Source organism: Sphaeramia orbicularis, chromosome 11 (assembly GCF_902148855.1).
Source record: "Sphaeramia orbicularis chromosome 11, fSphaOr1.1, whole genome shotgun sequence".
Classification (NCBI taxonomy): Eukaryota; Metazoa; Chordata; class Actinopteri; order Kurtiformes; family Apogonidae; genus Sphaeramia; species Sphaeramia orbicularis.
The window spans coordinates 9,768,031-9,912,209 of record NC_043967.1 but is presented as its reverse complement, the minus strand read 5'-3'; the positions used below and the strand labels follow the sequence as shown (position 1 = coordinate 9,912,209).

The 144,179-nt window shown below is 38.7% G+C and overlaps 5 protein-coding genes across 11 annotated transcripts in view; 4 read left to right on the top strand and 1 right to left on the bottom strand.

Moving 5' to 3' along the window:
• Positions 1 to 33,813: 33,813 nt before the first annotated feature.
• tinagl1 (tubulointerstitial nephritis antigen-like 1) lies at positions 33,814 to 69,118 on the top strand. 2 transcript variants are annotated; one of them, XM_030147617.1, is made up of 12 exons: positions 33,814 to 33,997; positions 39,080 to 39,390; positions 42,669 to 42,735; positions 50,469 to 50,561; positions 50,707 to 50,821; positions 54,988 to 55,114; positions 56,805 to 56,955; positions 57,067 to 57,253; positions 58,406 to 58,451; positions 60,557 to 60,680; positions 64,544 to 64,589; positions 65,260 to 65,427. In XM_030147617.1, exons 2-12 carry the CDS (start codon positions 39,087 to 39,089, stop codon positions 65,425 to 65,427), a joined length of 1,428 nt encoding a protein of 475 aa, XP_030003477.1. In that variant the 5' UTR covers positions 33,814 to 33,997; positions 39,080 to 39,086. The 2 variants fall into 2 exon arrangements, with proteins under 2 accessions (XP_030003477.1, XP_030003478.1); XM_030147618.1 differs by lacking the exon at positions 33,814 to 33,997 and having other exon boundaries at positions 39,087 to 39,390; positions 65,260 to 69,118.
• A 7,059-nt stretch (positions 69,119 to 76,177) lies between these two features.
• On the bottom strand, positions 76,178 to 81,043 carry LOC115428618 (lens fiber membrane intrinsic protein-like). Its single transcript, XM_030147747.1, has 5 exons — positions 80,965 to 81,043; positions 79,857 to 80,065; positions 77,707 to 77,856; positions 77,484 to 77,618; positions 76,178 to 76,404 (listed from the first exon to the last, which is right to left on the bottom strand). The coding sequence occupies exons 2-5, from the start codon at positions 80,029 to 80,031 to the stop codon at positions 76,343 to 76,345; spliced, it is 522 nt and encodes a 173-aa protein (XP_030003607.1). The 5' UTR covers positions 80,032 to 80,065; positions 80,965 to 81,043; the 3' UTR covers positions 76,178 to 76,342.
• A 2,913-nt stretch (positions 81,044 to 83,956) lies between these two features.
• ubqln4 (ubiquilin 4) lies at positions 83,957 to 94,269 on the top strand. The gene is made up of 11 exons (XM_030147196.1): positions 83,957 to 84,097; positions 85,953 to 86,104; positions 86,293 to 86,444; positions 86,564 to 86,826; positions 89,634 to 89,792; positions 89,991 to 90,210; positions 90,303 to 90,442; positions 90,970 to 91,053; positions 91,391 to 91,506; positions 92,524 to 92,686; positions 92,772 to 94,269. Exons 1-11 carry the CDS (start codon positions 83,957 to 83,959, stop codon positions 92,922 to 92,924), a joined length of 1,743 nt encoding a protein of 580 aa, XP_030003056.1. The 3' UTR covers positions 92,925 to 94,269.
• A 1,764-nt stretch (positions 94,270 to 96,033) lies between these two features.
• LOC115428287 (ras-related protein Rab-25-like) lies at positions 96,034 to 106,681 on the top strand. Of its 2 annotated transcripts, XM_030147197.1 has the most exons (6): positions 96,034 to 96,129; positions 96,251 to 96,341; positions 101,418 to 101,613; positions 102,558 to 102,751; positions 105,989 to 106,069; positions 106,180 to 106,319. In XM_030147197.1, exons 2-6 carry the CDS (start codon positions 96,305 to 96,307, stop codon positions 106,302 to 106,304), a joined length of 633 nt encoding a protein of 210 aa, XP_030003057.1. In that variant the 5' UTR covers positions 96,034 to 96,129; positions 96,251 to 96,304; the 3' UTR covers positions 106,305 to 106,319. The 2 variants fall into 2 exon arrangements, with proteins under 2 accessions (XP_030003057.1, XP_030003058.1); XM_030147198.1 differs by lacking the exon at positions 96,034 to 96,129 and having other exon boundaries at positions 96,146 to 96,341; positions 106,180 to 106,681.
• Positions 106,682 to 120,052: 13,371 nt separating this feature from the next.
• LOC115428927 (zinc finger protein 385D-like) overlaps positions 120,053 to 144,179 on the top strand; it is a 38,944-nt gene continuing 14,817 nt past the window's right edge. The window contains exons 1-5 of one of the 5 annotated variants that reach the window (XM_030148190.1): positions 127,116 to 127,185; positions 127,497 to 127,614; positions 139,084 to 139,145; positions 141,026 to 141,133; positions 143,132 to 143,300. In XM_030148190.1, coding sequence (XP_030004050.1) covers positions 139,122 to 139,145; positions 141,026 to 141,133; positions 143,132 to 143,300 — 301 coding nt within the window. In that variant the 5' untranslated portion in view covers positions 127,116 to 127,185; positions 127,497 to 127,614; positions 139,084 to 139,121. Of the gene's footprint in view, positions 120,205 to 120,234; positions 120,404 to 127,069; positions 127,186 to 127,496; positions 127,615 to 139,083; positions 139,146 to 141,025; positions 141,134 to 143,131; positions 143,301 to 144,179 lie in introns of those variants that run through there. The other 4 variants (XM_030148189.1, XM_030148187.1, XM_030148188.1 and 1 more) reach the window with 4 other exon arrangements.

Below are 144,179 nucleotides of genomic sequence, written 5' to 3'. Positions count from 1 at the left end.
AGTGGGGACCAGAAGACCACTGGAAACCACCAGTGACCAGACATGACAGACTGGGAAGTGTTGTATGGTGTCACCAGCTCAAACTGCTGGAGCCAAATAAATCAATTTCATATCAATCCGACATTGACAAAGACGAAAACGAAGGGAATTGTATCCATAATTTTTATACGTTTTAGTTAGTTTTGTAAGCTCACGATACAGTTTCAGTTAGTTATCGTTTTTTTCTTTTAATTAGAGTTTTTATTAATTTCAGTTAACGAAAATGTTTTTTCAATTTTAGTTTTCGTCATTTCGTTCGTTTTCGTTAACGATAATAACCTTGATACCCACCCACACACACCTACACACACACACACACACACACACACACACACACACACACACACACACACACACACACACAGGCTTTCTCTACAGACTAAACAGTAAATGTAATTGAACCATCCCTTCTACTGTTGTAGGGTAGTGATCACCACTGGCAACCTACAGGCCCCTCCCACTGCTGTGACAGGGGGGCATAGCAGGTACATGATTACCACAAACAAACAGTATTGTTACCATCACCTGTGTGTGTGTGTGTGTGTGTGTGTGTGTGTGTGTGTGTGTGTGTGTGTGTGTGTGTGTGTGTGTGTGTGTGCTGTGACCCAGCAGTAATGATACTGTACCATTTTATATGCTGGATTTCTGTAGGGTTGCGTCAGTAGTAGTTGGAGCTAGCAGTAGTTGCAGGAATGCCTACTCGCAGGAAGTATTCATGATGAACAACAACTACTACTACTACTACTAGGTTTTGGACAATAATTTGTTGACTCAGAAGAAACAGCAATTGCATGTCACTCACAGCTACACAGGATACACAGCTATGTTGTTAGCTATCGATGACTACTTTATTAATTTTACATTAAGTCACATATTGTGTTATTATGGTCTGAAAAAATTTTGGCGCACACATATTGCCCTTTTCTGGCTTTGAGCCCCTGCCCCTCTAATCCTGTGCATGTCCCTGATAGGCTCACACACACAAGGCTTCATCTATTAGATCATACTGTCAGGATGAAAACAGACAGGACTGAGGTGATGAAGTGTGTCTTCATAGTAACAAGGCTAATGCACTACACCGATGATGGGCTCAAGTTGGGCCAAATCAAACCATTTATCTCCCAAGAGATGAGTGGACACCGTTGAAAACTACATCAAATGATTGTTTTTACACATTCCAGCGCCAGCATAACCTGACATAATTGAATGCAATCATTAAGTTGAGGTGTTGTCATGGTGTGCTGATTGCTGTCTGCTAAATTGCATTTGATTCCACCTCATTAAACCAATCAAACTCTGAGAGCTGGCAGGCGGGAAAGCGAGCGAAGCAGGTGAGAAGATGTAACAGCTGAGGAATTTTTGAGGGTGGTGATGAGTCACTGTGATTGTATCTTTCCATGACTCTCATACAGATTTAATAGCAAGGTCTGTGGTTTAATGGTATGAAGAGTGTAACTGTGACCTCTAGAGGGCAGCCTTCACTCATTTCCTCCTCATGACAGAATGACAGGAAATAATGACAGAAATAAGCTGATATTATTTTATTTACCTCCATCATTGCTGTTTACTACTGATATGGCACAGTTAGAGGGTCCGACTTGTTCCATCATATCTTAAAAACTTTGTCTACCGAAAAAATAGTCCAGTCCCAGGACTTAATTGTCTGTACCAAAGGCCTGTACTGAACTGGGCATCCATGTCCTAAAACTGTTGAAGTTTAGAGGTTCGAGTGACAGATGAAATGAAACTGCCATGGACAGTGTGTTTGCTGGAGGCCTTTGAAAGAGAACTTTGACCTATATTTTCACGCTTTATAATTTGATACTAGTTGTTTTTCTCTATCTGCAAAATTGAGGGAGTTATGGGCAAAAATTGGGAATTTTGAAAATCATGACCTTGAGTTTGACCTTTCAAGGTCATCAAAAGACAGCAAAATTAGAACCAAATGAAAGGTTATATTCAACTTCCTAAAAGTCGGTAATAGAAAGTTAGTCAATATCTGTCTTAGTTTTCAAGATAGAAGCTGTTTTGTGAATATGCAAATTAGGCGCTTGAGCCCTGGTCACTTTAGATACCAATAACTCAGAATCTATATGTACGCGCATGACAAATGAGGTAAGTAATGGATAGAGAATTGAATTTCCAATAGTAGTTTGAAATCGCTATGACAAACAGAAGGGAAGTTATTAACTATAAACAAATTTTACATACGTTACCATAGCAACCAGAAGACACACAACCTAGAGTTGTGGCATTTGGCACATGAGAAGGGACTTGCACAGAAATGTTGCATGTTAAATCTATGCATGATCGAATGAATAGTGACGATATTACAGCCATTTGAAATTTCAGAAAACTGAGTTTACTGACCCTGATATTTACCCCGGGGCGCTAACGAGGGCATGACAGTTATGATGTCATGATGCATACCCATGGATGCAGAATGGAAAAATGCACAATTTGGCTTTGGTTTCAACTCGATACGATGATTTTGACGGAAGTTATGGTGACATCCATTTTTGAACTTTGACCAATATGTCAACTGTACTTTGGCCTAGTATTGGCAAGAACTAATCAGGTCGACTGGAGGATATGGCAGATCATTTGGTCATGGTTTCATGTCAATAGTGCTTGAAATGTGACTGCTAGAGCACAGGCAGGCAGACAGAGAGACAGAGAGACAGACAGGCAGACAGGGAGACAGACAAGTGAATTGACCAATATGTTTGTCCTCCGGCAAGCAACAATGAAGAGAGAACCACTAACTGGACTCTTTGGACCAAACTGCAAAAGGACCTGAAACTTAAATATCTGCTGTCATTGAACCCTTTGAAAGTCAGATTAAATGACCTGGAAACACATCTGACTGGAGTTGTATTGTCTGATTCATGTGTATATTTACGATTTTAAAGAAATATGTTTTTTCTGCAACCTTAAAAAAAAAGACTCTGACTTCCCACTTTTTGGATTATTTATACCTTTTATACAAATTTAGTGAATACTAAGAAGTGTTATTAGGTTGAGAAGAAAAACAAACTGTGACAACAAAATATGACATGGTTGAATAGATTTTAATGTCACAGAAAAGGATTAATGACCTAAACTTATGTTCAAAAATCTAAACAAATACAACTAGAGATAAAGTAGATCTACAATCTAAATAACCAGATACTATTGATTGATTTGATAAATCTATCTAAAGTTTTTTCCAAATATTTAACAAATAAGAATCTACTTGTCTTGTGATACCACGAACACATCATTTGTTGATGCATAAATTGCCAAGTTAATGTAAGTCCTTAGATGCAGCTAACTGACAACACAAGTTAGATGATGTACAACAGCAAAAACCACAGAAGGAGGTGGTTGTGTTGATCACAGCTGAACACCAGAGTTTGTGGACTCATTGTCTTCAGCAAGCACCAGCGTTTTATTCTAATCACTAGTTGTGTGTCAATTCTGATACAGCATCCTGCAGTGACTGTATCTGAAGACCAGTTGTGTCACAGCACAGTGATAAGACTGTCTCATTTTGTAGATTCCTTCAAATGTTACTGAGTAATGTCGCCTCTAGTGATGAAAGATCCAACCAGTGGCTCCATTCAGTGTAAACTATCCCAGGTTTCCTGTCCTTCAGTGATAGTGTGTTTTTTTGCGATGGTAGCAACAAGAACTGCAACAGCAAAAGTTCACTTTTCAATGTAAGTGTAATGTGTTTCATCTCATTAAACAATGAACAATTAATTTGTGTATGTGATACTATATAATCTACTCATGCTGCTGTCAAAGAACTTAAGAGCAATTGTAAAATTACTGGCAGATACCAATATTTAAAATAACATTCAGGGTGATAGCTGAATTTATTTTTCCTCCTTCACAAAAGTAATATTCACAATAAAAATATAACACATACAATTAGTTACTATTGCAAAGTCTGTCAGCCCCTCATCACATTACCTATGAATGAAGACAGATTCAAACAATTATATGAAAAAAATCTTTATTAGAACAAAACAAAATATTTTATATGCCAACACAGATATTGACAGATATCAGCAAATATCAAATAATATAGATGTTTGGATCACTGCATCCCTACAGCATAAAGAAATGAGACCCATGTTTGTTCCATGTTTTAGTGCATTTGGGCTAAAAGCTGTCGTCAAAGAGTTTCAAAAAGTTTCACCTGCAGGATTTGTACCTGTATTAAGCTGTGTTTACTTTTGTTTTACTTCTTTGTTTTTCTTATTTTATCCCCCCTCCAGATGCTTTTATGATGCATCAGAAATGTTCATTTATGTATAGATTTGATTCATGATTAATAGAGAAGGTTATTTGCAAATTGAGAAATAAAAGTGAGATGTTTTTAAACAATAATCTTCAGGAAAAATGACGGGGAAACACTGTTCTGGGGTTACGCTGTGTACTGAAATGTGACACACTGACCAAACAGCAGTATGTGACAAGTTTCAACCACTACAGATGGTCCAGAATGCAGCAGCACGTCTGGTCTTCAATCAGCCTAAAAGGGCACATGTCACCCCCTTACTCATTGAGTTACACTGGCTACCCATAGCTGCCCGCATCAAATTCAAATCTTTAATCCTAGCCTACAAAATTCTCAGTGGGTCTGCTCCTGTCTACTTAGGTGCACTAATAAAAGCTTATGTCGCCCCACGACCACTCCGCTCGTCTGGGGAACGTAGTCTGGTGGTCCCCAGACCTTGTACAAGACAATCCAGGCTCTTTTCATGGGTCATTCCACGTTGATGGAACGCTCTACCAAGTGCTACAAGAACAGAGTCATCCCTGCCCATCTTCAAGAAGCTCCTGAAGACCCAGCTCTTCCGAGAGCACCTCCTATCCTAACACTTTCAAACATTCCATTTTAAATATTCTAATAAGGTTTTTCCCAGGATAACCACAGATTCTTCCAGGATTATCTCTGGATCTGCTGCGGTGGTCCGGCCTCTTCCCTGCCCTCATCATCACCACTCACTTATCCTCAACCGCCTCCATGTGTCTCCCCCTACTCCCCCCTTCTCCCCCTCTCCCGCAGTCTCTATCTCTATCGCTCTCTCTTTTTCTCCTTCTCTACTCTCTCTCTTTAACCCCAACTGGTCAAGGCAGACGTCCATCCTCCAGGAGTCTGGGTCTGCTCCAGGTTTCTGCTGTTAAAGGGAAGTTTTTCCTCGCCACTGTCACCAGTCACAAGTGTTTGCTCCTGGAGGATTCTGTTGGGTTTCTGTAAATTGACTTAGAGTCTGGTTTTGACCAACTCTATATATAAAATGTCAAGAGATAACTTTTTTTTGTGATCTGGTGCTATATAAATAAAATTTGATTGATTGAGTGATTTAATTGGTTTTCCCCTGTAAGTTGCTTTGGAAAAAAGCGTCTGCCAAATGCGTAAACATAAACATAACATAACAAGTTTGAGTCCGAATGAGTGAAATATTCAGGTTGCATTAAGTGCATTTGAAATACATTTAATACATTAAATTTACTCATTAATATGACATGTCACTTTGTTGTTGTCATTTTTACATCAACTAAAGACCATATTATTTACAATGTGTTTTTATGATTAACCAAGCATGACAAATACATTAATGCCATTTATTTAACGTTCAGACTATTTTCAATAAATGCCCATGATATAAAATGGATTTTGTGCTCTCATGTATATAGTTTGTGTTTGTGCATTCATGGGCACTTTGTGTGCATGATCTATATTTAGTGAAAATCAATGTCACTAAATATAATCGTCCTGACCTTTGACCCTTCGTTGCTTTCAGAAACCACTTTGTGTGTAAAACCTCGACACCAATCCCATTAGATCATCACTATCCGATGACAGCACCTGTAACTTGTCAATATATTTGATGCAAAGTTGCTGACAGCGTGGGTTTTAGCCTAAGTGATCATATGTGGACACTCAGACCGTGGCACAGATCTTATCATCTGAGTGTTCTGTCTACCTGTAGACCTTCTCCCAGTCCTCCCACATCTCTCTCATTGTCTGTCTCCGTCCTCTCTGGATATATATTCCTATTTTGGCATGTTCCTGCAAGGCCACTTTTTGAATTCCCAGAATTTTTTAGATACACTATCACAAAGTATGGGAGTAAATTAATAAACAAGGAAAACCAAAGGAGGGAGTGTCCTCAAAGGAAGACATAACAACATGTAGCTCTGATCTCTGATGTTCCTGTGCAGACAGATGGGCCTTATCAACCCACAAAAAAAAATCCAAGAATGCATTAGACATAAAAGGTTTTTCACAGGCAAAAAGTTTTTTCCAAGAATGAAAAACAAATGGAGGTTAATTTAAATAAAGTCTAATACATGCAAAGGGTTGATGTTAAAGGGTTAAAAAAAAAAAACTCAACTGTTTAAAATTGTAGGAATGAAACAGAAATGCGTTAGGTGTCAAGGTCAGTCTGAGGGTCATGAGGTGAGGGCTTTTTTTTAAATACTTTTATTATTAGTATTTTTTTTTATAGTTGATGAAAATCATTTAAAAGACAGAAATCACACTGTTCACACATAAGCAGAATAGGGTTGTGAAAACATGCCCTTTTAAGTCTGTTTATATTGATTCTTAAGGGTCTCTCAGCACTAAAGGTTATTCTAGTCCACTTACCCCTACAAAAATGTGTGTTTTGTGATGTTTTTGTGTCTTTAAGATTCAAGATAAGATTACATTTCATAAAATTTATTAGATAAACCTATTTGTCACTAATTCTAACTATAAAGATTACAGGCACGTTCACTCAGACACCTAATGGCGGATTTACCCTCGGCCCCCATTTGAACATGTACACTGTTGAAAATAATATAACTGCTCCTGCTGGAACTCAAACCCCAGTCTGCCACATTGTAGGCCGTAGAATTACTCACTGTGCTATCAGTCCATGTGTACTTTAAGTTACAAAAGCGCTCCTATCTCTTGTATTGGAGGGAGGGTCTACTGCGCATGTGTCATTTATGATGAGAGTCTTTATGGTGAAGGGAGTTCAATCTAAACTAAACTGAAGTTTAATCATGAAGAGATAACTGTCTATTTAAGCAGCATTTGGGCCTGCATGACAGAAAAACAAACAGGCAGCCACAGAAGGTAAGTAATGTATTATACATAACTGCATAGACTGATTATTAGATATTTTTGTTACAAATTCATAAGGCTAGGACCCAAATGCATGAGACAGAGACAGGTGGATCTTAGTTTGAGTATTTATTTACTGAAAAATTAAAGGAACAGAAAGATCTTCACAAACATGGTATCAAAAACTAACAAAAAGGTCTGCACATACGTGGAATCAATAAACTTACAATAAGAGTGTGACATTGCAACACAGACACGAGGAGAGGAGGGTCTATAAAGGGAGTGAGATAATGAGCCCCAGGTGAAGACAATCAAGGGAACCAGGGAGGACACAGACAAGACAGACACGGTGCACACAAACGAACAAAACCCCTCACCAAAATAAAACAGGAAGTGAACAAAACCAACTAACATAAACTGCTAACACCGCTAAGGGCAGTGCGTCACAATTTTTGAGTTTCTGCGAAAAAACGAAGTTGTCAAACATAGGCCTATACCTCTAGTGTATCCTGTTGTTTCTAATTTGAAATTATTTGGAATGCAATGGAATTCAATGCCATAATTGTGTCCAACTCTTTGCTTTGGTTCCAAAAGTGGTCACATTAGTGAGGTTAAATTGTATTCATTTTATTAGAGTATGATAATAATAAAAATACAGCTTTATGTGATTTGAAGCATTTATAATGTTAATTTGCTTGGCTTTGCCCCCTTGTACCCCCACCAGGACTCTGACCCTGGACCCCACCATTTTCCTGCATCCCCCCCGCCCCCCCTGCATTTTTTCTGGATCTGCCACTGGACACCAAACCTATTCATCCAACATCGGATCATATTTTCAAGTCAGCTCTGTCACAGATTCAACTCAGGTCAACACATACAGTATGTTCAGATTTCTTTTTCTTTGTTGTCAGACAGATGGAAAAAGGGCTAATTTTTTTACTTGACATGTTTCGGCTACAACCTGTAGCCTTCCTCACTTGTTGGAAGGAAATTTGTATAAGTTCTAGTAGACAGTATGAACCTAATTGGACATACAATATATTGTATATCATCATTTACACTAGGTATATCGACATATGCTTTTTCAATTCATATTGTACGGTTCTACTTTGTGTTCTCTGTATTCAACCTCCTGCATTATCCACTGAAAAGGACACAGGAAAGAAAACATGCTGAATGTACCATGTATTGGAAACATGCTGCTGATGTTGAGTCGTCACCATCCTTCTACAATCCCATCAGTGTTCCTCTGAGCTTTAAAACCTCTAACTCACCTGTTAAGTTCTATGAGTACACGTGTCACGTTCTCCTCTCTGATATTGCACAGAGACTCCAGGTACTGTATGAACATGTATTTACAGAAAAAAGACTGCACATGGTTGATATGCAACTGTTTCAAAATGAAAGGAAGCAAAGGAAACAGTTGTGCCCAGACTTGAGAACAATGGGGGAAAAAGTCTGCCAGAGTATTTTGATAGTGAATGAATCAGTATCTGAAACTTTTCCCAGTGATGTCATAGTGGCTGTGAACTACTGAGCTCTTTCTATTCTGCTCAGTGCCAGGCAACACAGATTATGAACTCTAAAGGGAGTTTGGTCATTCTCAGTCACTCTGCACTCTGCTCCTGTGTTTGTACGGTGATGTGGGGGCAGATAATGATACTGTAGAGCAGAGCAGGTTGAATCAAATACATTGACAAGCTGTGAAAATATTGAACCACTTAAATATCTGTCACTATGTCACTTAGTGATGTGTGTATTAGTTAACAGAAGATGGTCAGCTTTCTAACATGACTGAAGGCGGGATTTTAGATCTGTAAAGTACCAAGAGAATTCTCCCTAAAACAAACAAACAAACAAACAAAAACATGTCTAAATATGGTGATAACGTTAGGTCAGAATTAGAAAAAGTGCAAAACATCTGATTTAACAGAGGCAGACCCCAATCTAATGCCTAAACACTGCAGAAATACTGAGAGAAAACCCTGACATGGTCTAAACTGGCTGATTTTGGATGTTCTGCTGAAATAAATGCCCAAACCAAGAATCAGGGTCCATGTCAGAGGTGTCAGTTTGTTATATTTATTATTTTATTTTTACTGGGTACATGATGAACTTTATATATGACAATGACTTATCTTCATTAATGATCATACAGTCATAAAGTTACTGTACAGACACAGTTATTTAGTACAAAATGAACATTTTCATTACAGTTCTGCAGATGATTGACATATTTATAAATCATGAGTCTTTTTGTACATTTAAATGATATGATATACAAGTTATATTTATAATATTATAAAATATTAATAATATTATTGTATTACTATATATTGTTTATAACGAGTAGCTGCACAAACCTGCTGCTGCCCTGGGTATAAATATTTCCAATAAAAGGTGCGAGTTAGTATGTAGTAAAATGTGAATATTTGAATATACAACTCCATTTCCATAAAAGTTGGGATGCTGTGTAAAATCTCCTCTCTCAAATCTCATAAACCCATCTTTTATTTACAATAGAATATAAATATGTTGAAGTAAATCTTTGTTAATTTAAAAAACTTCAAATACAGTTAGTTGCTATAAATGGGCAACATGGACAGTTAAATGCTATTCACATTCTTTCTAAACAATGTATTTACATGGGAACTCAGACCTTCAAGAGGTTTTCTTTGTTGCATGCATTTAGACTCGATATTTGCTAAATATCAATTTAAATGACTATAACATAGAAGAAGTTGCCATACACTCAGTATATTGGCCTAACACCCAACCTAATGGTTGAAGATGGAGGGTCAAGATGGTGACATGGCTTTGGGCGTTTTAAGGTGGAGCCGCTGCGCCGTGGAGCCACATTAAGCTGTCTGAATTGTTTGAGTGGCATTTGAGAATAAAGGATCACACTCTGCATTGACAGAAGCCAGGTCAGATAATGTCGTCAGCCCTGGAAACACAATCAGATGGAGTACACTCAAAATGCTCTGCTGCAGCTCGCCGTCTCAAACCAAAAGTTGTTTGTATTGAATACCACAGTCCTTGTCATTCTTTCCATTATCTACTTTGTTGCAGTAGATAATGGAAAGAGCCGCAAGGGATTAGAAACATATCTGGTGAGTCAAATAATGTAGATATACAGAAGGAGTTGTTTTATTCACTCAACATACAGAGAAGTGATTTAACAGTGTTTTGTTATCTAACACAATTATTTAAAAAAAAAAAAAAACAGGTGGAAATTGAAAATAATTTTCTATATTAACATCTAATCAATATCATATTTGCTGAAATGGAATCAATAATTGATTTATTGTAAATAATTAAATGCATTAATTCAATTTTGGCTCACTTTTTACAGTGTATGAACACAACACAAAGTCAATATTTGGTTAAAACTAATACTAGGTAAGTAGTTTTTTCAGGTGACATTAGTTTTCATTTCAGTTTAGCAACAACTATGTATATGTCAACTTATTGCCAATGATCCTTAGGGTGTCTTGGATGTTTGGTGCAAATTTCAACCCAGTCCAGAGAAAATTAAAAAAAAAAAAAAAAAAAAAAAGTGAGTGAGGCTTAACACATATTAATGATTCAGTCTGGTTTCTTTAATTTGAAGTAAGGCTGTAGGATTTTTCCATTAAATTCCTTTCTTTGAGGAAATCCCTATGTGCCATGTAAAAATATGGTTGATCTTAACATTTATGGATAATGAAGACTTCCAGTTTGTTAATGTAGGACTATGAATAGATTCCATTTAAACATGTGATGTCAGTGTATATGTTACATTAACAAAACTTTCCATTAATGTCATTTAAACTCTTTGCTGATGACCAAACTTGTTTGTCTCTGTCCGCTCCTGTCCTCTCTATCTGAGAGATGACCCAAACACTGCGTCATCCGTCCTGCTTCTAGCCACTTCTAGATATTTCTGTCACAGTCACCACGGTAACGATTGGTGTACAGTACAACCACAAGGAACATGGTGCTGGATGTTCCGCAGGCGTCCAGGAATGTAATCTGCAGCGTTTGCCAGCCTCCTGCTGCTCTGACAGAGACAGTTATGCTCTTGTGACACTGACAGGCATTAACAAAGGATCTGCTGTCTGTCCGTCTGTATGTTTGTCTGTCTGGTCTTGAGCCCATGCAGGACTGTGCAGCCACAGACACACATAAATGTACATGCAACCTTGAATGTATGTTTTGATGCTTGTTTCATGCTCTCACTCACACTTTCTGCAGTCAATGAAAGGCTCAGTTGTTCCTAAACATAATTCCACTGAGAGGGAAAAGCAAAGATCAAGTTATGACACAGCTTTGAATATCAGCCTAAAATAACACACAGTATGCCTTTTTTTTAAAAAAATCCTAATTTACCAGTATAAACAAAGTCACTAAGAACAAATATGTTCCTTCAGTCTGGAATCCCTGTGGACATGAGACAGGATAAACAGATGATAAACCAAGCAGAGGTGAGGCGGAGAGCAGCCGATGCCAATGCCGCCCCCTGAACCTCCAGACGGGGTCTCTGAGCTCCACTCTGCTCCAAATGAAACAAAACTCTTCCCCTGGGCCAAGATATCTCTACTTTATTTGTGGAAAAAGGAATTATAGAGGAAATCAAGCTGTATATTCTACTGAGTCTTGCTGTATAGCACTAATTTTTAAGACAGAAAGATGATAAATGGATTTTTTGGGAGTTGATCAGGTGATTTTTGGAAGAACAAACTGAAGTAAATGTTTCAGAGTGGTTTGGGAGTTTCTGGTGTAGACTGGAAACTGTTGGTCTCATATGTTACATATGTATATGTGTGTAAACAATAGACTATAGACAAAAATGGACACTGTTATAGGCTCCCAAAAGTGAAGCCAAATAGCACACTGACTGCTGTGTAGGTCATAAATCCCCCGATCTCCTATGTTATTCAATGGGACTTTGGCCAAACTAATAACTCCAAGTATACATCCAATACACTTCCCAAACCTGTTTTTGGTCCATTTTATGAGCCTGATTTGTGTACAAATGGTCATCCTTCTGATCAGTTTTATTTATTCATTTATTTTATAAAAATAGGCGATGGAAAACTGTTGTGACCAATTGTTCTGAATTTGTCAGACGCTTGACCACAAAATAATCAGGTGACGTGCATGTATCTCTTCTGCATGGACTTTGACATCACACAGACAACAGTGTTGTTCCTATGACTGAGGGACTTGTGGCTTCATTTTTACGCAGCAGGAGGAATCAGTGTCTATATAGATCAGTTTCATGTGATGTATGAGGTATGCTGCGCACGCACCTTGGAGGCAGAAGCCATGTTGAGTTCGCAGCAAAGCAGTGACTGCCAGTGTGAATAATGCCGTCGTCTTGCTGTGCTGTGGGTTGTCAGAATAGAAAGAGCACACAGAAAGATTTAATCTTCTATAGAATTCCTGCTGGTAAACATCCCTTCCACAAAAATCAGCGAAAGTTATGGTTGCAGGCATTAAGACGCAAGAACTGGTCTGAGGAGGAAATTAAGAATGCTTGTCTGTGCAGAGGTCGCGTTAACCGAAAATATTCCGTCACTGACAGATTTTTTTTTTAAATGACGGAAAATTCTTAAGGCCATCCATCATTTTGACAGATTAAAATACTGAGCGTAATCTACCAAAGAAAGTTTTCACACAACACTGTGAACAGAACCTGCTCACAGGATCACTGATCTGTCTGTCTCTTAACAAGTCATCAAACATTCCGTAACAGCATCCTACCTGTATATAACCCTAACCCTAACCCTGCTAAACTCCTGTGTGCCGTTTATTACTTAGCTTTCACCAAGTATTGAGGTTTTGCACATATGTCACATGATCAGGTGGTTTGCTGTTTATGACACCATATTAGTAGGGAAGCTTTCCTTGGATTGTACAATGTGTTAAACAATGTACCTGCTAAACTCCTGTGTGCCGTTTATTACTTAGCTTTCACCAATTAAAAGTTAGGCATACAGACCACTCGGTTCCATTGGTGGCAGCGGTGGTTCTGTTCTGCCGACTGCTGTTTATAGTTATTACCGCGGTTAGCGTAGCTTCTCAGTATAGTTAGCCTGTGTGTCTGTTGTGCTTAGCGGCGTGGAAAAAAGAATTGTCATCATGTGGTACGGTGATGAAGACCCCTTTAAACCTACCAGGAGGGCTTCCCCTGGCCTATGACCCTACAGAGACAGATTGATTGTGGATCTACCTGCTCCCTTTGCTGGCGATGGCAGCCAGAGTTTTCTCATCTGGAAGTGGCAGTCGGAGCTACGGCGGGCGACACCGGTGAGTTCAGCAGGGAGCTGGTGACAATACTCCCCACCCGTCTGTGCAAGTCTGCTTTTCTACTATGGGACAGCCTTCCCAATGCGGTCAAGTCAAATTATGTGGCTGTGAAAGAGAAGATGAGATCGGCTTTTGGTCAGAGACAGTTAATGGACCGTTTTAGAGCTAACATATCGGCTCGTTCACGAGTTCCGGGGGAGAGCCTGGAGGTGTACGGCTGAAGCTGGTACTCGTGTTTTTACCTCCGAGTTGCGCACGCATCACTGTTGTTAGTAAACATTGAAACTCCTCTATAAGTCTGCAGTTTAAACGAGCTATTATGTAATATTTAGTGACATCTAGTGATGAAGCTGTAGACTACAACCAAACCACAGCACTTTGGTTGCAGTAGTCCTGCTGTAGTCAGTTGCTGCTTTGTGTGTTCTGGGCTTTTTAGTTAAGAATATATTAATAGGAGTCCACACTGAGGTGACAGTAATGCACCTCACCATTCACTGTAAAATGGAAGAAAACATCAACATTATGAGCTACTGTGTAAACGTGGTGGACATGGTAACCATCTCCCTCCTTTTGTAGATAAACACGTAATTTTTCTTTTTTGTTTGATTAAACACCAATGAAGTACACTCATCTGCCATTTTAGTTGGTGTGCCTTGCAAGTAGCTGGTACCCCAAGTGTATCTAATAAAGTGGCCAGTGATGGTATACGCTGCTGTTATAGCCTTTCTGCTTCAAAGACTGATGTTTTGTGTGTTCAGAGATGCTCTTCTGCAGACATCGGTTGTGACCAGTGGTTCTTTGACTTGCTGTTTCGTTTCTGTCAGTTCAAATCAGTCTGGAGGTTAATTTCTGACCTCCGGACTCAGCAAAGCATTTTTGCCCAGAGAACTGCAGTGTACCGGACCCTTTCTCTGTTCTGACCATTTTTTATAAGGCATTCAGCAGATCGTCTGACCGTGTTAAATACTTAAATGTATTGAGTGGCTACCATGTGACCAGATATTTGTCTTAATATGCAATTAAGTATATGTACCTAATGAAGTGGCCAATGAGTGTGAAATTTAATTTATGCCAATAGTGCCTCCTAAATCACACTGGACTTAGTTCTAAGTCTTTGATATTACATTTCCTCTCTGTTGTCACATCAGACAAATCAGAAATCAAATCACTACTTTTGTATGTGTTTTACTTTTAATACTGTTAATTCACTGGACTTTAGTTGTGCATAAATCTTCCAGACAGCCAGATCGTAGTCATATTTAAGGAGAATAAGAAAAAAAGAAAAGAAGGGGTGATTCATGCAAACATTTGTGTGTTTGATACTAGTATGGCCTTAAAACAAAGGCACACCCAGGAGGGACAGCCTTTCCAACAGTCAATAGAAAAGTGTTTTGCTCCATTAGGACATGAGCAGCTCCAGTGAATGGGTGGATGGGCTGACAGGTATTGAGCGATGGTTCCTGTTCCTTTGGGGATGGAGGAGTGAATGGATGGAGGGTTGGTTTGGATGGGAAGTGGGGGGTTATGGGCTCAATGACCACCTGAGACCTCCTTTGGTCTTTTTGTGTGAAGTGTAGAAATGACTGAAAAAGAGGAGTGTGTGAATGAAAGAGGGGCATTTTCCTTCTTCTCCCAGCGGAAACACACATCAAACATCCGGGCCAGAACCTTATACAAATGTTTCCTTCAATGTCCAGCGTTAAGTTTCCTCCCATTGGAAGATGAAGAATCTCCGTTTCCCCCAAATGAGACTTTCAATTAATGCTTTGTTTATATTACATAAGTCATTTGGATGTCGCAGCACAGTTTTTTGATTGCAACAGAGCAATACATTGTAAGAAAAACACATGTTGCACAGTGAAGATGTCTATGTGCAGCTGAAAAACACAAACCAAACTGAGCAACAAGCCCCCACATGCCACACCTTCCAACTGAAATATATGGCAATGAAATGCTGGAGGTCTGTTCTTAATTAGAAACACCACAGAGCTCTGAGTTTGGTCCAGACTCTGTCGTCTCTGACAGTGAAGAGACGGTACTGCTTGATTCACAACAATAAATTACATTATCAACAAGGATCTTTTGGAATGGATTTAAAGTGGGAAACATTGGCACCAGAAGCCTGTCTGAAGTTACAACAAGTGTCTGGTAATAAAGAAGATGAGTGTTTGATGAGAGGTGGGTCATTATACTAGATGTGTGTTTTTCTACTTCTATTTTTTTTATTACCTTGTAGTTCTGGAACAATACCAAAACCAACATGAAGGGAACATGTTATATTTGTTAGTTATAAAAACAAAAAAAGAGAGAAAAAAAAAAGATATCTACAGACACCAACTCCAACTTCAGTGCACAAATGAGGTTGGATGTTTGCGTACACATTAGCTAAAAGCATTTCCTCAGTTTTTCATGATTCTGAAGCTCCCAGTATCCACACCACAGACTCATTCATAATGAAACCACTGACATGTTTTTGACAGGGAAGTGACAGACTCTGAATCATCCTACAGTAGAAAAAAAAAGGTTAAAAATGAGAAATCTTCAGTTATTTCAGCAAAATTAAGTTATGCTTCGTAAGGTTCTTAAAAGACAAACTCAGCAAAAACACTCTTAACTCTTGGGAATTAAATATGCAGAATTTACATTTACCTTCATATCAAAACTTTACATTCACATTGACTAAATTCATTCAGATTCACAATTTAATTTCAGGTTTCATAATTTTTTGTTTCAGTAATTATTATTCAATCACACTCTCAGACAGACCTTTGAAGCTGTATGAGTTCTGGTTCTCAAATCAAGTCTGTTCTGGATTCCTGGAACCTTAGTTCCATCTAATGAACCAGCCCAGGTGTCCACAGGCTTTGAGTGGATGCATTATAATAAAGGATGTCATTTACAGACGGCAGTGTACAACTTATAATGAACTATAATATGCTAAGATATTATTAGAGATAAAGACAAGACTGAGACAAAGGAGAATGAGACCAGGTCAAGAAATAGGCAGAAAAGGTTTCAAGTATCAAAATGTGGTTCAACAAAATTCATAATAAAGACAGTGAATATCAAGGGGAGCTTCATATATTTTATGAAGTTTCCCTTGGCAAAGCAAATTTGTTCAGCACCAAAAGGCAGCCAGACTACCATTCTGCTGTTATGATGCTGGACAAGACAAGTTAAAAAGAAAAAAAAAAAGTATTCAATAATGATATGTAGGGATGGGAATCGTTAAGAATTTAACAATTCCAATTCCATTATCGATAGTGCTTATCGATCCGATTCCTTATCGATTCTCTTATCGATTCTCATTGGGTGAGGGAATAAAAGAGTACAAACGAGTGTGTTTGTATTAATTGTCTTTTATATTTCCATCTCTGCACAGAAAATATAACATATACAGTATGTACAAATAATAATAACAGATGACGCCAGGCCCAGTTCGAGGGGGGGGGCAGTGAAAGTGAAACTAAAGACACTTTACTAATTCCTCTATTGCCGCATTTACATGGAACCGGTTCGACTCAGCTCGTCTCCTGTTGTTGTGATCCTCATTTCCTTTCCCCTACCTTCGGAAACTTGTATTTGAAGAGTTACAACGTTTGTTGCCCGCACAGGAACCGGCCCAGCGTTCCCTCTGCCGCTACATTCACAAGCTCCGCTAAGTATCAAATACGTGACATTCCTGTAAATGATTCACATGCTGTGGACAAATGTTTGAACATATTGGAGGGATTCCACCCTTTTGAATACATGGAAGCTTTGACAGTGTTCCAAGTAAGTGGACCTGATGTTGTCTTTTTAGACTGTTTCTGCCTCAACGCCATGTTGGCCACGTTCTGACCAAAACAATGCAGCATACCTGTGACGTCATCACGCATGCACAACGAAGGCGGAATCGATAAGCAGAATCGTTAAGCAGACAGGCAAACGATTCCAAGGAATTGAGCTAATGGGAACCGATTCTCAAAAAAGAACCGGTTCTCGATTCCCATCCCTAATGGTATGGTATTAAGGTGAAATGATTCGCTTTGTCAGTGAGTAGCAGCATGATGCAGACTGTGATTAAAAAAAAAAAAAATGTGGGAAAACTAAAATAGTTTCTTGAAAGGATTTTTGAGTGATGTCCTTACAGCTGTGGTCCTGACTGGTCTTGAAGAGTAAAAATGCTCTCAAAACTGAAACAAGAACAAGACCGTGAAAAAGTTGATTTGAGTAGATGTAGAGATTGATCTTGCCATTGACGGAAATTGTCAAGCAATCAGACTTAAAAGACAGGAAAAGAGGTAAACATCCATTAATTCACCCGCCTCAGGAGAAACTTCCCAAAATTTGATAATGCTACATACTATGTAGTATTTATACACATTAGTACACAAATACAAACACACTGGAGCCACACTGTCATTGCGCAGAGTAGAGATGACTGTGTTTTCATTTGATCAGCATTGAATGAAGGAAAAAGGGTGAGACTTGTAACTCAAACATCATCACATCACATCACTTTGAAATTACATCTGAAAACATCAGTCAGAGAAGCTAGAGCTTAGACACAGTGGACAGAGACGCTTCAGATTTTCAGTTGTTTTTATTTCTTCCTTTCATGAAAGTGCACAATGATATAATAATAATTTTTGAAACCGAAATTCATCATACATACAAATCAACACTTCTCATGATTGGAAAGTAACGGTTTAAAAAAAACAAAACAAAAACAGAGACAGTGATGCTTCATAATGGAATCAACATGGCTCAAGGTCAGCACAGTAAACATTTTGGAGTCATCATTGTGAATCCATGAACCTTCTAAAAAAACATCTGAGGCTGAACTGAAAGAGCAGGTTCATTTAAGGAGACCCACAGACCAGAGAAACAGGACACAACTCGCTGCTTCACTGAATGTGGTGTGAAACATCTGATTTAACTCACGGAACCTGGAAATGCTGCCAAATATTAACAAAGTGTATGTAAACTGTTGTCTCACTAAGAATGTGATAATATAAACAATGGCTGAAATTAAGTCATTTCATTTCATTTCACCTGAAATTTCACATAATCAAAATAAATTATATGGATAATTAAAAACAGTTGCATTATACACTGCACATAAAAAGCTAATGTGGTTGTTTGCCTCCAGATTGTCCCTGTTCAGGTGTGATGAGCACTTCAGGGTGAGAGGAGGCAGATGAAGTGATTACCCATCATGCCTAGTGCTTACAGTACAAGCTGGTGGGGGCAGTGTTATGATCTAGGGTTGGTTCAGTTAGTTCAGGTCGAGGTTCAGAAATCTCACGTGTTCATAAAATGAGGTCAGATGAACCTGAATAAATTGAATGACCAGGTGGGAACATCAGTGGATTTTTTTTCTCTGATGACACAAACATATTCCAAGAAGATAATACCAGCATTTATCAGGATGAAACTGTGATAGAGTGCTTCAGGAGCATTAGACATCATTTATACACACGGATTGGACACGACAGAGTCCAGACCTGAACCACTATGAGAAACTTTGGGATGTGACAGAGAGAACTTTACACAGTGGTCTGAATCTACATCATCAATACAAGATCTGGGACAAACAATGTTACTCAGGATGAAAATAATTGTTGTAACATTTACTGTGACATTGCATAAAAAACATCTGTTGGCATAAATAATGCTGTGGTGAATGTGGACAGTGCAGTGAATATTGGACTTAAATATTTTGGGACTGTGAAAAATGATATATTTCTGACCTCAGTTATCATATTATTTTGTATTCCCAAAGCTCAGAGTGTTTCAGGGTCTGCTGAGTCTAGCTCTGAAGAATTTTACAAGGTAAAGTGAACTTTCGCTGACATGATATCTAACTTTTTTGTACAGTTGGATGATTCAGAATGTGTCACTGCTTCATCAGCAATAATAAAACTGCAAGTCAGTGGTTTTTGAATCAATAAGAGTCTGACATGTGAGGACGGCAGAGGTGACAGACAGACTGACATTTACAGCATGTTCGATTTTACACAATGAGTAAAATTTTCCTTCAGTGTGTCATTTATGTCAAGTGTAATAAAGGACTCTGTGTCAGAGTGAACGAAAAGGGCAGACAACTGAGTCTTCATCTTCTATTTCCTATTATTATGATTTTTCTTGTCATTGATATTATTATATAATTACTTTTTTTTTCAATAGGTGAAAACATTGAAATGTTAAAAATTAACTTCTGGTGCCTATTTTCATGACTCTCTATTGGCTAATCGCTGTATAGGAGACTTGGATCAGATTTTTGGCAAAATATCCTCTTCATACTGCCCAGTGTCTTTTCTGCTCATCTACAGCTACAACTCAAGCTACCCTTAGCTTAAAACAGAGTTTGCTTAAAAGTCAACAAAAAAGGGTGCATATGCACAAAAATGTGGCGTGCGCATGTTTCTACGTTCATGTTCAGATGTATAAAGAGTGAAATGACCGTGGAAATGTGCGGTGCCAAATGACAACTCCATGGCTGGTGTATGCATGTTTCCAGTGCTTTTGAACTGTTGGAGACACTTAGAGGTGATGTTGGGAAACTGTTAAATAATGTGAAAAAGGTCATTCCTCAGTGATGTGCACATCAGAGATACACAGATTAACAATTAACACACCAGCACGCCATCCTAATGCTAGAGCAGCACGTCCTCGCACCAGACCAACCAGACGCTGGACCCATCAATGCCAGTCCTGACTTTGGGGGGCGGGGAGGTGTCACAAGGGGAAAAGAAAGGACTCAAATGCTCGGTACTGAAGGGGAAAAAAATAAGTTTATTTAACAAAATCTGAAAACAACACAACAAAAACCTAACACAAAAACTAAATCAGAAAACAGTCCATAAAAAAAACATACAAAACCTGGGGTCAGAGTCCGTGGATGAATATGGGTAACTGTCCGGGCTATGGAAAGGAATGAGGAGTAATGGACCAGCGCTGCATGGCTGCAAACCTAATCCTTAAATAGGCCAATGGTAATTGGCTGCAGCCACGCAGCGCCAGCAGGTGAGTATGATGATGATAATGATTATAACAAAAGAGGAGCTGAGGGTCACACAGGCACAGGTCCATGACCAAAAGGGAGGAGCAAAGAGTCACCCAGGCACAGATCCTGACAGGACCCCCCCCTCAAGGGACAGCATCCTGACGTCCCCAGAGATGCGAAAAAGCCCCCCACGAAGACCAGGGCATCCTGGCAAAAGGGGCATGAAGAACCACAGGGGAGATAGGCTGAAACACCTCCCGGTGGGACGGTGTGAAGAGCCTCCGGGCGAAGAGGGTGAAGCACCTCCCGGTGAAACGGCGTGAAGAGCCTCCGGGTGGACTGGCTGCAGAACCTCAGGGCAAACAGGCTGACGCACCTCCCGGTGAAACGGCGTGAAGAGCCTCCGGGCGAAGAGGGTGAAGCACCTCCCGGTGAAACGGCGTGAAGAGCCTCCGGGCGGACTGGCTGCAGAACCTCAGGGCGAACAGGCTGAAGCACCTCCCGGTGAAGCAGCGTGAAGAGCCTCCGGGAAGACTGCCGAAGCACCTCAGGACAGACCTCCGGACCAGGACGTGGAAAACCTCCAAACCAGGATGATGTAGCCCCTCCGGACCAGATCATGGAGAAACCTCCCGACCAGGACGTGAGAACCCCTCCAAAACAGGACAGAAAAATCCCCTGGTTCGTGGACCTCCAGGGCTGTGGCAGACAGGACTCCAGCTGGGCTTAGGACATTGACTGGAACTGAATATGGCTGGACTAGTGACTCTAACTGAGACAAGACAGACCGAACACTGACTGGACTACAGACATCGACTGGAATTGGACTATGGCTGGACCCATGACTCGAGCTGACTGAGACTGGACAGACCGGGGAACGGACTCTGAGACTGGACAGACCGGGGAACGGACTCTGAGACTGGACAGACCGGGGAACGGACTCTGAGACTGGACAGACCGGGGAACGGACTCTGAGACTGGACAGACCGGGGAACGGACTCTGAGACTGGACAGACCGGGGAACGGACTCTGAGACTGGACAGACCGGGGAACGGACTCTGAGACTGGACAGACCGGGGAACGGACTCTGAGACTGGACAGACCGGGGAACGGACTCTGAGACTGGACAGACCGGGAACGGACTCTGAGACTGGACAGACCGGGGAACGGACTCTGAGACTGGACAGACCGGGGAACGGACTCTGAGACTGGACAGACCGGGGAACGGACTCTGAGACTGGACAGACCGGGGAACGGACTCTGAGACTGGACTAACCGGGGAACGGACTCTGAGACTGGACTAACCGGGGAACGGACTCTGAGACTGGACTAACCGGGGAACGGACTCTGAGACTGGACTAACCGGGGAACGGACTCTGAGACTGGACTAACCGGGGAACGGACTCTGAGACTGGACTAACCGGGGAACGGACTCTGAGACTGGACTAACCGGGGAACGGACTCTGAGACTGGACTAACCGGGGAACGGACTCTGGACTGACAGGAGAACGAAGAGCGAGACTGAGACGGGGAGACACAAAGAGCGAGGCCGAGACGGGGAAACAGGAACGCTGCGCGGACGGAACCGGACTTCAGGAACAGACAGGAACAGGCTTTAAAAAACGCTGCGCGAACAGACAGAAACAGATTGCAGGAACGCTGCGCGGACAAACTGAATCAGACTTCAAAAAACGCTGCACGGCCGGAACCGGACTTCAAGGAGGGGAAACTACCAGACGGCGTACTAGCCTCCAGGTAGTACTAAGGAAAAGGGAACTGGGCCAAGCAGAGAGACACGGACAGACAGACACAAAAACACGGACAGGCAGAGGGACAATCTACAGAACTGAACTGATGAGAACGATAAAATGGAACTGAAGAACATGAACTGCAAGAAACAGAACTAAAGGACAAACAGGGAAAGAACTGAACTAAGGAGAAACTGATGAAACTGCAGACAAACTGCAGACAGAGAATAAAGAGACTAAAGACAGACTGAAAAAAACACGGGGAACATATAACGCACATGGACTGCAGTAACACACACTGACAAAAAAAAAATAAAATAAAATAAAAAATTTCGCACCCACAGAGAAATACACACACACAGAAACTAGGAAATTCACACAGACTAAGAAACAGACTGAAAAATACACAGAAAGACAAATACACACAGAAATACACACAGAAATACTCAGAGAAATACGCTCAGAGAAACACACAGAAAAACACACAGAAAACGGCACACACGGACAGAGAGAGACAGGGAGGAACGAATAAAACAAGCAGAACAAACAAACTAACATGGACAGACAGATCAGAACTAATGAACTTCACAGAAATCATTAGACACACGAAGGAAAAGACACAAGAGAAGAACCCGGACCCCACGAAGGCCCAGGTCCCCACATGGAACAGGACGCTGGAAACACGAGGCAGGAAACAGACGAGAGACAGAGACGCACCGGAAAAAAACACAACACGGGAGGAGAGCCCGGATTCAACATGGTCCGGGGCCCCACATGACATGGGAACGCCGGTAAAACAAGGCAGGAAACAGACAGGGGACAGAAATACACCGGAAGAACAAACCGGGGTGAGCACCCGACGGATCCGGGACCTCCCGAACCAACCGGCACGGAGGAGACCGAACCGCCGGAGCTGAGGACAAGGGTAAGTCTCAGAAAAGCCGGATATGGGGCAGGGAAGCGCGGAGCGACGGTACAGAGGAGAACTAAGGAAAGACAAACGAAACCAGGAATAAAAAACTAAAACACGGAGATACAAAAAGACGAGTCCCTTCAGTACCGGCTGAGTCCAGGTATGGCTGGTCCATTCTGTCACAAGGGGAAAAGAAAGGACTCAAATGCTCGGTACTGAAGGGGAAAAAAATAAGTTTATTTAACAAAATCTGAAAACAACACAACAAAAACCTAACACAAAAACTAAATCAGAAAACAGAGTCCATTAAAAAAACATACAAAACCTGGGGTCAGAGTCCGTGGATGAATATGGGTAACTGTCCGGGCTATGGAAAGGAATGAGGAGTAATGGACCAGCGCTGCATGGCTGCAAACCTAATCCTTAAATAGGCCAATGGTAATTGGCTGCAGCCACGCAGCGCCAGCAGGTGAGTATGATGATGATAATGATTATAACAAAAGAGGAGCTGAGGGTCACACAGGCACAGGTCCATGACCAAAAGGGAGGAGCAAAGAGTCACCCAGGCACAGATCCTGACAGGAGGGGTTGGATTCTACTGTGCATGCACCATGTATGACCAGAGTCTGTATGTAACTCAAAACTAATACAGGAGTCAAGTAACGCATTACGATTCTGAGACAATAATATTGTAAAGAATTACTTTCAAATAACAGTAACAAGTAATCTGTAATGTATTACAGTTTGGAAGTAACTTCCACAACATTGGTTACCCTGTCCCAGTGGTGGGCCGTCAGGGCCTGCAAGGCCTTCTCTGCTGGCCTAAAAAAATATCTGAATCACAGACTGACGTTAATTATATTTTGTCCATGAATACTTATTGAATAATTCCAAATGGTCTGTCTGCTTCCTTTCACAGCTTGTCCCATAGTTGTGCTGCTTCCAGACCTTTATTTTCATATTAAAACATTTCACATTTCAGCCTTCATTTGTTGCCAGGCAGGGTCAAAGTAGTCTGCCTGGAGGCCTTCACAATCAGTTCTGCAGGCCCTCTAGCAAAACATAAGTCTGGATGAAACTGTTGCTTCAACCAATCAGATTTTGTGTAGGTGACACTAAGGCCCTCTAGCAGGCGTATAACGTCACACCCTGTGATTGGATAGTCAGAGCGCGTACTAGCCAAAGCTAGCAAACTACATCTGTAGCGAGCTGCACAAACACAAATATACTTGTGTTGGTCTAACAGCTGTTTTGTCAAAACACAATGGCTGAAGGAGGAGAAGAAGTGGATTTGGTAGCAGATTTATTGTCAAAGCCATTTTCAAGACAAATTTTTAAAGAAAAGCTGGACATGGTTAAGAAAGGTCGGACAATTCCGAAGCTAGCAAGCCGGTCACAACCAGGAAAAGGATTTGTCCGTCACTTTCACTCCACTAACTATGACTGATACCACCGGTACCTGCACGGATAATCTGTACAATCTGTGCTTTATCGCCTTGCAGGTTTTCCCAGGATCATCACAGGTTTTCCCTGGATCATCTCTGAACCTGCTGCTGTGCTCCTGCCTCTCTCCTGCCTTCATCGTCATCACTCACTTATCCATATAGTTATGATAGTGTTTGTTATATAGTTCCATAGATGTTCTAGTTCAGTTATTTGTGCATCACCTGCATTCATGTGTGTCCCCCTACCTCCTCCCCTCTCCCCCTCTCCCCCAGTCTCTCTCTATCTCTATCACTCTCTCTTCTCTCCTCCTTTACTCTCTCTCTTTAACCCCAACTGGTCAAGGCAGACGGCCATCCTCCAGGAGTCTGGGTCTGCTCCAAGTTTCTGCTGTCAAAGGGAAGTTTTTCCTCACCACTGTCACCAGTCACAAGTGTTTGCTCCTGGAGGATTCTGTTGGGTTTCTGTAAATTGGCTTAGAGTCTGGTTTTGACCAACTCGATATGTAAAGTGTCATGAGATAACTTTTGTTATGATTTGGCGCTATATAAATAAAATTTGATTGGAATTTGATTTGATACAACAGAGTAGTTGAACTCTTTTTGAGGAAAGAAAGGAGGATGGATTTTGTGTACAAATAATCTGAATTTTTTGTGAGTAAAATGTTGCTATTTTCCTAAATAATATTGCAAGTTTATGAGGTTGTTATTGATGCTTTGTTATGTGTGTGTTGCAGCTGTAGCTGCAGTAGAAGGAGACTTGTGCACCCTGGGTTTGTTTATTCAGTAAAGACATTTATTGTGGCTACAGGAGTTATCTATCTGCGATGCAGCAACTGTTTATACTGCATTTCTGCATAATAAGATGGTTTTTATAACTGTAAAATAGTTATTGAGGGGTGGATTGATTCAGATGGAGCACGACTGAAGGCCTAGGTGTGAAATGCACGGTCTGCCACTGCCCTGTCCTTGCTCTGCTGGATGCCTTCAGGGCAGGTGTTTTGTCTTGGAGATGAGCAGAACAAAAGCAAACATATAGGTCTCTGAACAGGACTGTGACAAGTTTCATTCAACATGAGAAGGAATCTGAGCCTGACACTGATCTGGACAAGAGGATTATGGAGAAAAAGGGGATTCCTATAGATGTGTCTCATATTCCACTAAAGCCGTGAAGTTGTTTGTGTGAAGATTGGAGGTATTTAGGGTTGGAGCTCTGGAAGATGTCGACTGTTTTCAAAAACAAAATCAAGTGCCATCACTCCAGCTGCAGAAAAGAAAGAACAAACAGTACAATACATGTTTTCCCAGATGTCTGTGTTTCTCATCAACACTAACATGTGGGTGATTTTCCGTACACCTGCTGCTAAATCTTTCAAAACATCTAGACAAATTGTGGACGGAGGACTGCACTCCGTCCACGTGTCAACACGCCCAATAGTTGTTTACTATCAACACCACTCGTCCTGCATGTTCCTGGAAAACCCACTGGAGACGATGAGGAGGAAGATGAGTGTCGACTCCCCCACTGGGTCAAGGAGACTGGACCTCCACCCTGACAAGGAGCAGCTGGGATTCCCAGCCTCGCTGATTGGCATCATGGGATGTAATGATGTCACGGCCCGGAGAAAGAGAGGGATTGTTCCTGTGAATGACTCTGAATGTGTGTCTGGCCTACGCCTTGTACTTGTCAGAACCAATCCAAATGCTAGATTTCATACAACTTTTCCTAATTAATCACATTTTACATACAGTGACATACAGTAAACGCAATGTCTACAAGTGCGCCCAGGGGTGGAGGCATTCAAAACCTATCAGTGAAATGTACTCAAAGGATGAAAAGTAGTCACTGTGTTTATGTGAGATGTTTGTCATTCATTTTACTGTTGTACATGTTAAAGATTGGCCTCATTTGAACTACTTTATATTCTGTCGGTAGTTCAATGTACAGTAATGCATCATATTCTGTTAGATCATCATACACTTCTAACGTCACTGTCCTGTGAGAACCACATACCTGTAAAAACTCAGCTTTCACAGACTCAATAAAATAGGCCAATAATCTGTGAGATCAGATCATAGTTTTTCTCTAACCTGTGATTGTTTGTATAATAATGAACAAAAGTCCCAAAAACCAGTCAAATTTGTTATGTATGTGTTCCGTCATTCAATACCAATAAATGGCTCTTTGTCTTCATGAGATGTATAAATAATCTATTGTTGGGCTGACTGAATACTGGTGACAAAAAATTAAAAGGAAGACATTTATATTGTATTGCAAAAACCATAGCAGCCCTTGTCATAACATAAAAAATGGGGCCTTTCTAAACAGCCTTCACACTGAATTCTATGTAAAGGACTCAAGTTGGTTTTCCCACATAAGCCCTTATTCTCATTCTCAAGTTCTATGTGATTACATTTATATGCTCACTAATATTTAACTTTTCTATAATTCTGAAAAAGACAGTATTCACAACAAGTTGTTTACGTGACCCAATATGAATAAATAAATAAATAAACTGCTAATATTCCTGTTTACATAGCACTTCTGTGTAAACGAAATAGTGGGATCATTTGGTCCCACCTTTATCGCGGCTCTGTAACGCCTCTGGAGGTAGTAACAGAGCTGTAATAAAGGCGGAATCATGATTTGGGAACGCTATGTAAAAGGAACACCTCTCGTTCCGCAACCAAGGTGTTGTTTTGATGACATATTGCCTGTGCGACCCCCACACCAGGGGGATTTAAAATTAGCGTGGGCCTTGTACAGTAAACAAACATATCAATGTGACCAGAAAGATGTCGAACTGGGGAGACGCCAAGATCCACAAGCTGTTGTCACTACGGGCGGAGGACTCTATCCTCCGTTTGTGGAACGGTGAAAGAAAAGAGAGGTTAGCAACATCACTGTGCTTGGGGTATTTCTGACGTACAAGTTATACGCCACCGCCCCTTTGATTCTGGAACACAGATCCGCTGTGTAAAAGTCCAGCCTGTCTCACCTCTGTTCCTCCTTTGGCTTGGCTGTGGAAATCGGTCAATGGTGGAAAAAAGGTGGGATCACCATCTCACCATTTTTCTGGGATCTCTGTGTAAAAATGGCTATAGTCATGTACCCCCCATTTATTTTTTTCAGTTTTCCACTGATGGCAGATGTTCTACTGAATTCAGTCTCCCTCATTTGTTTGCCCTCTCAGTATTTACACACATCCATATGCCTGTTGGTATCCTGTGTCATTATATTCAACACCGGGGGTGTTTCTCCCTCTGACATTTCAGTGGATCCTGCATGTTCATTACCCTTGTTGATCACAAACCACAGTAAAATGTGCAGGTTAAATTACTTTTCCATCTGTGAACTGAATAATATCAACATGTCCCACACAATCTGAAAATGCTCCATTTGGAAAGGCCTCATCTGGAACATCTGAATGGAAGAGTTTGTTCACATGACACCTTTCAAATTCACAGTAGTGGTCGAATATTTGTGTTCATGTGAACAGTATGTACTCCATGTCACTCTTCCTTTCCACCACAGTATACAACACTAACTACCATTAACTCAGAAATGCAGTTAACCAACAACTGACCAGCTCCCAATAAAACCCAAACTCAGAAGCAGAAGCACAATGACATGATTATTCCACTGTTACACACTGCACCTTTAAGGCAAAGCAAAACTCTGACCTGAGGAGCGGCTGGCAAAAAGTGAGGAAACACCTATGTAAAGGCATGCTTTTATGAGAAATACATGCTTAGAATTTGAATTTATCTCAGTTTTAACTTTATATTCCTAATGTTTGGACCCTATGTTCACTTCTTTGAAAAGGTTCATGATGCATGTTTGTGTTATTTGTGCAGTGAATCATATCATTTTTCAAATTGGATTTTATATTTTTTTTGTGGGGTTTTTTGGCGATGTACGTAGATATAATAGGTAAAAGTGAAAATATAATGGACAGATCACATAGGTGAAGTTATGTCAAAAAAAAGGGATAACAAACATGTTTATGTTAAACATTTTTCTATGTGGTATATAAAGGCAAAATCAAAAGTCTCCAAAAACGGATCCCTAAGGGTTAAGTAAAAGTGGCACCCTGCTGTTCCAAATGTAGCTCAAAAGGTCAAAGGTTACATGTGGATTCTATGTCTCTTCCATGTCCCTAAATCCAGCATTGTGTAAATATCCTCATTTCCATTCCAGTGTGTGCATGTGTTGTGTTTCCCCGCTCACTGCTCCGTGTGTGTGTGTATGTATGGACTCTATTGTTGCCATGTGTGTCCTCAGCCTCCACAGTTCAGTCTATTTTCGGGAAATGACCTCACAAACAGAAGCAGCAGCGATCCGATATCTGCTTCCCCTTTTTTCTGTTCCTGGGCAGAAGAATGAAGTGTCACAGCTCAAACATCTGGAGGGCTTGTCAAGGCCTGAGTCACTGAGCTCATGGGCCGGGCCTCCGTGTTTGGACGTATTAAATGTACACCCATACATCCAGGCTTGCAACACATCGCCCACAGATGTTGTGAAACATGTTGGTAACAACCATCCAAGGTGATTCATGCTTGTCTTCACTTATGAATCACACACACTCCCTGGTCGGGTGACTTCCTGTTCTGATTCAGGAGTCTTGAGCTTATCTGAGGGTCCTCACATACACATTTACCCCCACACACACCTCCTCATACAGATGGTTACAATCAAACTCCTGTGCATTTACCGTCAGTAAATCAATACTTCAACCATTCTCTGCTGCTTATGACTAATCTGCTGCCAGTCAGAATGCAAAATGACATTCTTTACAAGTTAGTACAACTGAGTGAATTTTCACCAGAATGTGAAACCACACATACAGTTAAAAACCATAGGCATGAGTGAGGAGGTGGTGACAATAAAACACTTTAAACATAGCTTAGAGCGGCTTTTTTCAGGTGGTATGAGGTTGTGTAAGAGGTATTAAAGCACAAATTATAACATTGCACGAAAAGCGTCACACTCACGCAGAAACATTGCATCTTTGCTCCCATTACTGACAGGAGCTGTCAGAGAACGTTTTATTTTTGTCATCTAAGTGACAGGTTCTGTTTTCATTAATGCAGGTGAGTATTTCAGGATGGACAAACAATGATGGAATAGTGATGCTTTCATGGATGAAGTCAGTCACCAAGTTAACATGGAAACCAACAAGTTATCATAAAGTATTATGTAAGAAATGTTTTGTGTCACATTTGTGTATTTTATAATCCATGAAATATGTGACTAAAGTCTACAATATAATTGAGTAAATTCTAAACCAATGAATATGTTAAAAAGTGAATCACATATACCCTCAAAAACTATTGGATTTAGTGTGATTTACAAAATATTTCACAAAAATTAAGTCCCCAAGCCCCCAGAGTTTTGGTAATTTAATCCACACAAAACATAATGTCATTAAACTAGGTCAGTCAACTGTAGTGCAATGAAAACATTATGTAAAACATGAAAAATTAGATAGTAATTAAAAATTAGTTAAATAAGTATCCTGTGACTCTCACGAGGATTAAGCAGTTTGTTAAATAGATGGATGGATAAAATAAAAATATTTGCATGCTTTCATTTCCATATTATTCTATATGATTTGAATATATTTACGGCAACTGTTTCATCTTTATTTCTTTTCTTAGTATTGGAAGCATCTATGTCTCAAACTGTGAAAACACAAAACTGTCTTTTCCTTCGAATAAGTGGAAACTTTGATTATGAACCCACTGATTCAATTTGAAGATCTCATTTCTTTAATGGATGAAAAATGGGTAACCACCATTTAGTGTTACATCTTTTATTAAACTTAAACTTTCCCCTTTAATGTTCTATTGCGACCCTATGGTCATCCATGCTGCTGATCTTGTATTTCATTAAATTCCAAAATGCTTGTAAAGTTTGTAATTGCATATCTTTTTTTATCTTAACTTCTATTAGAATATTTTTGCCTTACTTCTTTTTATATGTATTTCTTATGTAAGAATTTGAATCATTGCTGCTCTGAGATTGTGCAAGTTCTTCTGCTAGAGTGTAGCAGACCCGGATCTTTCCATATGACGTTCTACCTACTTTAAGTGCTGCTTTTATGTTCTGCCGTTTTTGTTTATGTGTGCAGTAACAGTAAGAAAATAAATGTAGAGCTTCATATTATGTTCTTTTTTGTCCTGGCAGGTTTTTTGGGGGGCCCTGCCCAGTCTGACACCCTGCTGTGTCACATTGTATTGATTCAGCCTTTGGCTTATTGATTGACACTAAGGGGGGTGTGCAGGTGGGGGTGGGGGGTGTCTAAGGCACAGCTGTGACTTCTCAGGACCACCATGTCAGCCTCCTAAGAAATACCTGTTCACCACTCCAAAATCATAAATACATTAAAAGATCAAATAAACAAACAAATCAGGCAAACTGATTCACAATATTATGGAGCTACTACTTAGATATTTATGTACTGTACATTATACAGTAAGGCAAGGCAGCTTTATTTCTATAGCATATTTCATGTACAAGACAATTCAAAGTGCTTTACATAAAACATTAAAAGCATTACAGCAGGGTGCAGGGGAAGTAATACAAAGTATAGGCATGGAAAAAACAAAACAGATAAATAGATAAGACAGATAAAAACTTTAAGCTTAAAAGAAACAGTGCAGATCTGAACTTCTGAATAAGAACTCTATTCAAATGCAGCTGAGAACTGGTGGGTCTTTAACCTGGATTTAAATGAAGTGAGTGTTTCAGCTGATCTGAGGCTTTCTGGGAGTTTGTTCCAGACATGTGAAGCATAGAAGCTGAACACACCTTCTCCATGTCTGGTTCTGACTCTGGGAACTGACAACAGACCAGATCCAGATGACCTGAGGGGTCTGGTGGGTTCATACTGGGTCAGGAGGTCACAGATGTATTTTGGTCCTAAACCATTCCGAGCTTTATAGACCAGCAGCAGAACTTTAAAATCTATCCTCTGACGGACAGGCAGCCAGTGGAAGGACCTCAGAGTTGGAGTATAAATGAATTCCAAATAAATGTCAGTGTAATCTGTTGCAGTTCTGTAGTTAAACTACAGTTAGTATCAGAATGTCAGTGACAACAGACAAGTTACATCTGTCCAACATGAATATAGTTTCTTAAAATGTACACTTAAAATGTACATTAGGTATACCCACTTCTAAATCCCCCTGATGCACACTAGTCAGTAGAATCTGAGACAAATTGCCCACATTTTCCCTTAGGATGGTGAAGCCATGACCCGCCCTCCTCTGCCTCTAATTGGCTAGTATTTGGTGCCTTCACTGATTAGATTGATTAACTTTAGACATGAGGACTGATGAGCCAATCAGGGGCAGAGTCAGGTGGGGCATACTGAGGAAAATATTGCTAACTTAGCGCCAGAGCCAGTGCTTAGCACTGGCCACCTCTGGAACCTGACTGGACACCTCAGGTGCCAGTGCCACCCCAGTTGATTGACAGGTCACTGCATGTCGCATTGAAAGATCTGCGATTATTGGAAATGCAAACAAGGAAGGCAGAATAAATGTCTTTTAAATGAGTGACACATATTGAGAGAACCCACTTTCATGGATTACGTAATTCTGAGGTAAGTTTTAAGGTGGTTTCAGAATGAGTCTCTGTTTTAAACTACTGACCATATGACTGCACATTTAGAGGAGAGCTGTTGCTGCCAATAGTTCGGCTTTACGAGTAGGTTAACGTTATGAAAGGCTAGCATTATGAGAGGCTAACATTATGACAGGCTAACATTATGAAAGGCTAACGCTATCCCATGTTTGCCTCATGTTGAATACATTTCCATTCATGCAGCTGCTTGTGTGAGCAGTAATACCTACAAACTGCTCCTGATCAAGTCATTATCATTTTATATAATGGTGAGCAAATACTACTGACGGATTTTTGGGTAAACTAAACAGAGTAGTCTTACATGTCACTGTTTCTAAAACATCATTTTTCTGGACTACTTTAAAAAAAAGAAAGGACAAAAATTAAGAGTATACCCACTTCTCCAGGGACCATTACACCACTGCTTATACGTAACATATATGTATCTACAAGAACCTTAAAACCTATATTTGACACTAATAGAGTGCTATCATAAGGTTTAGGAGGAATGTGCCATTCAATCAACCAGATAACAGTATCAGCCAGTATTTGAAATATTCTGATATTGGCCAGTATCCTATCAGCATATAAGATGTCTTTTCACCAATGGTCATGCTTTATCAACTTCTTTTTCATACGTGTTTTAAACTGTGTTTAATCAGAGATAATAAGTAAGTGATGAAGCGCTGACAGACATTAACTGTATTTATATGTATAATGGAGATTTAATTGGTACTGAGGCATAAATAACAGCATACCAAAATAAATAGTCATAAAGTAACACGTGTATGAGCATTAGCTTTTGGCCAAAATGTCATTTTAAATAGTAGTATCAGTATCAACTGAGAAATTTGCAATCTTGCCTGATTTTCTAAGCTTTAAATCTAGTTGACACGTTTTTAGGACTCATCAGCTTTATTGCTCAGTTATTGCCCAATTGTTAGAAAAACTAGAAGTTGCATTACTTCAATTAAGCAATTAAAAGTTACTTTACTTTTGATCAGAATAACTAGCAATCTGTTACTGATTATTTTTCAAAAGGAACCTTACCAAAACTTTGGACCAATAAGGGTGGACATTTCTAAAAGTAATGAAATACTAATAAGTGGAAGAGGTACTTGTGTTAACTCAGACAATAAATCTAACTCAATTTAAAAGCCCAGAAATGAGAGGTTGAAATAACAGGCAGATGCTCTGTAAACAAATTAAAGAGCACTGATATGGAGAAAAACATCCGTATTATTTCAAGTATTTGGCCTGCCTGCCAAACCCTCACCTCCAGAGGCTGCTCCTGGAGCTTCCACAAGGCTGGGAGGCACTCCACATGCTGTCCCACAAGAAGTGAAGTTATGCAATGTGTGACCACTAGATGGTGGGCAGGGGTCAGTAGATACCAGCAGGAGTCCAGGAACCAGTGGATTCTGACCCTGCAGCAGTGAGATCACACGGGGGTGGGGTGGGGTGGGTTACAGATAACCAAGAGGAAACCAGTGTAACAGAGAGAAACAGTGGAAAGAAATGTGTGAGCAAAGAAATGTGTGTGTTGTGAGAGAAAGAAAGAGCAGGGATTTGAGCAGGAGGAGGCAGTGAGGCAGGGGACAGGGCCAGGGAGTGGAGGGGGAGTCGGGGGGAGTGGTTAGTCACACCGGCCTGTATATAGAGAAGACAGAGTGTGTGACAGAGCAGAGTGAAGGACACACACACAAGGGAGACTGACTTTTTCTTTCCAACCATCTCTCATCGTTGAATGACTTCCTGAGCAACAAGGCATTGAGTTCTGCAGTCTTTCTGTCGGATTACAAAAGTTGGATTTGTCTTCCTCTTTATTCAAGGTAAGACTGGTGGTTTTTACTTCACACAAAAAAAGCTGCCTCTGTGCCAGTTTCAGGGCAGGTGCAGTGTGCTGATGGTCACACTGTTGCATTCACCACTCTCATGTTACCTTAAATATATTTCTCAGGACAATGCTGAGAAATATATTTAAGGTAACATCAGAAGAGAGTAAGAATGAGCAGCAATTTTGTATTTTATTTTGTATATAAATGGATTTGTAGTGTCTCCTTATGCTTTCTGTACTTTAACTTTGCCACATTCAGCCTTAAGTCTGATATTTGCTTAGTGGGTGTAGGATTGTAGGACGCAATCACTGACAAACTATTTAAAAGTTTCAGGTTTATCAGTGAAAGGCTGGTGAGAGAGGTTTTTATGAAGGTTACTGGGTTCAGAGTGAGCAGCAGCTTCTCTTGTATAATTCACAGTGAGACTGATAAACACAGCAGCAGCAGCAGTAATAATAATAATAATCCCCTCACTCACTCATTTACCTGTTGAGGTGCAGATGTTATTAGACACCTGAGGGGCATAATGCTTGTTCCTCCACTGTTAAAAATAATGCTCAACAGCCAAGAACTGTACGACACAGAGGGGAATGAATCTGGAAGAGTTTCTACAGGATGTCTGATTTATCTGGTGGGAGGTGCAGTGAAGTTCAGCCATTTGAAAAGCGAAAGTACAGGAGCAGGGTCAGTGTCTGTGTATATAAAAGCACATATTTATAAAAGTACCTAAGACATTAATAGAACCTGAGATCTGGCCTACTGATGGTGAAGTTAGATTGTAAGATGCAGTTACTTCAGTTAAAATCACTCATCTAATTACCACATTCCTGAGTTTATAGTTTCAGTCATACCAATTATACATGGCTGTTGCAAAAAAAAAATTATATCTCACAAATCAACCAATTAGCACATCTTACTGAGACCAACCAAAAGAATAGCACTGTAAGAAGGACTGCAATACTATTAGAAATAGCAAAAAATAAAACAAGACATTAAAAAAAAGGCAGCAGTTCAGTCTAAAACACTGTCAACTACACCACATCATGATATTAAGAGACACTAAGGATTGATCTAAATATTATCTGAAAAAGATTCAATGAGGTAATCAACAAAAACACAACTTCAGCCTCACAAACTGAAACATATAAATGTTTGTTAGTTGTGTTCTCTTGCACAGATTGTTTTGTATAACTGATGCTGACTGAAATGGACCGCATCACTTTAACATATGCAATATGGGTCAAAAATAGTAGTCTCCGCCTGGATATGGATCCTTTCATTGGATGATTACTGCAGTGATTAATATGTTACAGCTGCAAAAAGTTCTTTGAGATGGAAATTAGCTTTGGGCTATAATCTTGTGTATGGACACACAGTGTGTTTTAATATGCACTGCCCCTTTTAAATAAATAAACTTCAAACTTCATCTTCAAATCGTAACTGATGGAGTGAGTAGCTTCCCTTTGTTTGAAACAACCTTTTGGCAAACACCAGTAACACAGTCAAAGCTTAACCTGTTGCAATGAGTAAAGTGTAGGACTGTCATTAGACTAGGCTGTGCATCCTCTGCAGAAAATACCTGTTGGCTGTGAGAACTTTGCAGATTAGGTGGTAAATGTGTTCCTGAAGCTGTGATGAAGAACCAGCTAGAGTTGTGCTGCTGTGTGTAAACTGTACAGTGTATGTGAGAGTGTGAATGCATGCTAGAGTGTGTGTGTGTGTGTGTGTGTGCGTGTGCGTGTGTGCATGCGTGTGTGTGTGTGTGTGTGTGTGTGTGTGTGTGTGTGTGTGTGTGTGTGCAGCCCGTGCTAAAGGTTCATGTGTCCTGTGGCTGCAGTGTGGGATCAGTGTCTCGGCTACAGCTGTCTGAAGCACTGATGAGCCATATGGCACCTTCTGTGACACTAAAAACCCCAGATTCAAGAGTAAAACTACAATAAAATGAGATGATAGCTACATCAAGAGTATCACAGTTTGGAAGCTCAGTGGTGACTACACTGCTAGTTTCTTGTTGTGTTGTTGATATAATTGAAAATAACATCTTGCTGGATTTCTTGAATGACAAAAGCAGCCCATATAATCCATACTGAAATCTGCAGGGAAATAAGTTGTGTGAACTCTAGCTGCTCTCTAAGGATGCCACTGATGATGTAATAACCCATTAGTAGCCAGCATTTGGATCAGCATTTGTGTTGTTTTTTTGTTTTTATGACCGTTTGACCCTAAGGCCTCAGCAGCTCATTTAACAGACTGGTGGGTACTTTTTATTGCACTGCTGCTCAGTCTGATACAACAATACACTTGTGTAAAGGAGGAGACTTGCCCATCCATGCTGCCATATGCTTGATTGTGTGTGTGTGTGTGTGTGTGTGTGTGTGAGAGAGAGAGAGAGTTTGGGGTGTGTGTGCAGTTCATCTAAAGGCGCAGTCATGCTGAAAACAGCACAGCAAAGATCCTTTCCGGAGCGCTGCTTTATGTGCAGGGTGCCTATTATGTTCTGAGATCTGATTGGATAATTAATGATACTATTTATGTAAGCAGCGACCAACCCCCCTTGTCTTTGTCCAGTTCCTGCTCAGGCTGTCCATTCACGTCTTCATTCCAACATGTTTGACCTTTGTTAAGCCTAAATAGGTGGGGTTGATTGTGCATAGACACACAGAAACTGGGCACTACAGGTGTTAGTGTACACATACACGCAGAAAAAGAGTTCACATTATATTTTTAATATTTTTGTTGGTTTTCCCACTGACACCCTGTTGGGCTGAAAAGTGAAGCTACTTAGTGTCATGAGCTGCAGTTCCTCAACTGGCCACTGGAGGCTCCATGTTACAATGTCCAACTTCACTACACAAATAAACATGTTCAGCTACAGTGTGGAACAAACAAATGTCTTGGTGTCTGTGGTTAAGTTCCATGTTCATGTCATTGTTCCAGAAAAAAGAGAAACGTTTATGGCAATAATATAATAATATTTCAAGAAAGAAGCTCTGATTGTATGAGTATAAATTGTTAAGATCACATGCGATAAAACGAGGTTGGTTTAGTAAAGGGCTCGCAAATACTGAAATACTTTTGCACAGAAGGAAGAAAGATATTCATTTTTTACTTTATTCTCGTACTATTCAGATTTTGTTCCTGAAATATTAGTGTCACAAGTTTTTTTTGTGAATGACATCTGTTTCTGCTGTGTGGGTGTTGATGGTTAGCTTAACTTGGCTTCTGAGTAAGACATCCTGCTCCAGTTTATTCAATAAAACATTTTCTTTTACTCTTACAGGCAGCTCTACTGTAGTCATATTAAATTACGCCAACATAACTTTCAAGGTATATTGTCATGAAGTTTACCAGTACTTTATTACAATACCTCTGAACTTAACTTAGCTACAGTAGCTGATGTTAGCATTCATTTGTATCATATTAATTTGATTATATAGGCCGTTTCTTAATATGCGTTCTTGTCTGTTCTTCCATTCATGTAAAACGTCATCAGTCGCGGCCCAAGTACTGTTCCAATTGCAAGTTTGCATGGACCAAGAAGGCATGGAATACCCGGATTTTGTTCTTGTCAGCTAGCTTAAACCAAGAATGCACTGGTTGGTGACTCTTGTAAACCTGGCCGGGATAATAATTCCCAAGATGCAGTTGGTGCCAGCCCGCCCGTGAGCCCGCCGGCTTGGCCCGAAGCCAGGCGGCTGTGCCCGACTGAACTAACAAAATGTTTTACAGTTTTGAGAAATGTACAAAATGCATAAATGACATGTAAATTCTACATGTACAAATGTATTGAAATCAAATCGAGTGACATTGTGGTGATTTGAGGGAAATACGTTAGGGAGCCGATGGTGGAAATACAGCGGAGACGGGGGAAAGTTCACAGATACGCATCCATTCCAATAACAGATTGACTTGCATTCTTAGGAAGTCTGTTTTCTTGGACCATTCTTACCAAGACCGTACTCGCCGAGTTCAGAAGGCTGTACTCTGCATTCTTGATATTGAGAAACAGCCAATGTGTCATTTAGCATGATAATTAACTAATGGATAATAAGTGTGTTCATACATTATGTTGACAATAGCATTAATTAATTATTGTTAACATTAGTGAAAATGTTAAAATACGTATTTCTGTTTAACATGGCAGTGATGTAGTTAGCAATAGCAGTAGCTTAGTGAGTTTATGTGTTTCAAAACAACAGACCACACAATGGGTGTGTAACAGCGGCTTTATCAACTATATAGTCTATGAACAGAGATAAATTCCACTGTCTCTGTGGTTCATTAATGCCGGATGTTGGCTGGTCTGTTTACCCAGACAATTTCCTCCACCGTGATAGATTAGCTTTGACAACAGAATGCTATCTTGCATTATGATACCATGACAACGGCCTAATCTCATGTAATAATGTCCATTCCCTTGTTGTAACAGTGCTGGTAGCTCCTCTTCAGATACATTGATATATTTCATAACAAGACTCTTTGAGTGTAGACAGATCTAGATGGAATGGCAATACACCCAGCAGTGTGAAATAATAACTGTGCAAGGGAAACAAAATACCAGTACATGAAGTATGCACATGGGCAGGAAGTTAGTTTAAAAAACGTGGAGCAATAGGACTTAATGTTTCACCCAAACACCTTAAGAGACGTCAACAAACATCATTGAACATTTACAGTAAATAAACCTGTGTTTCTATCATTGAGTTCTTTTCCATTCTGTTCTTGCTGAGTGTGTTTTGATATTCGCTGTTGTTTGCCTTGGCTGGCTGGAAGGAAAGCAGATGATCTCTGTGGATCATGTGGGTGTCTATTTGGACCATTTGCTGCTGGCTACATTCACACTTGTCTTTTGTATTTGCATGTGTACGTACGTATGTGTATATAAAATACACAGCAAGAGGTGGATATTCTGTTGGCATCAGTCTCAACCTGGGGTACGCTGTTCACTGTAACCTCTGCACCTCTGTCTGTCAAGTGTTTTACACTGGAAAAAGCAGATTTTCATCATTTATCGGATTGCCTTTTGTAGTCTAAATTTTACTGTATATTTTTTATCCTGTGTCCACTCTCTGACAGGTTTATCATGAAGCTCATCCTGTTGTCTGTGGTGGGGCTTCTCCTGGTGGTGGGAGAGGGAACTGCAGACAGAATCCTGTCCAGAAGGACCAAGAGGGAGCTCGCAAGCCCTCTTCATGTGGGTGGCATCAGGGACCCGTTTGGTTCCTACTGTCAGAGGAGAGGAGGCTGTTGTCCTGGCAGAGATGACCTGTGCACAGTGCCGTACCTGGACACCATCTGCTACTGTGACCTGTTCTGCAATCGCACCGTCTCCGACTGCTGCCCAGACTTCTGGGGCCATTGTCTAGGAGTGCAGCCACCTTTTATTGGTAAGTATGTGTGACTGCCTTTTTGAAAACATTACAGACTTTTGCAGTAAACTGTGCTGAGCTCATAAAGCCAGTGCAAAACAGCGTCAGGCCTAAAAAATAAGACATAGTTACAGGACACATCTGCTATTCTTGCTTCTATTATTGCTTCTTGTTAATTTAAAGGGGTAACTATTAAGATTAACACAGAGAAATAAACTCCAACTTACAACAGTTTTATACATAATAATATCTATCAAACTTTGCCACTGTAAAAAAAAAAAAAGTAGTCAAAGAACTTATGTTGTACATTCTTTGGGTAACAAAGTGTGATGACATAGGTTTAATGTGTAAATTCACAAGGCACAAAACTAAAACATTATTTGCACTTTAATCTTAGTTTCACCTCTGCTGTCGAATTCTGTGAAAATGACACCACAATGCAGTGAATAGATACATATTTCCAGCTTTTTGCCTTTTTAGAGGCAATTTCTCCTCTTTAGTTACAGATGTATATCAAGTATTGCAAAATGATTCTGCTTTAGTTGTTATAGAGGGTCACATATTGTAATATAATGTATAATGTATAGCATCATATCATGAGTTACACTGTGATTCTCCAACCCTAGTGCAACTCTACTGTTGGGCAGACTAATTTACAACAATACTTCATAAGTTATTAGTTAATTTATTAGGAACATAAATAACTGGTAAAAAAAGTACAACATTTACAAAAAGTAGTGGAATAAATTAAAGTAGTAGAAATAGCTTTGTGCTCTCTCTCTAGTTAGGTGATCCGTAGCTACGTAGTTACACCGCTGCTTTAACAAAAAGGAAGCACCATTTTCAGCTTGCTAACAGTTCAGCTGATTGTCCCTGGCAGTGGGACCGACACTACTCTGTTTGCAGAGGTGTAAAATGTGCCGGCAGCAGCGGAGACCTACCTGAGAATAGAGCAGGGAACAGTGAGCTTCTTATGAGCCCAGACAGAGGGAGGAGGGGTGGACTATGGAGGGATGAATGGAGGTCAGCAGAAAGAATGTGGACTATGTAGAGGAAAGGAGAGACAACGGGTGCAACGGGCGGCAGAGAGAGGTCCTGGCAGGTATGTGTTCCTTGGATCACAGACTAAAGGGCTCATGACACCTATCCATGTGCACATATTTGACCACAGCCTCGAGGAAAGCTGTGGCACTTCAAAAGGAGGGAGGTGACAGACTTTTACAATGGGTTCTTTTTCTTGTGACTGTGCTCCAGTCTCACATTGTTGCAAAGTCCATAGCTCAGTATTTAACTCATAATTCAGCTGCTTATTACGTCATCTAGGAAGAAACACCCCTTTACATAAAAGTAAGGTACAGTTCAGTAAAGTGAAAAGTCCTGAAGACAGTGCCACTTATGTAAATGTACAGAAGTATTATTAGCCAAATGTACTTCAAAATATCAAAAGAAAAAGCATATTCAAAGCATATTATTATTTCATTACTTTATTTTTATCATTAACATGCAGTTTGTTAGAGCATTTTAATGTTGTAATTTGCTAATATGAGTTGTACAGCGTCATCTCACATGAGTATATTATATGTTTTTATATGAAAAATGTGACCAATATATGACAAATCAGTTACATCAGTGTAGGAGTACAAAGTTGTGGAAAACACTTTTTGTGCATGAACACTTTAATGTAATTAATATTTGGATCCAATTTTATCTGCAAGGTTTCACTTTGATTCAAAAATAAAATAAATGTTTTACTTGCTGCATCACTGAAAACAGTGGCTTTTTACTTATTAATCCAGAAAAAAATGTAGTTACAAATCAAATGTGTTCTTAAAGGTAAATCAGACAGCCTGATAAGCCTCCCTCTGCCTGTGTCTACTGGTGTATTTACTGGTCCTCTGCCTGTGTTTTCTGATTATCCTCTTTTTTCTGATGTATTTTTTAATGTTTCTGGGTGTTGACCTTTACACGATGACTTTGAAGACATTTTCCAGCCAATAGACCATTTTCACAGGGATGGCCATTTCCCTCTGACGTCATGTTCAGGTTATGAAACTCAAACGCTGTTACCTAAAGGTTAACGTCATACTGCTGCTGCGTCCCACAAATGTCAAACATCATGGTCACTTAACTGGATATTAAAGATATGGAGGATATCAGACCATGTATAAACAAAACAACTTATCTGAAATCACGAGACAAGCATTCAACCACTTACATGATACATGATATGGAAAAGTGGATAATATAACAATTTTTCAGTTTTTTCATCAGATTAAGTGGTTGGAACACACTATTGTGTTGAATGTAACATGAATACAGAAATATGTGTTCCATCAAGTATAATGGCACTACCAGGTTGTGGTTTTACTACCAGGCTACAATGGATGTGTGATAATATATTGCTTTATCTTGAAATATGGTCCGAGGTCCCTCCCATTCTCTACATGGAGGAGTACATCTACATACTTTTACCTGTGATATTTGAGCTTCCCACATCTGAGCATTATGCTGCGTGAATACAATCTGTAATGTGAAAGCATGGATGAAGTACACAGAAATTGTACAGCAATATTCTATTTGTGAAAACATGTTAAAAGTGTCATAAATACACATAAAGCTGGTCACATATGCCGTAGTCCTGCTCTGCAGTGAGCGGTGGTGGACTGGTTCAGACAGCTGTAAAGAGGGACCCTCAGTCATAAATCTCACTGTGCTTGGCCTCACACCAGGGGCCAAAGGTATTCACACTGTAAATTCACACTCCAACATCATGCCCAAAATTCCTTAACACATTTACACTGACAGCACCTTCGGTTATAAATCAGATTACAGATAAAAATCACTGCCAGCAAGTCATTAACAGTGTGTATACAAGCAGGATTTATCTGTAATCGGTCAAATTCATTCAGAAATCATTCAAAGGCTGAATCATTCTCTCATCCTTTTTCATGGTCTGTGACAATACATCAGGTTAATCAGGTAGAGCATTCTTTGGGGTGTAATTATTGATTTAATGGGTGGGCTGTGTTTGTGGCCTTCAGTGTTCACTAGAGGTGCTGAAGTGAAGTGTAAGCTGGTTAAAGCATGACGAGAAGCCTGGGAAGGCAGGAAAGAAGCTAAGGCCACATTCCTACACTGGATTAGTGGAGCTCAGAGCTTCTTAGGCCTCGCATATTTTGGGTGCACACTTACACACAGACCCACACTTTGCGCGCGCACGCACACACACACGCAGAGCTGCTGTTAACACTTCCCACATCAAATATATTAAGTTGCCTCTTTTTGTCTCCTCTCAGGCACCTGTGAAAGAAATGGAAACAGGTTCTTTACAGGACAAACATATAAGGAGAACTGCAATTTATGGTATGTAAACCTATCTTTCTTCTTTCAATTCTCCTTTAACCCTATAAATCTTTTTCCTATGAGTGGCTTAAACTTTGGGAAACTACCCCCCCCCCACACTTCCACAGCTGTCAGTAGATGTACTGTGTTGACTTGTTCTTCATACTTAAATATTAGGTTCTTTGGGTTTGAAGAAAGATACAAACACATACATAATCTCTTGGCCCTGGTGCATTTCCTCCCTTCTTGGCCTCAGAACCACCCAAACAATGCACAATCACATATTGTTAACAGTAAACACAGTGGAGTTGTTATTTTGTGACACAGTTCTTCAGGCACATCTGGCAAAACTGAGTTATATGTCCTGTGTGTGTAACAAATAAAAAAACTCAAACTCAAAAATACTCAGGATAGAACACTTGTATGTATGTATGTGAAGTGCTCAGTGGATGTGGACCTGCATCTCCAGAGCACTCCATTTACCAACAGTTAAATACTTTTACTGTCATGGCATTTTAACATTAGACCCATAAAAATCAGAAGCATTTCAGCATTTTTATTTATTAATATGACTAAACCATACCAATGAAAGTAAGATTTTAACTGTTTAAAAGGATTGGAGGTTTTGTTTTTTCAATCTTGAAGTCATTTTTTGATATTTATTACCTCCGCCAAGGAGGTTATGTTTTTGCCAGCGTTAGTTTGTCTGTCTGTTTGTCTGTCTGTCTGTCTGTGAGCAAGATAACTCAAAAAGTTATGGATGGATTTAGATGAAAATTTCAGGAAATGTTGATACTGGCACAAGGAACAAATGATTAAATTTTGGTGGTGATCGGGGGGGGGGGCACACTGATCTGCCTTGGCAGAGGTCTGTGCTCTTTGAGTGCTTTTCTACTTTAATTTAATCCAATCCATTTTTATTTGTAAAGCACAAATTTAAATAAACAAAAAGGTTTCCAAAGTGCTGTACAGTAAAATAAAAACAATATAACCGCTAGAAAAGCACTCGGAGAGCGCAGACCTCTGCCAAGGCAGATCAGTGCCCCCCCCGATCACCTTTTCCCAATGAAGCCTCTTCTTATTAAAACTCGATGGATATATCAACATTATTACTTCAGTTTTCTGAATATTCTTTTTACATGTATACAGCGTAATTGGAATATGTGTCTCATTTGTGGCTTTTACCACAGGTTGCAACACACAGGACCCTGTTTACAGTCATCCTGAGTAGAGACAAAGATCCTCTCTAGTAGAGATGTACCCTGCACAGAATAAGAGAAATACACCCATTTACAAATATTATAACAAAGGATATTATCAGGTTTTTAGATATGTGAAAAAAAATCTGACACTTTCAACAAGGTGTTTGAGGGAATAAAAGAGGGAGGCTGAGCTGTATGGAAACAGCTTATTAGGATTTTTGTTTTTATGGAATCAGGTCAAAAAGACTATGTTGTGTATGGGAATGCAGTCAGTGCTCATTAAAACCTTCTCATCCAAACAACAAAGTTGAACCTTGGTATTGAAACTTAGAGCTCATGCTGTTTTGACTCAGGACGTGATTACATCTGTGTGATAACAAGACCTTATGTTTTTTCAGCGTAGAGGTACTGAACAGTGGAAACAAACAGCTCTTTACTAAATGACCCTAATGTGAGAAAACAGAATTTTACATATTATCTTGCGCATGGTGACTTTTATCTGTGTGGACTTCTAGAAGAGCAAGCTGCTGTCATTATTCAAGTAACAGTTTTAGTCTGGGACTAAAGTGAGGAGATGGAGGAGGTCAAGTGAGGCAGGAAGAATAACATTCCTCACATGTCCTCGACACTGGTTTCTCACATTTCTGTCATTTGCTGGTTCTCAACGTAGGTGTCTGTGTGTGTCTGCACCTGCAGACCTGTACATGTTGATTTAACATCCATTCGTGCATCTGTATTACATTGATTTTAAAAAAACAAGAGCACACTGTGTTTGTTTGTCAGGGCACGTCTTAACTAAACAAAGCTGACCCCATGGATCTCCACATTTAAGCCCTGCAGCTGTTTGACTCCAGTAGCTGGACTGTGTCAGCACTTGAAGCAAGACTCTTGTCAAGGAGATTGAGGACATTTGACCTGAAGAGTCTGATAGAGAGGTGAAAATGCAAATGAGTCCTATTTTGATGAGTGACAGGACAGCGGTTACTTCACGTTGCTTAAGTACATGAGGACAGAGTTGTGGAGGTCCAGCAATAGCAAGCCATGAGGTGAAAAAAACCTCCAGTGTTCCCGGTCACCAGAATAAAGCACTTACGTGTTAACTCCCCTTTCCACTGTCAAACAAAGGAGTCTTATGTACATACGCTCTCACACTTTCTTGTTAAAGAAATACACATGAATGGTTGAAAAACTGCACCGCAACTTTGGCACACAGGGATGCACACACACTCCCTGCTTCACTCCCACTCTCTTCACTTATTAATTTCCCAAATGTGCATCCTCCTGAGCCTCTACAATCTGGCCAAGGCGGGGGTGGAGAGCAGGGTTTCCGCTTTAAGACGACAGACAGTTCTGTCTCTTTCCCCTTCAAAGTCTCTCATTAGCATCGCTCAAGCCCCCGCACACTTTTATCTGACCTTCCCACGCATTTCGACTGACCACTAGATCCGTTAGTCGACATCGCAGCTTGTCAGCGTTAGCCAAACAGCCAAAATATGACTGATTTCCGTCACCACTTAAACTTTATTTGTTGTTACAGTGGGGTTTTAGCTTGTGGTTTTAACAGTGAAATACAGGATAATGTGAGTCATCTAAGAAGTATTACAGCCTTGCAGATTGTGAAGGTGTTTTTGGATAAGTGCAAGTCTATTGTTGTGTTAATGGGATCTCCAACTGAGGCCTTTTCCGCATTAAGGTGTAGCATCCTGATAACTCATATCAGCTGAAAATAATCTACAAAGTGGCAGCTCCTGAATCCAGCAGCAATCTGACACAGAGAGAAAGAAGAAGAGTAGCGCATAGAACATACTGCAGCAGCCTGGATATGGATCCGAACCAGGCCGTTTGCTGCATATCATCCCACACGCTACACTTCCCAGCCTTTCCAAGTACTCACACTATCGACTCAAGTGGAAAACTCAAAGAAAAAAGCAAATGAGGAAATGAAGCAAAGAAAATGAAGCACTTTGAAGCAAAGCAGCAACCTTTGGGACTGGAGAATGATGCTAGTGTAAAAAACTGCGGTTCTTTAAATGTTCACTTGAGGCTCCATGAGTGAGTCAATACCCCCGAGTTAAAATTCCAATCTTTACAGCAGAAAAAAACATTTTTAGATAAATAGTTTCCTATTCATACCAAATGTACAGAATGCTTTTCTGTAACTCACCTTTAAATTACATTACAGCAGCTTTGAGTTCCAGGTGAGTGCTGTCTGCATCTACTGTGTGGGACTAATTGATTTTTTGATCGACTGATCAAATGATAAGTTGCTTGCTGTTGAGTTGAATGTTCAAAACTCCTGTTTTTGGAAAAAAATGTTACGTTTCCTGGCAGGTTGCTTGACTGTATTTAGGTTTTATAAGTCTTAGGTTTTATGAGTTTTATGAGTTTATCAGAGCAGAAGTGCAATACTTGGACTGTAAATGTAACAGCTAGCATTAATTCATGTTTAAACATTATGCAAAGTCATCAAACTCAGTTTGTGTAGTAACATTTATTAAGTACCTGAATCATCAGTGTGGTTTCATTTAAGTTGGCATTAACTTGGTGAGCTGCACCTCTATGTCCCACATACAGCATCACTTCTTATTCTATTATGGGCCCATGTTACAACCCCCCCCCCCCCCCCAAAAAAAAAAAAAAAAAAAAAAAAAAAAACCCACAATGTCCATGGCCTAAATGCCCTATTTTTATGTAGTCTATGTTAAAAATATTTTAAGAATGTAAGGTCATGATGTTTCAACAATGTCTATAAGCAAACATGTTTAGAATAGTTTTAAAGAAAGTTATCCTATCGTTTACCTTGAAAAAGTACACTGAGAGCAAAACAATGGGAGAAAAGAATGTACAAATCGGAACATTTTAAGAATGCTGAGGTAAACTTTGATAAGTTTGAACAATGTTATCAATTTTAAAACAGTCATCACCAAACATTTTATAAATGTTTTTAAAGAATGTTATCCTTACTGCCCATATTTTCTGAATGTTTGTGATGAACCCTTCCTTTCCAGGAACCTAAAAACACACATCTGAAACCATCACGACAACATTTCATGGCAATAATCTTAGAAGGTTTTTATAAATAATGGGGAAAAGAGCGGATAATATACACAGAGGGGTTTAAGATAGATTCAAACCAATGCAGCTGTGATCTACAACATATAGAATGAAAAACTTCTAAATGGGGTGGGGTCTTTGTGTCTTAACTGTTTATGTTTCAGTATAAATTGTACAGCATTTAAACATATAAACATGGCTGTGTTGCCCTGATGTGGTAACAGAATATGAGACAATACACCTCATGTTACCTCATGGGAGTTTCTGTATGTGTGGAGGATTTGTAGCCTCTGAGGTGAAGACACTATCTGTGTTTAATAGACGAGCATGACCTGGAATGTAAAAATATGGCCTTCCACTGTCCTTACAGCGCTCATTATTCTTTTCAATAGTCGCACTTTGTCCCTCTGCCTCCATGAGTCTGTCATAATGCCTCTTCTTTTGTGAATTTATTAGAGCTTTTTGACCCAGTGGCACTGTTGTGGTCTTCTGAAGGGAGGGAGAGGTCAGAGGTCATTGTCTCTTTCCAAAAAACTCAGAAGCGTCTGTCTGTCCCTGGGTGGGATGCAGTCACAGGACTGGCAGGAATCACTACCGTGTGTGTGTTTCACATATGTAGGCGTAGAGCCAAAACATGCTATTTACACATATCTGAGAGACGCAGCAGGGAGGAGCACAGTTTGAGAAGTGATACACACTCCAGGGCTTTGCTGTGACTAAAGGGGAATCTGGCCTCCTGGTCTTTTGTGTGTGTTTAATGATCCTCTTGGGCAGCTTCTCTGCTCTATAATGTACTGGAGACTTTGTGTTATGGCTGCCTATAGACGTTTGTGTGGGAAACACCCTGCACTGTTTGTCTGTTCCTAATACAAAATCTTTATGATATCCCCAAAACATCAGCTGACCTCATGGCTGTTTAAGCAAAAAACATATTTTGACTCAACAACTTTATTTAACCAGGAAGTCTTTTCTGAGATAAAACACTAGCTTTTAAAAGAACAAAAAATATTTAGAATCACATAATTCAATACAGCAAAATAGGACCAATGGCCCTGTAGCTTACTGGCCAAATTAAAAGCTTTGGGAAATGTATCCAGATGCCACTTATTATCACCCAGTTATGTGTATTTATTATATTACAGAAATAGCCCATGTTTTGGTCATATTCCAATCAGATCTGTAAAAAATTCAAATTCCAACCTGATATCATTGATACTTACTGATTTATTGGATCAATCCACTTCCTATCTGTTATAATGGGAAAATTTTTCAAAGTCGCACCAAATCCAGAATCAGATCTGGATCAAAATAATTGCAATACCTGTGCTGGTATCATCATAAAGAAGCTGTATGCCAAGTTTGAAGTCAATCAGAACTGGAGTTTGGGAGAAAAAGACGATTGAAATGTTTTCCCCATAAGAGCCCATGTTAAATTTTCTGTAAGTTCCCGGATCCAGAAGTAGATCCTGATGAGCATGTGGACATTATGTTTTGGTCATCTCCCCATCAGGGCTGGACTGTAGAAATTTCAAGTTGATATTATTTATATTTACTGAGTTATTGCATCGATCCACTTCCTATCGCTTACAATGGGGAAATTTTTCAAAGTCACACCAAATCCAGAATCAGATCTGGATCCAAATAATTTCACTAACTTTTGTTGACATCATCATAAAGAAGCTGTATACCAAGTTTGAAGTCAATTGGAATTGTAGTTTTGGAGAAGAAGACGATTGAAATTTTTGTAACGGACGACAGAGGACACTGACGCATGATGACAATAGCTTATGGCCTGTCAGCCGGTCAACTAAAAATAAACACATACAAACCAAGGTTTTTGAAAGTTGAAAATGTGTTATGTGCTTACCAAACAGAATAAAATAAAAGTAATGATAAATAACTGTACTTTTTAGTGTATTACATTCAGAAAAATATATGTGAAAATACAGTCACATATATATAGTGTCTTTTATGAATAGTATGATGTTTTGTTGAATTTTATTACACCTACTCAAAAGCATTTTTACCTTCTTAAAACAGCATATCACATGATTAATAACTAAAGAATAGTAATGATGTTAGATCTAATTAAAAAATACAATTAACCATAAAATAATTACTTTAAAAACTAATTCAAATGAATGCCATATAAGTAAAATGTGATAAAAGACACAGGAGTGTATATTTGATCATTACTGTATCATTATAATCTTGCTACAAACACAGTAATATGCTGTAAACATAACATTAAACATACAGTAGTTCCATTTTTAGAGTTTTTTATTTGTGGTTTTATGTTCCCTCACTCTCTCATTCACAATGACTCATCACACATTACAATCCTGTATTTTTAGCATTCCCAAAGTCAACATCTGCATGTCATCATTAATATCCTGCTCCCTTATCTACTCCGTCATCTTCTCGTCTTCTTTTGTTCCTCTGTTTTCTTCTGACTATAAATGGACCTGCACTCTTCTGCTATAAAAGGCTGTGTGTCCACTTTAACCTCCCTATCTCCATCTTGTTCTGCCTTTTTCCAGTCTCTTTTGGCCACTGCCATGCTTGTTTCATTTAATTTCTTACTTGGGAATTCCTCTGAGCCTCTGTGTATTTGCCTTTGTCAAGATAGTCTTTTTTAAATTTAGCATTTCATTTTAGCTTGAATGTGGAAATTAAAGCTTTTTCCAGTAGAATAACTCACATGTTGAAGTTCAAGTGTGCTGCTACTTGCTGCAGATTTTCCCATTTCATAGATTTATAGTTTAATACTCTATTTAACAGTTCTTTTAACAGTTCTCCTGGTTGTTATTAAACACATCCATTCCTGACAGAGACTGAACCTGGCTTAGGTCTGAAACAGTGGTTTATTGGCTATAGGTGGTACCTCATTCACTGTGAGGGAAAGGAGATACAGAAGAACTTTATCGAACCCCAGGATATTCACATCCTTAATCTGCTCAATAGAATAAATAGAAAGAATGAATTATTACAATAAAATAATGTTAAAAATTAAATAAGTGTTGACATAAATCCTGTGTAGGTTTGGTGGAAACTGGGGGAAAAACAGCAATGTTAAAATGTTTTTTGGATTTCAACAGAAACTTTTATTGTTATTTTTAATGGGCAGATAGAAACTCCCACCACTTTGAGGGTGAAATTCTATAAGTCCTGGGGGTTTGGGAGTCATACCGTACAACAGTGCACAAATACAGCTTCATTCTATGTATATATGGTGCAAATGAAACGGCACATCTGAACATTTTGAGCAAAACATATGAAACTTAAACTGTGATTTTATAAGTACTGAACCATATCTCAAGATACCAATTGATCCCCATAAAATGTTAAGTCTGAGGTACTATTTAAATTGTCAACCATGTTTCAACATTAAAACACGATGATGTAATATGACTCTAAAATATCATAAAAAAAAGTTTTAAAAAAATGTAAAATATGCTTGCACAGAATGAGTGAGTGTCTTGTCTCATTGTTTTGCAGCACATGTGGGACTACAGGGCGCTGGGAGTGTGAGCAGCATGCCTGTCTGATTGAGTCTGACATGATTCGTGCTGTGAACAGAGGAAACTACGGGTAAAACACACACACACACACACACACACACACACACACACACACACACACACACACATGAACACGCTCCACTAAAGCCTTTAGTCCACATTGTTCCTAGCTTTACCTGCCTCTCCCTCCTCTTCCTCTTTCTTGGTGCTCTCAGGTGGAAGGCAGCCAACTACAGCCAGTTTTACGGCATGACTCTGGATGAGGGCATCCGGTTCCGCCTGGGCACTCAGAGACCCTCCAGGACTATTATGAACATGAATGAAATCCAGGTACGATAAAATAGGAACCAAACAACAGTATTGTATAGTGGTAACAGGGACACTGAAAAAGCTTCAGTGTTTGGTAAGTAACTGAGTCCTAAACAGATGCAGGGTTGTTTTGTTCTGACCTTGGTTTACAAAAATCAAACATTTTTCACAGGGGAACATAAGAAAATCCAACTCTTCCTCCTGTTATAAACACTCTGACCTTTAGAATAGAATAGAATAGAATAGAATAGAATAGAATAAGCTTTATTTTCATTGCAAAATACCATTGTACAGTGCAACAAAATTTGGAGGGGACTAGGGGTTTTTGGTTTTTCATTTCATTTTTCGTTTCATTCATTTATTCATTCCAATCTAAATGATTAGAAAGCAGCAGGATGAAGAAAACTTATAATACCTGCCCCTTTCTTGAAACATCTGCGTACATCGGATAAGTTGCTGTTGCAGCTATTACAGTCAACTGTTTGCATGATAGTCAATGAAAATAACCAAATCCAAAAATCCATAAGTAAAATTATTTCATTACATGTATTTATAAAGTTTCTCTATTCTGTCCTTATACAACCTCTTAAACTGGAAAAAAAAAAAAAAAAAAAAAATTGTACAGCTCTTCTCTTTGATTACCAAAGAATTCCACATTCTGACACCCACAACAGAAATACACATTTGCTTTACATTAGTCTTACATTACATTAGTTACATTACCCTTTGCTGTTTAAAATTAAAGCTCCTTCTATGTTTTTCATCCTGTGTTACTAAAACAAAGAATCTCTGCAAATTTTTCAGGCAAGAGTCTGTTTCTCTCTCGAAAGACAATCAACAGTGTCCTTAATTCAGCTAACTCTTTAAATTTAAACAATCCTGATTTAATAAACAGGATGTCCAAGTAATATTTATTAAAGCATGCACTATATCCCCGTATATATAATTGTAAAATACTGACAGGACCATTTTACTGCATAATGACTGACTTGAAGTATATTCTGCTGTTAATATTTAATACATGACATTTTTGTAATACCAGGTGATTTCATGTATAGAACGCATTTGAACCACAAGAATGTCATTATGGTTTTGAATAACAAGGTGAACACATGAATATGAATACATGTAGGAGAAGGATGGGCTTGAATGGAGACGACAGGAGGAGAGCAGGAAGTGTTAGTGGCAGATGAGAACGTAGGGGCTCAAAAAGTCAATTGTTACAGTTTTGTTGTGGCTTTTCAGAGCAGGTTTAAAACCTATTACAACAAGGGAGCGTTGATCAAAAACATTTTTCACTTAATTATGGTGGCTTGTAGGCATGCGATGGCGTCTCTGTCTGGAACCTCAGCCTACACTGATCCGTTCAGTCTTTGTTTACATTGTACCCAGACAGATTACATAAGACGGAACCAAAACAGCAGACACCAGAGAAGATGGAGGGGATGGTGGCGGGAATAAAGAGCAGCCTCCTCCTCAGTCTGCACCCTCCACCTCCACCTGCTATCTGTCCCATCATCCATCCATCTACACATCTCCCTTTTCCTCTCACAGCATTCCACAACTTCTTCCATCCGACACCTCACAACTCCCTCTCGTGTTTCCGCAGTCAGCGTGTTCCTACCTGTGCCAGGGACCAGATCAGAGACTTCTACCTCATTCATGAATCTCTTTTCTTTCCTGCCTGTCTGTAGTACGACGCCATGTTATACCCATCATTAACAAAAACAAACAAAACAAAACAAAACATAAACCTTTATGAGGTTTAGAAGTGATGGAGGGAGCTGAAATTCTAAGAAAACTTTTCACAATTAAGTCATATTTTTACAAGAAATTAAAGTGGCAAATGTATGACGAGAAATCTAAGAAACGCTTCTTTCTCTATTCCATACTGAAATATAAAGAAAAAAAATATTCTCTTCGTAGCATTGGGGTTAAAAGTATTTTGTGCAGGATGATTTCAGTAGACTTTACGTTTAAAATATTCATATTCTGTTCATCTATTTAGTGCTAACACTGGAAGTGGAGGTGCCTTGTTCCTTAATTTTCAATATTGAATAAAGAAATAGATACTGCCTGTGTGTTCAATGTGGTAATATTGTGTTGCAATAATAATAATAATAATAATAATAATAATAATAATAATAATAATAATAATAATAATAATGTGAAGCCTTGTTTGAAGGTTGGTTTATGGTTGCTCTATTTTTGCCTGAAAACCAATGGAAAAAAAGACAGATGGAAATTAGGTGCAAAACTTTATGGGTGTTTTTTTCTTGAAAACTAAACTTGTGAATTTTTTCCCCACTCATCCATCTTCTCAAGTAACCTCAAAGCATGTATTTGCAATGTTATTCTTGAAATATCAACCCCCCCCCCCCATTAGCATATTTTTAAATTTTAACCAGTAGTGGCCTTACTGCACAGTCCTGTTTAAGGAATGGAATGAATGAACCCTTTGCACATGCACACTGTTTCTGCAGCTATTTTTACACCTTTATTATGCCTTTAGGCGAGTTCGTAAGGGTGTCTCTAAGTTGTAGACTTTGACCTTCCACCACTCTGTCTGACCAACACCACATTCCTTAGTTAGTTATGTATCAGGTGGCCATCTGCTTTCTAACCTTAACCCTTGTGTGAGAAAGGGGGAAGTCGAACAGAAGCATGTACTCTGTTATCACACATCACTGAGAGATTAGGAGTTCATTGAACCTTACGTAGAGACTAATGAATAGGGTATGTTTGGCATGTGAAGAATCTGTGAGGCGTATCATAATGATTTATCTTCACAGTCATATTTAGATTTTAATACTTTCCTCCTTGGCTGTGAGTTCACTTCATTCAAATGACGTATTGGATGTAAGAAATATCTTCACGAAGAGGTGAAAGACCAAAGGTTCTGTCCATTGTGCAGCGTCACAGATTGACATGGGGCCAAATGGCTGTAATTGCTTGTGAATAAGTCCTTTCTACAGTGAGGTTGATTAGCAGACTTATGTAATAGAACTTTTCATACAAAGACATACCCAAATATTTTAATTGTAGTCATTAGTTTGTGTTTTGTCGATGCCTCGTGCCAGTTCAAGCCAGTGCCACTGCTGCAACAGGTCTAAAAGCTGTTTTGTTTACTTGACTTGTTATGTTTCAAATATGATAATAACTTCTTTTATGAGGAATATTTTGTGCCCTGTGGGAGAGGATTAAACTCTATGGAAATAAACATGACAGAATCAGGACCAGTGGTATAGTCCAGGGTATACGGTGGTATACGGAGTACACCTACTTATTTTTCAGTCAGCATTGGGTATACCCACTTCTAAATCCCCCTGAAGTGCACCAGTCAGTAGTATCTGAGCCAAATTGCCCATGTTTTCCCTTAGGATGGTGAAGCCATGACCCGCCCTACTCTGCCTCTAATTGGCTAGTACTTAGTACCTTCACTGATTAGACTGATTAATTTCAGGCATGAGGACTGATGAGCCAATCAGAGGCAGAGTAGGGCGGGTCCTACTGAGGAAAATATTGCTAACTTAGCGCCAGAGCCAGGGCTCTGCTTAGCACAGGCCACCTCTGGAACCTGATTGGACACCTCAGGTGCCAATGCCACCTCAGCTGATTGACAGGTCACTGCACGTCGTGTTGAAAGATGTGCAATTACTGAAAATGCAAACAAGTAAGGCAGGATAAATGTCTTTCAAATGAGTGACACTTATTAAGAGAACCTAATTTCATAGAATACATAATTCTTTTAAGATTTTAAGGTGGTTTCAGAATGAGTCACTGTTTTAAACTACTGGCCATATGACTGCACATTTAGAGGAGAAGAGATGGTGTCGCCAATAGTTCAACTATGCGAGTAGGCTAACGTTATGAAAGGCTAACGTTATGAAAGGCTAATGTTATGAAAGGCTAACATTATGAAAGGCTAATGTTATGAAAGGCTAACATTATCCTATGTTTGCCTCATGTTGAACACATTTTACAATTTTATAATAGTGAGCAAATACTACTGATGGATTTTTGGGTAAACTAAATAGTCATCTTTATATGTCACTGTTTCTAAATCGTTTTTCTGGACTACTTTAAAAAAAGAAAGGGTAAAATTTGAGAGTATACCCACTTCTCCACTTCACCACTGATCAGGACTATATGTGTTGTTGCTCTCACTTTCTGTCTCTGTCTGACAGATGAACATGGATCCTCAGACTGAGCAGCTGCCGCTCTACTTCAACTCAGTCGAGAAGTGGCCTGGAAAGATTCATGAACCACTGGACCAGGGCAACTGTGCTGCGTCTTGGGCTTTCTCAACTGCAGGTAGGCGAATTCAATGGCGAGACACTGTCAGAACAAATCATCTTGTAACAATTAGTATTCTGTTAGGTTATGTTTACAATAGTTGTCACATAATTCAGTTTCCCCGAGTTAATAATAAAGACAAACAATCAGAGTTGAAACAATTAGTTGAAAACAGAGTGGCAACAATTGTGATGAATGGCTAATTGTTAAATATTCATCTAGTTGATTAAAAAGAAAATAATTCTGGTAGATTTGTGGTACAATCAGCAGAGATTTTGTCATTTACTCTCTCTTAACAGAACATTCAAACTCTATCCTCCTTCCCTGTTCATCACCACCACAAGAGAGAAAAAACATTACTTGCATTCGTTGACACATCACTCCTGTTCTTCAACCTCCACTGGTTACCAGTCCCCTTCAGAATTAATTATAAGACAGCCCTCATCACCTTCAAATACATCCATAGAAACTCCCCTAACTACCTCAAGGACCTCCCCACCCCTCACACTTCCACCCGTAGCCCCACAGCACCAACCTCCTCCCCCCCAGAACTAAACTTCAGACCATGGGAGACCAGGCCTTCTCCTCTGCTGGCCCCCGTACCTTGAACTCCCTCCCTGACCACCTCAGAGCTCCTCAGTCACTGGACTCCTTCAAAAAGGGGCTAAAAACATTCCTGTTTAGACCAGGTTTTTATGGCCCACCATGATGCTCTGTTTTATTTGCTTAGTCTTTTATTCCTGATACAGTATTTTATTTTTTATTGGACTGTCTTCTCTCTGTAGCACTTTGAGATTCCACTGAATGAAAAGTGCTTTATAAATGCAATTTGTTATTATTATTATTATTATTATTATTATTATTATTATTATTATTATTATTATTATCATCATCATTATTATTATTATTATTATTGTTGTTGTTGTTGTTGTTGTTGTTGTCGATGATAGTTGGGCTTTGTAGGACTTAGTAGTACATGTGTATATTGGAAACTGCTATTGGTGGAATGCTAAATTTGTTGTGATGGAAAATTGTAGACTGTAGATAGGAGGGGTAGGGACTTATTGGCTTTTTGGGGTCATTGGTGACCATATTTGGACAAATATTTGGGAGTATGAGGGGTAAACTTTATCAAACATTTATGGAAGTCATTTGATGGTTGTCGGTGTTACGTATAAACCATAAATTATGTGTTTTGGTAGTAATGAGTAATATTTTTAGTTATATTTGTATATTTAATATTTTATCTCTGTAGTTTTTTTTTGTATATTGCCAGCATTTTTCAGTGTTTTGTGTGATATTTTTACACAGTCTTTTTGCACTTTAAGTGTTTGCTGAGACAGAGCTGCTAAATGGATTTTCATTGTTCCTGTAACAGTGACAATAAAGCTCTGTTCTATTCTATTCTATTCTATTCTATTCTATTCTAAACATAAATAGCAGCTCTGAAAATTCGACTTGCAAGAAGTCACTCACATGTGTCAATTAAAGCCTGATCCAGTACAGTCTTCTATCTTACAAAACAGAGCAGTAATGTTAATGTGGACCACCAGATCATTTAATACAGGGTTCAAGTCAAATGAATGTGACCAGAATGACTCCTGGGAAAAATGACTTTTGTATAAGTTTCATATTGTGCCTTTGAATCTGATTCTGAAAAAGTGTCATTGAATTTAAATACTGAAAGCTTGTCTCTGCTCTTCATTAGCTGTGGCATCAGACAGAATCTCCATCCAGTCTATGGGTCACATGACTCCTCAGCTATCCCCACAAAACCTCATATCCTGTGACACGCGTAACCAAGGAGGCTGTGCAGGAGGGCGTGTCGATGGAGCCTGGTGGTACCTCCGGCGCAGAGGGTAAACGCGTCTTCCCTAATACTGATAGAACTTCTAAAATGTCACAGACTGTTACATAATGACTTGATGTCAACTGTCTAATATTTTGCACATGTCATTTTTTCCCCACAGAGTGGTGACAGAAGACTGTTACCCATACCGACCCCCTCAGCAGACCCCAGCAGAGGTGGGTCGCTGCATGATGCAGAGCCGCTCCATTGGCCGGGGGAAGAGGCAGGCCACCCAGCGCTGCCCCAACACTCACAACTACCACAACGACATCTACCAGTCCACACCACCGTACAGGCTCTCCTCCAATGTAAGAAAGAAACACTCACAAAGCTACATAATGCACATTTACACACATGCTGACAACTCCAGCCCATGAAACATTCTGAACCAGCATTTCCTAGTAGCAAATATGTCATTTTTACAAGATCTCTGTACAGTTTTCCAACCGTGTGCTCTTGTAGATGGTAATCTCCCTCACATGTGTTCTTGCACGCTTTCCTCATGCATAAATGCCTCCCTATGAATGAACATGGGAATGTACAGGATTAAGCCATAAAGGGAAAGAGTTTGTACTTCTGCTCGTGTTTCAAGTTTCAGCCCATTGCAATCAGGACTGAGAGGATCGATTGATATGTGATACGGCGCAATACTAATTTATTTTACTTTCTGAGATTAGATTCCAAATATATTGGATATACTTGCCAGTGAGTGAATTAAACCCATTTACAGACTGAGCCCTGAATAGTAACATCAAGTTTAATCATTTTGTTCCGTTGTTTATGGTCTCAAATTCTTTTGTAAAATTGGATTACTGTGTTTATTGTCTAATATCAAATAACTGTACTTTTTCTGCCTGTTTTCTGCTCACACTCAGCTGTTTTACTATGTTCAGTAAACCAGAGTTAGTTTCTCTGACATGACACTCACTTCCCTGTTAATGGAAAATTAAGGAAGGGCTTTAATCGCTCATAGAAATTAAAGGTACAGTTAAAACCTGGTATGAAAAGAGTGTGTAAAGTGATTTTAATTTATCTTAAACAGTGACATCCTTCACCACCTCTTGTAAGATGCTCTTCCCTCCGTCTTCATATAATGTAAAGTGTCATGTTTACTAAAACAGTTTTCAGAAGCCGTCTCTACATGTAGCTACTCATCCAAATCAAAGTCAACCACTGAACTGCTGCCAAAATGTGGTTTATCAGGCAGCATCCATCAGTGCTAAATGACGGGCTAATGCCTCCTGCGATCATTACAGCCTGTTGTTTCTGTCTGCTGATGGTCTGTGAAGTCAATAAGCCAGGCATTAAGGCCAAGAGGCCCTACTGGACTCAATCTTATTATCGGACTTTTAACATCTACGGGGGCTGTTTTCTTCCTTTCCATCTCACTGACATGTAACGATCTTTCTGTCTGTTTATCTCTTCTCTTCCTGTGAATCGTCCCATCTATCTTCTCTCAGGAAAAAGAGATTATGAAGGAGATTATGGATAATGGCCCTGTGCAAGGTAAGATGATCTGTGTCTGTGTGTGTTTTGTCCTTAAATACATTTTAATATTTTATTTAATCGCAATATTTACTCCCAGTTGGCCGTCACTCTTAGACTGCAAGCAACACTGGTCCCCTGAGGGACGTGATTTTAAACACATGCACTTTGAAGCCTCGTCTTGGATGTCTGACCTTTGATGATGTCACATTTGACCTTATCATTCTGAGGGTTCTGTCCGCGCGTTCCACTTTGACCTTAGACACCTGGTCCGACATGATGGACCTTTACGTCATTGTAGTCTAGCTGACCTTCCTTCAGTAGCCCGCCTCACTGTCTGGTGCCCATCTGGACCATTGTCAAGTACACTTAAATAGCAATCACGTGTGTGAGTGTGTGATTCTCTATGAGCCTTTGCCAGCCTCTTGTTTTATTGTTTGGCAGTCCAGAAAGACTTTTTGGCTTCATGACAAGTTTCCTTTTTGAGTTTCTCTCATCACAAAGCCAAAGGTGTGTGTGTGTGTGTGTGTGTGTGTGTGTGTGTGTGTGTGTGTGTGTGTGTGTGTGTGTGTGTGTGTGAGGGGGTGTGTGTGTGTGTGTGTGTCTGTGTGTGTCGTCCTAAATTATTGGAAGGCCCTGCAGTGTTCCCAGCAAAGGAACATTGGATCTCCAAAGGGAATACAAGTCTGAGAAGTTATTCCTTCTCTGATGAATTACTGCAGGAACGCAGAGTTCAGCCGTGCAGCCCAATATTAGCAACAGAGTAAAAGAATTACATAATTCTATTACATAATAAATGTAAGTGTAATCAGAGATGAGATGTAATGAAATACAAATACTTTCAGTTATCTTTATTTTACTTGAGTTTTATTTTTCTAATGGCAAATCAGCAGAGACATTTTTGATCCTATTTAATTTGTGCTCTCAATATCACATATGATGATTGTCTTTTTAAAAGACTATTTTACAACTGGCAATAATGATTTTAATACCTTTAACTTGAAAAGCACTTGGAGAGCGCAGACCTCCGCCAAGGCAGATCAGTACCCCCCCGATCACCTCCAAATTTTAATCATTTGTTCCTTGTGCCAGTATCAACATTTCCTGAAATTTTCATCCAAATCCGTCTATAACTTTTTGAGTTATCTTGCACACGGATAGACAGACAAACAAACCAACGCCAGCAAAAACATAACGTCCTTGGCGGAGGTAATAATGATTCTGTGAGAAGGTTGATGTTTGTTGTAAAGAAAGTAAAGTAACGTCTAATTTAGTGTGAAATGGTTCTATGGACTGCACCTCTAGTCTCAAACACTAAAATGACATTTAACCTTGATCTTTGTGAACAAAGGGAAAACAAATTAAAAAGAGATGAAAATGGCAATAGACTGAATATAATCTGTGCATATAATGCATAGACAAGCCCTTGGTATTTAGTGCAGTGCATGGTACATTTTACAGATGTAGCAGAGTAAAAAAAAAAATGAACCAAGACATGATAAACATGATAAAATATGACAAGATAAAACAGACAAGAATGGAAGACTTGACAGTTAAGAAAATAAGATATCCAAGACCAAGAGAAGTAATATCAACATAAATGATGAGAATGCTTTTCACTTTTGCTCTTTAAGTACATTCCAGAGCTTGTACTATACTTGAGTTAAGAAGTTGAATCGGTTCTTCCATGTTACCAGGGATATTTTTCTTTTTATACAAGTGCCTGCACTTCTTCGAGACAGAATGTGTGGACAGATCTCAGAATGTCAGTGAATATTAAAACAGAACAAATATTTGTTAGAAAAACCATCCAAAACTAATAAGTGAATTTTTGCTTGATAACTGATCTGTAATGTATGACATTTCAAAGGGCCCTTCCCAGTGCTGATACAAGCACAAACACACCTGTCTGATTTGTCTGATGTCTGTGTGTACATGATGTGACTCATAAGAAAAATGGGAATTTTCTGTATTTGTGTGAGATTATTCAGCATATTGAACAAGGTGTTTCCTCCATTGTCCAGACTCCATTCAGCTACCTTTATAAATCATCATCATTTTGTGAGTATGTATGTGTTTCCCTGTATATCCGCCTTATAATTCTCCTGGCTTGTTTGTTCTTGCAGCTATTATGGAGGTCCATGAGGACTTCTTTGTCTATAAGAGTGGGATCTACAAACACACTGACGTCAGCTTCACCAAACTTCCACAGTACCGCAAACATGGCACACACTCGGTCAGGATTATCGGGTAAGTAAAGCTGATATAAAACTACATTATGTTTAAGGTCTGTATAGGTTTAGATTTTTGTTTCGTTTGCATGTGATTTTCATACTTAATCCAGTTTCTCAACAAACAGCTGAGACATACAACCATATTAACCCCACTCTAACCATTTTACAGTTCAAGAAACAACAATGTAGCATAAATGCTGTCAGTCTTCTTCAGCCCAGACAACAACAAATTTCAGTGAACATCAGTGCAAAAGTATAAAATAAAGACTTAATATGTTTCCTGTGATTAATTATGGAAACATTTTTGTTGAAGTAGTGTTGAGGACAACAAAAGGCCTTTAAATCCACATGCCAAGTCACAGAAAGTTCACATTCATCTACAAACTAATGGAGGTCTGTAAAGATATGGATCTTGTGTGACTGTTGCTACATGCAACAGATGCAGCTTCAGCAGAAATGGTTGACTTAGGATGAATCAGGTGTTAATTGCGTTAGTATCAGGTGTGAATTTCTTGACTAAAGCTTCACCCACATATATACGTGTGTAGGTGTGTGTGTGTGTGTGTGTGTGTGTGTGTGTGTGTGTGTAGTCAGCAGAGATATGTGAATAAGCTTCCCTCCCAGTCAATTGCTCTCACAGACACACCTTGGCTCCACTCCTCTGTCTGCCCAGACAAGGCCCCCCTCCTCCCACCACAATCCTCTGTATCTTCTAACTACAGCGACCACAAATATGCAGGCGGGCAGACGGCTGACACACCTGGAAAGTCTGCCCCCACCCTCTGTCTCTGTTTCCCCCTCATCTTCCTCTTTCCTCTCACTTATATGCGACTCCATCAACACCTTTCATAGAGTTTTCTGACTCCCTGACCATCTCACTCACTCTTTCTTTTGTCCTTTCTACCTTCAAGCCAAAGCATTCCTTGTATCATTTAAATGAGTGACAGTGTTTACATGCACAAAATGTTTCAGTACTTTCCCATATTTTGAAAAAGACAAAATTCCTTATTCACTGCATACACTGCGTATAGACCCCAGTTAACAATAGATGGCAGACGTTCCACTGTGTGAACAAGCCTCCCTCTTTCAAACACCTCCTTCAAATGGTATTTGGACAAATTCAGTAACTTGGTGATATCCTCTTTCAAGTAGGTGTGTTTCCCCGTCTGTCCATCTGTACCATAGAGGATCTTTGTCTCTACTCCCGTAAACAGGGGTTGTGTTTAAGAACCTGCTGTAAAATCCACAAATGAGACTCAGATTCTGAATGCAAGGCATACAGTTCAGAAGAATCTTTACAAAAGGAAAATAATATAAGTATATTCCACATGTATTAGTCAGAAAATGTATGTAAAGGCCTAATTCAGAATATTCAAACAGAATATGTTTGGAAAAATTTGGATGTCTGTAAACATATTCCATCATGACCCAGTTAAAAATGATGATGAAATTGAGAGAACAGTGAATTTGTGTATAAGTGGCACATAAATTATTCTCTTTTCCACATGCAAACATGAAAATGTATCTTAAATAAATAAACCAGTAATTTTAGAGAGATAGAATTACAACTTTGTTTCATATATGAGTGATTGAAAACATATACACAAGTAGTTGTCTGCTGCTGTCTTTGAGTGAGGTCAGTGAGATGCAGAGTTTGACCCATGAACATGTTTTCAAGTTGTAAATCTTTGACTTTGTGATTTAGGCAGTCGGTTGTGAAGTGCGTCTGTCAGGACAATGTTATGTTCCCTACGTAATATCACTTTCTAAATCACTAAAATGAGTAGCATCTACTTAATGGTTCTGTAAAGGTAGGCAAAGAATGTATGATTTTATTCGCATTTCTCTGTGTTTACATACTTTTGTCTGTCTCTGCCTGTCTGCCCATTTGTCTCTGCTGCTTCAGCTTTTTAATTGACAGTTACATACAGTAGAAAAGCAGTCAGCAACATCTGAATTAAACAACAGCATCTGAGAAATAGAAAAAAAAAATCTCACTGCTTTGTAGTGTTTCCTGCTTTTATCTGACTGGCCATTGATCAAGACTAAACATAGCCCTTTCAAAAAGATCCTCAGCTCTGTTTTGTATGTGTGTATGTTTTATGGCATTCGTTTGATGACACTATATAGCATGTATAGGCTTGTTAAACATAAATACCCCAACTCCCATTCTAAACCCTGTACTTAACTTGTTCAGATCACGTATTTCAGAACACACTCTATTCATATAAGTGTTTGTTTGTCATACTCATGTCATGTTCACACTTTGCGGATTGCATATCTCCACCTTTGGTATGTCAATAAACTTTAAAGGTATGCCTGCTGTGAGATGATGCTGACGCTTCTTAGCTTTCCTAAATGCCTCCTGCCTGCTCTTCGGCTCCTTCGATCAATGCTATGATTCTGCCACGTTTAGGCCAAGTGGATGCAGCTGTACTGGGGATGCTGATTTAGGAACAGACGAGGCAAAACTATGAGGGGAGGGGGAAACGGTGTTTTGAGGTTCAACCTGCCAGCCACAACCATCAGTGTTTACATAGACCAAATCCCATAGCGGTGCGTTCCTTTAAGCCTGGGGCCTGGGAAAGTTTGTCGAAAGAGTATTGAGCTCCACTGTGGTGGAAAGAGTATTGTCTGGGCTGCTGATCCTGACTGCACCGGACAGAGACAGGGGATCAGTCCCCCCGGAGAAAGGAGAGGTCAGGGGTGTGTTGAGGGGTGTTCGACCGGGGCGGGGCACATAGGCGCTGTGATATGCCTGTCATTGTCCAGCAGCGAACAAGTGAGCTGATTGGAGGCCAGATAAGAGATGAGCAGTGGTCCGATTCTGTCTGGCTCTGTCCATACCGATGAATATGCTGGGAGGCAGGCATGCATATGGTGTCACACATATACAGGTGTACATGCCCTCGATCACACTGTTAAAGAGTACTAAATTTACCACTAAAAGCTTTCCAGTCTTCTCCAGTTTGGAATTCTGTTGTTTTGCGCAGCTGTTTGAAAGTGTCAATGTGACATCTGACTCGTTTTCGGAATCACTGGGCTAATAAAGTCACTTGCTGATAGAAGATTGGCACAATCTATCTCTGTTGTGGTGTCTGGCTACTGACTTGGCAGAGTACGACACCAGCCACGCTATTTCCCAGCATTCCTTTCTCTTATAAAAGATAACAAGCGATTGGGCACCAGCGGTCTCTTGGGAAACGATAGTCCCAGAGTGTAAAAACAGGATGGGAATTGGCTTTGGGAGAATGTTTTGATCACTACAAGCAGAAACGAGCAGGCCACCAAAAGTTGGCAGGGTCTAAACTAAGACCAAAGTACAAGGCATGATGGGAATTTCTGAGCCTTTGCCAAATCTTCCTGGGAACGAAGCTGCTAACGAGGGAGACAGGCATCCTAGCACACGCATACCATCCACTCGGTTGTTGTCTGTACACTGTCAAGACTGAAGTGGCGTTTGCATCCTCGTAACCTCCCATCTCCTTCCTGTTTCATGTCTTGAGAGCGGAAATGGCAGAGGAAAAGGGGAACTCCGCTTTCATTGGATTGGAATGATGTAGGAGTGCAGCTGGGAGGTGTCCAGCCATAAATATTCTGTTTTCAGGATGTTGTTTGGAAGATGAAAGATTTTTTCCCCTTCTCGAAAGCTCCATACACCCCTTCCTGCTTTGCTCTATCAGTAACGCCAAGTGTGTCCGAGGTGAACACATTCCTGCACAGTGTTTACATCAGAAGGCACGTTTGTTGGAAGTCTTCCATTGCGTAAAAATAGCGGTGCAACTCTGACACAGCTGATTTGAGGATATTTTTTAGGTGATGTTTTCTTCCTGTTCATTGGCTTGTTGCTTACATACATATTTTTGCTTTATGAATCAGGTGGGGAGAGGAGAGAAACTTTGATGGCACATCCAAAAAATACTGGGTAAGTTCTGATTTTTTTCGTGTAGTACAAAAATATCTGAAGTCACACAGTTTGCATTTTCCACGTAAAGGATCAGTGTGTAATATTTAGTGACATCTAATGGTGAAGGTGCAGATTGCAATCACTTCAACAACTATCTACTCTTTCCTAGTGTAATAAAATACATGGAGCTAGTCAAGTAAGAGCTGGTGTTTGCCTGACCTTGGCTTTTTAGTAGATATCTAAAAAGTCTGTTTAGTAGGTAGAAAATGAATGTTTAAAACGGGAGGTTGATGGGAATGCACTTTAATGCTGGATGACACCTGCTATAAACCAGAATAAAAGGAGGAAAATTCTGGACAGTTCTGAGGTACCACTGAAACATCATGGCCACTGTTACTTCCTATATTTGAATGTCAGCGTTAATGTCCCCTTAAGTAAAACACCAAAAACAGACAAAGAAACAACAAACCACCCTAACTGGAGGCCGCTGCATTTTTTATTTATTTTTTTTGCAATCACCAAGATAGGAATATTCATTTGTTTGTGATCTGCAACATCATGATACTATCACCCACTGAACCTTTAAAAACTACAACTAAACTGAGAGTGAGAATAAAGACACAAAAAAAAATAAATGAAAAAACTATAATAACCATTAACTTTACAATCACTGATTTTTTTCCTGCAGATTGCTGCCAACTCCTGGGGAAAGAACTGGGGAGAGGATGGTTACTTCCGTATCGCTCGTGGAGATAATGAGTGTGAAATCGAAGCTTTCGTGATTGGTGTGTGGGGCAGGATTACAATGGAGGACATGCACAACCACCATCACCACCATCGTCGCCGACACATTTAGGAACTCAACAGATGTTCAAACCCCATGAGACCATTTTTTCTGTCCCATCTATATCTGGTTGTTACAGGAGAGGAGAACTTTACTACAACCCCTTATCCACCACATTGGCTGGGACACAACACCAGAGCCCCTTTACCCTCTTCTTTTACACCCTACTTTGCTCTGGGGGTCAGTAAAACCCCTCATCTCCACCCTCTTTCCCCGTTTAGCAAAACAACACTCCCCACTTCCTCTGTAACTCAAGGTTTACGGCACCAAAAAAAACGAAAAAGCTAAGTTCAAGATACCACATAAGGCACCTCAGGTACCTATAGTTCCAAAGACCACACCTCCTAGAATCCTCAGTATCTTATCTGCCCAAATGCAGAAAAACGGAGAAGCTGAATCGGATTATTTCAGTCTTTTATGTGCTTCTTTGTCTTTAGTCTTTTCTGGCTCTAAATATATAATACAGGCGGGAGCCAAACCCAGAGGGACAGCTTAGAAAAAAGTGGAAATCTGAGAGGCAGATTGACAGAGACAGGGAGCCACACCCAGGTCAACTGTGTAACACGATATTATGTCATAGATGACCTTACTGACATCTACCTGTTAGCTATACACAAACACAGATGGCTCCTGCCCTCAGCTTAAAGGTGGAGTAAGCAATTCTGGAGAGAGTGTTGATGTTCGAACTCAGTAGCTAAACATGTACCTCCTTCAGAAGCACAAACGCCAAAATGCATGTCCACACATTACCAAGGCAGCAACATGCAATTCAGTGAACATATACATATCATATACAGATGTTGCTCTGACTTTTTGGTTTATCTGCCATCATCATCATCTGCAACTAATATGCAGCTTGTTCAGTCCTCCACTATATGAACAAGATACTTAGTTTTATTTTATTAATCAATGGACAACATATTTGGTGTAGTAGCCACCTGAATACACACACCTGATTGGTCCACAGAAGTTCTCCCTTGAAACAGGCTATATTATAACTTTTATTTTTTAACAACAATCCCATTTCTATTAATATCCCCTGATGCAAAAATGATCCTAAAAATGCACCTTAAATACATTTATGGGAATGTGTCATATGACTCCTGTTTTAATGCTTTAGCCTCCACCATTCTACCAGTTTGGAGCCTCATTTAGCTACAGCTTTGAAGAGCCATAATATTTAGATGACTATATTTAAACTAAAAGATGGGGCTAGGGAAGTGCAAGGGGGGATGCCTAAGCTAAAACTACTGCTAGCTGAATGACATGATAACACAGTAAACTTTGTGAAAGATTTGTGGGAGGAAATTATTTAATGGTCTTATAGTGTTGCTTCTTAAGCCAACTACAGTTGAGCTGTCTGGGAAAAAAAACAACAAAAACTAAAATTAAATAAACACAAGCTCTGAAAGCTGAATGTAACATCTCAAACACAAAAACAGCGGAGGCTTAAAATTGCTTACTCTACCTTTAACAGGTGACACTTGTGTATAGTTTGGAGCTGCAGGCAGTAATGTTTCTTAACCATTCCAGTAACGTAGAAACTGACACTGGAAGCAGAAGAGAGGTATAAGATTGTAGCAATCTCTGATTTAAGGTTTTGGTGAGACTTAACCGACCATGAACCGATCATGACCACAGAACAACCGAAAACCTTCTATACTTGTCTAAAAGCGATACAATTTAATAGTAAAAACAATGTCTCGATTCTGACCATCAGCCCTTATTTTTATACTGGGAAGGACAATGTCAGTCATGATAAATGTAAAAGTCCTCACCAATCAAGTGATGAACCACGTTCAATATAATATTAAAAAGCCATGCTGCATTTTCTGACCCTGCCCTCTTATTGAAATCATTCAAATCAATCCATTCATGTGTTAACCGGTTAAAAAGATTGTAATGCCTTGAAGACCACTGCAAAATAAAAGTGTTCATGTATAGTAGTCTTAATTTGCTGTTCTGTGTACACTGTTACTGTTTGAGCTAAAGATGTTATTTTTGTGGCAGTTATATTTTAATTTTTATTTTACTACTTGTAAGATGTACTGTATATAGTAACTTTCATAACACACTCATCACTTGGTTGCTTATATTTGTAACGGTTCGACCACAGCGAAGGGGATGAGAGGGGATGCTGCTGCTAAAATCTAGTCTGTGCTACATTATACAGTATAATAACTGTCTGTAGTTTGATGCCTTTTGCATTAACATTGCCACTTCTTACTAATGCTGAAATGCCAGTTGAAGTCACACAGGTTACAAACAAGCTACATGTCATGTTTATGTTCTTATTACTTTCTTTTGTTATTGTGTTATGGTGGAAAACTTTCCCATGTTCACCCTCAACTGACTGCAACAGTTTTCTCTGTGGCCTCCATTGCCTTATGTTTTGACATGAATTACAGGCTGATTGAGGGATTTTTCTGATCTTTTTCAAGCAAAGCCTCACTTGAAAAGGAAAGCCTGGTGCATGATTACCACTTACCATAAATTACATTGTGGTGTGCTTCACGTGTAACTTCAAAAGGCCTTTTCACTTCTATATAATATCTCATGATCTTTAAAGACCTTCTGCCATCTCCTTCAGGCATGGTTAGGCAGATAAACATTAAAGCAAAAGAGAAATGTGTGGATGGACAGGCAATGTGCAATGTGGTGGAGGGGCTGTAGATATATCTGTTTTATTTCATGTTTCTCATGCAATGAACTCATCCTTTTTCCATAATTACTGTATAAAAATGAACAAGAGCAGAAAATGATCCAGAGCCGCTCATTATTAATGAGTTTTTACAGGTTTACAGCGCATGACAACAAACCAAAACAATGTGAAGATCTGCTTAACATTAACACAAAGTAACTGTCAGTTTTCTGTTAGCAGGAAGAGATTCTTGACTTCTTTATTGACATCTGTAAACTTGTTGCTTTTGCTGTTTCATAGAGAGAAACAGATTAACAAACAAGTCTGTAGTACATAGATTTGTCTGCATTAATCCTCACTGCCATTGCAGGCACCTTTTTTTTTTTTGTCGTTACAGTTTATTCATCTTTTTCTTTTTACCAATAAACTTGGGAAGCTTTCAACTTTTATTTAAAGATGTTCGATAGCCACTTTGCAAAAAGAGTGACAGACAGGTGTAACTGTATATCTTTGGCCTTTTCTAAAAAAAGCAAAGTACTGGGTTTTAGTGGGGATCAGACCAAAGCTGGATTCATCTTTTTCTTTCCTCTCATCTTCAGTGTCCAGATATGTTTAATTAGGGGCCCTTCTGATTCATTCTTGACAAATTATGATGAATATGCAGAAAAGATGGGTTAAAAATCCAAAATCCTGGACATTTTCCTCTATTATGTGCTACATTTAGAGTTATGATTGTATTACATAGTGATTTAGATGGGACCAATATAACAAAGCTACTGTGTAAACTCAAGTATAACCCACAGAACAAACCTCTGTTTAAAAACCACCTGAGCTGCAGCAGTCATCTATACAGAAGCTGTGTACTTACTGTAAAATGAACCACTCCATATTCACTGATGTGTAGTCTTTATTTATGACAAGATGTGTAAATTATATGCCTTTTATTCTCCTGTTTTCCCTGTGCAATGTTTTATTATTATTATTATTATCTCCCCTGTTTCTTGTACTGTGTGCACTAAATGCAATACACCTGTGCAACACAATAAAGTCTTTCCAAAACCACAGCATCGTACTGGAAATCTTCATTAATGTTTAATCATGCATTGAAACAATTTTGAGACAAGAATGAGAAAAGTCCTTAATAATATGGAAGTCAGGATGTAATGAAGATGATGTGATTTTTAGGAATATTTGGACTCAGTGAGCCTCAGTGGGTGCAGTGTTTTCAGGGATAGGCCTGATGGGGTGGGATGAGGATAGTTTGTGTAAGGTTGCTGTGTCAGCGCTTCCACTGCTGAGAGCAATAACTCCAGCCTTCAGTCTGCAGAGTGACTATCCAGAAGTGATCAAAATAATATTCCCAAAAAACATCTTGTCCCACAAAGTAGGGAAATTTGCTTTGGACTTCTACCTGTGCTGCACCCACACAAACCCATTTAAATATTTAAGTGACATATGATATTACTGGGTAGATTTTGAGTAGAAGTAGAAAAAAAAGTTACTCAAATGCCCTTGTAAACTTGCAACTTATTACAAAAAACAGTTTGATTCAATAAATATTTCAGTAAATTTAATTGAACTTTGAATCTACTAAAGCAGTACATTTCTTTAATTTATCATTCATAATAATTCATTGTTATTTTTTTGATGAATAAAACTAAGTGCAATTGTGTCACCACAGTTTCATTATTTCCACTCAAAATCATTTCTTTTTTTAAATTTTCTTTTTTACAGACACAACTATTTCATGCCCATAGTATCATTAAACATTATGAGTGTATATCAAATAGCAACAAAAAGCAACCAGAACAAATGATAATTTCAAATGATTGAAATCATAATGGTAAAATGAGTAGAATAAATGTATTTTTTCATTCTGATTATTAGTCTGGACTGTATTATCTACTGTTGTTACTTCTTATTGCTTATTTGTACTGAAATCCTTTAAAAATGTAATCAACAAATTATATATGTTTAATCTTATTGTCCTATATTTATAATGACATTAGTTTTGATATGATATTACTTTTGAGCCTCTGAAAATGGAGAAACAATATTCGCTTGAGTCTTTTATTCCTAATATAGTATTTTATTTTCTATTGGACTGTCTTCTCTCTGCAGCACGTTGAGATTCTGCTGTATGAAAAGTGCTTTATAAATGCAATTTTATTATTATTATTATTATTATTATTATTATTATTATTATTATTATTATTATTATTATTATTATTATTATTATTATATTTTACAGAGCTGACTGTGTTTCATCATTAAAAAAAAAAACAAAAACAAAAAACATTAAAAACTTTCCCATACTTATCCAATAAAATCATTAAATTCTTCTCTCTTATTGTGGAATTCCGTGTCTTTTCAACCCTGGTCTATTAGTGGGTAAAGCACATACCTGTGTCTTCTTGTCCCTGAGGAACACCTGGGTGAACACCTGCCCCAGACGGGGACAGGGGTCTATGCTGGACACATGACACCCGCCCGTTTGAGACAAATTGCAGGTCTCTTGAAATGAGCTTAATTAACAGGACAGTCCCATTTATCAGAAGTGAAAACTACCAGGTGTTATCACTGATGGCATGTTGGACAAACACTGGGTGAAAGCGAGGGGTTGTGATCAGCACTGCACATGCCTCGGGGGGACGACCTTAACCTTGCATTCCTGTATGTGACCGGTCTTTAAAAGATTGCTCACCTGTTAAACTTTTACTGTGGCCAATGTCATTGTGGATACTGCACTACCTGTGGATATGGACTACCTGTGGAGTGTGAACATTTTTGTTACGTAACTTTTGCATGCCACTGACGAGGAAGCTTGTTAATACTTCTGTCAGTCTATGGGACAAAAGTGCACCCTAAGAGACTACACAATGAGTACATAACAGCTTTTTTCATTTTTTTCCAGTTTCATTATAAAAGACATAATGAAACTTTGAACCATTTCAAAGGTAAAATGAATATCACAAAACCAAAGCAGGTGGTGGAGAAATCCAGTGGCAATTTCTCACAGACTGCAAGGGAAGCTTGGCTTCCTCTAAAATTATGAAAATTAAATGGTTAAATATGTTCAGTTGTGTTGACGTTTCATTGACTACAAATGTGTTAGAACATGTTCATCTCACAGACGAGTTTGTTCACAATCAGCTTTATCACAAATCAGCAGACTCGATGTTGTTCACTTCTCATACATTTCCGTTGCGCTGTTTTCTCATACGATCTCTGCTCAGTGCATTTGCCCGTAGACGCAAACTGAGTGGACTGAGTGGAACAGTTTTTTTATTTGGCTCAAAACTGGACGGTATTGGATAAATGCCACGATGTTGTCCCGCCCCTGGATGCTCAGTGTCTCTGGGGGTTAATGCAGCTGTGGGCGGAGCTCGGCTGGGCTGGACGCCAGGCTTCCACATGCTGATTGGAGGATCAGTCGAAAGGCTGACTCCCATTTGATTGACAGCTATTTTGAGATCTACTCCTTGACTGACACAGTTCAGTTTAATACTATCATGCATTCTGCTATGAAATTGAGAGAGAAACCACTACGACATTACTCGTTCATTTCTTGCACTGTAAATAAAACACACTCATTGTACTTCCTTGTTTCAATTTAACATAATTTCAACGTTTTCTTGTTTAGTTGGTACGGTAAGATCACTGACCATTTTCTTAAAAAGGAATAGAGAGCCGAATTTATGTTTAAATAACTTGACCATTTTTTATGAAAGCCGACAATGAGCTTCCCCTCTCTGAAAGACGAGCAACCACCACTGGAGAAAACTCTGATGACAAATTCAGCCCCCTCTGCAACGATATATTTTTTGTCATTTCACACTGTCCAGGTTTACTTCTATTCCAACTTTGCATTGACATGTGTCCATATCTGAGCACATCCACACCGGGGATGTAACAAATAAAAGGCCATCATTACCATTCACACAAGTGGTGACTATATGTGTCAGGCCATAGACATAGGAATGGATTCAACATCTCATGAAGCCTCATCTGGAACCTCTGACTCCCATCTGTCTGAATTGGTGTCCGCTGTTCCTCTAGATCTATGGGTGTGTCCAAATAGTCCTTTTCTGAAGGTTCCTAACAGAGTGAAATGACCTGGAAGTGTCTGGGTGTCAGTTAAGATAAGAGCTGTCCAAATTCTCTAAATTCAAAGAAAAGGAGTTTCAGTGCTTCCTTCAGCGTCTCCTTCAGCATAGGATACAGTGGAAGATTCCTTACAAGAGGAGAGAATGCCATCCCACAGTTCACTGTTGTGACAACATCAGCTGACTGGGCAGTCCACAAAAACAAATGATCAACAAAACAGGCATGATGCACATTTTCATCTTCTGTCACAACTGTCTAATATGCTGGTATGTTTTGTACTTGAAACAGTTGTTGGTGTAAAATGTGAAGTTACTGCAGCAGAACCTGTGCTTTTGGATACAGCTTCATTTTGATGGTTGTTGTATTGCAGCCCATATGAATATCATACATTAATTTTAGGCCCCTTCAGTCACAGATGTCTATTTAACCCATAAAGACCCAAATATCCACCATCCACCAAAACCATCTACTGATATAAAATGTTTAATACCTGTTGATCCACTAATCCATGTATATTATTGATGTTAAATGCAGTTTGTCATCTTTTCATGGTCATCAGATATGACCCATTTAGACGTTCAGATGCTCCATAGTGATGCCATCATCCTCTATAACACTGATTCACCAGTAAAACAATTGAATTGGATCAATGGCAGTGGATGGAGACACTTGGTTTATGTTCAGTTAATGATAGATTTTGCTGAAAAAGTCATTTTTTCTTCAGTTTTCTCTATTTTTGATATAATAATCCTCAACTTTACTCTGAGCTTTCATGAACATCTACATGATTAGTAAATTAAATGTTGGAAAATACCTGGAAATTAATTGGAGTCACGTCTTTTTGAAGCACCTAGTGGCCATCAGTGGTATTAAACTTTAAGATAATTGCATATTGAGTTAAGTGTAGTGATCTTGATAAAATTATGTTTTTAAACACATAAAAAACATAAATTATGATTCAAGATTTAAACAATATTTGGGAGATTCTTCATATACCACTAGGGGGAGACTGAGCACTACCAATGGTACACATAACATGGATGCTCAATGTTGAGGCGCTGAAATCTGCAAGAGGATCTGGCTGCGGAAGCTGGAGAGTAGAGCTCCACATCTCCACTTCTGTTCACAACATGTGACCTCCACTTAGGGTTAGGGTGACGTTTCTCCAGAAGCGGAGTTCACATAAGTGGAGGTCCAGTTTCTCCAGCCTTCTGCTGCTAGAATCATCTTGAAATCTCCGGGAAAATACCAGATGTTGAAAATACACATCTATATTTTGTAGATTCTCTTCTTGGTGTAAATCAGAAAATTAAATATGAAAATGGGGGAGCCTAATGCTGTTCCACACCATTATGGTAGAGAGAAGACACTTTGTACATTTCTTGGAAGCAGTAGAGTCACAGTTAACCCATAAAGACCCAGTGCTACTTTTGTGTCACTTCCTAAATTTATTTTTCTCTCTGTTTAACCTTTACTTAAGTGATTTTCCATCATTTATTCTAATAGTATCCTCTGAATTTTGTATTTTTCACTCTAAATCATGTATTTTTCTATATTTCATTTCCTATACTTCATTTAGAAGCTCATGAAAACTCAAAGTTTATTATATCAAAACAGCTAAAACTGCTGAAAAAGTCAACTTCTTCGTCAAAGATATCATTAGCTGAACATAAGCCTGGTGTGTCATTCACTGTCACTGATCCAACTCCATGGGCTTTACTGGTGAATTAATGTTATAGAAGATCACGGTGTTTCCACGGTAACTACATAGCGTCTAAACATCCAAATGGCCATGAAAAGATGACAAGCTGTATTTTACACCTGTTATTTACATGTATTAATAGGACTAGTGGCATTGTACCCGTGGTGCCATTGTACGATAGCATGATAAGTAGAACTTGTCTGCCACCACTATCCATTTGTAAACTACCATTTAATCATGCATTGTGCAGGTAATGTTTTGAGCCAACATGTGAGGCATGAAGGGAAGAGCATGTATTTGTTTGATTAAATTCATACAGCGGTAGTGAACTGCAGCCTTCACATTGTAGCATCGCCTGCTAGCAGTAGAAATTTCATGAATGGCAGCATAACCACTTCTGAAAATGGAGTATGGTGGCAGGTATGAAGAATTCAAAGTAGAGAGAGGCTAAAATCGCCCAGCATACCTCACAACATTTGAATACGGACATAAAATTATGCCTAGTAGATAGTCAGGTAATGTTTCAATTCATTTGGCGGGTTTGGCGGCGATCGGGCCTGTGAAGGCTGAGGAAAATCTGTACAAACGCCCTCCTGTGCTGCAACATCAATGGGACACAGAACGTGTATTATATAGTAGGATTAGTGTACCAACAGGTATTTAACAGGTTAGATCTGTAGATGTTTTGGTCGTCAGTGGGTCTTTGGGTCTTTATGGGATAAGGAAATGTGAACAGCAATTGGGAATTACAGCTGTCAATCATGTGTCTGCTATCAGACAAACTGAGTAGAAACTCTGTACATCCTGAAAACAGAGTTCACAGAGGTGTGTAGAATTATTTGGGCAATTACTGAAATCTCTCAACAATTAATGGAATTTTTGGTCAGGATTTTTGCAGCTGCTTTAAGGCCCAGAGGCCTGATTTAACCCACTGACCATTCTCTAATTCAATTAAAATTTTTATTTATATTACACCACCAAGAACATAAAATCATCTCAGGGGACATACCATATTATAAGGCCAAAAAGTTAAACAGGAAAAAACACAGCATATGCCAAACTCAGTTGTTATTCATAATAAAAATAAATTGGTCTAGTAAATTGACGTAAATGGTGTAAAGATGCTTGTGTTTAACATGCCTTGTGTCAGTCCTTGTACCAAGGACCAGGACCAGTTGACTTGTGGGCCTTTAATACCTTTTCTTTGATGGTTTATGAAAGAATCTGCAGAAAAATGCTCAATATTACCAAGCTTATCTCTTCACTGCAGCCACTGGGACCAAGTATGGAAACTTGGATCAAGGGATCTGTCCAGTGGCTGTTTACATTTCGCTCATTGTTTCTGCGTCAGCGAGTAGGCAAAGCATTCATTACCTCAGCGGCTACTGCTCCTTTCTTCCCAGCTGATGGTGAGGAATGGACAAATACCAAGAAAAAAGAAGGAAGTGGTTATTAAAGTCAGAGGCAATAGAACAATCAGTGGATGAAAACCTCCACCCATGTCCCCTCAGTCCAGGGACATGATCTTCTTTTCAGGTTCTGACCCACACAAACACACACACACATGCGCACACACAAACACACACACACACACACAAACACACACACACATGCGCACACACAAACACACACACACACACACCTACACACACACACACACACACACACACACACACACACACATAGATGTAATACACATTCCCCAACCTCTGCTTTTCCACGTACTGTTTTTTAAGTGCGCGTTCTCTAAGATTTTCAATAAACATGTTGTGGAAGATCATAGCTGTTGCCAGAGGCAAAGCCCTTTTCCTTTAACAACGATCAATAAGAAAAACATATTTAGGCTTTGGAGAGCCCTCATATGAAGGTCTGAAGGAGTGCCAAATCAAATAGCCTTGAGGGGAATCCTGAGACTAATATGTACTGGCAAGGATTTAACTTTGACGTATATATGTTCTTCACTGTGTAGACAAATATTTGAACATGACAGTGTATTTCTCACAGTACCACTAAGCCTTTCCTGAGGGGAACAAATGCATATTGTTTGCTGTTGTGTGTTGTTAAAGTGAGAGTTAAAGGATTAGAGCTTTTTTATGTATCAACAGCCTGAAATCTCATCAGGTATTTGATCATAATTCATGCAAATCCTGCTTCCCACAGTAATGTGAATGCAAGTGCTTTTATTTTGTACATTTGTCAAGTGCTGCCACCTTCTGGCAGAAAAAAAACCCACACAGTACTTTACTAACTTTATTGAATGTGCCAAATAAAGGTTTCTAACGTCCTCTAATAAAGAAAGTTAAATAAATGAATATAATAGAGCACATCCTAAAGGTGATGACATGGTGGACCATGGTGGGCCTTCAGGGACAGGGTCAGACGTCATCTCTTCAGTAGATCAGTCGACGTTCGTCCTCTATATGCAAAGTGGCATTGTCCTCTTTTCTTTTTTTGTCATAGAAGCTTTATGTCTCCCTCTAGCGTGGACCAGTTCCTCTCCTGCACTCGCACATTCTGTAGGCACATATGTAGAAAATACCTGCAACACAGAGATAACATGTATAAGGCGATACATGAAAAATACTACAACAAAAAATACAGCAGGAAGTGGTTTATTACTCTCAGTTTTCCTAAGACTTAGTTATAGGAAATTACAAGTAAAACTAAAATCAACAGTGGAAAGAATTAGTGGCAGAAAAAATGGAAAATGAAATAAAATAAAACTTCAGTTTTTATAGTAAAAGGTATACAAGAAAAATGGCTTACACAATACATTAACCATTTATTAAACACTGTTAATAAACAGCGGTTTTATAAATCATATCAGGAGTCTACTAATCATGGCTTTTATCATAGCACCAGAAAAAACTAAACTAACACTGAAAAACTATAGTAAAATTTGTTAATTTGTCAAAATAAAAAATAAAAAATTGGAAAATTAAAAACAACACTTCAAAGGTAAAAACAAAACAAAACAAAACAAAACAAACAAACAAACAAACAAAAAACATAATGAAAATGTCAGTACTAGTTTCATAAAATTCTGGTCCAAATTTGATTCAATAAACATTAAACAAAATTAAATGTGATTGTAACAGTCTGAAAGGCTGTATTCTATGTCATATATTCCTTCCATTTTTTATTGTGACATCTGTCCTTGTAGGTTCTTTCTTGTCTGACAATCAGGTGCAGATGCTTAAGAATGCTTTTTGGAGTTGCACCTTGAACCAATAAAGATGGCTACCATATTGGTTAAGTATGCATTTACTATTTTTATTTATTTATTTATTTATTTATTTATTTATTTTTACTATTTCCAGCCATTTTACAGTTGTAACAAATGTGGAACCAAAAAGGTCAGGCTGTAAATATGATCATTTTTTCTGTAAAGTTAGTTATAGTTACTCTTGGTTAAAGTTGATTATAACATGTGGGTCTGTGGGGTTGTATTCAGTTGCAGACCTTTAAAAAATGCAGTTTTTGACATCTCCATGTGTCAGTGCCACAGGTCAGTTGGTTTAATCTTGTGTGAGGTGCGTAGATTGTGGAGGTTGATTTGAACTGTACACATTAAACTGACTGGACTAAAACAACCCAGAGTAAAGGGTGGCCCCTCACCTGCAAAGAAGGTCATAAGCATGGCCACCCAGCCCAGTATGTACGACCAGGAGAAGCGCCAGTCACCGAAGCGTCGTCCCAGGAAGTTGACGGTCACTCCAGTATAGATGGCCATACCCAGCAAAACAAAGAAAGCTGAAGATGACAGGAAGGGGTTTATGTCAGTCATTATATGTTCTACTGCATATGTAAGAGGGTCATCTCTACACAACAGAAGACTCACTGGAGACGAAGAACATGATTCCTGCAGCAAAGGAGCGGTTGAACCTTTCGAAGGAGGAGAAATGGGAAAAGGACATGATACCAGCGATGATGCCTGCGAAGCACGACATCCCTGAAAGGATCATGAAGGCCCTGGTTGCATTCCAGTACGCTGGAGGGGAAAACAATCATCAAAAAACACAGTAAAACAAAAATCAGCATAAAAATAATGCCACAAATATGTAATGATCTTTGACTAGTGGTATTCACTGAAAGGACTGCGACTGGGGTGAATTTTTTTTTTAAATAAACCAATTTGAATGACTGATGACCAAAAGTTGTTGCTGTAAAACAAATATCTGGTGAATTGTTTCCATGCTTTGTATTATTTAGCCTATGATATGTATGAGCTCCACAAGCTATTAATACCATAAATATAACTCCTGTGAATAATGAGAGATGTTATGGAGTTGAGTGGAAATAAACAGCAACAACATGACTGTTATTATGATTGAGCAGAAGCAAATGTCTTGAAAAATAAAAGTTAAGGTTAGGTTTTAGGTTTGCCCACCCAAACACACACACGGCACCTAGCATTGGCATTAGCATGTAACATATGAAGAGCATTGAGCGCTAGTGTCTCAGGAATGGCTAAAATGTCCTAAAATTATTTAACTGAATGAAGAAATTGTATGTTGCGCTTTACTGAATCAAAAATCTAAAGAGATTTTTGAGGGGGAAAAAAATTGTAGATCTAACCTAATTTTTCCACAAATATTCAACACATTTGAATCAAAGTTTTTGATTAATTATATATTTAGATTGCATTGAGTAAATTTGATTAACTTAAAAAAAATACATTCTGATTATTTTTACAATTAATATTTTGTATGTCACTAACATTAACAGTCAGGAGCTTTTATAATTTGCTCTCGGGGACTCTCACATTTTACACTGTTTCCCTTCAAAACACACACAAAAAAATCCCAGTTTGTTACATATTTCATCTGATATTTTTTTTTCTCTGATTTTTACCCATTTTATTTCTCATTGTTTTCAGGATCAGCTTTTTTCCAATGCACCTTTCGCAAACAGGTTTTCAATTTTCCTCTCAGGAACTTTCCCAGGTGTCATATTGATCTATATTTTACTAACTGGCAAACAAATTCATTTGAAACTGTCTGTTGATGACCCTCTGGGAAGGAGAAGGGCTAAAATATTTCACCAAATACAGCTCTATACACATTAAACATTCCATTTTTTTAGTCTCCCACATTAGCCATATTTATAGATATACCATTACATTATCCTGATAATGTTAATAAAGAGTCTTAAAATGAAGCAGCACGTCATTTTGGTTTAAGGTCGAGTCTAGAATTTAAAACACTGTCCCTTGCATTGGACAAAATACAGGCCAATGGTTATGTAAAAAAAAATTACGAAAACAAAGTGACATATACTCTTATATAAGAGGATTTAAAGATAATTAAGTTTTGTTTTTTGTTTTTTGTTTTTTTTACTTATACACGAGGCAATACATTTCAGAAGAATAATATTTTATAATGTGTGAAATCTTTGTCAGAAGCCGACTACATTTACTAAATATTTCAAAAATGTACAGACTTTAGAACTGCTAAAGCCCTGAGTAACACTGAGCTAAACTTACTGAAATACCTTAACTACATTTTAATCACTTTACAAGAAATACGAACCTATTCATATTTTAATCAATATTACAGGCCATCTTGCTGCCATAGTTTAATTTTCATTGTACTCAATAACATCTCTCACTGCTCATAAGATTTTCATAAGTTGTAGAAATGTATAATGCATTGAAACCATGTATTACAGGTTTTAATCAGTGTTATTAAACTTTATTTATTATCAAATATTACTTACTAAAGCAACAAAATCAGACGGAAATTCATAATGAATCCCTCATTCTTTCATTATTAATGTCTACTCAGTATTAGAGCAGGCACTGAATCTGCTTAAAACATAATCAATGAATGATTTACATTTATTTATTTTTAATTGATTACTGTCAGTCTGAATAATTCTGTAAATGTGGTTTTTTTACTTAATTCACCCCTTTCTCAGTTTTTACTGTGTTGGTACAAAACATATGGTTCTGGTTTGTGTTCATTTGTGTTCACACTGAACACATCTTACCTATGCTGTCAGTCTGCATGTAGCACTTATTGGACATGCAGTACCTCCAGAGACCCTGGTGGGCATAGTTTCCAGAGAGTCGGTACTGCATCCAGTAGTCGGTTGCAGTGGAGACCACCAGTAGGATGTTTCCCACAATAGCACAGAACAGGCCCCCTCCCATGAAGCTGTACATCTTGAGCTGAGATAATGGGCCCACTGCAGAGCAACTGTTTCAAGAAAAAATAAATCAGAGAGAATTATTTTTCATAATTTTTACATGTTAAACACAATGTAAGCTCACAGACTCACAGCACGCTGAGTCAAACGGCACACATTTCAAATTATTATTAGATTATTATTAGATCAGACCTGCAAATGAAATGGGTCAATACGAGAAAAACAAGTGAAGTTTCTGTTCTGTTGCAGCTTAAAACGCAATGTACACCTTTGGAAATAATTATTAGACCACCTGTTTTGGAAAAAAAAAAAAAAATCTAGGTCTCAACAACAATTATATGTTGTTTTCAAGAATCTATTCCTTCATTAAATTTGTAAAGCAAACATTTCATGTCTCCTTTTGTCAGATTTTTACCTCACATTAGCACAGAAGAAAACACTGATAGCTTTACAGGTCACTTTACACTACTTTATCACAGAGTTATTTCTAAAACTGTATACCTGTTAATGAAGGAGACTGAACATATAAAGCATCACACTGAATATCACTCCACCTGTCAGTCTACATATTGTTACTACTATAACATTTTACGCCAAAAAGCTTTCAGATAATTTGAATATATTTACCTCTTCTTTAGTGGAATCATCACTAGTTATTGAACAATATGTGAGTAAAAGTTTTTGTTATAGTGTTATAGTGTGTGGTAGTTTTCTCTTCCCAATCCCCCACATGTCCTATCTGTGTTTGTTCAGCAGTAATGAGGTTTTATCTGATTCTGCCAGCCTTGTCCAATCACAGTCATCATACAGTAAATGTCAGTTTATTGCATTCAGATACCCCTGTTCTCACACACACACACACACACACACACACACACACACACACACACACACACACACACACACACACAAAAAAAAAAAAAAAAAACAGTGAAATTTGATCCCTTACCTTGTTTCTGGAAATGCACCCTCTCTTCTGCCCACCTTTCTGAGGTAAAGATACAGACGGGTGTAGTGGAAAGAGAGAGAGAGAGAGAGAGAGAGAGAGAGAGAGAGAGAGAGAGAGAGAGAGCTGTTGCTCACTTGGGGAGAGTTGGAGAGAGAGAGAGAGAGAGAGAGAGAGAGAGAGAGAGAGACAATACCAACACTGAAAAGTTGTTCCCTAGTTTTTTCTGTTGATCAAAGCAAAATCCTTTGCAGCAATCGGTCTCCCTGTGTAGGGTGCACTTGAATGAAACCGCACATGGACCACAGTGCATGTGACCCTGTTCGTGTGTGTGTGTGTGTGTGTGTGTATGTGTGTGCTTGTCTAGCCTTAGAGACTGGGTGGTGGTCTATGTTTCTTTTTTGGGGGGTTTTGTTTGTTTGTAAATGGCCTGCTCTAGAACTGGGGATATGCATAGGTATGCAGGACTGTCTGTTTCAATGCAACGTGCTGAAATAGACACTTTTCTTTCACTGTGGTCACATTGTGGCTGCATGGAGGGACACATATAGAGGGAGCGCTCTATACAACCAGAGTCTCTATTTGTCTTTACTGGATGATTTTCTGAGTTAGGATACAAATATTGTTGTATTTATTCAATCTGTACCTCTTCTTCTAGGCAGCCTTTGGAGAACTATTCAAAAATGCAGCATTTTAGGATGTGTTATGACATGAAATAAATATGACGATTGAGGGGGTCAGCATTTATATATCAGTATGCGTAATTTCAAAGTAAAGATCAAATAATATTGTAATTTTTAAAGACTAATACAATAACAATGCATTGGACAAACTCCTCCAATACTATTTTTAGCCTCATTGGAAATTACATAACTTGTAAGCTGAAGAGACCCTCTTAATCAAAGAAATAAAAACACTAAATGAATAAATCAATATGTACATTCATATGTATCACTTATTAAATTAATATAATAATAAATTATAAATCTGCAAGTGAACATCAAAGAAACTGTCAATAATCAAAGTGATTCTAATTAGCCTATTCTATTCTATTCTATTCTATTCTATTCTATTCTATTCTATTCTATTCTATTCTATTCTATTCTATTCTATTCTATTCTATCAGCTAAACAGAAAAGAAACCTCATATTTGCCATTAGCCTCTATCTAAGTTAAGTTCAGCTTAGTTATACTGATAGTTTGTAAAACGTTCTGTCACTACCAATTAATCATGCTCTCTAAAATTTAAAGGCCCAACAGGAATAGGAGAGCTTGAGAAAATGAGAGTGTTTGGTGGTTCTTTTATTCTACTGCATGTATATATTTTGGTGTAACCATATGTGGGAGTATAGTTAAGTCATTTAGCCACTGGAAACACACAAAACACTGTTAAAGTAAGGGCCTATAAATATACACAGAAATGACATTCTTTAAAAAAATGCAAGAAAGTTTGATGAGTAAGAACACCTTACCCTGCTTACTCTGGCCAATCTCCATTTGGTCCAAATCACCACAACATGACCCCTGAAACACTTTCCCCCTAACATACAGCATTTTGTATGTTTTTATTTTTTTTTATTGTATCCTTTCCAAAACAACCCCAAAATTGTTGTTGCATAATAAAAGAACAAGCTGTTGTGGCATAAATTCATATCCATTAAATAATAAACGTATCCCTCTATGAAAAGGGACCTTTGCCTGAGTAACATACAAGCCACTTCCCCCGTGTACATTAAATCATATTATTAAAATAAATCAATACAACACAACCAATTAAGTAACAATTAATCTGGTTACCATGCAACACTCAGCAAAGAAGAACCAGACCACAAAAACATCCAGACTTAGATTCAAGGACATCAGAGAGTATTTCTTAACACCTAATGATCAATAATGACAACTAGTAATCTACACTTTATCTTTATGCCCACAAGTCAGAAAAATCACAGTGTAAAGTGTACTTAAATGTTGAATTAAGAATGAGCTATCCTGAATCTTACTATATGCAAACCTTAAAACTGATATTAGACTACTTGTATCTACAACATTAATCAGACATGCACGCAACATTTTATACTTATATCACTCTGAGTTTTATTGTAGATCATGTTTTATCAATGGGACAGTTTGGTGATTGAATGGGGGAGTGCATGTGTGCTTTATCAGAGTGTGATGTGGAGTGGGAAAGGAGAGATGGAGTTTTAAACTATGTATGTATTGTCATATTTGTATTTGGGACCTTGGATGTGTTTTTGTATTTATGTATAGTAGTTAAATATACTGTTGGGCCTCACTGTCGTAGAAATACAAATGGATTTAGTACAATAAATTGATTTTCCTTGATTTTTCATGTCAGCCCTGTGATGAACTGGCGACTTGCCCAGGGTGTACCCCGCCTTCGCCTCTATGTAGCTGGGATAGGCTCCAAGCGACCCCCGTGACCCTAGTGAGGATAAAGCGGGTTCAGAAAATGAATGAATGAATGAATGAATGTACATGAAAAACATGAATACTGAAATTAAGAAATCAAACAAATAGGCTCTGACAAACTATACTGTGTATGATAAAGTGCTGAATTATGATTCAGTATGAACAGAAATGGATCTTTTAAAATACAGTTATAGCGTTTTGCTGAATTAACAATCTACCAACAATAAGCTATTAGATGTTCAATGATATTGAAACTTTTGAAGGTAGTCTATTATTTTGGCTTTCATCTGTTGTAGTCCTACGTGTGTGTTGTAGTCCTACACAGACATCTCATTTACTTTAACACATTTTAAGGTATACTCTGCACAACCTAGGTTATTCAGGTAATAACACTATAAAAACATAAACCCAACCGTACACTACACGGAACAGCTATGAAACTAGTGCTTTCAGTCGTGTAAATGAGAACCTGGGGAAATTCTGACATTTCTTCTGGAAAGAGGTTTGACCTCTGGTGACCCGGAAGCTGACGCCAGACCCGAGCTGTTCCATCGGCGGAGTAAAGATGGCTGACCAAGGCGCTGCAGATCCTGGTAATAACAATAATAAACCTGAGGCTTCGGAGGGAACTATTATCAAGGTCACAGTAAAAACCCCTAAAGATAAAGAAGAAATCGCCATCGCTGAAGATGCCTCCGTCACTCAGGTTTGTTGATTCAGCTGGTGCGGCTTAGCGCCGTGCTCTAACGTCATGCCCCTGCCCACAACTTCAGCTAGGAGGCTAGTTAGCTATGCTAGCATTTGTCGTCACTATTACCGGCTTACTCGAAGTATATGAATTTACAGTGGCTGCTTGAATTGAAAGTATTACTACTTGGATTAATAACTTCTGTCTCTTATTGACGTTATTTATATCCAGTAGAAAGATTTAAACATGATTATATTAAAGTGGCTAACTGGCTACGTAGCTAACGCTAACCGTTAGCTCGTTAGCTAACTCAGACTACGAGCAGAGCCATCGTTAGCTAACTATGTAGCTAAACAAGTGTCAGCTGATAGGTTGCGTTTTACTCTGCCTATTTCAGTGAGTAATAATGGTCTGATAGAACTATGGAGGCAAGCTTAGATGGATTACAGTCTGTGGAACTCTCATGTATCTTTTCAGTTATAGTTAATGCTAAAGCTTCCCCTCTAGAACATTCTCAGTGCTACCACTGAGTCATTCAGCTTTCTAGGGAATAAAATATCCTCTGTGCTGCTGTTGGTATGACGACGAGTGTCAGTGCATCCAGGTAGCAAGATAGAAAGTATGGCATATTTAGCTTTATCTATGGAGAGCTCAATCTTTCATGATTTGAGACTGTGTAATTCTCAAGCTGTTCATCCCTCTTACCGACTCCTTACATATGTAATGTTACATTTAATTGGAACAGTGTAATATATAGTGAACGTGTCATATGGACGTGCACCTATAAGTCTACGTTTTGAGAAATTATGTTTTGGGATTTCTTGTAAGGTTCCACAGTGTTATTGCTTATGCACCTAAAACCGTTATTAAACACACATTATATTATGAAATATTAAGATGGATATAATATAATATAAAGGATAGATAATAATGATGAAAATCAGTGAACAGAACTGGATTTAGAAACTGTCAGTCAGATAAAGTGTCTTATGTTGTATAGTTTTTATTTTATATAGTTTTTATCTTATATTTTGTGTTTTCATGAGACCGCTAGTCTTATTGCTGAATTGATCTGTTTTCTCTTGTCCAACTAACATCATGAATGTAGCTGACTTGCATCAGTGTTATGTAGAGCAGCCTGATGTGGAGGAAAGGTCATATTGCAATTTCTGAGGATGGTATTGTGATTTTAGACTGCTTGCATGGTTGTCAAGGAAAATACACATACTTCTGATCACTTTTTTGCATCTCAAACTAACTATGTCATGCATGTGTTATACCCTACAACAGTGTCACTGAATCCTAAATGTCACTCTACACAGACTGGACCTTTAAATTTCAGCCTTTTGCGCTTGTATAATTGCACTGGCTGACATTGTGATTGCAATTCAAGTAAAAGTGCAGCTGTAGTGCTGTGTTTGGTTAATGCATAATTTGGTCAGACGTTTTGCTGTTTGACCCCTGCATGCAATCAACACTGTTCGTACTTGTGCTATTAATTTATGTGACAAAAATGTCTCTCAAGTTCTTGTCAGTTGTAAACAGTAAGTGAAATTATCTATGGCCGTACTAACACACTATTAACAAAAGCAAAACATTTGCCATTAGTGAAAAATTCCTTTATGATGAGCCTTTAAGTAAGGCCCCACTCAGATATTCAAAGGGTAACATAGATTTTGCAGATTTGGAGCATTTGGACCACTGCTTAATAGGATAAAAACAGAGGACTTTCTTGGAAATGAGATCTGTAAGCATGAAGGTTGCAACAGAGACAGATTATAGTAACACTACAGGTTTGTAACCATATCATTCTTTTCATGCTCAATGTTACCAGTTTGCTTTTTCACTTATATTTTTTTTCACTTTCTTGTAGTTTAAAGAAGAGATCTCACGGCGGTTCAAAGCCAAACAGGACCAATTGGTTCTGATTTTCGCAGGGAAGATCTTGAAGGATGGTGACAGCCTCAGCCAGCATGGCATCAAGGATGGCCTGACAGTTCACCTAGTCATAAAGACAGCACACAAGTAAGGCTGTACAGTTATGCAAAACATGATGATCAGAGTGAAGTATTGTCTGCAAGCCTGAAGAGAATTCACTTTCTAATATAATGTCAGATTCAGTGAGCCTTTATTTTTTATGTTCATTTAGTGTACAGTTTAGCTGAAGTTTCTTGTATATTTTCTTTTGAATTATTTTGAATTATTCCCTCTAGGGCAAGTGATGGTGGCAGCACCTCAGCGTCTTCTAGTTCATCCTCAACTCAAGCAGGCAGTGCCTCCACTTCTACTCCAGGAACCAATCCATCCTCCACAGCAGGATCTACTGGCTCTGCCCCACCACCCACACAGACGCCCAACATACTGAGTGAGTCTTCCTGTGTGTGACCTTTTGCATTCAGACAGCCTTTAATGATTAAACATCACACGAACTATGCTGAAATGACCTACCTTTTTTTCTTTTTTTTCTTTTTTTTTTTACTTCAGCTGGATTTGGAGACCTTGCTGGTCTGGCTGGACTGGGCATGGGCTCGGCTAACTTCATGGAACTGCAGCAACAGATGCAGAGGCAGCTCATGTCCAACCCAGAGATGCTTTCTCAGATCATGGAGAACCCGCTGGTGCAGAACATGATGTCCAACCCAGACTTAATGAGACAGATGATCATGGCTAACCCGCAGATGCAGCAGCTAATGGAACGCAACCCTGAGATTTCCCACATGCTTAACAACCCTGAGCTCATGAGACAGGTAAAGGAAATGTACTACTGTGAGCCCTGAACCTTTTGATTGTAATTCCCTGCATAGCAATTGTACGTATTTTCTTCTTTTTTTTTAATGTGTGGCTGCCCGGTATGCAGCTAATTGCTATTATATGACTACCAGTTCCTGTTGTATATAAGGCAAATTCAGATCAAAGATTTCTGATAAGACTAACGGAAAATTTTCTGTAACACTCTGAAAACCTGTCAATTCAGAATTGAATGCAGGAAATGAAATGGTGCAGCTTTTCCTTTGCAGAAGTTTGAACTTCCACTCCAGTGTTTCCTACAGAGTCCTTGTGTGTGTGTGTGTGTGTGTGTGAAAAAAAAAAAAAAAAAAAATATATATATATATATATATATATATATATATATGTATATATGTATATATAGATAGATAGATACAATATGGTGTGCATGCAGCTGTTTGCACCCTCTGTGTTTTGTATAATATTACACTTGAAATTGTAAAATTATTACATTTCACTATTGAGGTACTTATAATTTTACTCAGGCACAGTAACTGACAAACATAATATCCCTGTTACCTTAGTAATTAACTCTTTCCCCGCCAGAGCATTTTCCAGTGAGTTGGTAGCCAGCGCCAGCCGTTTTGGTCATTTTCACTAATCCTTGGAGGCTCACTGAAAATGTTGTGTTAGGAGTATGTGAACACTGAATACATCAAAAGAAAGAACAGAACTTCAACTTTTAAACACAAAAAACTATTTTATTCTATCTTTATTTGTTCGTGAGATATAAACATTTGAATATTGGTCATTTTCAGGAAAAAACTGAATTTTGAGCAAAAAGCTGAGAAAATTGCATTTTTTTCAAAGATATTGATTTTCAAGAGAAACTGATTTCCTATTTACATTTTTGACTCTTTCTTATTTACCAACAGTAACACTGTCTTCAAAATCACAAAATAAAATAATAATAACAGCAATAATAGTAACAAACAGCTCTAAGATATCCCATCATTCCACAAAATGTTAGGGGAATCCACACCAAACTTTAGACCGAACATCTTTAAAGCACCAGGTTCCTTCTAAACTTTGCACATTTACATACATCAGTTATAAGTCTAACACATAGTAGTTTAGCTTTTGGATATAAACACCTCAATATTCCTAATTTTCAAGAAAAAAAGAAACAAATGCACTAAATACCGTAGATTTCTGGCCTTTGGCTGCACCAGGTCCTCCTGTTGGACCAGCTGCTGTGTTTGATCTGTAAATAATTCTATGGACATCTAGTTATTTATCTCTGTATGAATATATGTATTTATTTATTTCATACAAAAGCCAAATCCAAAAGTGTCTTCCATGTGTCCTGCTGACATTCTACAGCTGAATATGTTCTGTGTCCTCAGTCTGAATCTGAACTCACTCTAACAGATGCAGACTAGCTTTCCTTTGTCTTGTCCCATGTCTGTATGTCTGTCTTCTCCTTGAATGTCCCCTAGAAATGTCTCTTTTCTCTTCCTCCTGTCTGTCATTTTCTCCGTGTCGCTCTGTGCCCCCGCCCCCCCCCCCACCCGCACCTCCGTGTCGGACCTGAGCCGCTCCTTGTTTCCCGTGTTCCGTGTCCGTCTCCCTGACCTTCTATTTCTCCGTTCCTGTCTCTAAATGGTTCTTCTGTAGCTCCATCATATATTGAATTGTCAGACTCTGTCTCCATAATCATCTTTAAGGCTTTTGAAACTGTGCGCGGTTCCTGCAGTCTTCATTTCCTCATTCAGTGACTGCCGCTGGATGCGTTGCCATGGGATACGGAGACTCCAGTGCAAAAACGTTAAACCCGGCCCGTCATTTTTCCGAAAAAGCTGCTTAATTGTTTGTTTTTGGACTAAGGAAAGTAATTCACATGATCCACAACACCTCCAACTACAGTATAACAGTGAAAACACGGATTGACGGAAAATCTCGTCATTGGCGGGGAAAGAGTTAACTTTCACTTCTGCCTGCATGTGCTGTTTTGAAGTTGTGGTTCATTTTATGGCTAACATTGTGTCATGTCTGCCTTTTTGCTGTGCCAAGTTCTCAATTCTGAGATTATTTTTCACTTTGTAAAACTCTTGCTACATTGCTGCAGCAAGAGTCTGAGTAGAATTAAAGTAAGCACTGACCTCTATAGCACTGTAATATACACACAGACACAAGCAGAGGCTTCATCACTTATTTGCTAATTATCTGATGTCAGATTTGTTGGAAATTATGTTGATCTTTTTCCAAAGACGAGCAATATCAGTGCAGTCATAGCCATGCATTGTAATGTCAACAGAAGGCTCCAAGTTCATCCCAAAATTATCTTGACAACTTGGTGAAGTCAGACTCTGCTTGCCACAATGTTTTCAGGTCATTGTAAGACCACAGTAGAGCAAAATAGACTAAAGCGCTGTGCCACATGTATCACTATTTTTAATGGGAAACACTGCCCTATTAATTGTTGGCTTTTTGTATTTTTGTTTTTTTATACTTGTTTATAGTTTGTATTATCTTAAAATGTGAAAAAAACATAGTCATAGACAACAGGTTAATTTTTAGTATTGACAAAGTGGCAAAAAATAGAAAATATGCTGCTAGCATTTCTCCTATCTATTCCCAGAGTAGTTGCTCTTAAGTGGAGTTTGTGTTATGGAGGGAAGATATAAACCATTGAGACAGGATTCTCGCAGAAGTGCATTACTTTGCATTGTGTTACATCACAATGGATACAATTCTACACCTCTGATTTAGGATCTTTCCAATGTCACTTGACTTACCTCCTGTCTGCATTTATTGCACCTTTTAGACCATGGAGTTAGCCAGAAACCCAGCCATGATGCAGGAAATGATGCGGAACCAGGACAGAGCTCTGAGCAACTTGGAGAGCATCCCAGGAGGTTACAATGCGTTACGCAGGATGTACACAGACATCCAGGAACCCATGTTCAGCGCTGCTAGGGAACAGGTAGCTGCAAAGGCTTTTTAAAATTGAACCCACATTTTTGTATGTTGTGTTAATCTGGTTCAGGCTTGACTTTCACACACCTTCTGACCTTTGTTCTGACTGTGCTTTCTAGTGTGATGTGGCTCGATGGTGAAATATGTGACTGAGATTATTGTAACATATTGTTGCTTTTACATGTGTCTTTTTTTACATCTGTAGTTTGGTAGCAACCCCTTCTCAGCTCTAGGTGGAGGCTCTGACTCTGGCGCCCAGCCATCACGAACAGAGAACCGTGAGCCCCTTCCCAACCCATGGGGGCCGCCAAATTCTTCAAACCCAACTGAGAGTGGAGGCACCACAGGAAGTACTAGTACCACTGGCGGCACCAACCCCACTGTGTCCAACCCTCTGGGCATCAACCCTGGCAGTCTTGGAAATGGTTCGTCAAAATAAATACAGTGCAAGCCTGTAAGGTATTCAGTTATTTACTCGCACTCACAGACACATTTACTCCTGACTATGTTTTTGCAGGGATGTTTAATAGTCCTGGGATGCAGAGCCTAATGCAGCAGATCTCTGAAAACCCCCAGCTGATGCAAAACATGCTTTCTGCTCCCTACATGCGCAATATGATGCAGTCACTGGCTCAAAACCCAGAGTTGGCCTCCCAGGTGTGTAACAGAAAGACATCACCCACTATGTAGAGGAAACGCACAGATACAATCACGTTACCACACTACTTGAAAACTCCAGATCAAATGCCTGCTCCCTTTGTGTTTCTGATCCTGCAGACTCATATGGAATCTATTGATTATTTCAGACCATGCAGTTTGTAGTGAATGGTAAAGTGTAGGATCTAGCCATGTCTGTTGGTCATTAGTGTTGTAGGCAAAGTTATGTAGCACACAGTCACAGGGAACAGAGGGATTGCTTGTTAAGCTCACTTGCATTTGAAACAAACTATAAGAATAAACAACACAGCTCTGACTGACCTGGTTTTTTTATGGTAAACCAGAGCAATTTAACATCAGAGTAACTCCAAAACAGAAACAGAGTGGTGACATACAGGGATCGTAAATGTTTTATTATTTATTTATCTGTTTGTTACTTTGGTAGACAGTTATGTTGAAGTATGTTTTAATAATTAACTACCGTAGTGTGGAATGACTTTCTTATTTTTTTTATATTTCTTTACCAGGTTTTGATGAATAACCCATTGTTTGCTGGAAACCCTCAGCTGCAGGAGCAGTTCAGAGCTCAACTGCCCATCTTTCTCCAACAGGTATAACACATGTCAAAGTAGAGCTGTATAAGGTTTTTGTGTTTCTCTCTTTTTGCAAAAAGGCACAAAACTGTCCCGGTGACAGGAGGTGTGAAAGTTTTGAGACTTTGTACAGATATGCATCTGCACATACTGAACATATTTGTATAACTGATTATAGATCTCTGCAGCACATTTCTCTAGACCAGTTTAGATTTGTATTTGTTAAGCTCAAGGTGTTATGTTATAGAGTTTAGGTCAAAATCACCAGCTTTATTTTTTGCAGAATGGTTATGTTTCAATATGTGAACTGTTGATGAGTTGAGTGATTTGTTAATTGATTGCTTTTTGGTTGCAGATGCAGAACCCAGAGGCCCTGTCAGTCATGACCAACCCCCGAGCCATGCAAGCCCTAATGCAGATCCAGCAGGGCTTACAAACACTGCAGACAGAGGCTCCCGGCCTCATGCCCAGGTAACAGCGGTTTCACATCGACAGTTTGTTTGCTCTGGTCCAAAAAACTTGACATTGTAAACTTGGAGTGCTTAATTTGTTTTCTTTTCACTCATAAAAATCCAAACTGGTCAAAATGCAGCTCTCTGCTCTAATGACTGGTCTGAGGCAGGAGATACAAAGTAAATACAAGAAGAAAGATCTGTTCATATAAGCTCATATTTCTTAAGAGAAACTTTCTCCAGCTCGAGGTTACTGTTATGCACAGTGTGGCTACAGTGTGTGTTCTGTGTGAAGCATACCTGGCTACTGGAGCTATTTCGCTCAAACTTCAAAGTTCACCTCGTAGTAGTCGGACAAAGGTCAGATTATGTTCCCACCACAAATGAACAACAAATGAACGAACCAGAGTTTGTTTAGGACTGCCTCTTCTAGAGGGTCTCAGTGCAGTTGTTTTGTTCTACATTCTGATGTTTTTACTGGGTCACAACCGGGTTATGGTTATATCTGTTAATGGCTGAATGAGCTGATAATGTTGCTTGGCATAGTGATTGTTGCAAACTGCTCCAACATGACCGTACCTGCTGTGAATGTTGTCAGTAATACCATGATGAAAAAGCAGCTTTTACTAGAGACAATAGTGTCCATGTTGAATTATCAGCTAATTGTCAAGACTGATGTCTTCTTTTGTTCCATAAATCATCATGTGAAAGTGGTTTGGCGAACTGGGCGAAGACAGATGGTAAGACCTGTACAAGCAGTCAATTAGGTGTCTGTCTCGTCATTTCTTAAAGTCTCCATTTGTGTCCATCAGCATTAGTACATAACTCAGAGTTTACAAACTAAAACAAGGTCAGGGGCGTTTCTATAAATTTTTTTTCAGGAAGTTGATACACTGGAGTAGTGTGGGTTCAAGGTGTAAATACAACAGAAGTTAGTGTGGGCAAACATAGGTTTCAGAGAGAGGAATGTTTAAGAATGGACATAATGTACATTTTTGTCTTATTTCTGTCTTCCTCCATTTCTCTTTTGGTCCAGTTTGATGTCAGGTGGTGTGCCTGGCATCCCCACAGGAGGAGGCATGCCCACAGAGAACCCAGCCTCATCACCCAGCAGTGCAGGAACAAGCACCGCCCAGCAGCAGCTGATGCAACAGATGCTCCAAATGTTTGCTGGAGGAGGTGGAGGAGGAAGTGCAACGGTAAAGACATATACATGCATGGTCACATCTTCCATTTACCTTTTGTTGACTTTTTATGAATAAGGTGTGAAATTCACCTCCACAGAGTCAGACCCCAGAGGTTCGGTTCCAGTCCCAGCTGGACCAGCTGAACGCTATGGGATTCATCAACCGTGAGGCCAACCTGCAGGCCCTCATCGCTACTGGAGGAGACATCAATGCCGCTATCGAGAGACTGCTGGGCTCACAGCCCTCGTAAAGACATACAGTACATACTGACACACGCACACACATACACAACCAATACACCCAGCATCTACAGAGAACCAAGAAAATTTAAGTGTATTGTCCCAAACTTTACAGAAGAAGCGTGGGCAGGATCGATAAGACCACCATTCTACATCTGCTCTCAGATCATTCCCTAGCCCCCATATTTTCCTCTTTTTGGCATCATCCATGTACATCTGTTCCAGAGTGCTGCTGCAGAGCCGGACTGAACCACTCTCACCCAGAGGAGTTTTCTGGTGCAGAGAAAATAAGCAAAAACATCACCTGAAAAAGGATTCCCAGCCATGTCTTTATCTCTCTATTGTTTTTTCCTCTTCATTTAAAAAAAAAAAACTGGAGTGTTGCAGACCAGCACGTACATAATACACATTAAACCCAAGTGATGTGATTGGCTGTTGACTCTGTTCCAAACATGCCTGCGGTGAGGAAGTTTGTTAGCTTTTTATCTAGCAAACTGGTCGGTGCATGAAGATCTGGTATAAAGACAGTAACCTCGAACACAAACAGGAAGATATCATTTCCACACAGACATTCAACCTTATTTTTCCATTTCGACGGTCTTGAGAGTCTACATAAATCACTGTTTTCGCCCAATGACTTTCACTATTTATTACAAACTTTTAAGAAACGACGCCCTTCACACTTCCTTACAGTTGTAATTTGTCATTCCAGATAGAAATGCCCTCTCTCGGGCGCACAGTGTCTTTTTCTTTGGAGGCACTACTGCTGTGCCTTCTGTTCTCTCCCTGCCCTATAAGAGCATCGTTGGCAAATTACACCTCCCCACTCAGTGAGTTCATTAGAAACCTTGACCAGTGGTCCCAGTAAGTCCCACATAGCATCGTTCAGGACTTAAACCATAATCCAGATATCACATCACTGCAGTTCTGAAGCAAAGGATGCTGTTAGAATGAATATGAATGAAACAAACAAGCTTTCCTTTCATTTTAATCTGATTCTTTTATTTTATTTTTCTTTTTTTTGTGAGGTGCAGTTAGTACCTAGAGATAATTAAGATTTGTCTCGCATTAAATAAACATGGAAATCAAGTGAATAAAAAAAAGAAGAATGGAAAGGCTTTACAAACAATTCTTGGTATGGTGGCACCATACGTTTCTAAATCAAGTTCTAGTTTGTCTTTTTTTTTTTCTTTTGAAAATCTCAGCATTGTAGTTGTGGTAACCTTGGCAACTGCTTCTATAGCTTTGCTTTGTCTGTTGACCTCAGCTGAAAGAAAATCCATCTCCCTATTGAACATGTTGAAACTAACTTTTAACAGTACTGTACTAAAAAAAATAAAACATGGTCAAAAACAATCTACGCCCTGTGTTGATTGTTTATACAGTACAGTATCAATGGCATGGTGTAGGAGAACATCTGAGCCATTCAGCATATTCATATATTTCTGTCTGTAAGTGTTGAATAAATAATGTTTATGTTGTAAATTATGGTCGGACAATATGAGCAAACCAAACGTTTTCAGTGGTATGGATGAATTTATGACTTGCGTAATAAAAAACAAGATCCAAAATAGTATTTTTATTACTAATGAATGTGTAGTGTCTCAGCAAAAACGAAGTGCAACAAAGCAGCACCTGTAAGGATGTTGCCTGTTATTAGGCAAAAAATGTAAAATAATTTTATATAAACTAAAGCAGTGTTTGGCAATCACTGGACAAATGTTCACAGTGACCCTAAGGTTTTGGAAATAATTATCAGACCGTATGTTTCTGTAAAAACTTACCACAACTGTTTAAGGGTCATTTTGTTTGAAATTCATTAAAGCTGTGAAGTATTAGAATAGTTTATAATAGATTTGATAGAATCTGATGTTAAAAAACCTCCATTAAATTGTCTACAAAACACAAAATGAAGAAACGGAAAATTCAAAACTGAGGACTTTTATTGTGTGCAGAGGTCAAACTGGAAATGTCAGGAGATTCAATAAAATCTCAAGTTTTGGGAAAGTCATAAATATTTTTTTTTACAAATTGAAACACCTCACTTTTGTCAATAAAACACTGAAATGACAAATTCAGAACTTTAGGTTTTCCTAAAATTTCCAAGCACTTAGTGTCAGATCATTGCATTTGGAGCACAAAATCAACTATAAAACCACTTGGAAAAGGCTGATAATTTAAGCATTTTCTCCACAGGGTTGTAATGAAATTCACAACACCAAAGAGCAGGCCTGTCTGAGTTAAAGAATGAAGGGAAATAATAAAAATGGAGTCAAACCTTAATTTTTCTCAGCTTTACAGAGGCTCAGGTGCTGTTTATCATTTGACAAAATCGAGGCATTTTTGCATCATTTTAAATCTATATAATTGTAATCCAGAAAAAAATGCTTAGTAATTGGATATTTTTTCCTGTTTATTAAAATAAATATGAAAATAAAAGAAGGGATTGCTGTTTTCATACAATAATTAAGTGATGGCCACTTCATAGATTTAAACACTGTGGTATAATGGTCTAAAAATGAAACAAATTTAGTAAGGATCTCCAGCAGAAGCGCTAATGTTTTATTTTACTGTTGCGACTTTTTTTTTTTTTTTTTAAACACACTCAAAAATCATAATGACCATATGACTATGTTGTTAAAGTATGATGTGATCTCGGTGTGTTTTATGTCTCACCTGGGAATAGTGTGTCAGGTACAGGTTTTACCCACCTCATGGGCTGAATGTGTCACTCAAACCAGGAAATGGTATCTGTCCTGGAAAGGCTGTAAACCTGACACCTTACACTTCTGAATGGGTTGTTCAATTTTCAGTTTGTTTTTTTTTTTGGTGTGAAAGGTTTGGGGTGAACATTAAAATATTACAGCACATATAGATTTGAAATCACAGTCTTTTTACATCCTCAACAAACAAATGGCAGAATGGTGACGTGCTCTGGCGCAAAAATCCACCTGTTCCAAGGTGAGGTTTATTGTCATCCAAATGAGCTGAGAGCAGAGGGTGGAGTCTGTTCCTGATGAAAAGCCGTCAGTGGTTCTACCTGTTCCACCTGCTCTCCCCCCTCCCTCCCTCCCTCCCTCCTTGTCTCTTTCCCTCCCCCCGGTGTCAGCTGATGAGGGATCGGCTGGGCCACAGGACCTACGCCTGCCCGTCCTGTCTGTCCTCAACCAGGAGCTGCCCCGTCTACACACACACACACACACGGGAAGGAAGCGGGTGGGTGCAGCTCTACCTGTTTGCATTTCTTTCTCAGTTTTCACCTGGGCTCTTTCTCTCTGGTGTGGAGAGAGGGAGAAAGAGGAGTATTGAGTCTTTTTTTTTTCTCTTGTTTTTGAAGAAACAATAGTGAAAGTGGCTGTTTGGCATTCACCAAGAGACGCTGCAGTACAGTATGGGATCTGATGACACATACAATTTTGTCTTTAAAGGTGAGTCTTGTTTATTTAAGTTGTTTTAGGTGGAGGTTACAGCACATATAGTCATATAGATATGAATATAGTTTAGACTTGAAAACTGTCAGGCACAGCTGATCCAAGGAGTTGCGCTCCTTCTTGTAATTCCTGAGGCAGAAAGGAAAAAGGAGGAAGTGTTATTTTCCTCTGCCCATTTGCCTGTAAATCACCTGACCTTTGACCTATTAGAAAAAACATTTAAGTTCACCTCCCTTTCCTGCTTCTTAAAAAGACTTGTGGTGTTTAAAATAAAACATGTTTGGTTTCCCATTCCGTTCATTCCAAAGTAGTCAAATCCAGGGTGCATCTGCCACGTCCATGTGATGTCATAATGTCTGGTGTCTCGTGTGGGTGACAGGAAGTCTGCATGTGGGATCAGATGGAGCATATCTCATTCATTTTTATTCTCCACTTTTACCAATGTATAAAAATATTTTTCTGACTGGAGTAATAGGCAGTGGTAGTTCTACTCAACTGTACTCGCACTTGAGTCTTTCCTTTTTTTTTGGCAACTTTATACTAATAGTCAACTACATCTGAGGAGGAAATATCATACTTTTACTCCACTCCCTTGTCTGACAACTGTGGTTACTTATAAACACGTCAAACACATGTCTCCAAATGAGTACGTTCTGAATGTCTCTGATAAAAGTAAAGGATCATGGGTTCCTTCACGGTTTGAGAAAATTCTCCACCTTTGAACTTTTCAGAAGAAACACACAAAAAAACTCAACTAAAAGGATTATAAAAGTTAAAGTCACTACTTACTGTGACCCCTGACCCAATGACATGAAGCAGCACAACCAGTTACAAACATCTGACATGTTGAATGAAACCTGATATAAAACATCACTAATTGTTTACAATAAATCTCATCTTGTCTGAACAAAAGAGTTAAGACATGTTAAGTGCAAAGGGAGGTCACACTAAATACTAACACTTTGATTTATAGCTGTTTTTTTTTTTCTTGAAACTTCTGTTTTTCCTGTTGGACATACTTCACATAAATCCAGATTGAATCTTAATACAGATACTGAGAAATGCATACGTGTGGTCATTAGAACTTTACTAAACCAACAAAACTAAAGTTGGCCTAGAGCATTTACACAGTGCTGTATGACAGAAATATGCAGACAGTGACCATTTTACTGTATATGAACTACTATGATATTAATATTGAACAATTCTACTCACCCACTTCATGACAAGCTGGTCAGTCACAGGAGCACCACTGAACCACACAGGAAATCCTTCCTGCCTGTGGCCATCAAACTGTTTAATTCCTTATTTGTGTATATTTCTTTAATTATCATAACCTCCTGAGATCCAGCAATGTGTTTTTGTCCTCTGTAGGGGACGAAAGTTTGACAGTTTTACTCAAAAAATGCTATCCATTGCAAAGGATATTCCATTAAAATAAATAAATAAATAAATAAATTTTAAAAATGTATTTGAAAAAACTGTTGCATTATGCAGTTTCCAATCAAGACAATTGATTAATGCAAAAAAGCTACAATTTTCCTGGGTCTCTGGAGGATATTGATAATATATTGTCTAGTGCATATTATACAAATTGCTGTTATTGTGTGTGTGTGTGTGTGTGTGTGTGTGTGTGTGTGTGTGTGTGCAGGGCCGTTTCAAGATATCTGGGGGCCCTAGGCAAGAAAGTAAAGTGAGGCCCCTAATACGCGAAGATGTGGTGGTCGAATCACCGAAGAAGAAAAATAAAATTCAGATTAGATTTCCTGTTTTCTGATGCATTTAATGAGTCATGAATTACTCTGTATTACGCAACATAGAGTATCCACCAGAGTGTAGTGTAGGACACAGTGTCTTCAATTTGGCATTGTTGATGGGAATGACACAAATTGTCACTATCAATTGGCGCTGACAGAAATTTAAGCAAAGCGCCTAAAAAAAAAAAAAAAAAGGCATTTGGTAAGTAGGCTTACTTTTGTCCATATTGTAGAAGTATATGATTAAAGTGCGGAGGATTTGATAGTAGCTTTGCAGGAGAAGAACTTCACTTCCCATAATGCATCAAAATGTAACGTCAGACCTCATCGGCAAAACTACCTGAGCACATGGTGCAAAGTGTTGTGATGTGTTGATGGGCAAGTGTGGGAAATATAGATAATTACAGAGTTTAAAATGTAGGATTGTGATTACATAGTTCACAGACATGGTTCACAGACACCGCCATTCATTTTTTTGATGTTGTATTTGAATATTCTGAATATTTGACGATTTTGAAAAGTGTTATAATTTCCTAATTATTCTAATTGTTTCTGAACGCCTCATGTACTGTTTACGTGGGCCTCCTTGAACGTGAACAGAACTCAGTTCCGCAGTGAGGGCACAGAGCTGATGTGAGGGACTGAACTAATGTTGGCTTGAAAATACAAACTTTTGCTGCAGTCCTACTCTAGTCCTCTTCTGTGCCTAAACCAGCTGACACACAAGGTACATACGTATGGATGAGACGGACAAACGCAATGGAAAAGGGACATTTTTCTCCTAATGGGATGGACAGATCACCAACGGAAATTGCTAGCTAACCGAAAATGTCCACTGAACTGGATGGATTATTTGGCCAAACTGGATGGGATTCATAGGAGCAGACGATTTAGTTTGGAATAAAGTTGTGTCAGTGACCACAGCAGGAGCAGACAACCGTCCAGAGTAAGTGAAAACACTTCAGTAGGCTTAGCTTTGGCTTTTCATGACTAAATACTGTTAATGCTGTCGTACTTCGGTCCTCCACATCCAAATTATTTAGCTCAAAAGAAGTTTTGGAACGCTGTACAACAGTAGAAAAGGGCGATGGAGAAGCTGTGTTTCTTCTCTCCTTAAATTCTTCCAACAGAACACAGTTGTGTTGTGTGTATATGATTAGTTCTTGAACTGAACCTCTCCCTCTCATGCTAACATCTATCTGTGTGTTTGGTCACTGATGTGAGGGCTTTTGTTCGCTCACTTTCAAACATATCACACAGTTGTAGCCTATTTGGAGAAAATAATGGTTTACTTAATACTTACTGCTGTGTCGTTGGCATTTTTCCTCTTCTTCTTTCGTTTTTTGTCTTTTTGCAAACCCTGAAGGGTAGGAGCACTTCATCATTGATATTATTTTAAAATGGCCGCCGCCGTGCTCAGTGTGGACAGACCGTTAGTTCCACTGACAGCAAGTGGGGGGTGTGATGGGGGGTGCGCGAGGGCGGAGGTCACTTCTACATGACCCTAATAGTGTTTGGCATAGGGGGAATCCCTCTAGTTTGGGGGGCCCAGTCACAAAACACTGTGGTGGTTTGTTTACAATGGATGGTTTTTAAGAAGTTGTACAGATAAATGACCATGCAGCCATTGGATGGCTCTGTGTGTGTGTGTGCGTGTATATATGTATTTATTTATTTATTTATATCTTAGGGATGTAAGGATTACTGGTATAATGACAAACCATGGTAAAATTTCGGACAGTTAGTATTACTGTTTAAATTCAAATAACTGTGTTCACTTCCCGCACTTTGAAAATCATGGTGATGCTGCTCATTTCCTGGACAAGCAGCGGCACTCCAGGCATGTGTATGCAGTCCATGCAGAAGGCACCTGCATGGACAGAGCTCCAGAGTTTGGGGATAATGGGCTCCCGCAAGGACCCGGTCCGTCCGATTGTGCACGCACAGACCCGGTTCGTTCCAGCGCGCGCACGTGGACCGGGTCCGCCTTACTGTAAAACCCTCCCCGGTCCCCGCTGCTTCAGATCCTCACCCAGCAGAGAAACCATCTCAATACAGATATTCAGGACGAACTCGAACCAGTTCAAAAGGGGTCCAAACAAGTGAACTTGAACTGTACACAGACACATGATATGTGGAAAAACCAAACGAGAGGAGGCTTTATGAACTGAAGGAAATTCAACAGTAAATCCAGTAATTGACCTCCAGAAGAACTGGACTATATGCCACTGTTGTGGTTTATCTGTCTCTCACCAGGAGTGAACCACTGACCAGTCTGGATCAGATCACCCCAACATGTTTTAAAATCCTAATTCTTTCTGAATATTTACGATTGTTCATTAAACAGTTCAAGAAAATATGACTGTGTTTCACTTTTTGTTTGTGTGTGTATAATGGTGTATATGTGTGACACTGAGAATGATTTGATATGAAAAAAATATCAAACCAAATCATTCATGAAAATGGTCAAACAAGCTCCACTATTACCTGTCCAACTACTTCTTTTCCCACTCAGAAAAACAAAACAAAACAAAACAAAAAAACACTCAGGAATCAATAGGAGACTTGATAAGAAATGGATTGGTAAACAGAATCCAAAATAGCATTGATACTGATAAAATCCTATTAATTCCCACCCCTAGTGCAGATATCTCTTATGACCATAAGGTGCCATCTTTAATGCACATTTGTATGTTTGATGTTTGCATGTTAATATTTTAATGTTTCAGCCAAAAAAAGTACATTGTGTGTGTTATTTATTTGTTTATGTTTTTTTTTTTTTTTTTTTTCAAATACAACTTGGTTAAATTATTTCAGTGTGTGTATAAGTAGTTTTTGAACATTTTGAGCACATTTCAACAATACCGTGATAATAATAACCGTGATAATTTTGGTCACAATAACCATGATTTCATATTGTTACATCCCTAATATATATATATATATATATATATATATATATATATATATATATATATGTATATGTGTGTGTGTGTATATATATATGTATATATATATATATATATATATATATATATATATATATATATATATATATATATTTTTTTTTTTTTTTTTTTTTTTTTTTTTTTTTTGGTGTATTGATCGTTTTTGCCCTGCTACTTTTTATTATACTTGAATAGAGCAACTGTAAGACACAATCATTTCCCCCGGGAATTAAAAAAGTATTCTGATGACCTTTCATACCTGTGCACATTTAGCTGATAATTATTACTTTTCTTTGTTTAATATTTCTTATACAACTGGAAGAAATACCTTGTTCTTCTGCTCATTCTTCTTGTGTGTTCCCTCATAGTGGTTTTGATCGGGGAGTCTGGTGTAGGAAAGAGCAACCTTCTGTCTCGCTTCACCAAGAATGAGTTCAGTCACGACAGTCGCACCACCATTGGCGTTGAGTTCAGTACTCGCACCGTTCAGCTCGATAACCACACCATCAAAGCGCAAATATGGGACACAGCGGGACTGGAGCGCTACAGGGCCATCACCTCAGCGTGGGTGGACCCCACACACACACACACACACACACACACACACACACACACACACACACACACACACACACACACACACACACACACGCACACACACACACACACACACACACTCATGCATGATCTAATCACTCACATGGCACTTTGCAGGTTCACTGTGGAACATTTACACATCTAGTCTGCCCTCACCCAGAACTATGGTAGAAACTGGAAACACAAGAGTTCCTCATTACAGCCTGTTTGTTTTGTCCATTCTGAGTTGGGAATATTAATACTCATCCACACTGAAACACAGTAGATGTAATGTACTGTAATTCTGTAAAATACTAACAAGTCCAATGTGAGCTGCTGTAGAAACATGGCAGGGTCGACCTGTTCTCTCAGTAGACATTCTCCAGGAACAAAAACTCATCATTTTGTACTGTCAGGGGATTAAAAACTAATGAAAATATAGCTAAATTCAAGGATTGAAACATTCAAATATTTCTATTTTGTCAATTCAATAGATTCACAGGACATACAGAGAATTTTAGACATCGTTTCTCTCTCACCTTGTAATTAAAAAGCCATGCAAATTTTTTTAAAAAGAGGAAAAAAAAATAGAATAAGAATAAATAGGTGGTATGAAGAATAAAGTATAACAGAATGTAGAGTGCATATGTAATTATATTTACGATAACAGCGATAGTGCAGTCAGAATAGTTATGAAGTGAATAATGGATCAGAACAGCATCAGATATGACAGTAACAGCAGCAGGTATGACAATAATGCAATTATTAACTGTAAGTATTAGATTTCTCTTACTACATCCCCATAAATCCCTCACACCCTAACACTTCCATAGAGTCAGACCTCCACCTTCATATCATAATCATTAACAGTTTCCTGTTTGAGTGATTATGTCTTTATTAACAGTGTCTGCTTTTCTACCTGGTGGTTTCAGATATTACAGGGGGGCGGTCGGAGCTCTTTTAGTCTATGACATTAGTAAACACCTTACCTACGAGAGTGCAGAGCGATGGCTGAAGGAGCTGTACGAACACGCCGACCCACACATTGTAGTGATGCTGGTGGGAAACAAGAGGGACCTGGAGAGTCTGAGGACGGTGCCTGAAGAGGAGGCCAGGGCCTTCGCAGGTTGGTTCAGTCTGAACTTCCCAAACATACGGGTCAGGACACAAAATGGGTCACAGAATCTTCTTTGGACAGTGTAAAATACATGAAAGTACTATGACATGAATGCTATCATTTTTCTCATTCCAGTGGTGGGATATAACTTAATGTATTGGAACTATATCATCTGAATTTATGCTAGTCTATACTTCTACTGCCTTGGATTTTAATCCTTAAAGACCCAAACAGCCACTGGCATCCAAAAGCATCAGCTGATTTAAAATGTTTAATAACTTCTGCACCACTAAACCTACCAATATGTTGAAATATTTGGTGTAAAATGCAGTTTGTCATATTTTAATGGTCATCAGATATGACCCATTTGGACATGCAGAGGTTCCGTAGTTACCATGGAAACACCGTCATCTTCTACAACACAGGTGTCAAACATGTGGCCCGGGGACCAAATCTGGCCTGCCAAAGGGTCCAATCCAACCTGTAGGAAGATTTTGTGAAATGCAAAAATGACGCTGAAGAAGCTATCAGTCAGTGATGTCAAAATCCTTTTAATTCAGGTTCCACATACAGACCAGTTAGATCTCGGCTGGGTCAGACCAGTAAAATATTATGTGTTTTAGTGTAAAAAAAAAAAAAAAAAAAAAAAGAAAAGGAAAATTACATCAGAATGTTTATATTAGCAAAAAATGTGAATAACCTGAACAAATATGAGCAACCTGAAATGTCTTCAAAGAAATAAGTGCAATTTTAATAATATTCTGCCTGTTACCAAATGTTTTGTGTATTTGTAGTTGTAACGTAAGTTGTAATGCACATGGTTAAATGATAAACTGAGACAGAATTTTATTGAATTTGCCCTTGTTTTTCTTAAGACTTTTCAAGTTGTTCATGTTATTCCGATTTTTAAGGAAACGTCGTGAATGTAAACATTATCCTAATGTAATTTTACTTTTTTCACTGTTATTATTTTACCGGTCCAGCCCATTTCAGATCATACTGGGGTGAATGTGGCCCCTGAACTAAAATGAGTTTGACAGCCCTGTTCTACAACATTGATTCACTAGTAGTTGAGGTTGAGTTTGAGTTATGATAGAGTTGGATCAATGACAGTGGATGGAGACACTTGTTTTCATGTTCAGCTAATGAGAGATTTGCTAAAAAAGTCACTATTTCTTCAGTTTTCTCTGTCTTTGATATAATAAGCTTCATCTTTACTCTGAGCTTGTATGAACATCTATATGATCAGTAACTTAAATACAGGGAAATACTTGATTTCCACTGAAAAATGCAAAATTACTGAAGATAATAGTATTATAAATGGTGATAAATGACTTAAGAAAGGTTAAATAGAGAGAAAAATTCATTTGGGGGCTGCCCCAGAAGTACCACTGGGTCTTTATGGGTTAAAAGGAAACATATGAACTCCCTTACATTTATTTGACACTTTTTCACATACGAAGCAGATACATTGATATAGTGCCGAACTACCAGTTGTCTCAATGGCGCAAAAATGATGTAAAAAAAAAAAAAAAAAAAAAACAGCTTCATGATGGGAAAATGGAAAGGAAAATGGGTCAAAGAGATATTTTTTATGGGTCATCAATTGTCAGAATAAAAACATAATATGATATGTAATTGAAGTGAATTTATCTTCTTAACTAAAATAGAATAAAATTGGTCAAAAACAAGGTAAAAGATGAAAATGAAATGAAAGACAAAAACAGGTATTTAATTCAAGGCCTTGCTGAAGAAGGTGGAGTCAGTCAAACTGTTTTCATCAGGGCCATTGGACCTGAAATCGCAGCTCATCGCGAAGGTCTGTATTTCCAAGCTGCAGCGCTCTCTGCTCAACCAAATCAAAAGACTGAATATAAACACAGATGAACCTGTCATTTCACGCTGTTGTGAATAAGTGAAACCATTTTTCTAAGCTTGTGCATCGAGATTACAGAGTAGAGCAGTAGACTTGTGTTCAGGTCATATCTGAAGGACTGGGATCAGTGATTGGTAATTACAGCTGTCAGTCATGTGTTTAATGCCTGGGACCAGACAATATCTGCATTATAGGTAGAGTTTCTACAGCTTGAAAACAGGGACAAGGAGGAGATGCAGAAGTCTCATCTCCTCTCAGACCACATGAATTACAGTGCTATGAAATGTCATTATGGATTTAATGCCCACCAATATAAATATCAAAGCTGCAGCTTTAATGCAATTCACAATGTAATTTTGTGAATTTTTGGTCTCAGAAAGTCATTTTTTCTCTGAGGTTTTTCTATAAGTGATGATAATATAACATATAACACCTTCAACAGAGACATCATGTAGAGTTAGAATTTTCCTGGAAATACTTTTACTGATACTTTTGCTCAAGTTCATTTTGAATTGTGTGTTTTTGTAAGTGGTGAAGAATTCCTTTACTTTACTATCATAGAGTTGCAAAAATAAAGTGATTAACGGATTCGTTTTTGCTATTAAATCAACTAATGACTATTTTACTAAATCAGAAGTAGCTGATACATCTTCAAATACAAAAAGACAAAATTCTCAGACTCTAGCTTCTTAAATGTGAGTATGTCATGGTTTCTTTCATCTTTTCTGAAAGTGAATGAAAAACCTTTTGGCTGTGGACAAAATAGTACATTTGAAGATCCCATCAAGGGCTTTGGGAGGCACTGATCAGCATCTATTTTCTGACATTGTAAAGGCAAAATAATTAATCGATTAGATTAGATTAGATTAGACTTTATTGATCCCACAATGGGGAATTTCAATGATCAAGGCAGCAACAGAATAAAGTGCAAGAAAAAATGTGCAGCATAAACGTTATGCAAAAGACAAACAATAATAATAATAATAATAATAATAATAATAATAATAAAGAACTCTAATGACTATATACGTATTTACAATATTTACAGTTCAGTGAATTAATCCTTGGTAGATAATTTGACCATGAAAATAGTTGCAGACCTAAAGCATCTGTATCTGTACAGTTTTCTCTTTACTTCACTGGTGTTTGTCTCTGATGCTGTGTGCAGCAGAAGACTGCATAAAATATGATGAAGTCATATTAACTAATAATGAATTTTTAATTAAAGTAAGGGTTGCGACATCAAATTTCTGTCTTTTGAATGTAGGGGTCAAAAAGTTAAGGAACTCATGAAATAAGTAGTCATTTATATATGGAGGGAAACATGTACTTTTATTCATCTGAACTGTGTGTGTTTTGGACTAATTCAGACAAAAGAGGTCTTATGTTCATGGAAACATCAGCGTTGGACTCCTTCAACGTTGAAGCTGCTTTCAGTGAAGTTCTCACAGGTACACAGGTTTCTGATTACAGCTTTCAAGAAAAAAAAACAGCATTCACAGTTGGAGTGTGAATCACCTACTGATGCAGACATGGCCTCTCTGTCTCATTTTTCTTCCAGCCATCCACATGAAGGTTTCCAGCAAACAAGTGACCCGTGGCTCCATCAGTGCAGTGACTCTGAGTCCCAGTCGACCGGCGGGTGAGGAGCAGGAAGAGCGCAAATCCTGCTGCAAGAGCTCATAACAGACTGATGCCCCTGTTAAGGATCTGCCAAACATGGAAGCAATGTGATGCTTGACCTTTTATAAGTGCTCAGGCATACGATCATTTACACACAATTGGAAGAGTAAGGTATCTGTTAGTCACTATAGCAACGAATGTACAACACAAACCACTAAAGAAGGAAAACAACAGCATCAGGACAGGTTAAAGAAGCTCATTTTAAGAACCTCTATATTTTATACACTGTATTTTTAATGCATAGGTGGCTGATGGGTGCTTTGTGCTAATAGATGGCTGTGCATTTTTTCACCTTTGTTTTTTTTTTTAAAGTTATAAAGTTGTACTGATTTTCTAAAGGAATGCACTGGGATCAATTTGGAATAAATTATTTATGTTAATTTGTCTGCATGTTATGACCACACAACACACATTTAGTCACTTAATTTTATACCTTTCATACCTTGACTAATCTTTATAGTGAAGAAAAAGCTACAACGATCATTCATAACCTGTGATAAGGTAGAAAGGGATTTCATTATTGCATATGAAACTATTACCACTATACCAAAATATACTTAATTTTCAAAGTTTTTCTCTGTGCGATTTGTGGGTGATGCCCACAGACAGGGCTTCAACACTGAAGTTGTAATTTCTTTTTTCAGCCTGTAGATGGCGGTGCTGAAGTTACAGTAAAAATGAAAATGAAGGAATTCCTCTAGTGTAGGAGTGTCAAACTCATTTTAGTTCAGGTTCCACCTACAGTCCAATATGATCTCAAATGGGCTGAATCAGTAAAACAATAACATAACCTATAAATAACATCAACTCCAAACTTTTCTATGTGTTTAAGAGTGAATAAAGTAAAATAACATTATGGAAATGTTCACATCTAATAAACTACACTTTAAAAAAATGTGAATAACATCAAGAAGCTGAAATTTCTTTAGAAAAATAAGGGCAATTTTAACAATATCATGTCTCAGCTTCTCATTTACACTTGCATTACATCTTACAGATCACAGTGGATCTACAAATATACAAAACATTTAGTAACAGGCAGAATATTGTTAAAATTGTACTTCTCCTAAGACTTTTCAGGTTGTTCATATTTGTTCAGGTTATTCACATTATTTGTGAAAGGACAGTTTATAAACATTTTCATTTAATTTTACCTTTTTACACACACACAAGAGAAAAATTTCAAGTTGTTATTATTTATGGGCTGTTATATTATTTTACTGTTCTGATCACTTGCAATCGTATTGTTCTGTATGTGGAACCTGAACTAAAAAATGTATTAAACACCCCTGACTGTAATTATCTTAAGTATAATATTTGTATTTCACAAATTCATCCCATGGGCCAGAGTGGACCCCTTGGCGGGCCAGTTTTGGCCCGTGGACCGTATGTTTGACACCCTTGCTCTTGTCTCATACTTACAGAACTGTATATTCCCCTTCTCTTCCTTTACTAACTCCAGTCTGCCTCCAGGTATCTCAACCTTTACTGCTCATTCCATCAAACATGAGAGTCGCTTCATACATGGCTCTAATCTACTCCCCACAGTCACATCCTCTGATTTGCTTTAGATAAGATAATCAGTGAACTGAAGTCCACCTGAGCAAAACTTTAGCCTTTTGTTTTTATTCTGGGTGGAAGCACATTGTATGGAGCAAAGTGAGGAGATACTATTAAAGTTACAACCACAAATACGACAAGAACTGCACTCCGAGAGCGCAGACCTCTGCCAAGACAGACCCCCCCCCCCCAGTCATGACCAAAATTTTATCATTTCTTCCTTGTGCCAGTATCAACATTTCCTGAAAATTTCATGAAAATCCATCTGTAACTTTTTGAGTTATCTTGCTAACGAACAAACAAACACACAAAGCAAAGCAATCACAATACCTCCTGGTGGAGGTAATAATGAGAGGAAAAAACATTGCACTGAGGTATTTAGAAACACAAACTGTAGATTACATATGATTTGAAGCCTGTTAAGACAATAAAATAAGACCAGACCACTAAAAATGAATCAGATATACTTAAGAGCAATATCAGACCCATTGTCATTAAGAGTAAAAGCTCTCTGGGTGGTTTGGATAATTTACTGAAATCAGGACATAGCGACAGTGGCTTTGCAAAAGTCTGTCAGGAGAGACGTTTTGTGTCGGTTGAACACGTGAATGACAATGGATGAAGACAAAATCAATACAAAAGATTATACCACATAAAAGAGGCATGTCTTTGTCAAAAAAGGGTGCAGTTGCAGCCCTGAGGTTGTTGCTCTTTCACAGACAGAGACTTTCAAACATTAAGATGAAGATGGAGGAAGGGAGAACAACGCCAATTCTGAGCAGCATAAAAGGTTCTGGGAGTACATCCTGTGAGTCAGACGACCCATGAAAGAAGGAACTAGTCAGAAAACTTCCACTCAGGCAGCTGAATTCCACACAACAACACGCCATCCACAGCAATCACACTGAGATAATGATTCACATTTTCTGTTATCCTCAGTCCCCATAAACCAAGTCTGAAAATACAAATGTATGCAAATTCAGTTGTGATTTTATTTTTGCATTTCGGTAGACAACCGTCCAAACAGATGTATGATAAAATGTAAAAAAAAAAAAAAAAATTAAAAAAATCTGTAAATAAAATCTCAGTCTGAAAAAAAATCTCATCTACTGTGACCTTTGACCTTTTAAGGTTTTGTGGCACTAGATCTGAAACCTGTATGTGGTCATTGAAATCAAATCAGTTAGTTCTGATGTTGAGACATTTGCTCCATGTTAACAAATTACAGTTTGGTAACTTATTTCCTGATCTTGACTCCTGTGCTAAAATTGCCAAAATGTGATAATTTGTAGTCATTGTCATCAGGGAAAAAAATACTGCAGTTTGTCTGAAATTACGGACACCAGTAAACAAATAGAGGAAAAATTAAAAGCTGATGAGAATACACAAAACATTGGCACAGTAAGTGTGGACTAGTAAAAAATAATAAGCATGTGGATCACAAATATTAAAAAACAATTCTGGAAATAATAAAACCTCTGAGTTAAAAGCAATAAAATAAGGAAATTAAGACGTTTTAGTCCTACGAATTATAGTTTCATTCACAGACTCATGTTTTCATGTTATTGTGTGTTTGTGAATGCAGATCATCTACAGACTATGGATGTAATTGGACAGACTCATATGGTCTGACTGAGAGAGGATAAATCTACTGCACTGGTAGTTAATGACATTCTGGACAGATAGTGCTCTATCTCTGGCTCACAGATGTGCATAAGGAGCCTTTACTGGTGTCCGTGTTGATGTGTGTGTGTGTGTGTGTGTGTGTGTGCTGTCCTGAAGCAGAATTTCTCTGCTGCAGATCATTTTGCTACAGTGAAATGACCACAAATGCTTTTTATCAAGTTTCTCTTTTGGAATACGATAGTGAAGGCGTTGCACTGGCAGTAAATGTGTAATTATTTCATGTGAATGACGATATTTTTATGGGCTGAGTAAAAAGCATCTGGTGCAATAATCCACGCAGCCTGCACAGGTTGTAAGGCTGACCATGAAATGTGTAAATCTCTCACTGTCCTGTCCTGTGTTCAGTATCCCGTCCTGGAGGAAGGTACATCATATTTGCAAAGATTGTTGAATAAACATTTACGAGCTGTCTGTCCTGCACCTCAGAACCAGAGGACTGAACAGTAAAGTGACATTTTCTTCACAGATTCGGCATAAATTCCTTCTGGATCCCTTCTGACCTTTTAAGAGGTAAAGCTCTCCAAGCGGTTGGAAAGACTTGGATTTAGCACATACATGTGGAGGCCATTACCCACACGCTACTTGACATGTGTAGCCTGTAAAAAGTGTGTCTAAAACCAGGACTCTCTTATGCTAAAGTGATAAGTGTCTGCTACCTTTGACCTGAACATCAAACTGTTTACCTTCCATTTACGATTTGTCTTGCTTTTTGTCTCTGTGGGGCATCTTGTCTTCCGGTGATTTATGGTCACAGCATCACATCTGTTTTATTTTATTGTCCCCTCTGTGTCCTTGTGACCTCCTGGCCTACAGGCACTTATGGATCTTCACTAAAGTTCATGCTCATGCACCACTTCTTCTGATCTCTGTTACTTTTTCTCTGCCTTGAATTTCCACATTCTCAGACTTCCTGACATTTTCCGATATGCATTCAGGCTGTTGTGTTTCTGCTGTTTATCTCGGCTTCTTTCCTTTGTTTGTTTGTTCATGTGTATGAGATTATGAGCGAGTCACATAAGCCCTGCATGTGGAGTCAACTGTCATACAAATGAGTCCTCAAAACACAGGCACAATCTCCTGTTTCTGTTTTTATATTTTCTTTTTCTCTGAAATGTTAGTGAAGGTCTCTCAAACTTCAATGTAGCTTTTTAAAATAAATCCCTAAATGTAAAGATTTACAACATAGGGACAAGTAAAATGTTCTCTGAAGAGCTTTCAGTCCTCATACGTAAGTTGATAACATCTTACATTAACGTAAGTAAAACTCAGTAATACTATGGTAATAATAATGTTACTAGACTTACATTAATTTTTTTTTTTTTAGCTTAACCCTTAAAGACCCACAATTATTTTTTTTTCACAACTTTCAAATATATTTTGTCTTTCCCAAGTAATTTATCACCATTTATTATAATATCATTAACTGTATTTTGAATTTTTCAAAGGTTATTAAGTTAAAACAGAGAAAATTGAAGAAAAAGTGACATTTTCAGCAAAATATATTATTGACTGAACATATTACAAACATCTGAACCTACTCTCATTTATTTAACTTCATGGATTTTACTGGTGAATTAATGGTGTAGAAGATGATGGTGTTTCTACACTAGCTACGGAGCCTCCAAACGTCCAAATGGGTCATATCTGATGACCATGAAAAGATGACAAACTGCATTTTACTTGAATTCTTCACATGTATTGATAGGATTAGTGGATGAACAGTTATAAAACATTTTAGATCAGTAGATGCCTTTGGTCGGCGGTGGATGTTTAGGTCTTTATGGGTTAATATTTAAGGATTTATATTATGATTTCAAGCAATTTGGTCATTAAACAGTTGTCAGACCCCACACCATGGGTGGACTGGCTGGTTGTGGGACCTCATGGCTGTAACCATAGATTCAATACTCGTTGGAATCGTAGCCTGTTTGTAAGTAGACTGAGCTATGTTGGCATTGCCCATTGGTTTTTGGTAATTTTTTTTTCCTTTTGACCATTGTCATGTTATTTTTGGGTCCAAGAATGACCATTTTTGGACAAATGGGTGAAGCTGGGGGAGCATGAGCTGTTGTTAAATTATGTAAAATAAAATGATTTAACATAATTCTAAGTTAAATTATATTGTTAATCGGCTTGAATCTGGTTTAGACCAGCTCTAACTGAGATGACTTTTGTTATGACGCTCTATAATGAAATTTGATTGATTGATGTGATTGATTAAATGCTAGCAGACACAGTAAAATGATAATAATTGTTAAACATTTGCATAACAGAGACATCTAACATTCATGTTAGTATAACTTATTAACCACAAATACGGTTGAGCTGTCTGTCTGAAAACAAATACATTTTATTTAATAACTAGAAGCTCTGAAAGTCAGCTCAGTAAGTAAACAAGCTGTCAATCACACCTGTCAATCAAAGCCTGGCAGAGCAGACGTCAAAGCTTCTCTTACCATTAAAATCTAATCAATGGAGAAACACTGATTACTGAAATGAGGACTGACAGTTGTGCAATAAGCACTTTAACGTCAGCTGTAAAGTGTAACATCATCAATACTGTGTACTTTTTGCCAACCCTACATCATGCAAGGCACAGAACTGTGCTATGAAAGCACAGGAAACATTTAGCCTTAATATTCAGGTATTTCTGCACCAGTAAGTTTACATGGCAGAAGCAGACAACGACCACAGACAGGATAAATGGGACACAAAAGCCTAATTTCAAAAGGAATATCTGAATATGAAGAATTTGCAAAATAAACTAGGCAGTAACAGCAACAGCTACTGGTTAGGTTCATTTAAGATTATGTGTACTGATGTTTCTGATTTTATGGACTGATTTATGTTAACATATTGAGGGGGAGAAACAGAGACACGTGTTTGTGCTGATACTTATATTTATATTTACACTTATACTTATACTTATACTTATACTTATACCTTTATTTATACTTATACATATACTTAAACTTATACTTAAGCTTATACTTATACTTAAATTTATACTTTAACATAAACTTATACTTATACTCATACTTAAAGTTATACTTATACTCATACTCATACTTATACCTAAACTTATACTTTAACATAAACTTATACTTATACTTATACTTATACTTATACTTATACTTATACTTATACTTATACTTATACTTATACTCATACTTAAACTTAAACTCATACTTATACTCATACTTAAACTTAAACTTACACTCATACTCATACTTAAACTTAAACTTATACTCATGCTCATACTTAAACTTAAACTTGAACTCATAGTCATACTCATACTTATACTCATACTTAAACTTATACTTATACTCATACTTATACTCATACTCATAGTCATACTCAAACTTATACTCATACTCAAACTAAAACTTATACTCATACTCATACTCATACTTATACTCATACTCATACTCATACTCATACTCATATTCATGCTCATACTCATACTTATACTCATACTCATACTTATACTCATACTCATACATATACTTATACCTATACTTCAGTCAGACCTGCTCTTCAATAGTCAACCATTCAAATGGTTTTCACACTCAGTGCCATGTGAGGACACACTCACACAGTACACATATTTGGTGATATTTGGTTGAAAACACACAAATGTGCAGAAACGGCATCTGATAACATACAGTCCTCCATCAGCCTGTATCCGTCAGAGCAGAGAACACAAATTTGAGATATCCACGTCAACTGACATCATCACATAAATAGAATCAAAGTCAATGCACGCTGATTACCATGGTGATGTTGTTATGGCGACCAATCAAAAGGAGAGGTGAGCTGATGGTGTGTTCAGAGTCTCTACTCCCCAAAATGCTCAGTGAGTGGAGAGAGCTGAGAATGAGCTGAGAGGTGGATTACAGCCTAGAGGTGAATTCAGGGAAAATATTAAAAGTGTGTTTATCACTCCGGCTTGAAGACTCCGTTCTGTTTAGTCTCAGCTCAGCTTGTTACCAGATTAAAATCTCAGTTTCTGCAGCTGTTTGTGTGCGAGGTCTTTTACTGAATTCTTGTCTTCTGCTGTATCACCTTCTCTTACACAAAAAAGTCAATTAAGTCCTTTAAAAGCCTCTAATTGCATGACGGAGCCTGTTGTGCTTGGCTGTCTGTACTGAGGGCCCAGCTGGGGTCATCAGATTCCTTTCCGGCACGCAATTAAACAGGTTGCCAGTGACAAACAGAGTCGAGAGCCTCAGCGCCGGTCCACTTAACATAATATTACATACCTCAGTTGCCATGACGGCTGCAATGTTTATTTGTCAGTCTGCAATGCTAAACGCCTGCAGGTGTAAAGTAATGCATTAGACTCTTATTTGAGTGCTGCTTTCAGCTGAAACCTGAGATCTGAAAACGGTGTCAAATAAGATGGTCATTAACACATTATCCGCTGTGACAGGCAATCCTTCTGTTGGCTTTACATTTTCTGCTGACAGCTGCAGACTAGAGGCAATGAAAAACAATGAGAGGCAATGACAGACAGACAGACAGACAGACAGACAGACAGACAGACTTTATTTTGACAAAAGTAGGAACAAAAGGCAAAAAGAAATGTTCAATTTAATCCATAAATACCAAGTACTACTTTTGTGGCAGTTTCCAAATACATTTTCTCTTTTTCTACCTTTTCTTAACTGATGTATCACCATTTTATTTATTTTTTTTAAATAAATAGTATCCTCTTTATTTGGCTTTGTTTTGGTTCCCAACCTTTTTGGCTCGGGACCCTATTTTAACATCACAAATTTCTGGTGACCCCAGACATTCAAAATGGAGACATTATTTTGCTAAAATGAATTTGTTTTTGATCATCGAATAGTTTGCTATACTATGTTGCAAATAAACGTTAATTTTAGATGACATTTAGTCTATATAATGTATATTATTATGGACGGAGGCAGAAAAGCCAGGTGTGAATTGAAGGTGAGAGTTTTATTTTCCGTGGTCAGGATATGTACAGTCAGTCCAGCTTGGATTTACAAGGCTGACAATTAATACTGAGAAAACAATAACTCAAACTATGAATTATGAAAGAGCTGCAGCATCTGAAACTGACCACAATGAACATTTGAAAGATAACCAGTACCACACTGCTTCAGTTTCAGCTTCAGAGTTTGTCATGTCTTTTATGTATTGTGATTGTCTCTCTCAACTCAACATATATTTTTTATTACTAAGTTTTTATTTTTATTTTTATCAATTACTAGAAATTTCAAACGACCCCATCTGAATTCCAAGCAACCCCATGTGGGGTCCCGACCCCAAGGTTGAAAAATACTGGTGTAAATCCTATATTTTCCTATATTTAATTCCCAGCTCATACAGATGTTCATGAAAACTCAAAGTAAATTCAAAGTTAATTACATCAACACAGAGAAAAATGAAGAAAATGTGACTTTTTCAGCAAAGATATTGCTAACTGAATGTAAAACCAAGTGTCTCCATCCACTGTCATTGATCCAACTCCATGGGTTTTACTGGCGAATCAGTGTTGTAGAAGATGACAGTGTTTCCATGTTCACTACGGAGCCTCTGAACGTCCAAATGGGTCATATCTGATGACCATGAAAAGATGACAAACTGTATTTTACAACAATTATTTAAATGTATTGATAGGATTAGTGGATCAACAGGTATTAAACAGTTTAGATCAGTAGATGGTTTGTGTCACCGGTGGATGTTTGGGTCTTTATGGGTTTAACAGGAAACTCCAATATATTGGAAATAAGTCAACCCACAAAAGAAAAATAAATGTCACACAATGTACAACTATTTCATTGTGGCTCTTTAACAATACTTTATGTCTGAAAAGGAGTAGGAAGAAGAAGAGCTTATATTGTCCTACCCCAATTTTACATGACTTTGCCAATCAGCTAATGTATACAGTCCATATAAAGGATAGATCATTTACATTTTCATTAATGGATTATGTGACAGGATGAATTACTTTGCTTTACCAATTCCAAAGACTTTTGTGATACTGACCCCAAATTTATCCCAAGTTTCACATAAAGGTAATAATTTACTTAAAGGATGTAAGACACCTGGCAAAAACCACAGCTACTAAACCAGAGTCCAAAATAAATCTTTCCTCTGTGGCAAGAGAAACTTCTCATCTGCTATGTTTGAAGGAGGAGGGTGAGGGAAAAAAAAGGCAATCATACCACCCAGCCCTTTAAAAGTGCTCTGCTCTTTCTCAGACTGAGGAACACAAAATGTCTGGCAATACAGTAAGTGACAAAAGCAGCGTTAAATTGAGTTTATGAGTAGATATTTCCATGTGTGTATTTTTCTCCTTCTCAGCTTTTGTTCCATGGGGTGAGTGGACGGGGGTAGAGTCCAGAAGAAATATGTCCCAGCCAGGAGATATTCACTGGTATTATAAATGTACTGAGATTTTAATAGGTGAATAAACAAGTTGTCTGTGTACTTCTTTTTTTTTCCTCCTTCCTTTTTTTTTTTTTTTTTTTTTTTTACTTTATGGTGTTGCTTGAGCAGGCCCTGCACACTGTCCCTCTAGTTATATACATAAAGGTGGATCATGTACAGAGTCCATACAGAAAGCAGCTTTTGTGAGAAAAGCAGTTGTTATATTGGAAGCCCTTTTGGGCTAAATCTCACTGGAGTTGTAGATTGTGGGAAAACATGTTGTCCACTTTCCTGACACAGGGAGGGATGAGTGTGTGTGTATGTGTATGTGTGTGTGTGTGTGTGTGTGTGTGTGGGGGGGGGGGCATGCTCGGGCTTGAACACAAGAAAGTTGAACCGAGGTCTCTCTGCCAAGTGACACATGTGAACTCTCTGAGGGGATGTGAGTATCAGCATGTGAGGAGACTGAGGGGAAGGGAGATCTGGACAAACCACAGGCCCTTGAAGGGTGAAGGACTACATGCAACCAATGCACATCCAACACAGCCTGTACAGAAGAAGTAGACAGAATTATCCTGATGTGTCCCAGGAGTTTGCTTTTTTGCTGTTGCAATGTTATTTTTTTTGGAACTGAGATGTAAAAGATAAAGCAGAAAGCAACATGTTATGCAACACTGTACTACATACTGGTACCTAGAAAGAAGCTCCATAGCCATTCATGAAAGAGATGATTATGCAGCTACTAGGAGAAAATATTGTGTTATTTTTCTGCTTTCTCTTTTCCCTCTGCATTTAATATTGTACTGTTAGTATGCATTCCATCTTTACCTGGACCCTGACATTGTACAAACAAGTTGATTAATTTATTATTGATGGTTTTTACAGAACTCAAATGAAATTTGATGTATAGGTAAAACATCTGAGTCAAGGCAGAGGTTTTTCGAAATTCGATTCCTGGGTTTGTTAAACAGCTGCCATATACAGACCCTTCTGACCTTTGACCTGACCCCTAGATAGAGAGTGTTTCCTATCTTATCTGTTATCTCTCCTCTTATCTATGACTTGGAACCAAAAATGACCATACTCCAGAAAATGGGTGGGGATAAAAGAGTGTGTGAGTGTGTTTGTGTGCATGACAATAACAAAAAATTATCCATCAAGGGTCCAAATAAAATAAATCAGACCAGAATGATTCTGAGGGGTGCGTGTGTATGTATGTATGTACGTACATATATATATATTTATTTATATATATATATATATATATATATATATATATATATATATATATATATATATATATATATATATATATATATATATATATATATATATATATGGGCTTCCACCTCAAAGTTCCTGAAAATGTATTTGTTTGTCCTTTGAATTTCTTTTGAGCCTTTTCAGTAAATACATTCCACAAGGTCCAGGCTTATTATCCACAGTGCATTCAGGTGGGCAGACAGACAGATTATTGCAATGCACTCATCAGAGAGAGACAAATACACTCAGCTGGGCTAGAGTTGATTCATGTATTCATCAAATGGACCTCGTCGTTTGTCAGCCTCTTGTAGCTCCTCTTGTTTGGCTCCATTTTCCAAATAATCAAAACACAAATGAAGTGTACCATGTAGCAATGGAAGGAACTAGTTTACAGCTGCACCCTGGCTATGGTGAGTTAGTGTAAGTGCAAACGCTGCAGGTGTGTTCTTCAGCACACTGTCCTGTCCCCAAGAAAAGTCCCCCCTTCCATATGGAACTTTTTTCAGGGAAACACGGCAAAGTTCCTGGTAAAGTAAAAGTTTCTGTGGTGGAAAAAGGGGCTTTTGAGGCTGTGGGAAATAACAGCAGGTATTGGGGTCAAACCTGGTTTTCAATAGTGTCATAATGATCATCAATTGCCCTGCACAACTCTAAACATGGCAAAGCAACAGTATGTTTTGCAAATTTCCCTTGAGTGATGTCATCTGTGACCCAAATTTTTTTTTGTCATTTTTTAAAGAATTTTCAGAAAATAAAACAATGGGTACAGAACACACCGCCAGTTAACTTTCATGCCCCATCCACACTAAGATATTATAAAAAATAAAACCTAATATTTGTCTTTACATTAAGTTCTGTCATCCACAAGTAAATGGATGATAGATCAAAAGATTGAAAAAAAAAAGCTTTCCAAAGTGAAGATTTTTACACCAACTCTGGTTTGTGAGTATCAAAGCAGACATGGAAAACAAACAGATTGGAAAAGGATAGCGTTACACCACCTTTTGCTCATTTCTACTATTGCTTTGTGTAATGAAACTGCACCTGAAACATCAAATCCAGGTGGATAAATCAGTGTATGACCTGCAGTAGATTCAGGTGGGCACAGATACCTCTGGGAGACGTTATGAGCAAATCCACATCATATAAAGAATACACTTCCACAACCACAACGAACACTCTAGGTAACTTAAAGCAGTGTATGAATATCATCATCAGTTTTGTTTTCAAATTTGTCAAACCCAAGTGATATCCTAATTATCATTAATCCATTAGTCTGTTTGTGCTTATGCACCTGAATCCCTTCTCTCACAGTGAACACCTTCGAAGATGACTCCATCATAAACACAGTCCAATTGTTTACATAACAAACCAAAACATCACTTGGGCATTTTCAAAAACTTTGTTGTGAAACGCATTCTGGGAAGTGAAAGCAGTTTCTCACAGATTCAGCAAGAAATTAAGCCAGATCGCTTCAACGTAAAATCACACAGTCCACCAGGGTTATTTTAAAGAATGAGTATAGATGGATGGAGGTAAAGGCCACATTTGGGTTCAACGCTCACAAAGAGACAGTTAAATTGCTGCTGCATGGAATTCCCATTCCCACATGCACTTCACAACAAAATTTCCAAATAGGTCCCAGTGATGTTTCAGTTTGTTATGTAAACAAGCGGACTGTGTTTATGATGAAGTCTTCTTTGAAGTTGTTTAATGTGAGGGAAGTGATTCAGGTATGTAAGCACAGAAAAACTAATGGATTAATGATAATTAGTCGGGTTTTACAAATTCAAAAAAAATTGATGATGAAAGACATATACTGCTTTAAATTTACAGCTGAACTTGTCGTTGTTATTCACCTTTATGACAGATTAAAGCTTCTGCATCTGTTACATCCAGTATTATCCACACTGTCCACAGTTTAGGTCCGACAGAAACAATAGTTTGTCTGAGCGTTTGCACCAGTTCGTTATCATTTGTTCTGCTGACAGAATTTTTTTTCCTAAATACAGAGGCAGAAACTAAGTATCCATGTTAGTTAAGATAGTGGACTTCCTGTTGTTTTTAGAGTACTTATTTGAGGATCCAGCTCAAATGATTTTGAAAAGATAAAAACTTCTACATGAGTCAATGGGAGTCAGTCCTCACTTTAAATACTTCATTCTGGGGTTGAGGTTCCTTTGGATACTGCATGCATCAAAGTGTGCCTCCATGTATATGCGTGACAGCCTCTGATGTCTTTAGCTGGACTTGGAGTTGCTGTACGTGCTGGGGATGTAGCTTATCTAAAAATACAATGGGCCCAAGAGGAAAGGAAGAGAGAGAGAGAGAGAGAGAGAGAGAGAGAGAGAGGATGGGAAGCCATTTCCAAAGACAGATGAACACAGCAGCTCAACAGGAAAGCTTAAAGACCAGAAGTCACACTGAGACCTGGAGGGCATGGACTCAACCTGCCTCTTTGATATGTGTTGTTCCACTAAAAAGCTGCAGAAGTCCCTTTGATAAAACCGTGATCCACCAGTCTGTCACTGAGTTCACCTGTCAAACCTGACTGTGTCTGTGTCTCCATGTGCTGCCTACTGTGGCACTGAAGTTTGGACTCATCCAGGGTGGTTCTGTACACACTCATTAAGGTCATTTCCGTCTGTTTATTGACTAAAAACAGATTTCTGGGGAGGCGCAGATACAGGAGCAGACTTCGTGCACGAATCGTGAAAAGATGAGGAGGAAAATGAGGAGGTGGACGAGGGGGCGGGCAGTTATGAGGAGAAGGAGGAGGGAATCCAGATGGGAAGGAGCAGCATCGGCGCCGCAGGAGAGAGAGAGAGAGGAGAGAGAGAGAGAGAGAGAGAGGAGAGAGAGAGAGAGAGAGAGAGCAGGCGAGGCTGAGGAGGGGGAGAAGCCGCAGACCCTCATCTGTTGGACGGAGATGACAGATACTTTCACCTCTCACTGAACAATCGGATTCCTCTCGGTACCGTCATGTATTTTGGTATGTAAACCATGCGCTGTGATGTGCTGCTTACGCGCTTTTAAGGCTTTTTCTGACTTCTTTCTGCTCGGAATACCGCAGCGGACTCACTTGTTGCTATGTTGAGACTGATGTTTAAGCTGTTGTGAAGCTTTTTTTTCACCTGCACAGATGGATAGATGGTGATCACGATTACAAATGCATGCGTTCTGCACTAGAGGTAAAAATGTTGCTTTTAATTTGCAGCCTTTTTTATTTATGGGGCTATGACATAAAAAAAAAAAAAAAAAAAAAAAAAAAAACTCCCACAATCCTAAGAAGTAATGTACTAAATAAACAGAACGTAGTTGCAAAAAAGGTGTCAGTTTATTAGAAAAATGCGCATTTGTAAATATTTGTAGTAGATTTTGCCGCAGCTGAGCCCATCACACTGTAAATGTTCAGGATATTCGCTGCAGACAAACGTGTTCATCGTGGTTGAACTGAACTTAATGGAAGTCGTTTAAGGTGACAGGCAACTTAAATAAGTACACCAGAATCTGGCGTGTCCACGTGTCTCTTCCACCCTCTTGAATTTCTTACAAAAAGCATTGTTAATTCAACCCTTCGGAATTACGCACGACCACACGCGCATGTACGCACTCAGACTAATGGCAGAGCGGATGGGTGTGTAGTGATTCTGATTCTGATGATTACACACACGGGCTGGTCCCGAATCAGACTGTAATCAAGCTCCGAGAACATGCAAACTCTAAAACACAAACATAATCAGAGCATTGAAACACAAACAGAGACCCTTATCACACTCCACTCACTAATGGCCCCATTGAACCACAACCATCTGAATCAGTTTGGTTGCATTTGCGCACTGATATAATAATGTCTAGTGCTTTAGGAGTGATATTAAATGTTGTATGCGCCTGTTTGCATGTTACATGTTGTTCCTGTCCTCTTCTCTAGATGGAAAAAGCACATTTAGCCCCCATGAGCAGACTTGACAAAGACTGCTCATGCATAACAAATGTCAACATAGATAAGCAGTTGGATCTCCAGTGAACAAGAATTAAAAAAAAAAAAAAAAAAAAGACTTGAAATACTCTTTAATAAGTGGTGCTTCTTAAAACATACACATTTATCTCTGATCTAGTGGCAGATGTAGACATTTTTGCATGAGGTGGCAATGGGGTGTTAAGAGGTTAGTACAGGGGAATCCATATACACTGATATGTAAATTCAACAAAAGAAACACAAAATAGTTACTGTGTTGTTCTATCATATAATGTATCAACACACAACCCCAGTGTTCCTAATGCACAACAGGAAAACCACCAGTGTTTGTACAAAACAAGAGTGTGTAGCTCTTTAACAGTAATAATAATAATAATAATAATAATAATAATAATAATAAGTATAAAAGTTTTGTTCTGGTAAAATGGCAGTAATTGCATGTGTAATGTAATCCAGTAGAAGAATAAAATCATTTTTTCATCATGTTTGTTTACTTTCAGTGCCTTGAGAGGCTTGTGGACATAGTCATGGTATGTTTTAAGAGCATAAAATTTATGGAGGCAGCTCAGAGCCCACGTCACCTGTAGATCTATCCCTGCTCTGATCCAAATCAGAGGGAAAAACAGCTGTCACTTAAATAACAAAATGATGATAAGATGAATATTGGAAAAAAAACAAAAAACTTACGTATTAACTCTAGTGTTTGAATGATTAGGTCAAGAGGAGTCACTTAAATACATGCTGTCCAATGGGATGAGTTACAACAATCCATTCTGTTTTGTAAGATGATACTGAGATGACAAATGCTGTCTGTCACCTGAAAGAATGGTAAATGTACTCTGTCAGTCTTGTAAATGTAAACGCACAGTCAAATCTCAACAGTGTTCTGCTGTAGTAATGTAATACACCCTGAAGAAAAACATTACAGTGCTTGAATGGAATGCCATTATTAAGAGATATGTACCATACACTGTAGACAGTAGAGCATCTTGGGGAGGTGGAAGATGACTATGGGACCTAACATATAAAGATAACGTGCTTTGCACTTTTAATCCCCTTCGGCCAAATATAATGTAGATTCTGTTGAAAGTTACTGCCCTATAATGTAGATTAGATTGTCTTTGTGTAAAACTTATTACATACATATTTATATTTGAAAGTATATATATAAAATATTATAACTGCACAAGGCATAAGGCCATTTGACTTTGAATAAGTCGGTCAAGGTCACCTATTTTCTATAGGGTTCTGCTCCATGCCAAGATGCATCCACAGTATAAATTTGGTGCAGATATCTCAATGCATTCTTCAGATAATACAATTATGTTGTTGAGTGGACAGACAGACGGCAAAACGATGGACTCTATGCACAGCCCCACTACTTCCTGAACTTCAGGTGGGTCCTGTATTTCCTGTCTTTCATTATTGGACACACTGATTAAACCAGGTGGGCCTAATTAATTAGTAGTCATAACAAGAAGTAGCAGACACACCTGAATTAATCAGTGTGTCCAATAATGAAAGACAGGAAATACAGGACCCACCTGAAGTTCAGGAAGTAGTGGGGCTGTGCATAGAGTCCATTACCCCTTCGGCCATTTCTGGCCAAGGGGTAAAAATTAACTTCTAATGTAAAGCTATCCCTCTCATGGTGTTATACTGGATGTATGTGTTGTGCTTTTCCATTTCCAGTTTTGTTTTCATTTGGTGTTTCATTCACTCATCAGTCATTGAACTGTGAGAGCGGTCAGTTGAAGTATTGATTTGACTTCTGTGTTGAACACAATGAAACTTTAGAAGTATGAAAGGATTATTGAGCTCTTTTCACACAGGACTAGTATTTTAGTCCCGTGCGAGTCTCTGTAATGTGGTTTGATTTGCAACATTTTTTGTTTCCTCTGTGCATCTATTCAGCCTTTTTCCTGTTTGAGGACTAGAGGCTGCAGTGGTGATGATTAATGAAAGTGTTGGAGGCTCATGTCCTGATGGATGTTCACTGAAGAGCAAACTTTAATCTTTCAGATGAGCGACATCTGAAAAGATGATGAGATGGATGGCATAGATGGCAGCTACAGTAGAAACATTTTTCGATCTTTCAACAGTTATCTGTAACTGGTGAACCTGGCCTTGATATCAGAACCAGTGACTGATGCCATTTAAAATGAGTAAAAGCCAGACTTTGTTTATTCTGCACTGCATGCAACTACAGGTCCACAGCTTATACTAGTACCATGTGAACAGTGATTTAATAGAACTCAGGTGCTTTTTTGACTGGCTTTCAGTTCAATATGGAGGACAAACATTTAGCTTTCAATTATATTCAGTTCAGTTCAATTCTTTATTGTCATTGTTTAAAAAACACAATGAGATAGACGTTCAAGCATCTTTTAGGCAGATATAGCAGGACAAATACCAAAGCAAAATTAAAGTGCAACTCCAAAGCACCAAAAAAACCCCAAAAACATAGGAAATGAAATGAAAATACAGGTGGGTGGGGGGTAAGGGGGTGTGGAATTATGGAAAGAGTGAGGTGTGGTAAGGGTGCTGCAACAATGCAAGTCCAATTCACAGATATGTAGTTATATCGGAGATGTGGTGTGTGTGTTGGGGGGGTGGGGTGGGGGGTAAAGTGTTCTTTCAACAGCCTCACTGCATGGGGGTACAGGCTGTGACTCAGTCTACTGGTTCTGGCCTGGATGGATCTGTCTTTTCCACTCACTTCCCATCCATATAAGATGTTTCACAGTAAGAAAGAGAATAAACAAAGAAATTAAAGGGAAAAAAACACAACAGAGATGCCATTTAAGAGCTACTCTCATTCCAAAATGATGAAAAAGTACCTGTTTCTACATGAATCTCTTTGAGTGCAAGGATATATCAGCTTCCAGCGCCTGTAAATATATGTTCTTTGATCACAGAAGGGTACTCTGTAGAACCTAGCATGGGGGTTTCTTGGTGGAAGCCTTCACAGATTTTTCTAACCTTTCATGTAGAGTTCTAGATAGAGGCAGACACCAAGAAGAGTTCTCCAATGTGGATGAGCTGAAGAACCTTGTATGATTCTAATTAGTTTTTGTTTTTAAGAGTGTATTGTAAATATACAGCCATAGTGATGAAACTGTGATCAGCATTATGCTTTAAACCGACAAGGATACGGTAAACAAGTGCACATAGATTACTCCTAAGAGGCTATAATGCTAAAATACAGTAGGCAGCTATAAAACACACAGTAAGTTGCTGCCATTTAATTACTGCAAATTTATAATGAGAAGTCTTATTCTGTAGTGAAGTAGAACAAATAGTACTGTTTGTCATTTACATCCCATATTTTAAATCAATACCCATGCATGTTTGTTGTTGATTATAGTGATACTTTATCCTCCTCTACACCCCAACAATTAAATCCACCTCAGTGATGCAGATTATGTTTTATCACAGATGACAACTTTCCGACACATCATTGTTCTGTGTATCATACAGATGGATGGTTTTCCCTCACAGATAAACACAAATCATGTCGCTCATTTGTATAACACTACTGCTGAAACAGCCACTCTACCTCACATCTCTGCTGTCATCTAAACCTGGAGCTAGAAGACACGATCCAGTCACTTAACCTCAGATATTCCTCGTGTTCACACTGATGTTGGACCTGGTGTCTGGTGCACTCCACTAGAGGTTGACTGAGGGTGGGTTTTTAAAGCCCGATAAAACAAGTGGTGACAGGCACAACAAACCCCGCCCCTCACATGTATTGTAGCTTATTTGGGCATGGATTCAGCTAATGTCATCATGTCTGTGCGTGTGCTGATGTCAGCATATCAGTTGCCTCTATATATTGTAATGGTTTGAGTACAAAAACTGAACCCAAATGAAAGACCCAGAGACAGACGTAAAAGTTTACAGTGTTTATTAAACACCAAATTAACTGACAAATTTCTGATAGTGTGAATAAACAGAATCTTGAAGACACAGAGTCCTGGATTCTTCACAGGGTTCGTGAACTGGACCGGAGACGGGACCACACAGCCCAGACCGGAAAAACACGTCAGGAATCCGACTAGGGGAGAGCAGAGGGAAGTCAGTAAACGAACCAGGTCATACACGGGCAGGCAAACGGAAAGGCAAACAGATCATAGGGAACAGGCAAGCTCACGTACCAGTAAAACAGGCAAATAGGTCGAACACATGTTGAATCGTTGGAGGCAGAGGCACAGACAAGGGTCAGGCAAAAAGGCAGGAGTCAGAGAAGATAATCTGGGTCGCAAACAGGATCCAAAAACGGTGGTAAATACGAACTGGCACAAGACAAGGGGAAACACAGGGCTTAAATACACAAGAGGGAGGGAAGACAATGAGACACAAGTGTAACAAATCAGGGTGGGGAAAGGTAATCACACAGGTGGGACAAATTAGAAACAGGAAGCAAAGACACCAGACATGACACATGAGGAGGGTTTAACAAAATAAAACAGGAAATGACAAACAAGACAGACAAGACCAGACTAACGTCTGGGGGCAGATGTGACATATATGTGCCAAGTTTGAAGTAAATTGAACCAAAATTGATGTTTTTATAGACATGTGAAATTTCTCCCATTATAAGTAAATGGAGAAGAAAAAGATTTTAAAAATTTATAAAAAAATTTAACTTTGACTTACTTTTTCCAAAATGTAGTGATATCTATTGTGGGTTGCTGGCAATCTCTAAACCCAATTTGGTATGAATTCAACAAATAGTTATTCTGCTAAAGTTTAAAAAACAAACAAACAAAGTACCAAACCAATCCAAAAACAATTCCCTTTGCCTCCCTTCAGGGGGTGGGGTAATAACAATAAATTGGAGTAGATAACAGCTTATTTTATAAGAGCTTAAACTTATTATAATTAACAGATTTGGGCTAGAACTGGATATCAAGCTGTAAAACATCTGGGTGAATTCAGTTTGGTTGTTTTTTTGTCTTATTATTTTGTTTCAAACTCAGTAATTCTAGCTGTGGAGCCTTGTCTTAGCAAATCATCACAACCGCTGTCAAATTCATCTGATACAGAGAGTCCTTAAAACAGTCATTCATGCGCTGGTTATTCAGACAAACATATTCATTGATCTGTCTCTACTAAACACCTTTGAATGGACTGAACTGCAAACTATCCTCACAGTTGAAGCATTTATTTTCATTGGAGAGTTTAAAGCTTTAGTATTTGAAGGCAAAATGGGCAACAATTGTCTTTGGTTTCCTTGTTTATTGTGGTATTTGTTAATGCTGATCCTGAGAATGTGTCTTGTTCTCAGTTCTTTTTTGGAAAGCAGATTCTGTCTCATTATTATTATTAAGTCGCAATGAGGCTGCCTGAGTAAATAAACCAAAACTACTGAATTAGAGTCATCATCGCAATATCATCCTGTGTAAATATAAAATGCAAAAGGCAGGAATTTAAAGGTTTATATGTAGCAGGATTAAAGGTGATCTAATTGTATAAATGTCTTACGATATTGTAGCTTTAGATTTAGAGATGTACGGTCTGAAACATGACTCATTTTTGTAGTTTTCATGTTGGTTTAATTTATTATGTTGAAGTTGGAAAAAGATGCAAATGTCTGAGTAATGTGCTTTTTGTTAGATAACCAAGCAACTGGAGTCAAAGTGAAATTTAAATTACAAATTGCAATATCGCTCACAATAATTGCAATATGACTTTAATTCAATTGTGCAGCTCTCATACAATATTCCTTTTTGTTCTGTATATTATATGTAATACATTCCACTGCCTTGGCTCTTCCTCTGTTTACTTCTCCAAGGTTCATTAACATCCTCTCTAATGAGTCATTCATCCATATGTTAATCCATCTACCTGTCTCTTCCCTACTGTCTCCTAGGTAATGTGTGCCACAGCGCTTTACCACAGCTGGCACGTCCCACATTGGGCCGGACCCAGCCCTCCCCGGACCTGAAGCCCCTCCTCCCCTTCCACCTGTTGCCTGGATTTACTGATGTGAGTTCTGTCGCTCATCACAGCTGTCATAGTAACAGCACTTGCCAACTTTCCTTTTTTAGCCCGGCCGTAATTGTTCGCTTTCTCACACCACCTCTCCTCCAACTGGAGGAGTTTAGTTCATGGAACAGTGTGTCTACATGTAGTGATTTTTCAGTGCACAGATGTGTGACGTGCTGCCTACACCTTTCCAAATATATGGCCTCTGATGCAGAGAGGTGTGACATTTCCACACAGCCCAGGGGGCGGAGCTGATTCCTTGGTATTCCTCATGCAGAGCTTTTCATAGACCTGTCTGCCCCTGTGTTCAGGGAGGATGAAGGTGGAGGCATCTCTAACTGGGTAAATCCAAGCCCAGCGGAGAGGTGATGTGTCAGCTGTGACTGAGGGCTGACGTCTGGATCATAAAGGAACTGTGCTGTCTTTAAGGTATAGGAAATCATGTGTTTAAGGCTATAAGCAGTCACAAGACCACATAGTAGGGCTAGATAATACAGCTAAAACATCACAACAACCATATATTGATGAATCATCTGATGTCATATTTGTCCCAAATGATGCATTTTTTTGTTGTTGCTGTCATTTGACCCTTATCTTGTCATTTTGCACCAATATGATTGCAGTATATTAGCAATAGCTGAAAGAAATCTGAAACCACTCACACACATTTTGCTAACTACACATACATCTGTGGGAGGTGCAGCTTTGCTCATTATTTACCTTGCCTGTGACTGCCTAACTTGTTCCGACTGAGTTTTAAATGAACCAAAAGTGTTTTTACACTTTAACATGTTATGCAACATTGCTTTGCCAAGCATCTGTGTAAGTCAGACTTGAGTTCAGAAGTTGGACCAGCACCTCAGAGTTATTGTAATTATTCACTGTCACTCATTTCTTCATTAACAGCAAATCAACATGTTACACAAACTCTGCAGGTTAAAGTGAACGGAAACATTATAGTGACAACAGACACACAAGAATCACTGTAAATGGAGTTACTGTATGTTTCTACCCGGTGTCGCAGGGGGTACCCAGCCTTTATTTGAATGAGGCTTGTATTAGAGACAGGTTATATTTCTAATTTCCTGAGTGTAAATGAACATAAATGAATGTAATCAGTACAAAACCATTTTGATCCACTTTCACTGTGACATAAAAGTACTGCATTGTTATAAGTAAAGGCATATGCAACCCTTTCTTAACCATTTCAAAATAAAAGACCTTGAGCATTTCAGTGGATAGAAACCATTCATTGCTTAACACAGCTTTTACTGGGTCAAGGTTATTTTCCTGTTGCAGTTTTTACAAATGATAGTTTCCCTGATAAAAACACACATACCTGCAGTGACTGAGCTCAGGCAATAACATTTCAAGTGAATGATGTGGAAGTATTGAACCCAGTCAGATTATACTGTTGAATGTATTAAATTAAACGTGTAGACATGAACATGGAAAAGACCAGAAGTTTATCCATATTATTTTTCACCCGGCCAGTAGTTGAGAACCATCTCTTATTTGTTCATAGAACATTGGCTATTATTGGAATCCTGGCTTGCAAGTGATTCCTGGTTTTTATTGAGGAAATATGGTAAATAAATTTGCAACATTAATGCAACAAACTTATGATGCAGTGCTAATTCTAGTAGTCACACTGGGGCTATTTAAAATGAATGTGAACTGAAGAGAAAAGTTTGGACAGTGCTAATGAAAGTCTCTGCTCAGCCACTAATGAAAGTCTCATGTAAGGGAGACAATCATGTGTGGACAGATGCATACAGGTTTTCAACGGCCACTGTTGAATATGTAGAGAGCTAACATGAAAATACGCAGATATTATAACTGCACAAGGCCATTTGACCTTGAAAAAGTAGGTCATAGTCACCTATTTTCGATAAACTTCTGCTGCATGCCAAGATGCATCCACAGTATAAATTTGGTGCAGATATCTCAATGCATTCTTCAGATAATGTGATTATGTCATTGCATGGAGGACAGACGACAAAAAGATTACATAACTAACATACTGTTAATGGTAACTTAGCTTTAAATTAGGTGTCAATATGTTGGATTACATGAGTCACTGGTTCAACATTTTACTACCTCAAACTGATAATGAAAAGTATCAGTAAATTAGCTCAGTTTACTGAGCTGCAAAATGGATTGGAAGTAAATGCAAGTAAATTGGCTTAAGAGTCAGGTTTCGACCAGCTCTGAATGTAAAGTGTCATTAGATAACTTGTGTTATGGTGTGGCTCTATATAAATAAAATTTGATTGATTTATACGTGTTCAATTCTCAGTCAAATCATTAAACTTTATAAAAAGACAGACTGAGATCAAAAACAGAGGGGCTTTTATCAGCTGTGCCAGTGTCTGTGCAGTTATGATTCACGCCAGATGGACTTTAATAGATTATACTGTACTTTTTATAATGTGTCTGATGTTTAATCTGGTGTTTACTACATTTCCTTAAATGGGATATGTAACCAAATGTTCCACTGAATGAAATGGCAGATTACTCTGACTTTGAAGACTGTGTAAACATTTGATGCTGTGTAAGTGTTCAAGCCAACATGCTCTAGAGTAAAGTCATTGTTAGATCTTTTAATGCTGAAATGTTACGGATTATAACTTTAAGTGTCTTTTGGGTGCTGTTCCATTTGAGGCTCATGCATTTTTCTTTTCTTCTCTTTCATACTTACTAATAAAAACACTTGAGTTAGAGGTTGAGAGCCGCTCATGAGCCCATCACTGACTCTGGCAAAACACCAACTCAGACCAAAGGGCCAAATTGACAATTTACTTCTGTTCCTCCCTTCTCTTCACTTCCATCTCATCTCTGAGTATTGATGCGCTCTTAGATTTTAGAAGGTGGACACACAGAGACAAATTGAGGGTTTAGAAGAAAAAAGATAGAAAAAGGTTGTGTGTATATGTCTGAATTGGCTGAAATGTTTGTGTGCAGTACATTTCTTCCTTTTTAGTTTGTATGTAACCTCTCTATCCTTGTCAAAAGCCATTCTGCCACCTGAGGAGAGAGCGGACATCATTCGAGGTCTCGGCCCCCTCCTCTTCCATTTCACCCCACTCTACTCTCCACCCTCTTCATCCATCTCTTCCACTTCAGCGTGTTGCTCTTACTCCATCACAAGTTCACTTCAGCTCACTCCTTGTACATGTTTTCCACCGTGTCTCCTGCTGTCATCTTCCCAATCCCAAACCTTTTCATGCTTTCATCTCACCGTCAGTCTCTCTCTCTCTCTCTCGCTCACTTGTATACCCCTACGCTTTCTTTTTTCTTCACCTCAGAAATAATCAGAATAAAAACACTGCCATTTTTGATCAAAACACAAACCTGTTTCACGTTGTCTGATAGCTTTTCTGTGGTAGTTGACCTTTTCGCTGAAATCAAAGAAGCTGTCTCACTCATAACCTAACATGGGCTGGAAAATTACTGCAAAAATTCACGTGTCACATCTGTCTCTCTTTGCAGATGCCTATTTTCTCACCTCTATCCTATTTATAACCACTATCTCTTTCTCCTGCTGCTCATTTCATTCCACTTCTTCCTTTTAGTTTCCTATTGATTGGATGTCATTTAGAAACATGCAGGTTTAATCTTATTCTGTATGATAGTTTTGGAAATGAGGAATCAGCTAAATGCCTAAAATACAATGCAACATCTGCAAGGAAAAGCCTTTTGTGCTCCCTTTTGAGAATTTAAAGTACAAGTGCATATAGAGTATACAGACCACCAATTCTAACAATCCACACTTCTTCTACTATGGTGTTAGAAGACCAGAAATGAACCACATATTATGAGCTCCTTTACTGCTGATTAACTCATCTGCCCTGATGTGCCTCGACATTCAATCAATTAATCAATCGAATTTTATTTATATAGTGCCAAATCATAACAAAAGTCATCTCATGACACTTTACATATCGAGCTGGTTGAAACCAGACTCTAAGCCAATTTACAGAAACCCAGCAGAATCCCCCAGGAGCAAACACTTGTGACTGGTGACAGTGGCGAGGAAGAACTTAATTAAGATCTGTCCTTTTGCTCCAAAGGCTAAATATAATCATAGATGACCTGATGGCATTTCAAACTGCTATGGAAAACAGGAGCCACTTTTCCAACATTTCCATGTCCAGCCATGGAGTAGAACAGTACTCATGTCTCACAGGATCAATGATTGGTCATGTCATGCATTTAACCCTCTGGAATATCGGAGACATACAAGTGATTAACTGGGGTAGATTTTCTACAGCCTACAAACACAATACAGAGAATGGGGTACCGCTCTTGGTTCCTCTCAGCCACTTGAATTACAAAACACTGAAAGGTAATGATGGAATTTTTGCACAGTGCTGCCAAAAAACCAAGCACTGTCCTTCCATCCTTCCCAAGTTTCATGGAAATCGGTGCAACAGTTTAATGTAATCTAGCTGACAGACAGGAAATTGATAATGAATTGAAAATGGAAAACACAGCAATGACAGTTGCTAAACAAATAAAAAGTGTAGAATGGTTGCCAATTGACACACAGAGACAATGGAAAACAACCTTACACATATTCATATTTATCCAAATGTCACTATTAAAGGGAACCTGTAGTGAATTATCATTGCTAGCTATTTCAAAAGATCACATATAATCAGGGTGCAATTTGTCAAAAAAACAGGGGGTGGGGGGGTGGGGGGGTGCTTTTCATGGGGGGTCAGAGTGGGGGGCAGTTATATACATAGAGGTGTAGTCTGTAAGTAATGTAACTAACGCTGGCTTGAAACCAAAGTGAAACTTTACATACTTTCAACATCCACCTCCCGGCTCTGTTCCTCTTTTATACAGCGGATCTTACACAAAACTTTCACAACTTCTAGCCTGTATCCACTGGACACACAAATGCTGGGCCCCATGAATTTTCACCCCATGCAGCAGACGCCAGTTTAAGATGACACATTAGTGGCTAGTGCTGGGTTGTGTCTCTAGGACAATGGTGGAGTGCAAAGCTTATGGCTGCACAAACAACAAGCACGAACACGTGCTTTTCACTCAATCTCACTTGCTGCCTGCTGCTTGTTTACTCACATTCATCACCCAGAAACAACAATGGTATGCAACTTCTGGTCGGTAATGGATGCTCCCCATAGGTTCCACTCCCGCCTGTAATTCATGTAATAAAAAGGTCCACTGTGGCGCATATATGGCAATTTTTTTTTTTTTACTGAATTTGTGCCTCTCTTGCTTATAAGTAATTCACAAAGCACAACTGTTGTAAGTATGAGCAGTACAGGTACACTATTAGGCGGGCAGTTTGGGTTGGGCAGCGCTGTGGCATAGGTTAGCGCTGTTGCCCCTCAGTTACAGTCGGACCGATGCCTTTCTGTGTTGTGTTTCACTGCTGCAAATTTAAAAATCACATACAGTTGTGGAAAAAATTCTTAGACCATCAAAAGTAATCAAAAACAATGGTTATGCAATCAAGTACGAACTCCTGTGTGTATCACATGACTAAAACAGACAGAAAAGAAAACACGGAATGCCTAAAAGTACTGTAGCTATTGATGTAAGAACTTAAATGATTTTATTATCAAGAAAACATGAAAATGGCTAGATATCAAGTCTTAAATTAAACTCTTATGAGCTGTTTTTGTTATTATCATTATATTTGTCCAAACAAATGCACCTTTAGTTGTACCATGCATTAAAATGATCAAGAAACTGAAGAAAACAAGGTTGGTCAAATCATTTTTTTCTGTGAGTATAATTCTCTGGAGAAAAACTTGGAGCCTTCACTGACAGCTAACTACTAGTGCTAAGTGCTGTTTGTATATTAGGATGGGAATAATACAGAGACTAAATTTTCCATTCAGGGACAATAATGTCAGTTAACTTTTAACCTTTAAAATTGCTTAAATAGTCATGAATTATGCTAGCAGTCTTTGCTAGTAACAAACTGTTTGACTCTGGAATGGTGCAATTTAATTGTGTGACGCTTAAGGCTGCAGCATCATGTCTTGTTTTAGTTTTAATGACAGTAACGTTGCAGGGATTTCACTTTTGTACCATTTATAATGCTTTTAATAATACCTCCAGGTTTATAGAGTTTTTATGCAGAATTGTTGATCAGCAAAAGGACCACACAGTCTGTTAAACACTTTCAACGTCATTTCTTTCCTTCTCCTCATCTTCAGTTTCCTGTTCTGTCGTTTGAGCTCTTCTCTTTTCTTTTTTTTGTCCTCCTATATGTTTTCTAATGAGATTTCTGGTGTCACGATAATGTATTCCTAACTTTTTTTTTTTTTTTTAATTTATCATTAAGTTTCTATTTTAATTACTGTCTGGAGACAACATCTGGCATCACTGAATATGACAAAAAGTGACAGAATAGAATGAAGTACTGCTGTGTATTTGCAGACTGGTAAAGCATCTCCTCTCCCTCATCTGATCTGATCCTGTGGGTGTTAAGGAAGTGGGCACGCATCTGAACTCTGGCTGCCTAGCAATGTGTGTTTTTCTGTGTAGGTTTTCTTTGTGTGTGTCTGACTGTGGATTCTATGGTGAATATAGACGCAGTGTGTGCATTTGGCGCATGTTTCTGCCTCTTTAAAGCGCCACACAGGAGTTTGTTTGGTGCCCACATGTGGGTTGTCATGGTTACAGGGTTGCATGTGCGTGGATGTTTGTCGTGAGCCAGGGAGCTACAGCGCTTTAATCTGGGACTCCGCTGACTTCACTGGCTCATAGTTTGACAAGCTGAACAAGCCAAGTAGACATTTCTTTCTTTTTTTTTTTTTAATAGGAACAAAAAAGTGGCCCAAGGAATTGATCATTTGAATAACAAAGGCCCTAAATGCAGCAACTCATTCATCAAAAGCTGTGGCTTTAAACGCTTGACGTCATGTACTCACACATCAACACATTGCTGTCACGTGGGCACACGATGTAAATCCAGGAGCATTCATCATTATAAATGTTGAGGGTCTTGACTGGGCTCCAGGTAGAAGTCTGTTTTACTTCACTTGGCCATATGTTTCAGCCATAACTCACTCCCTGGAGCTGAGGGCGTCTGACACACCACTTCAGTGTATGTGTGTGAGGAGGATGGGAAGACAATTCTAATTCAAGGGATGTGACGGGTCGTTGTCTGAATGTTTTGTGCTTTCAGTGTCACAGTCAGAGGGGTGAGTATGGATAGTCATAGTAGTCGAGGCAGACAATAAGAGAGACAAATTAGTTTTAGCATGTGTGTTGCATGTACAGGAGCAAGAAGAAAAGAAGACTATAAAGGGCAGAATGACTTTGCCACAGGTGCTGGAACATCCCAAAGAGCTGAGTGGGACTGAAGGGTAAGAGCGTGGGTCTGTGGGGAGGCAGGAAGGTGACTTTGATCAGCCAGTGGAGAAGGGAGAGGCAGAGAGTTCAGAGGGGAGCAGATGGAGGGGTGAAATGTGGAATGTGTGATGGAAGGTCAGTGGTGCTGCAGGTACCTCAGGGCGACGGAGGGAGGGACAGAGGGAGACTGGTGAAATCTTCCACCTAATTTGGACACGCATACTTAAACCAAGCCTGCTGTGTCGTGTGTGTTTAGTTACGCTGTTTTAATGTGATCTGCAGACTTGATTTGCTGTATATTTCCACACCAGTAATTACTGACCTATGACACTCAAATTCAGATGTATATTACTATGGGTTTTTAATTTTTTTTTTTTTTTTCTGTGGGGGGGCATGTTTTCTAAAATGTGCATAAACAGCTACAGGCTGGAGGGAACAGAGGCCAGAGACTGCAGATTGCATTCCTGTACAACTGTCTACAGTCATGATCAAAGAAAAGGCAAAAGAACATACACACATACCACACACAAATGTAGTATTGTAAGGCACTATTTTCACACACATGTCTGTCAGTATCTTGTGGGAAGTATACCTCAACAACAGTTCCTTCAGTCTTATTCAGTCTTAGTGACTGTGTGACTAAGTGAATCTGGAACTCATTAGTGTTTTTTTTCCCCATATCAAGCTTAATAATTAAAGGTCCTGTGTGTGGGATTAAAAGGATCTATTTGCCAAAATGCTAATTAATTCAGTCATTTTGTAACTGTTTGGTCTGTTTCATAGAGACAGACAGGAAATTTAGAGAAACCTATTAAGGTGTATGCCTTTGGACAACCTGGACCTTCTTACTGTGAAGTAGAAGTGCTTACTATTGAAGTATGGTGACATCATGAAGAAGAAAAAAAGTGAAGTAGAAATATGGAATGGAACATGATATAGTTACATTTTAGTAGTGTATAAACACAAAAAGGAGAACTGTTCCGTTTCATTATCTTAGAAAAGAGTGATACACACACACACACACACACACACACACACACACACACACACACACACAGAGGGACCAGGTAACCAGTAATTGACTCCAGTGTTGCCCTGCCATGTTTTTACAGTAGCTCTGACCATCAGACAGTATATACATAGGGAACAGAGGAATCGTGATATCACCCATTGGTTTCTGAACTGATATTTTACCTGTTCGCTCCATGCCTCCAGGTGCTTTGGTTTCCTTGGTATTAAAGAGAGTTGCATCAGCGCCGTAGTTAGGAGCACGGACCATGGTGCTGATGTAACTCATTTAATTGATGAACTTCTTGAGTTGGTCCCTGAGCACCTTCAATGGCAGCTCACTGCTCCTAATGTGTGCTAATGCTAATGCTAGGTATTGTGTGTGTGTGTGTGTGTAAGGATGGGTGAAATGCCAAGACTGAATATCCCTAGGGGGATAATTAAATGAGTTAACCTTTTAATATTTTTTCTAACCTACTTGGCTTTTTGGAGCTGGGAGTGACCATATCTGGATAAACAGACCATTAAGGTGGATTACTGTCACCTGCATTTTTTGTCCACCTGTAAGTGAGCTCCGGGTTAGTCAGTGGGCTGAAATATTTGACCTCACCTCCAGATGTCAAAAAAATCACGCACTGAACCTTTAACAAAACACCATCTGAAAATCCACCATGAGTGTAAAGTTCTGTATTTGTGTTCATTTGTGACTGATTGGAGGGTCTTGTGTCCAATGAACCTCTTAACATGAATTATCATAACCTGTTGCTTAAGTCTAACCCAGTGTTTTTCAACCTTGGCAGGGGCGTAGAATTGCATAGGGATGCTAGGGACACGTCCCTACCAATATCCAGCCACTACTGTGTCGTCCCTATCAATACAACCGCTGTCCATAGTGTTTAGTCAATGATTATGGCACATAAAGGGTTAATAGTCGGTCTCTGCTAGAAGTCCCTCCTCTAAACTAATTCTCACTCTCCGATTGGCTCTGTGGTTTTGCTATCATACAAATGATTGGCCGTCCCCGCTGTCACTCCATCTACTTGTAAAAGCTACAGTTACCCGCTAGTTGGACAGGAGAGGAAAAAAAAAAGTTGGACCGCACAGGAGGCAGTTCGTATGTATCTTCAACTGCTTAGCATAAGTTGTCACCATGTTTGCATTTGTTCTGCCTGGGTCACGTCAGCTAGACGGATTTGAATATCAGAGGTGACATTTACATGTACATTTGTACATGTGTCTGTTTGAATATCAGAGGTGTCATTTACATTTGTACATGTGTCTGTTTGAATATCAGAGGTGTCATTTACATTTGTACATGTGTCTGTTTGAATATCAGAGGTGTCATTTACATTTGTACATGTGTCTGTTTGAATATCAGAGGTGTCATTTACATTTGTACATGTGTCTGTTTGAATATCAGAGGTGTCATTTACATTTGTACATGTGTCTATTTGCCTGCATGCGTGCACATGCCTATGCATGTCCGTGTGTGCAGGGCTGGTTCATGGCATAGGCTGATAACTGATAACTTGATAATTTCTCATTAATTTAAAAATAAAGAAATGAGAGGAAAAAAAAAACCCAAACAACAACAACCCCCCCCCACCCGTAATTTCTCAGGTGAGCTCTCCCTGCTCACTGTGTGTGTGAGTGACAGAGACAGAGTGGAGCTGAATGACAGAGTCAGACAGGTAAAGGGTGGAGAGTTTATCACCATGAAAAGGCCTTCCAAGGCCTTAGCTGCACAGGTTAGAAGAGGAGAGGAGGCAGAAAAATAATCCAATTATAGAGGGATGTAACCTTTTATAATGTTAAAAAACGTTTTATGTCACTAGCTACAGCTAGCTGAACTAAAATGAAGCAAAGCTGGCTAATAATGGAACTGCAGATGATTAAGATATGAGATATCTGCTAAGGTGTGTGGGTTACTGCTGCTGAACTGGGTTATATATATTTCTATGTGGTTTATATATGTTTCTGTCTGGTTTACTGCTGGTTGGCTAGTTTATAAATGTTTCCATCTGATTTATTTATGTTTCTATATGGTTTACTGCTAGTTGGCTGTTTGATATATGTTTCTATATGGTTTACTGATGGCTGCTTTGTGCATTTCCTCTCATGCTTCATGTATCTCCTCTTTGTGCTCCCCCCATATGTATGTGTATGTGTGTTTGTGTGCGTGTGTGTGTTTTTTTTTTGGGGGGGGGGCACCAAATTCATATCTCGCCTAGGGTGCCAAAATGGGTAGAACCGACTGACTATGATTGTTTGCTTGTTTGATCAGCTCTACATGATGTGAAATTATGATCGCAAATGCAAAAAAACATCACCTTTCAGGAGTGCTGCCTTGGAGCACTTTTGTGTCCCCACCAATGTCAGAATCAAACCTACTCTCTTGAACCGTGGGATCAGGACCCCACGTGGGGTCACCTGGAATTCAAATGGACTCACATGAAATTTCTAGTAATTGATAAAAATAAGAATAAAAAACTTACTAATAAAAAATATATGGTGAGTTGAGCGAGACAATCACAATACATAAAAGACAAAGTGTGAAGCTGAAACTGAAGCACTGTGGTACTGTTTATCTTTCAAATGTTCATTGTGGTCGGTTTCAGATGCTGCTGCTCTTTCATAATTCATAGTTTGAGGTATTGTTTGTTCAGTATTAATTGTCAGCCTTGTAAATCCAAGCTGGACTGACTGTACATATCCTGACCAAGGAAAATCAAATTCTCACTTTGTGCAGTAATCTACACCTGGCTTTTCTGCCTCCGTCCAGAATAATATACATTATATAGACTAAATGTCATCTAAAATGATAATTTATTTGCAACATACAGTATACAACAAACTATTGCATAATCAAAAACAAATTAATTTTTGCCAAAAAAAGTCTCCATTTTGAATGTCTGGGGTCGCCAGAAATTTGTGATGTTAAAATGGGGTCACGAGCCAAAAAAGGTTGGGAGCCACTGGTCTAACCCCTTAATCTAATTATAAACTTAACTCTAACGCAAAAGCTTCACACTCAGAAACACCCCATGAAGGTCCATCATAGGTTGAGGACCTGTACAAATGTCCTCACTTAGGTCAGGTCCTTACTTCAGTGGTTCAGTAGCAGCCAGACAAGGGCAAACACACAACTGTTGTATTTCTGTTTCTTCAGGGGACATTTAGTTGACCTCTAGTAATTTTCTTGAGACCTAATCTCCACATAACATGCCTAAACCAATCCCTCTTACCTAACCCTAACCTGAAAACTACTATTAACCCTAATGATTTATGTTGCAGGGACTGCATTTTGTCCCCAGTGGAGTCAAGTCAGCACAAGTGACTGTAAAAAGAGATTTGCACACCCACTATGTCATAAATAGCTGAACCACATACATAAATTATGTTTTGTGATTGACATCCAAAAGCAAAAAAATCATCTTTGGTACTAAACAAACAAACAAACAGCTTCCACTGCATTGGTAAATACTCACAGAGTTCACAGTACTAGTTGACTGATGTGTAATAATTCATACATTTCTCCATTACCACCAGTTGATTTCCATAACGCCTCCCTGGTTGTGGCTGATTATATGGCTCCCTACATTTCATCGCAGGTAATAGGTTTGTTTTCCTCCACAAAGGCCAGTGGGGTTTTACTGGGCTGAGTATATGTGCTCATTAAAACTTCCAGTAGGTAACGTCCAGAGGTTCACAGCTCTATGTGGTCAGATACTGGTGTAGTTACAGCTCAGACAGACACATTAATAGTCAAGAGGAGGTTTACTGTCTGTTTCGTTTGCTCATAAAGAAACATTGTGTGTGTGTGTATGTGTGTGTGCGGGGTGAAAGATCATTAGTTGGTTCTGTGTGTTCCTGTTAACTTACAAGAGAACACAAACACAACTGGACATGATTTTGTTTAACTGTGTTTTTTTATGAATGATAATGGTAGAGGATTAATTGTTGTAAACCCCCCAGCCTTTTATTCCTGACTGTCTACGTGGAAAGTCCATCAGTGTGTTGGAGTCTTCCTGGAACAGAGCAAAGAATCTTTCACCCCCCGTTGGCTGGAAAAGTGGTTGTAAATGTTTGCAGTTTGTTCATTATGGATAACAGAAGCTGTGGTCAACTAGACTTCATGGTGGTCTGAGCGGACCTCAATACTGGCGTGTTTTGACTTCCAATAAAATACCAAAGAATCCACTGAAAACTGCTGTTTGTGATAGTCGCACCTGCAGCCACACAACTAGAATAAGTCTGCGATTCCATTATGCACCAAAGCACTTTTGCTTTCCTAGTTTCAACACCAGTTTGACATTTTAACACCCTTGATGCACATACACAAAACATGAATGACGGTTTATGCATAGCCCAACTAAAAAAAAGTCTCACCCTGGATTAAACTAAGCCAGTAGTTCAGATCCTTCCACTGGACATTTACTGAAGTGATTGATATATTTCAGCTACAACAACTTATTTAACTCTAACCTGACTCTCCATCATTAATACAAGATCTGGGACAAAAGTTAATGCAACTCTGGATGGAAATAAATGTTGACATTTAGTGTACATTTGCATAGGCATTGTGTGGCATAATTGTTGTCACAGGGAATGTGTCCTGTAATCAAATCTAACAAATAAATAATTTTAGAGAGTGTAGGACTATTTTCGTCTGGCTATGTGTGGACTGTACCTTCATCTAAACACCTATAAGTTATCTTCTTATGGTGTGACTTTTTTCTGTTCATTTTGGCCTTTTTCATGGACTTCCAACTCTATTGTATGTTTTTTTATTAACTGATTTGTCTATTTTTGACGATTATAAAAAATCTTTTTTTCCCTAAAATCCACCTGTGCATCATTAGACTTTTCAATGCAGTCCTCACACTCCTGTTCTGATTCACCTCCAGTGCATCTGCATCTTTATCCTGCTACTAATGTTACTGCCTTTTGTCAAAGTGGTGCAACAACAGTCACACAAAGACTCTCTGAAAGTGAGAAGAAAACTATGCCTTTCACAACTTTTTTGCTAAAAATGTGGAGGCATGTGAAACATAGTGAGCAAATTAATTGACAGAGGAGACGTAGTGTGTGCTACTGGAGTGATTTGACAACTTCATGTAAACATTTTCATCCTCTGCTGTGGAAACATGTCATTATTACAATAATTCAATGTTGCCTTGAGTCTGAGCTGATCACAGCTTTTGTTCTTTAGGGGAAAACACTGCAGTGAGTTTTTACATAGAGGACTGTGGGTGGAGTATCACTGTAAACCTGTTGGGACTAGACCATGTCAAGTTAACATATGTGGTTGTGTCTGAACATGGGTGTACTTTCTTAGACACTAAGCAATTACTGTTAATTTTTTATAATCTCCACCTCTAACCTGATACAAAAGTCTGTGATGTCCTGAAACACATTACAGCCTGTCAGCTCAGTACTTTTCATTCTTAAACCACTCATGAACGTGACTCTGTCCTCCACTTTGTTACAGATGGATCATGTCCATAAAGCTCTGATTGGCCCAGGCTACGGGCACACTTCACCCCTGAAGAGGAAGACCAGTTCCTGTGGACTCTGTCGACTGAGGTTCAACTCTGAGGTGGGCGGTGTAATGGTGGAAACTCACGCTTTGTATTGTTTTTTTGTGGCTTTTTTATTGAATGGTGCTATAATTTCTCACACACACCCTTACATGACAGTTGAACGGCTGAAGAGTCCTACCTTTATTTTGAGCTGTTGTACTGGTTCTGAGGTTTTACAGGTATTTAATCTGATAATAACAAGAGGTACATAGTAATTTAGTTTTAAAAGATAAAGGGCAGCATAGAGGCTTGGTTATACTTACTTCATGTTAAAGTAGGAGGTAAAAATACAGGAAAAATGCCAGAATATGATATTACACCCCATCATTCTGCATCTTTCTCCTCTCTGTCCAAATAAAAATGCAAAATATAAACATAAATGACCTGAAAAATGCTCATGCTGCTGTAGAAAAATGTTTATAGAAGTTGCCATGTTACCTCTGAGAGTAGAGCAGTGGAGTCTTACCAACAATCTGTAATGAAACCTGTCTTATTTAACCCCCCTGCCTGTCTGAAAACACCAATGATCAGACAAAACCTTGCATCATGGAGTCAGGCTGTAGACAAAAGGAAGTGCAGAAGTGTCATTCCCTGTCAGAACACTTGAATTACATATGCTGAAAGATTATTATAGAATTTTCCTAGACAACTATGATGCCCTCACTCTTTAATTATTCAACGATTATTGTTTGACCCCATTGAATACAAATATGTTCATGTACAGTATGTGAACTTACAATCCAGTTCTGTGAAATTTGGGACACTGTGTAAAAAACTGCAAGAAAAATGCCCTGACATGTTGCTAATTAACCAAAAAATGGTCCTTCAACTATTTCTTTTTAGTATCACAGACTTTTTCCAGCATTTTGCCCCTGTTCCAACTTACATTGCTGCTATCAAATTCAAAATTGACTTTTTTTCAGAAAATTTTTAATTTTCAGGTTTTTTTTGGTGTTTTTTTGTTCTATTATGAATATGATATTGATTTATGATATTTGCAAATGTTGCATACTCTTTTTATGTACGTTTTACCCCAACTTTTCATAAATCAAGGTTGTTTATCTTGAACCATCAGGATGCAGAAATGATGGAGAAAATCACCAGACTGTGAAAATGCAGATTCTCCTTCTGCAGCTTTCTCCATTCTATCCAAATCAAAAGACTGAATAAACTAAAGACAGAGAACCTCATGCTGTTTCATGCTCCTGTGGACATACGACAGAGCCGATTAGCACGCTATTGTTTTATTCACAATTTCAATTTGTGAACTAAAAAACCTGGATATTAAATATCATATTACAAAAATGTTTTATCCCTTAGGAGGGTTAGAAAAAGAAAAGATTTAGCAAATAAGTGTGTGTGTGTGTGTGTGTGTGTGTGTGTGTGTGTGTGTGTGCGTGCGTGCGTGTGTGTGTAGACCAATAAGGACGCTGCAGTGTTCACAGAATTAACCTAAATTTCATATTAAATGGAAACAGCATTGAAATGCTATCTTGTATGAGGAGCTGCAGAAACAAATCTGAGACAAAGGCTTTGACCAAAACATTACTGGATCCAAACCAGTGGCTTCAGTTTGGTTCAGGGTGCAAAAACTAAAGCAAATTCAAATTTTTTTTTTTTTTTTGTCAAAATATGTCAGATTTGTCAGGTATTTGCTACTGTGTAAAATACTACAGCTAATGAATTTGCTTTGAAACCACAATGACCATCAGCCAATGATTTTTATTCAGAATGTGGATACATTTTAAGTTCTTTTGTTGATTTTCTGAAAATTCTGTACATTTGGATTGACTTTGACGAGGAAGCTTAAGGTTTAAGTGTTTCTATTTTCTTGGTTTCTAATCAAACATTATGTAAGCAATCTGTAAAACAATAGGAGAATAAGCTTCAGACTGAGGTGCTAGAGCTGCATGTGGACTATTTGGATCACATATTGTGCCTTAAAATATTGTCAAGTTGACTTTATTATTTAATAACCATGTGTTTCTTGTTCGTCCCTTCTTTCCTTCATGCAGGCTCAGGCATCTTCCCATTATAGTGGCACCAAACATGCAAAGAGGATGAAAGCTTTGGAGTCTCCAGATTCTAAGATCAGGACCTCTGAACCTGTCTCCAAGGAAACCACATTGCAAATCCTCTCGTCACCATGTGTACAGCCCTCCAGCTCTGATACAACATCAGGTGGTGTGTGTGTGTGTGTGTGTGTGTGTGTCTTCCCTGTAAGTGTGTGTGTGTGTGTGTGTGTAGACATCAGATGTGTGACAATGTCAGATATGGGAATATACAGCTAAAACCTGCTTTTCGTAGTCACGACTTTAACTCTTTGATGTGATAAACCTCCTGCTGCTTTAGGTTCTACAGAGCAGAGATTAAAGGTTGAGCATTATCTTCTGCTCTTTCCTCATGTCTACATTTACTGACCTCATCCATAGCCTGGAGATCAAAAACACATGCTTTGAATACAATCTGTGGGTAACTGCCTGTATGTGTGTTTGCACGAGCATGTATAGTACATCTAAATGTGTGTTTGTGTGTATATCAGTGTTGATCATCAGCTGTATTCCAACCTCCTGATGTGTGTGTGAATGCCAGAGCTGATGTGCTTCGTTTGCATGTGTGGGGGAGCAAATGAATAGAAAATAACACACGTTGCTGAGAGCTAAGGAGCAAAAAAAAACCAAACCTTAGGAATTGCACTTGACATCCAAGTATAAGAGTGTGTATAAAAAAAAAAAAAAAAGACAGAATGAATGATCACTTCCAGTTTTGGAGTTAGCCATTGAGACGGCATGAAACGTGCACTGAAGATTTACTGGAGCAAGAAGCCTCATAGGCCTCCAGGATTGGGGAATCGATGGTAACAGACAGACACCCTCTTAGCCAGGCTCAGCTAATCATTGTTATTAGCGAGGAGTGAATCCTTAAATCAGTGTGTGTTTCTCCTGGGAAGCTCTGCAAGTCGGTCTCACAACAGATAAAAGAACCCAAATCTTCTGTATACAAAATTGTTCATTTAAGTGCCGGGAGGGAGATCCCAGGGGAAATCATTGATTATTTATGTGA

Coding starts and splice junctions, on each gene's coding strand:
- tinagl1 (XM_030147618.1), top strand. CDS start 39,087: ATGAAGCTCATCCTGTTGTCTGTGGTGGGGCTTCTCCTGGTGGTGGGA. Junction 39,391..42,668: donor AGTGCAGCCACCTTTTATTG/GTAAGTATGTGT, acceptor GTCTCCTCTCAG/GCACCTGTGAAAGAAATGGA. Junction 64,590..65,259: donor GCACATCCAAAAAATACTGG/GTAAGTTCTGAT, acceptor TTTTTCCTGCAG/ATTGCTGCCAACTCCTGGGG.
- LOC115428618 (XM_030147747.1), bottom strand. CDS start 80,031: ATGTACAGCTTCATGGGAGGGGGCCTGTTCTGTGCTATTGTGGGAAAC. Junction 77,619..77,706: donor AATCATGTTCTTCGTCTCCA/GTGAGTCTTCTG, acceptor TGTCATCTTCAG/CTTTCTTTGTTTTGCTGGGT. Junction 76,405..77,483: donor GCTTATGACCTTCTTTGCAG/GTGAGGGGCCAC, acceptor TCTGTGTTGCAG/GTATTTTCTACATATGTGCC.
- ubqln4 (XM_030147196.1), top strand. CDS start 83,957: ATGGCTGACCAAGGCGCTGCAGATCCTGGTAATAACAATAATAAACCT. Junction 84,098..85,952: donor AAGATGCCTCCGTCACTCAG/GTTTGTTGATTC, acceptor ACTTTCTTGTAG/TTTAAAGAAGAGATCTCACG. Junction 91,507..92,523: donor GCTCCCGGCCTCATGCCCAG/GTAACAGCGGTT, acceptor CTTTTGGTCCAG/TTTGATGTCAGGTGGTGTGC.
- LOC115428287 (XM_030147198.1), top strand. CDS start 96,305: ATGGGATCTGATGACACATACAATTTTGTCTTTAAAG. Junction 96,342..101,417: donor ATACAATTTTGTCTTTAAAG/GTGAGTCTTGTT, acceptor GTTCCCTCATAG/TGGTTTTGATCGGGGAGTCT. Junction 101,614..102,557: donor TACAGGGCCATCACCTCAGC/GTGGGTGGACCC, acceptor TGGTGGTTTCAG/ATATTACAGGGGGGCGGTCG.